This window comes from Gymnoscopelus microlampas (assembly GCF_963454915.1).
Source record: "Gymnoscopelus microlampas genome assembly, chromosome: 19".
NCBI lineage: Eukaryota > Metazoa > Chordata > Actinopteri > Myctophiformes > Myctophidae > Gymnoscopelus > Gymnoscopelus microlampas.
The window spans coordinates 47,934,747-48,078,925 of NC_139956.1; the positions used below are offsets into that span (position 1 = coordinate 47,934,747).

Here is a 144,179-nt window from a genome sequence, read left to right on the forward strand (position 1 = left end):
TTTGTGTGGAAAGAAGAGCAAGTAGGCGGCGTAGGGACACCCAGAGCTTGGTCACTTCTTTAGCTGGTCTCAAGTCTGCTGTGTTGGCTCCAGCCACAGTTACCACTGTGGCTGGAACCAACACAGCTGACCTGAGACCAGCTAATCAATCATCACAGTACAGCTTAAGTATACTTCCACACAAAATAGTACCAAAATAGAACCTTTAAAAATCAATCTTACAAGATTTATTTTTAAAAACAAAAAAGGATGTTATTACCTGGTGAGACATATTGTCAGAATCAGTTTTGTTTGTATTCATTTATGTGCTACAAGAGTGAATTTGAGATCTGTCCTCCTGTTAGAATGGGAGTCTATGGAGCCAATTATTTATTTATTTCTTATTTTTCTAATAAACTGCACAATGGAGCGAAATAAGTCATGGGATGAACTAGTTGGATCATAACAAGGTAGGAAATCAACCCAAACCTCTAGAATAGAGGTCTTGTCCTTTAACCACTTGAACCCCATATGTGTATCTGGAGTCCCCCAGGGCTCAAAGCGTGTCTTTTCTGTTATTGTGGAGAAAGCTTCCACTGACAATAAACGCTCGATAAGCTCACAACGCAACGCGTCAAGTTGTGAGCTTGTCAGTCTGCTATTGTCAGTGGAAGCTTTCCTCACTATACCAATGCTGGGGTGTAAGTGGTTAAAAGGTGTTAAATGTATATATTACAGTGAAAAATCCTCCTGATGCAGACAGCGGTAGCACTAAAACATTACTCTTACTGTATGAACACTGAACAATCACTTTCTGAAAGGCAATAGGACACAATACAAATACAAAACTCATATTGGTTCTAAATTATGCGTCTTTGGGAATACACTAACCATTGTCGTTTGTCCATCACCACATCTTCACATTTCCTCTTCCTTGACCTAAAAAAAACATTAATAGATGTCAGAAAACTCAAACAATCATCGTTACCAACTTAATCCATTCAGGACTAAAATGCATTTTGAGACCGTAACGTTTATCCACTTGAGCCATTATTTTATGCTTTATCTATTGAAAAATCGAGGAAATGTGTGCAAATCTATGAATATTCTTTCAGGGCATACATTTTTAACTCAAGTGTCTACTTTTGGATGGGTCACTGAAACAGGGGGGTCTGGCGGCCAAATTACACATAATTTTGAGGCTCCTTGACATGAAAAATATTGAGAAACAGCGATAAAAACATCTTTAGAAAACTGTTGGCGTTCAGAAGACATTTTTAGAATCGAACGCAGGCCTGAAAAGAATAACCTTGTTCATACCTTTGGTGTTCCATATTGTCCAACAAAAGCTGGCACCACCACCTCCTTAGATCTGGCATATCATGCTAGTAGATAAAGACAGATGTGTAAGTCACTGCACTTTCTATCCTGAAATATTTATTAACAATTTTAGACCTTTAAGCACTCACCCAAGTGAAGTCAAAGGAGTCGGACCAATCCATTGCCATGTACAGTGCATACTGTAACACATTATAAACAACTGATTACATCCTATTCATGTTAGAGAACGTAGTAGTTGATTACAAGTGTTGATGCCGAGGTGCACATTCCCATCACTTGTTCATTTATAATGAATTAATTTAGATAGCGCTTTTCTGAACATGGTTCCAAGGTGCTTTACAGAAAATCAAAAATAATATATCAAAACACAAGCAGAATAAAAGAAAGAATAAAGAAAAAGCAGGACATCCAATGAGACAAAAAACAATAAAAAAAAATAGCAATACTTAGGAATAGCACTTAACATACAAATGGGTTTTTAAAAGCGATTTAAAAGTGGACAATGACTCTACTAATCTGAGACAGGCCCCATCACCCCGGGTTACAAGGCAAGTGACGGGAGGGTCCTACTTGAGGATCTGAGGCTGCGAGTTGGATTGTGAGGAAACAAGAAGTCCACAATATACTGTAGCTAGGGGCAAGACCATGTAAAGCGGTAATCACTAAAATTTTAATCTATAAGTTATTCTGCAAGTCACTGGCAGCCAATGCAGGGCTGCTAGGATGGGGGTGATATGGTCACATTTGTTGATGTTTGTGAGTAGTCTGGCTGCGGAATTCTGAACCATCTGGAGGCGGGATATGGATTTACAGTATAACTTACCATTAACATGAACACACCACAGTCAACGCTGCCTGCTGCTTGTGCTGGAACATTCTGATGAAAATACCAGAAGTTATTAAAAAGTTATCAATTATATGTAAATATATTTAAGGAAATTATATGTCTAATATTCAAATAGATAGCACATTTTACAAGGCATATAAAAATCTAACATTTCTCTCACCTTGTTGCAAACAGCTTCCCAGTTTTCAGGAATCAGCTGGTATGCTATTGTGCTTCAAAAGACAAAAAGAATAGCATGCTGAAATAGGACCACTAAAGACATTTGAAACAGCGAATATAATATCACAATTCCCGTTTGAATTAACTGTCATCACCAGAAACACATCACCAGAAAGATAATACATGCACCACAGTCACTGAGGGCTTCTTTAGAACACAGCAGAAGCAACATTCAACAGTGTTTTTTTTTTGTTTTTTTTAAACTCCACTAGGAACACTGAATGGTTCCAAACATATAAGTCCACCCGGAAGACAGAACAGTTCCTAAACAATAATATGACCATGCACAATAACATGCCAAATAATAGTTTATCAATTTTCTGTATTAGGGCTGAACAATTTAGGGAAAATACATTTCTGTATTATGGCTGAACAATTTAAGGAAAATAATATTTATTGGGATTATTTTGACCGAAATTGCGATATGATTGACCAAGATGTCTCTCCAGCACGATACAATTTAATCTTAAAATGGTATTTTGACGCATTTTTCACATTTGAGAAATTGCAGTAGGCCATATCACGATGAGACTAGTTGAGCAGCCCTAATTTTATGAAAGAACAATTCATGTCTTTTCCATATTTGAAACCTGCACAAGGACAACCACGACATATCTCCATAGCCATTGGGCATGGAGGAATCAAGCAGGCGAATCCTCTTAAGTTTAGGAGCCAGTACCTGTAAAATATTCATTTTAGGAATACTGCTGCACAAATCTGTCATGTGGAGAGTACTTCAACTTTACATTGTGTTTACCTGCTGCTGCATTCATGGTGACGAGGGATTCTACATAAATCCACTGGTCTGTGTAGATGCCAGAGTGGACAAAGATCACACTGTCAAAGTGGACCTCACAGAACATCCTCAATGGTGTCATAGTACTGCAAGACAAATGCACACACTATTTCAGCACATAGATACATATGTGTCTAATGTATGGATATAAGTAGAGGGATAAAGAACAAAACAAAATAAATATGAAATTGTAATGTCTATATCACACATGGTTGTAACTTTGTATCATGGGCCGACCACAACGAACACTGAATGATTGTTAAATCAATCTTCATAGTTATCCTTAGTGTTTAGTGTGGACATCCATTAGACTGTCATGTGAGCTACACATCAGTAGTAGATTTCAATGTGTGCACTACTGTGCATGTATGAGTAATTAACATTGACTTGGCCGGTCAAAGACAACCTTAGTAGTTGTTCACCTTCCTGATTCCAATCATTAGAAGAAGCTATGAACAAAGTAACAGTTCAGTGGCCCTGCAGTTAGCGTGAGTCAGTGTTACCCCGTATAAGAGCATCTCTGGCAATAGGATTTATTTTCTCATATCATGCAGGTCTAATTGAAATACAGTTTGCAAAAGCAAGCACATGTTTATGTTGACTGACAATACGCGACTCTGGCAATACATACATTTTCATGTTGAGATATGTTGTGAGGTATTGCTTGTATGAAGTTATATGACTTACCAGCATATCTGTGTCTTTGTACTAGACTGGCTGACTGGAGAAATGCTTTGTGAGGCCTGGTTTCACATGAATACCTTTGTACTACAACAAAAAACATACACAAAATGTCAATATATACAGTGGTCATATAACTAGTACACCAGCTGGCTGCCCAATCAAATCAAAGCATCTAGTAGAACTGCATTACAACCAAACCTGACCAGTATTTATGTGGTGCCTGGTTCTTAGTTTCAAGTTCTTTGAAGCTACCATGAACATACACACACCAACTGTGAAGGACCATGATAAGAATAGAGGTTTAGACAAGCTAAATTGACAAAAAAGGCACCCGGAACTAGTGGCAAGCAAACTGACACTATGGGAGCCAACCCAGGACAAAGCCAGGCGAGGCACAACACTGCACAGCTCAAGACCCTGATGCTAGACAGGAGGGTTGGTGTACGCTAGACTAGTAGACCATCATCGCACAGAGTAAAGACTCCCTTCACATATTCAGAGAGCAAACTAGCAGGCTTCTGTTTACGGGAGAAATTTGCAAAGCCAGCCAGACATCATGGATGGAGGTTGCAGGGATAATTCTTTGCAATACATTGAATAACACTTCCACCAGCACCAAAATGTTTCTTGGACCTTGTTCATTAGCCACGCAAAGCACTACAGAGTGAAGGGCACAGACATGCACAGACATGTCTACGGTATGTAGGAACTGATACATATACTTATAATACGTGAAGGTCCACAGAGGCATGACATGGATTTGTTTATACTACAATTTGATGTCTGCAGATGTGTGCATGTTGAAGAGCACTCAATACAATACATAATCTAATGACCTTCTTCCAGACACCTGAAGTACTTGTGTCAAGACAAGAGACCATTGTGAGAAGAGGTCTACTGTCCTAGTTATCTCTATCTTGCATCAGATATGACTGTGTATTCCTGTTATTCTCTGACCTCACATTATACTGTTATTCTCTTACCTCACATTAAAATACATTCCTTCAGCAAAGTCTCTTTTATTCAGGTTTTAATTCTGTCCTTTATGTATATATGTACGTGTCACTTATTGTCTTATAATATAATACAGAGGATATGTTTGCTGTTACAAATGTGCACTGCATCAATGTTCTACTGCTGTTTAATTCTCATTGTTATAAGTTTGCATGTGTTTTGCAAACTTATTGGATACTGACCAGAGGATGGACTCATTAGCTAGCTGGATAAATCTGTCATACACACGCTGTCTGGCATGAATATGACAAATAATCCAGGAGAAGATCCTCAGCACCACCTGCTCTGCTGTAGGTACTGCTGGACACACACACACACACACACACACACACACACACACACACACACACACACACACACACACAAAAAAATTGGGCCTGACATTTTATGAATGGCAGCAGTAGCCTTTTTCTCTTCATTAAATATTATTGGCTATTCATGAAGAACAATTCTACCTTTTCACAACTAGCAGTTGCGCTTGTTTTTCAAAGTGACTGTCCCACTCTCAGCAGTTATCGACTGGATTTAGCATGAATTTGAAATGCGTGATGCCTATGATGTGAGGCGATGCGGATGCACGGATTAGTGACAGACTGACAGCTGCTGCCTGCAGCACTGCATTTACTCTGTCAAAAGACAGTATGTCTGCACTTGCCTGGAATGCCTTGCATGGGATGAGGAGAGTGTGGAAATCTGACATGGGAGAAGACCTCAAGAGGCGGCTGTTCGTAGCTACAGTGGGGTCAGTACTGCTGGAGGGGGCTGAGACATGGACACTCACAGTAGAGCATGAAAAGGCCCTGGACAGCATCTGCTTTCGTGCAAGGCGTTTCTGCACATGCCATTTCTGTGTACACTGCTTTGCTTGAACACAGTCATTTTCCACTAGCCTCCATATCAGCAAGTTATTGTCTTTCGGCCTGGCGAGAGAGTATGTTTTGCCCCCTGTCCCGGTGGCGCTATAACAGGCCGATTCACGTTTTTACCTATAACTGCACCAATCTGCGTGAAACTTTGCACACACACTCCCTAGAGCAGTGGTTCTCAAACTTTTTCATGTCAAGGACCCCCAAATTGACATTTATTAGCCCGCGGAACCCCATTTGAAAAGATATGCCAAGGACCCCCATAAGAGAAGATTTTTTACGGCTCTAGCAGTGATTCTCAACCATTTTAATTTCTTGGACCCCCAGTTTGACATGCATTACGGACCCCCATTTAATGGCATTTCTATCTCTGGGACCCCAATTTATATTGTAAAAATCAATTATAATTTAACTATGAGAGTGTACAAATGGAACCAAATGGACCCGTTAGGGTCCATTTGGTTCCATTTGTACACTCTCAGAGTTACTGAACCATAAGGGCCCATTTGGTTCCGAACTACCTAGCTGGGGACCCCCTCAAGTACCCCTGGGGGTCCCCGGACCCCACTTTGAGAACCAATGCCCTAGAGGCCAAGGAAAAAAACGTTGCCCTGCATTTTTCACATCTGCCTTTTAGAGCGCCACCAGGAGGCTGACTTTTGTAAAACAAATGTTTTCTACTTACTCCTTCAGATTCTGTCCAAAAAACATGCAAATCGGTACACAGTATCTCTATAGTCATGTGATCAAGATGGATGTGTCCGATATTTCAAATTCCATCCTACTTGCCTAACATTGGTGTAGAAAATCCTCTCACTCTCTTGCTGGGAGTGGGTGGAGTTGGACCCTGGTTCTAATCATTTCAATTAGTGGTGGGCGGAGTCTGGTTTTAGCCTAATTTGGCACACCTGAGGTAGGTCTATATAGACGGGTTTCCGAGTGACGTCATCACAGAGCAGAATGCGCAATCTGCGCATGCCTGGGGCTGGGGGTGGAAGGCGCGTTCGAAAATACAGCCCTGAGCGGCAGTGAGCGCACTGGCCAATACAAACTAATAGGAGAGTGTGCTCCGGTGCGTAATTTCCAAACGCACCCATAGGCTTCCCCCCGCAGCTGCGCGGTCATATTCCTCTCAATGTTTACTAACAGGAAACCTGTCTATAGGCCCAGGTAGTGTCAGACCAAACATTTGTCACCAGGGGAAGAGGTGCTGCTGGCTAGTGCTCCTATGTTTTATGTCCACTTGATGCATATAAGTAAGTTCTGTTTGTTTCCTGTTTATTAGTACATATATTCCTTTTGATTATTTGTTTGCTTGTTTCCTGTTTATTAGTACATATGTTCCTTTTGATTATTTGTTTATTTGACATTTATGCCTTAGTTTTTATCACTTGTTAAGTTACCTTGCCTAAGTTTATTGTTATGTACTTTGTTTGATTGGTTCCCCTTGTTTGTTCTATTATAGTTTAAAATCATCATCGTCATCACCTCATCATCATCAGCAGCATATGTGTTGTACACAGAACTGGCAATAAAACCATTTTCAACTCTCAATCCTGGTCTGGTCCAACTGCTCTTGCCGGCATACTGGTGTCGGGGTATATCATTTAGCCAGGCAGTGAACTCTCCACAGAGACATTTTACATGGTCCTTCGAAGCGGATACTCTGCCACCAGATATGGGCCAGATTTGACAGCCACCACCAGCGTTGGAAGTCCAAATACACCGTGCCATGCAGCCATGGCCCCAGCACCACCTCAGATGCAGCCATGGCCCCAGCCTTCCTCCGGGCGCCCCCTGCGCCTCCCCCCCAAGTGGTGCCGCCAGAGAGTCCTCTCCGGTACCAGCTCCCCTCCAAGCGCACCCCGCGCCTTCCCTCCTAGTGGTGCCTCCAGAGCCAGAGTCCTCTCTGGCACCAGCTCCTCTCCAAGCGCACCCCGCGCCTTCCCTCCTAGTGGTGCCTCCAGAGCCAGAGTCCTCTCTGGCACCAGCTCCTCTCCAAGCGCACCCCGCGCCTTCCCTCCAAGTGGTGCCGCCAGAGCCCTCTCCGGCACCAGCTCCTCTCCAAGCGCACCCCGCGCCTTCCCTCCTAGTGGTGCCTCCAGAGCCAGAGTCCTCTCTGGCACCAGCTCCTCTCCAAGCGCACCCCGCGCCTTCCCTCCAAGTGGTGCCGCCAGAGCCCTCTCCGGCACCAGCTCCTCTCCAAGCGCACCCCGCGCCTTCCCTCCTAGTGGTGCCTCCAGAGCCAGAGTCCTCTCCGGCACCAGCTCCTCTCCAAGCCCCCGCCCAAGTGGTGCCGCCAGAGCCCTCTCCGGCACAGCTCCTCTCCAAGCGCACCCCGCTCTTCTTCCATTGGCGTCTCCAGGCCGAGCACACCTTGCACCACCTTCATCGCTGCAGCATGTCCAGGTGCACCCAGCATCACCTTCATTGCTGAAGCACGCCCAGGCGCACCCTGCACCCCCTCTGCTTCAGCCGTGGGCCCCAGCTCTCACCCAGGTGACGACCGGGCCACCTCCTCCGGTCCAGTCCTCTCCGGCACCAGCTCCCCCCTCTGCTCCAGTCCAGGAGTGTCCAGCGCCTTCCCCTGAACCTCATCCAGAGGGGTCCTGCCTCCGTTCCAGCCCCCCAGACCCTCTTCCAAGGTGGCTCCACCCCCTTGGTCGGCCCCAGACTTTTACCCAAGTGGCGTTGCCATTCTCTCGAGTGGCTGGTTCACCAGACCCCTCCCACCCTTCCGCCCTGCCTGGGGTTGTCTGCCCTTATGGGGCGGCTGAAGACGTGGTGCCCTTCCTGTTTATAGCCAGCCCCGAACTGACACTAAGGACAATGGCATTTTCTTTTTATAATCAAATAGATGATATTTGATGAGGCGGCTGTAGAAAATCCTCTCACTCTCTTGCTGGGAGTGGGTGGAGTTGGACCCTGTGGTTCTAATCATTTCAATTAGTGGTGGGCGGAGTCTGGTTTTAGCCTAATTTGGCACACCTGAGGTAGGTCTATATAGGCCCAGGTAGTGTCAGACCAAACATTTGTCACCAGGGGAAGAGGTGCTGCTGGCTAGTGCTCCTATGTTTTATGTCCACTTGATGCATTATAAGTAAGTTCTGTTTGTTTCCTGTTTATTAGTACATATATTCCTTTTGATTATTTGTTTGCTTGTTTCCTGTTTATTAGTACATATGTTCCTTTTGATTATTTGTTTATTTGACATTTATGCCTTAGTTTTTATCACTTGTTAAGTTACCTTGCCTAAGTTTATTGTTATGTACTTTGTTTGATTGGTTCCCCTTGTTTGTTCTATTATAGTTTAAAATCATCATCGTCATCACCTCATCATCATCATCATCAGCAGCATATGTGTTGTACACAGAACTGGCAATAAAACCATTTTCAACTCTCAATCCTGGTCTGGTCCAACTGCTCTTGCCGGCATACTGGTGTCGGGGTATATCATTTAGCCAGGCAGTGAACTCTCCACAGAGACATTTTACAATTGGCTTACAAAGTTTGCAGGATAGGTCCGTTTTGAACAAAATTCCTCAAATCATGAACGCAGTGTGCGATTTTCGTGAAGTTTCGTACGCACATTCCCAGTAGGCCGAGGAAGAAATGCCCCCCTTTTCACATTGGCCTCTTATAGCGCCACCAGGAGGCCATAATAACCTACCTGACCTGGCGGAGACTTGTGCTCCGAGAAGCACTTTTTCTAGTTCAACAATAAATCTGCTTTTTAGGAGTAATTGAAATATTGGGATACCATTATCAATAACAATATTATGTAGATAAGTTATATTACTTAATCAAATATACAACTGATTTCATCAGTATTGTTGCGGCTGTTTTTAAGATGTTAAAAGGCCGCGATTTACTAATGTCAATAATAATAAAAACCCAAAACTTGGCAAAAGTCACATTATGGCTCCTACAAGTATCATGCAGCCCTAATGCACATGTAGGCCTATTGCCTAGTATATGTGGGTATATACAAGATAGACTGCTCACATGCTCATTCATTATCACACACACACACACACACACACACACACACACACACACACACACACACACACACACACACACACACACACACACACACACGCTATTGTGGCCTGCTATTATAGTATAATTTAAGGAATACCATGTTGATAATTCTTCTGTGCTGATTAATTGATGTTGCTTCATTTTCTCATTCAACCCAAGGCTTTGGTTATCATTTATGTTAAGGGTCTGATGTTAACAGCACCATAACAATAAGCCATTACAGTATTATAACATGGTAAGCATGATTGAGCACTTTTTATTATTATTATAATTATTAGATAGAGATTTACCTGAATATATAATAGTGCAGCTAGTATTTGTTTTAGGGTTAGGGTTTTATCCCCATAAATTTACAACACATTTGCCAGCCAATACAAAGACATTGCTCTGAAAATGCATACCATTTGATGTTCAATTATTACCTGCTGATCCTTGATGACTGACGTTAATATCAGTCTTGCAGACAATACAAAACGCATGGCCATCTGTCTAAACTTTCAAGAAAGTTCAGTGGAAGCTATCCGTCCATCTATGGGACGGTAGCTTGGCAGCAGCCATTGAATCGAGTACAAGATGCTATCCGCCCCGCTAATGGGACGGCATCTATGCATGGAAAACAACAGCTGCAAGTAGGACACAGCACCAGAGCGAGAGATATTGAGTGACAGAGAGCGATATAAACGCAGTGAACAGCACGTCGTCAACTTGTAATTTTGCGTACTTTAGAGGGACACATTGTACCCGCGTACTTAGATGTGAAAATGCGGGCCACGCAAAATGCGTACATGTTAGCAGGTCTGAGTGTGTGTGCAGGTGTACTCACCTTGACGGTCAGACTCCTCACAGACAGCTCTGTAGACATATGGGAGGCAGTGGATGCTTCCCTCTGCTCCATGTCCCTGGTCGACATTTACACCTGCAGTCTGTCCATCCTGGTCCCTGGCTTGATGACCTTCTGCTCCCTCAACCATTTCATAAAACTACAGACATGAAGGAGAGCATCAGTCCACAGGTCATCACATCATATTTGACATCAGTTAAAAAAAACTTCCTGTCATCTGCAGACCTAGAAAAAGTGATTCATGCTTTTATTTCTTCTCGATTAGATTACTGTAACTCCATCTATTCAGGCCTCTCCAAAAAAGCAATATCACGTCTCCAATTAGTGCAAAACTCAGCTGCTAGACTTTAACCAACACCAAGAAACGTGACCACATCACTCCCATTTTAGCTGCTCTTCACTGGTTACCTGTTAATTTTAGAATTGATTTTAAGATTTGACTTATGACCTTTAAAGCTGTGAATGGACAGGCCCCCCTTTATATTTCTGCCATGCTGGAACCTTATAGGCCTGTACGCAGCCTCAGATCCTCGGATAAGGCCCTCCTGGAGACCCCCACACCCCAGCTCATCACAAAGAGTCGAAGAGCTTTTTCAGTCCGGGCCCCTAAGCTTTGGAACGCCCTACCTGTCACCCTAAGACGTGCAAATTCAGTATCATCTTTTAAAACTCTTCTGAAAACGTATCTTTATACTAAGGCCTTTTCTTAAATTTGACTGTCATTTTTGTTTTATTTGGGTATATCTGTATGTATTTGTGCCACTTGCTTTATTCTCTGATCGTCTATTATAGCTTCTATCCAAAGTTTTATCATGATTGTTCCTTTTATTTTTTGCTCTGTAAAGCACTTTGTGACTTGTCTGGAAATGTGCTATATAAATAAATTCATTATCATTATCATAGTTACAGAACTTATGAACTCTAGCTGGTGGTGGACTCGTACAGGACCTGCAAGGTTGACGTCCCTGTCCCTGTTCTTCCCCACGTGCACCAGCTCAGTGTCATCAGAGAGGTGAAGACCAGAGGGTTGAGCTCAGAGGTCCAAGGCTCAAAACAAAATGCAGGATGGAAATCCATACTTGTTAGAGAACAGTTATTACATAATCACCCGATCAAAATGACTTTGCGTAATCCTATTTTGGACATTTAGGGCAAAATAAATCCTAAAATGTTCAATATGTTCACATGTTATTTAAAAAAAATATAAAAAATAGCCGATCACAACGTGTCGCTTTGCAACACGTTGTGTGCTTGTAGATCGGTTATAATTATTATTAATTATCTGTCATGCAGCTCCCCATTGAAATTCATTGCCATACTAAGAATATATTATCATTTAGGCCAGTCTTCAGTTAATTTATCTTTCCCCTGATTGGCTGAAGCGCACGCGCGCACACACACACACACACACACACACACACACACACACACACACACACACACACACACACACACACACACACACACACACACACACACACACACACACACACACACACACACACACACACACACACACACGTGGGTAATCAGAGGAAATGAGTTTGTCATTCTATTGTTGACCAGCAAGTTTCAGTTTACAGTTAATCCAGTTCATAAAAGCAAGTTGAGAGTTCTGCACTTCACCTTATTGTTGGAATGTGTGTAAATTATGAAATTCCATTTGTATTCATGCTTGTTTCTGGTAATGTGATAAAGATCACTAGTGTGGAAGTATTGTTGACTCTATACGTGCATTTCAGTGCTGGTTAAATGAAACCTTATTTAGTGATAGACAGTATACATTTCCAATAGGAAAAGCATACATGTAATTCCCTCTGACTAGAAGCAGGGATAAAACAAAAGCAGAGCCATGGATGTCCCCCACCATCACCCCCAAACCCAACCCTGTGATATGTCTAGATTCACTATGTGCCCTCATTGGATTTCATGTGCAGAAGTACTTTGGCCATTAATATGTTTGGTCACTAGAGGGCACTCTAAGACCACATCATGGACCAGGGTTATGTTTAAATTATAGTTTAAGCACACAGACTCCCTCTGTGCTTTACATTCTACATAGAGCATCACAATAAAGGTGCAGTAAGTGATATGTTTGTGTTAAATAAACAGTGTTAAATAGTTTTAAATTGGGATATTAATCATTTCTAAAGTCTTTGTTCAGTAACAGTGTTAAATAGCTCTAAATTGTCTAGATAGTAATCATTGCCATAGACGGATTTCCGCGCGACGTCATCACAGAGCAGAATGCGCAATCTGCGCATGCCCGGGTGAAAGGCGCGTTCGAAAATACAGCCCTGAGCGGCAGTGAGCGCACTGGCCAATACAAACTAATAGGCGAGTGTGCTCCGGTGCGTAATTTCCAAACGCACCCATAGGCTTCCCCCTCCTCTGCGCGGTCATATTCCTCTCATGTTTACTAACAGGAAACCCGTCTATAGAGTCTTTGTTCAGTAACAGAGGTATTCCTGTCTCTCCAGCTCTTTAATAAGCAGAACATGCATTTTCAGGTGGGGATACCAATTCTATCCAACCAGGAGAGAGTACTCATACAGGATAAGGATAAACAAGTGCAATTGGAAGTGATGACACAGATAAGTGATCTGATCAGACTATTAAATTGACACTGATAAATGGTACTCTCTCCTGATTGAATGAAAGTTTAAACCTACACAAAACTGTATTTTTCTGTTTGTCTAAGAGCTGGAGAGGCGGAGAGAACAAACCCTCTGTAGCAATGTTTAATATCACAATAAAGAGCTTTAAACTTTAACAAAAAACGTTTTTTTAATAAAAGAAATATCACTTACACTACCTTATGTTAAAATTAAAATAATCTTTCTAATCTCCTCTCCAGAGGTGAACATCAATACGTCCCCTTTTCCACTCCTTCCATTTTCTCCCCGCTGCCCGCACCGAGTACAAAACACTGATGTTGGCTTACAAAGCAGCCAAAGGTAAGGCAGTGAAGGCAGCAAGGCACCCTACAACCAGAACAATGGGGGTTACACCGCGCCTCAAGACACATTCAGGCTGTTTCGGTGCATCTCACGAGCAGAACTCGTAGGCATGAAGACAGAATGCACTGGAGCAAACATCTTTAATACATCTTCATCAGTTCAACCTGATGAAGATTTATTGACATCGAAACGTCACGTTTTATTTGCCTGCACCCTGTGATTAAAAGGCTTCAAATGTCCAATCCTACATCACAACCCCTCCTGCTCACTCAGATCAGCTAGGAAAGCCGTCTGAACCTTCCCTAAAACACCCTGGACCACGCTCCACACTTCCCAGACTCTTCTCTCTCCTGGATCCCAAACTGTGGAACAAACTCCCCATTGCAGGTAGCACTGCAGACTCACTCCCAATCTGCCGCCGTAGACTGAAGACTCACCTCTTCACTTCAGACCTCCCCTCACCCCCTAGCACTCACCTCTTCAGACTCCACCTCACCCCCTAGCACTCACCTCTTCAGACTCCACCTCACCCCCTAGCACTCACCTCTTCAGACTCCACCTCACCCCCTAGCACTCATCTCTCCATTGTTTACATGGTATCCTATAGTTACAAATGTGCAGAATGTTATTTAGATAGTATGTTGTTTAGACAGATAATATGTTGATTGTGTACCTGGTATCCTATAGTTACAAATGCACAGATTACATTATTATTATTTTGATATTATATTGTCAGTGGTGTAAAGTAACTAAGTACATTTACTTAAGTACTGTACAATTTTTAAGTATTTGTACTTTACTAGTATTTCCAATTTCCAATACTTTTACTCCACTACAATTATTTGAAAACTTGACAAGTTACTTTGTAGATATAGATTATTAACCACTTCAGCCCTATATAATTTCGGCCATTTGAAAATAGCCGATCTACAAGCTCACGATGTGACGCATTGAGAGCTTGTAGATCGGCCATTTTCAAAAGATTTGTATACATTTGAAAACTTGAAATGGGACATTCTGCATAATGAGTACTTTTACTTTTGGTACTCAAGTACATTTTGAATTCCGCACTTTTGCTTGTAACAGAGTATTTCTATATTGCAGTATTGATACTTTTACTTAAGTCAAAAATGTGAGTATTTTTTACACCACTGTATATTGTTTAGAAGACAGATGCTAGTTCTTGGTTTACTGAGGCACTACACTGTCTCTCTGCCTTCTATGTATGTGTTTACCTTAATGCTTATTGTAAGCATTGTTTCTCTGGATAAGAGTGTCTGCTAAATGTCTCAATTGTAAAATGTCATTTCTGACACATGATGATGTCACGGTGACCCCTGACCTTGGCGTTCTTCTTCTTCTCCTCTTCCTCCAGCTCGGCGATGTGCAGGCTGAGCACCTCCCAGTGCATGATGGGAAGGCGGAGTGTGTCCTCGTCCTGCTGGCCCTCCTGCCACACCAGAGGTCCCTGGAACATCTTTTTTCAGATGAGGGTCCGCCATTAGATACATGTTTTTTTTTGGAGGATCCTTGACTAGAATGAGAAACACTGGAATAGATGTATACATGTATGCCATCAAAATCCTCAAAATCATTTGAAGACCCCCCTGGGGGCCCCTACCCCCAGTTTGGGAACCACTGCATTAATGCATTACTAATTACAACATTAAAGTGATAAACACATTAATGCATTACTAATTACTATCCAATATAGTGCTTTTTACCTTTGTTACTGCTGTTGATGACAACACATTACCTGCAGGTCAAAAATATAATGTAAAACAATCAATCAAAGTACTTCTTACACAACTGTTAGTGTAAGTCTACAAGTAGTCGATTAATGTGAACAGTTTTACTAGTTTGATTTGATGATTCAAATCAAATGGCTGCCAGGGCTGTTTTGCATTGAATCGTGTCGGTGTCTGTAAGGCTATGCTTAGCATAACATAACATAACATAACATCAGATAACTTTACTGACAGACAGTGAGTAGACTACAGTGTATATAGATAGCTTGGTGGATCATGAATATAAAATGTACAGAGGACATACTGATAGAAATGTCCCTTGTTCTGTAAAGTTGAAACAACTGCCTACATGAAAACTTCAAGGTAAAAATCAATATGCATCGTGGACACTTTTAGTCTGTGATTCCACTTTACAACAAACAAACAAACAATAACAAACACGTAAAATCTACAATGTTAAACAAAAGTTACATTGTTGCCTTGCAGTCTGAGTTTAAAGAATCAATACATTAAGCATAAATTACTTTATTTCCTCAAAATCGCAGCTAAGCGATGATGACGCAAAACTGAAGTAAGCGTAAGTGCTTATAATATAATTATAACTCTCTTTCTCTCTCTCTTTAAGTTATAAAGAGTTATAACTAGTAGTAACTTACCAGTTCTCCCAGTCTATAAAGATCCGTAAAAAGAACAACTGAGGAATGTAATGTACACTCACCGTGACCAGTGTTGCCAGATTTAGCGAGAGAAATAAGCAACCAATCAGGTCTATGAAAACAAGCCCAAAAGAAGCGACTATAGACTACGTCGGCTATTTTACAAGCTTGTGAGCTTATAATAAACGGACATGGCAACACTGACTGAGAGACGAGGGCAGAGTAGTCCCCGCGTCACCAGACTGTTGCCTCCCACAATTTACAAATGTTTTCAATAGCACCCAGCTGCGTCCGCGCAGACGAGACTTGGTGCGTGAGCGTTGATACGTGAGTGCTGCTGTGTGAGGGACCGGAAGTGCCTGTTTTTTTCTATATATTAAACACATTTCTCTCAATATTAATGTTGAAACTGATTGTATCAACGATCGTTTGTATGATTACGGTGGATATATACATTTATAACATTACAATACCGGAAGTGCGTGTTTTTTTGGTTATTAAACCATTTAACTCCCAATATTTATGTTAAAACGTACACACACACACACACACACACACACACACAGAATGTGTATACATTTATAATAATGATGTTTGAGCACTTTATGTGTGTGTGTGTGTGCACATTTATGCATATATGTACATTTATAATAATGATGGTGCTCATCAACAAAAAATATTATCATTCTTAAGTTAATTAAAATAATGTTAATTATTGTCTGAGCCCGGAACTGTTATTTCTGATTGTGTTCATTATTTAAATGGATTATTATTGGTTATTAAACCATTTCACTCGCAATATTTATGTTAAAACGTATTTTACATAGATCGTATGCGTGATTACGGTGGATATAACTGCAAACGAACTATATTTACAACCACATATACATTTTTATATATATATATATATATATATATATATATATATATATATATATATATATATATATATATATATATATATATATATATATATATATATATACAATTCATTATTATTATTTTTATTTATTATTATTGTTATTTATTAATATTATTTATTTATTGGCCTTATGTTATGTTAATAATTATTATTATTAACATAAGGCCAATACATGAATCGAATACATCAAGTCAGGAGGGCACTAGAGACATCTGGGCACCATATTGTTGGGACGACTGGGCACCTGGACATCTGGGCACTAGGGACATCTGGGCACTATGGTACAACTGGGCACCTTGACAACTGGGCACTAGGTACATTTCGGCACTTGGACAACTGGGCACTAGGTACATGTGGGCACCTGGAAAACTGGGCACTAGGTACATGTGGGCATGGGCACTAGGGACATCTGGGCACCATATTTTGGACGACTGAGCACCTGGACATCTGGGCACTATGGTACATGTGGGCACCTGTACAACTGGGCACTAGGTACATGTGGGCACCTGGACAACTGGGCACTGGGGACATGTGGGCACCTGGACAACTGGGCACTATGGACATGTGGGCACCTGGACAACTGGGCACTAGGGACATGTGGGCACTTGGAGAGGTGGGCACCAAAACCATCTGGGCGCTAGGGACATGTGGGCACCTGGACGAGTGGCCAATTATGGGTGGAGTTCCTGGGCGTGGTATGCTGTTCCAAAATTGGTTTATACGACTTTTTAAATGGTGTATATATATAATGGTAATAATAATAATAATAATAATAATAATAATAAGGATAATAATAATAATAATAATAATAATAATAATAATTACCATTGTTATTGTTATTATTTGATGAATTATGATGTATTACTTTGTATTATTATTATGTATTCTTAGTAGTATTAATAATAATAATAATAATAATAATAATTATTATTATTATTAACATTAGGCCAATACATGTATCCACACAGCTTACAGCATTCAGTAACACTGGGTATAACTGCAGAATTAAATAACCCCTGTAGGCCTATTAATCATTAGCCCAAAATATTAGCCCAAAATATTATTATTGTTATTATTATAAAAAATAGGCCAACACATGCATCCACACAACGAAGACCATTCAGTAAAACTGGTATAATTGAAGTAACCAATTAAATATGTATTCATTATTAACCACCCACTATGAAATCTTACTGCATGTCTTTATACAATAATAAAGGCGCACAGTTGCTCTAATCCACACCAAACTGGGAACAAACGCTGTTCAGGGGTCTGCCATGACAATAGTCCCAGAAGGGGCCACGTGTGACCACCACAAGCTCCAAGGGGAACCCATAGGGCCAGAGAGGCGCACCATTGCTCCAATCTGCACAAAACGTGGCAGAAACACTGATCAGGGGACCACCATGATGACAATATTCACACTAAAAATGCACATAGATGTGGCACCATAACAGTGTTAGAGCAGTGTTTGACTTAAATGGCTATAACTAGTAGTCTGTCCGTCTGTCTGTCTTGCCCTAATCTTTGCAAAAATGGGAATGTTGCATATCTAGTATTGGCAATTTAATCAAGGAATAAAATAACCAGTCATTTTCTTAAATATGTCGTGTGTGAATCAGCGGGATTAGGGCCTGTGTGTGTGTGTGTGTGTGTGTGTGTGTGTGTGTGTGTGTGTGTGTGTGTGTGTGTGTGTGTGTGTGTGTGTGTGTGTGTGTGTGTGTGTGTGTGTGTGTGTGTGTGTGTGTGTGTGTGTGTGTGTGTGTGTGTGTTGTAGTTAACTGTTATTGCCTATCTACCTGGCCTATTCATCACAATTCAGCCAACTTGTGAAACACGCCCCAACACACTTTACACATTAATGTTGATCATGATGAATGCAAATTAAGAACCTGCAAATTGCTCAATCTCTCTCTCAGCTAAGAGGGTTCCTCACATTTTTTTTCACTGGCTTTTTTGCTGTGTTTTTAATGTTGTTATTTGCTTTTCTTTTTTGCTGTATTGTTAATCATTTGTACTTGCACTTGTTGCTTATTCCTGCTCTGTAAAGCACTTTGAGCTGCATTTCATGTCATGAAAGGTGCTATACAAGTAAAATGTATTAGTATCTAAAGTCTTTAGATAGATAGATTTTAAAATAGACAATCTACACACTTCTAGAGATCTACTAAACTTTAGGCTACTCATTTCTCAAATATCATATCATAGCACGCATATTGTATTATATGCAGTAGCACCTGAAACAGACATTATAAGCTATACAATGATACTTTTCTCTTTATGACACATGCCTACTATACTGTTGACATTTCCACAAGATCAATAGCATCCTCTATAAATGTATGTAGTAGGCCTAATATACACAATACACCCTAATCTAATCAATTGGAGTTTTGAATTTTAAACTGGGAATACTGTTCAGTGGTTGACAGTTAAGTACATTTACTTTAGTTTAGTTTAGTTTGTTTAGTTTGACTCCACTACATTTCTAGGAAGGAAGGGACTCTTGGGACCCAAACTGCATGTCAATCGTTTACAAAACACAAAAGTATACCTACACATTATTACTGTCATTTATTCAGTCAGACTGCCTTTGTATATTATCTCTAGTAATATTACATAGGTGTAGAGGGGACTTCAACGTTTTTCCAGGTGAAAGGGACCCTTAGCTGAGAGAGAGATGAGGCAGGGACCCCCTTAGCTGAGAGAGAGATGAAGCAGGGCCCCCCTTCACTTTAAGCATGCGCATATCCTCTATTGTAAAAAGGAGACCACTTCTAGGAGAGGAGACTGCATCTATAGCTGTATGAGACCACTGTACTGTATCTAGAAACCACTGTACTGTATCTAGACCACAACACTGTATCTATTGCTATATGAGACCACTTTAATGTATCTAGAGACCACTGTATTGTATATATACCACCGCACTGTATCTATTGCTATATGAGACCACTTTACTGTATCTAGAGACCACTGTATTGTATATATACCACTGTACTGCATCTATTGCTACATGAAACCACTGTACTGCATATATGAGACCACTGTATTGCATCTAGACCACTGTGCTGCATCTATATCCCACTGTACTGAATCTATAAACCACTGTGCTGCATCCAATCCCACTGTACTGAATCTATAAACTACTGTACTGCATGTATAGACCATTGTACTGCATCTATAGACCACATACATTGACCACTGTACTGTATCTATAGACCACTATACTGCATCTCAACTCAACACAGCTTTAAACATGTATATATAAAGCACATTTAACATGACTATGTCGCCACAAAGGCTCGGTAGATGCAGTAGAGTGATCTACAGATGCAGTAGAGTGGTCTACAGATGCAGTAGAGTGGTCTACAGATGCAGTAGAGTGATCTACAGATGCAGTAGAGTGGTCTACAGATGCACTAGAGTGATCTACAGATGCAGTAGAGTGGTCTACAGATGCAGTAGAGTGGTCTACAGATGCAGTAGAGTGATCTACAGATGCAGTAGAGGGGTCTACAGATGCACTAGAGTGGTCTACAGATGCAGTAGAGTGGTCTACAGATGCAGTAGAGGGGTCTACAGATGCACTAGAGTGATATACAGATGCAGTATGGGGTCTACATATGCAGTATAGGGGTCTACAGATGCAGTATAGGGGTCTATAGATGCAGTATAGGGGTCTACAGATGCAGTAGAGGGGTCTACAGATGCAGTATAGGGGTCTACAGATGCAGTAGAGTGGTCTACAGATGCAGTAGAGGGGTCTACAGATGCACTAGAGTGGTCTACAGATGCAGTATAGGGGTCTACAGATGCAGTATAGGGGTCTACAGATGCAGTATAGGGGTCTACAGATGCAGTAGAGGGGTCTACAGATGCAGTATAGGGGTCTACAGATGCAGTAGAGTGGTCTACATATGCAGTAGAGGGGTCTACAGATGCACTAGAGTGGTCTACAGATGCACTAGAGTGGTCTACAGATGCAGTATAGGGGTCTACAGATGCAGTAGAGTGGTCTACAGATGCAGTAGAGTGGTCTACAGATGCAGTAGAGTGGTCTACAGATGCAGCAGAGGGGTCTACAGATGCACTAGAGTGATCTACAGATGCAGTAGGGTGGTCTACAGATGCAGTAGAGGGGTCTACAGATGCACTAGAGTGGTCTACAGATGCAGTAGAGTGGTCTACAGATGCAGTAGAGTGGTCTACAGATGCAGTAGAGTGGTCTACAGATGCACTAGAGTGGTCTACAGATGCAGCAGAGGGGTCTACAGATGCACTAGAGTGATCTACAGATGCAGTAGGGTGGTCTACAGATGCAGTAGAGGGGTCTACAGATGCACTAGAGTGGTCTACAGATGCAGTAGAGTGGTCTACAGATGCAGTAGAGTGGTCTACAGATGCAGCAGAGGGGTCTACAGATGCACTAGAGTGGTCTACAGATGCAGCAGAGGGGTCTACAGATGCACTAGAGTGATCTACAGATGCAGTAGAGTGGTCTACAGATGCAGTAGAGTGGTCTACAGATGCAGTAGAGTGATCTACAGATGCAGTAGAGGGGTCTACAGATGCACTAGAGTGGTCTACAGATGCAGCAGAGGGGTCTACAGATGCACTAGAGTGATATACAGATGCAGTATGGGGTCTACAGATGCAGTATAGGGGTCTACAGATGCAGTATAGGGGTCTACAGATGCAGTATAGGGGTCTACAGATGCACTAGAGTGGTCTACAGATGCACTAGAGTGGTCTACAGATGCAGTAGAGTGGTCTACAGATGCAGTAGAGGGGTCTACAGATGCACTAGAGTGGTCTACAGATGCAGTAGAGTGGTCTACAGATGCAGTAGAGGGGTCTACAGATGCACTAGAGTGATATACAGATGCAGTATGGGGTCTACAGATGCAGTATAGGGGTCTACAGATGCAGTATAGGGGTCTACAGATGCAGTATAGGGGTCTACAGATGCAGTAGAGGGGTCTACAGATGCAGTATCGGTGTCCAGAGATGTCTACAGATCACGACAGTAGTCTACAGACATACTAGAGGGGTCTACAGACACACTAGAGGGGTCTACAGATCACGACAGGGGTCTACAGATGCACTACATGGTCTACAGATGCACTACAGTGGTCTATCGATATAGCAGTCTATAGATACAGTAGCTAGTCTATAGATGCAGTACAATGGTCTATATATGCAGTGGTTTATAGATTCAGTACAGTGGGATATAGATGCAGCACAGTGTTCTAGATGCAATACAGTGGTCTCATATAGCTATAGATGCAGTACAGTGGTCTCATATAGCAATAGATGCAGTACAGTGGTATATATACACAATACAGTGGTCTCATATAGCTATAGATGCAGTACAGTGGTCTCATATAGCAATAGATGCAGTACAGTGGTATATATACACAATACAGTGGTCTCTAGATACAGTAAAGTGGTCTCAGATAGCAATAGATACAGTGTGCTGAGTGTGGTGGTCTAGATACAGTACAGTGGTCTCATACAGCTATAGATGCAGTCTCCTCTCCTAGAAGTGGTCTCCTTTTTACAATAGGCAGAAATTACATATTTGTACTGCATGCAAAACACTGCATGGTTCTTGCCCAGAACTGCATGACCATCATGGATGGCATCTTGAAAATTATGCCTTTTCTGCTAAGTATATTTTCCTGGATATTTGGGATGTTCTCAAGCATGCCTAAAGGTACCAGAATCAATTGAAAACCCTTTTGTATCAATGTTTAGGGAGGTTTAGTGGTACTCTTTCTTATATGCCTATTGACCGGTCTATTTCTCATAAAAAGTGCTTGTTTAAGATAAGGCTGAAAATGACCACCCCAGAATGAAATACTATGGGTAAATTATACATTTCCTGAATCCTTAGGGTCATGTCAGTATTCCAGTTGTTGTGTTTTGTGTCTCTGATGTTTCTTGATGCCACATAACTAAAAGAAAATATATGGTTTAGGCGGAAATTGTGAGAAAAAAAAGGTTATTAAAGGTTTGAAGAGCTCCAGTGACCACTGTACTTATCATACATAGTCAACAAAGGGCTCGAATGAAAGCTCAAAGTGTCCCCTTAAAAATGATACCAAACATAAAATATAAAACATTGTAATATGCCCTGAACGTGAGCCAATACCAAGATATGCACATGTGTCTAAAATGCCATTTTTCAATGGGGGGTGGTAACTTTAGCAGCTGATAACCCCAATTTAGCTGGGCCTCAGGAAGGTCTATCATACAAAAATAATATCTAGGGATGTATAGGAATAAAAAAATCCCAACTAGAATTTGCCATCCCAGGTGGTAGCGATATGTGAGATTTTGGGGTTTGGCCCAAGGACTAAGTTGGATTAGAGCAACTGTGCGCCTTTATGATTGTATAAAGACATGCAGTAAGATTTCATTATACATAGTGGGTGGTTAATAATGAATACATATTTAATAGGTTACTTCAATTATACCAGTTTTACTGAATGGTCTTCGTTGTGTGGATGCATGTGTTGGCCTATTTTTTTATAATAACAATAATAATATTTTGGGCTAATGATTAATAGGCCTACAGGGGTTATTTAATTCTGCAGTTATACCTAGTGTTACTGAATGCTGTAAGCTGTGTGGATGTATTGGCCTAATTTTTATATTAATACTACTAATAATACATCATAATAATACAAAATAATTCATCATAATTCATAAAATAATAACAATAATAATGGTAATTATTAGTATTAGTATTAGTATTAGTATTATTATTATTATTATTATAGTGTTGTGATTATAATGTGCAAACATTTCAACATCCTTTTTCTATATTGTTCATCATGGAGAGCTAAATAAATACCACAAAACTTCGCTGCCTGTCTGGACAATGGACTCATTCCAATTACCCCCTGATCTGCATAAGATTCGCTGCCTGGTGCCTCAGTCGCTTTTGAGTTTTTATTGTTGTTGACAAATAGCCACTACAATTGTGTTATTAAAGATAATTGTATATAAAATGACATACCATTTAAAAAGTGGTATAAACCAATTTTGGAACAGCATACCACTCCCAGGAACGGTGCATACCGGTTTGGAAAGGCACATACCGTTTTGGAAAGGCATACCATTTAAAAAATACGGTATATGCCATTATAAAAAACAACATACCATGGTATTAACCTTAAAAAGTGGCATAAACCATTTTTAGAACAGCGAGTGCCCAGTTGCCCACATGTCCCTAGTGCCCAGTTGTCCAGGTGGTTTTGGTGCCCACCTCTCCAGGTGCACACATGTTCCTAGTGCCCAGTTTCCCAGGTTCCCACATGTCCCTAGTGCCCAGTTATCGAGATGCCTACATGTACCTAGTGCCCAGTTGTACAGATTCCCACAAGTACCCTAGTGCCCAGATTTCCAGGTGCCCAGATGTCCAGGTGCCCAGTCGTCCAAAATATGGTGCCCAGATGTCCCTAGTGCCCAGTTGTCCAGGTGACCACATATACCTAGTGCCCAGTTGTCCAAGTGCCCACATGTACCTAGTGCCCAGTTGTCAAGGTGCCCAGTTGGACCATAGTGCCCACATGTACCTAGTGCCCAGATGTCCAGGTGCCCAGTCGTCCAAAATATGGTGCCCAGATGTCCCTAGTGCCCAGTTGTCCAGGTGCTCACATGTACCTAGTGCCCAGTTGTCCAAGTGCCCACATGTACCTAGTGCCCAGTTGTCAAGGTGCCCAGTTGGACCATAGTGCCCAGATGTCCCTAGTGCCCAATTGTCCAGGTGCCCACATGTACCTAGTGCCCAGTTGTACAGGTGCCCACATGTACCATAGTGCCCAGATGTCCCTAGTGCCCAGATGTCCAGGTGCCCAGTCGTCCAAAATATGGTGCCCAGATGTCCCTATTGCCCAGTTGTCCAGGTGCTCACATGTACCTAGTGCCCAGTTGTCCAAGTGCCCACATGTACCTAGTGCCCAGTTGTCAAGGTGCCCAGTTGGACCATAGTGCCCACATGTACCTAGTGCCCAGATGTCCAGGTGCCCAGTCGTCCAAAATATGGTGCCCAGATGTCCCTAGTGCCCAGTTGTCCAGGTGCTCACATGTACCTAGTGCCCACATGTACCTAGTGCCCAGTTGTCAAGGTGCCCAGTTGGACCATAGTGCCCACATATACCTAGTGCCCAGATGTCCAGGTGCCCAGTCGTCCAAAATATGGTGCCCAGATGTCCCCAGTGCCCAGATGTCCAGGTGCCCAGATGTCCCCAGTGCCCAGATGTCCCCAGTGCCCAGATGTCCAGGTGCCCACATGTCCCCAGTGCCCAATTGTCCAGGTGCCCACATGTACCTAGTGCCCAGTTGTACAGGTGCCCACATGTACCATAGTGCCCAGATGTCCCTAGTGCCCAGATGTCCAGGTGCCCAGTCGTCCAAAATATGGTGCCCAGATGTCCCTAGTGCCCAGTTGTCCAGGTGCTCACATGTACCTAGTGCCCAGTTGTCCAAGTGCCCACATGTACCTAGTGCCCAGTTGTCAAGGTGCCCAGTTGGACCATAGTGCCCAGATGTCCCTAGTGCCCAGATGTCCAGGTGCCCAGTCGTCCAAAATATGGTGCCCAGATGTCCCTAGTGCCCAGTTGTCCAGGTGCCCACATGTACCTAGTGCCCAGTTGTCCAAGTGCCCACATGTACCTACTGCCCAGTTGTCAAGGTGCCCAGTTGTACCATAGTGCCCAGATGTCCCTAGTGCCCAGATTTCCAGGTGCCCAGTCGTCCCAACAATATGGTGCCCAGATGTCTCTAGTGCCCCAATAAATGTTATGGAAATGTATTAAAAAAAATAGGTTTATGCTAATAAATAGATTAAATGGATTACCTAGATAAGACAGTTTGTCTAATGAAACTAGCTGGGTGCTGATTACAGATAATCCACTTGTCCTAGCACTTTTTAACTTTATTATTTATTTGTATTTATATGTACATACACTAATGATAAGGATCATTATTATATATGATTATATTATATTATTATATACTAATATGAATTTAAATATGATATCCACTGTAATCATGCCTATGATAATGCTACGTTTTAACACATTGGGAGTGAAATGCTTTAATATAAAACAATAAAACAAACAACAGTTATTAATTTATATGTCCACTGTACTAATGCAAAACAATCATTGTTATTGAGAGTAAAATTAAATAAATACAGGGATGTTGTGAGGTTTTGTTTTGCTTTTTATTTGCTTTTTTGTGCACGCGCACACGCAAACTTGTGCATGCGCGCACGCACGTAAACTTGTGCATGCGCGCACGCACGTAAATTTGTACACGCATGCGCGCATGCTTGCGCACGCGCTTGTGCACGCGCGACACAAAAAAAAAGAACACTTCCGGTCCTCACACAGCAGCGCTCACGTATCAACGCTCACGCACCAAGTCTCGTCTGCGCGGACGCAGCTGGGTGCTCCTCAATGTTTTCAGAGATTGTGGAATAGTTGTCTGGTGACGCGAGACCTAGGGCAGAGGGGATTCTCGCGGTTCTGGCCGGATTGGGTTCGTTTTTGGTTTCTTTATTTCGGTTTTAGGGTTAAGATTAGGGTTAGGTTAGGGTTATGTTATTTAATTCTTATTTTTGCCTGATTTGACCGATTTATTATCAAAAACAAAATCGTTTTTTTTTTTTTTTCATATCTTTGATTTTCGGGACATTGCTCTGCTTGTGCGGGACGCGGGACAGAGGGTCCAATTTCGGGACTGTCCCGCGAATTTCGGGACGGGTGCTCACCCTAAACAGAGGGTTAGCAAGTGATGCGGTGCGGGGGGGGGCACCAGCAGGGGGGGGGCTGGCGGAGACATCAATACAAATATAAAAATACTGTACATTTCACAATAATAATAATCACTTTCTCCAAATAGGGACACCAGGTTGAAAGAGGTCAACTGGCACAGTCATTTTATGAATTGAATCTGAATTGAAATCAAATTGAAATAACACCCACCCATTCTTATTACATTTTCACTTATATTGTTATTTTGTTGCTATTTGTTACTGTTGTCACATTTTGCTACAATGTCAAGGAGTCAAACCCCCAGATGTATTACTTGTATAATATGGGACATAACAATAACAAATCTTGTATCTTTACTATATCCCCACATTTTAAAATGAATTTTGTCCACCCTGTGGTGCACACATATTTGCAACTCTGGCACTTCTCTAAATGAAATACTGAATGATTACACATCTCACTGTGACTCTGCCTGGCACTACCAACTCAACTCACACCACAGCTGTACCTGCAATTACGTAATCACAACCTCCTGGAACATCATATCACAGAACAGGTTTTACCAGGCATACAAAGGAAGAATAATACATTTACAATACAGTGATTGTACTGAGATGGCACACTATAATCTAAAGTCTGCTACAAACTGGAGTAAAGAAAGGTGTTATTCCAAAAATGTGGTTTGTCTGATAAGTTAAGAAATATGTCACCCAGTGGTGTTTGCTTGATATTTCATTACATTAACAAAGTTCAGACTGTCACAACCCCTCCTTTGTGACACCTGTTTGCCTGCTGCGAGAGTGTGTTTTTGTTATTTTATGTATTAGAGCTAATAATGTAATTGTTATGCTCTTGATCAATACAATACCCTGCTAGATGACCTACTGTACTATAAGGCGTACCTCATCTCCTTTTATTAATTAAGTACACATTTTGTGTGTGTAAATGTACAAAAATAATTGGTATGTCCTTCCCATGTACTGCATATGTTATTAATGTATGTTCTATCTATGTATTTACATTTATTTCCTTGGAATGTTAATATGTCCACACTTGTCATGTGGAAATACTGACAGACAGACACACAAACACATTCAAACGCTTGTACAATCCTCACTTTGTCCAGCCTTCATACTTACGATAGCAGAACACTAGCATGGCCTCCTAGACAGTTTTCAAAGGGGGTGCCATGGCCACCAGGGAGGAACATTTGTATTACCCCCCCCCCCCTCTCAATACAATATAAGATGGCTGTAGCCATAGCTATTTGGGGGTCTTTGAAATGGTATAATGTTTTGGAACTCTGGCCTAAGACACCATGACGCTAAGGGAGGAAAGGCAGTGTTCATCCGCTTTGGGATGAAGAGACAATTAATCCTTTTGTTGGTCTCTGCATACCTGGGGGCTGAGCCATACATTTATTACATAATCTTACACAGTACATCTCTCAATTACTGACGTAAACACCCTTGTGACAAACCATGACTTTCTGGGAGTGTGTGACAAATTCCTTGACAAACTTCACAGTGATGTGTGCCATCTACTGTATCCTAAGACAAGTCATGCGTCTACGTAGGTTCTCTCCCAAAAATAGACAGACGCAGGACAGGTGTTTGTTTATACTGGCAACTAGGACTTGATGTATCTCTTATAATTAAGGATGGGAAAAAGGTGTGTGAACAAAAACAATAACCCTGAACTATTTCCATTTAGAGAGGAGACTTCTATGAATGAGACCAAACCAGAACATTTGAATACTGGGACAGATGATCAAGACCTATCTTTTCAAACTTATATATACAAATATAATACAAATAAAACATTCTACGCAAGTTCTCTCCCAAAAATAGACTGAGGGACAAGACAAGTGTTTGTTTATGCTGGTAACTATGGGCTTGATTTAGCTACAGTACATCTTTATTATCTGAATATCAGCTGATGTACAACTTCCTGCAAACCGGCGTCACATTAGTTAAAACCACATTGGTAACTAATTATACATGGGGAAATTAGTTATTTCGGTTTAGTTTGACTTGCCATATAGAAAATAAATCCTCTAGCACTGAATGAGCCCAAACCAGAACAGTAAAATCATTTACATCTAAATACTGTGTGTGACACAGGATCGAACAAGGCTTATATATTCTTTCTTTAACTTGCCTTCACTTAGAAATGCAAATACAACCCAAACTAGAAAAAGTGCTCCTCGGAGCACAGGTCTCCGCCAGGTCAGAAATCAGCTTCAGACAGGCCCATGTGAAAGTTTTGAGTAGAGGTTCGGAATTGGCATCCAGGGAGTGTGTGTGCAAAGTTTCGTTGCAATCAGGCCAACGGTGCCGGAGATTAGCTGTTCACAGACAGGCAAAACATACTCTCTCGCCATGCCTTTCGGCCTGGCGGAGACAATAATGTTGTCCCTGCAGGCATGCGGTTTGCTTGTCTAAAGGCACGTTTCCTCTGCTATGTTAATTCTTATATAGCTGCTGTGACAGCTGTGACATTCCCTCAAGGCTACAGATGCTATTGTATAATCAGTCTTAATGAGCAATTGTTATAACTGTGTGCCATTGCCAACACACTGACAGAGACAAACTGATAATAAAAGCCTGAGTCTGAAACATCTGTTGTTAATCTCTCTTAAACTACTTTAAATGCATCTTGCGTTTCTTTGTATATCCTCTATTGTTATCCTTACTGTAAGTGTGCACATCATGGGGCACTTGGGTGGTGCAGGGGTAAAGTTCGGGAACCTAATACGTCTGGCACAAATCGGCACCGGATGTGAAACTAACAATTATCATTGCTAGTTTACAACTGATGCAGTTGTCATTTTCACGCCCAGCGCCCACGTGGTGTGAATACCAAATGTACTTGTGCCCCTCTGCGTGCCCATGGGTGTGTTGGTCTTAAAATGAGGTGTGGTTGGAGCATTGTTGGTGCATTGCCATCTTTAGGTGGTGTGAGTCATTAAAGAGATTTTGCCTTAGACTAGCTCTGAACTGGTCTAAAGTTAACGCAGTCCCCCAGCTCAGTATTTCCCTTTTATTTAAAGAGTGCATTAGATGGTAAATGTACCGATAGACCTACAGGCAGGTTCGCAGCACATGCACACTGCTTGCAATTAAAATCCAACCGAATTCAACACAATTACTCATGTTCAACATGGTAAATGGTAAATGACATTGCTGAGAGACTCAGCATTGATGTTGAAAAACAGATTAATGATCTGGGCCAGATTATCCATTGCACCAGCCAATTTGCCAAGCTGGGAGGCACCAAAATGTTAACAGTTTTTGTAATCAGAAAAAGAAGATTATTGCTGATAGAAAATATGTTAAATACCTCAAGGTTTAGCAGAAAGTGTCGCCAAAATGACTACTAAAATGAATGCTTCACACAGTTCACAGTAAGTCTTTAAATTGATATATCAAGATGTCACAGATGTCTCTTAGACATTAACTGAGGAGACTATAATGGAGAAAGACATGATTCTGAACTGTATCCCCCAAATAGGCCAGCAGCAGCACAGACATCCACCTTCCATTTACACTTGATATTTTCGGTGAGCGGAGTGCTTTTGTTTTCCCCGTCTCATTATATGACATTATTCTGCTCCTGTAGTCGTGCGCTTTCACTTCAAAGCAAATCCTTTTCCCAGCAGAAAGTGGTTCACTTCTCCTCCTTTATTTAAATACAGGCATGCAAACAGCCCCGAGGTGAAAAAGGTGACAACATGTTGTTTTCTTTCGGGTCAGGTGTCACACAATTGCCCTATTTGGGTTCAAAAAGGTGACTGTAGCTGAAAAGTGACACTTTTGCATGTCTGTAATGTGCCATAGTGCAGGTGCACCTGGCTCTTGAAGGAATTGAGAGACTATAACTGGTCTATTTCATGTTACACCCAAAACTTTTAGTTTTAATTAATAATAACCCTTCACTAAGTAAGTGATACATTGTCAATAAATAAATATGATATGGTGTGAGTATGTCAAGGTATAGGCCTACATCTTGTTTGCATAGACAATACGACAACCTGACCAGTAAAAGTTAAATCGAGGTCAGGTGAATGATAGCCCATTTGGTACTGTAGCAAACTGCAGCAGGTTGAATTCAACTTTACAGCATTTTTACTCTGAAATTGTATTTATTATTTTATCTAACCTTCACTCAGCCAGGTCATTTTTAGCGGCGCTAGCCGCTCTATACCTTTAGGTATAGAGCGGATATTAGCCCTCTATACCTGGCTTTTGCGTCAACGTTCTGATTGGTCAGGCTCGCCAAGGTTCTGATTGGTCAGGTCCGTCAACGTTCTGATTGGTCAGGTCCGTCAACGTTCTGATTGGTCACTATTCATGACATCACTATATATATTAGCCCTCTATACCTGGCTTTTGCGTCAACGTTCTGATTGGTCAGGCTCGCCAAGGTTCTCCGTCAACGTTCTGATTGGTCAGGTCCGTCAACGTTCTGATTGGTCACTATTCATGACATCACTATGTTACTATTCATGACATCACTATGATGTCATGAATATAGAATTAGATGTTGATATAAACAATGACTAAATAAACAATGAGTAATATCTAGAAATATTTAATAATTTCATTTTATTATTCATTTGGCTAAAGTCTCCTTCTAGGTAAGTTATTTAAAGTTAGATCCTCAATTTAACTTTATCTTGGGAATCTTGGGATCTGTCCAAGATTCTTCCCAATATGACGAATAGAAAGAGAAAGATACAAGAACGTAATGTTCAAATACAATCTTTGAATGATGAACAGACAAAGGGTGAAGTAATAGAAAGTCTGAGTTCGGGGATCCAGTCATCCGTTATGCGAGAATGGTTTGACAAAGGAGATCTAGTGTCCAAGAGTCCTTTCATTCGGCAGCCGAAAAACGCAGTCATTGACCCAAAAATGAGCTCAAAGAGTGATGTTATCCCCGAGGATACAAACAATGTAATTGACCCTATGACTTTGCTTGTAGTAATAGAAAGTCTGAGCTCGGGGATCCCGTCATCCGTTATGAGAGAATGGTTTGATAAAGACGATCGAGAATCCAAGAGTCCTTTCTTTCAGGAGCCGAAAAACGCAGTCATCGACCCAAAAATTAGGTCAAAGAGTGATGTTATCCCAGAGGAAACAAGCGAAGTCATTGACCCTATAATTTCAAAGGATATCACAGAAATAATGATGTCCTATAAGTTCAAATTGAATGAACGTGATGTTCAAATACAGTTGCTCACCAAGGAACTCGACGCCTTTAAAGGTAGAAACGCAGCCATGTCACAGAACCCGATGTTAAAACAGCTAGAGAGACCCTCGAGCTGTAACAGTGCAAGTGCAGATACTCTGTTACAAATTACCGAGACCAAAGTATATGGAACCACAAATACTGAAGTAGCAGCCAATGTTTCAATAACCCCTATTGCCGAATTGCCATGGTTGGAATGCATTTGGAATGCATTTGGTGATTCGCTTCCAATGGCACTATTTAGTGCCACTGGAAGCCTTGAAATAAATTTACAGAGATTTAATATTGTTTCTCTAGTAGAAACACATATCTATGACAAAATATATCAAAGGCGCCGCTACCTTCACACGGGTGTGATTTTTAGATTAAGAATCTCTTTTTCCAAGGAAATCTGGCCAAGGAATTTCAGGGAGAGAAATCTGTGTTTGACTTAACCTTGGTTGCACTAGGTTGAAAACAATTTGTGAGAGGCAATTCAGGCAAATAACACTTAAACTATGGAAAAAATTAATCCTGTATAAAGCATATTTATGTAATTTATCATACATGTACACTGACCGGTTGAAGTAAATTAAATCATGATCATGCATATTTATTTAGCTTTTATAATGTAATGACCGTTGGTTTGCTCAGTAAAAGAAACAGCCATGAGGGATGACTCTTTTTATTACGGCAAACAGCTCATAAAACTGCTAACACAATGGGGAAATGGGAGGGGGGTAGGATGAGGCTCACAACTTGTATGTTGCATTAATCCAAATACAGTTTTACTCACAGCAAGAATATAAGAATGTAATGTAGAAAGTTTGAAAGCAGTGGCAGGGTTAACTTGAAGTTTATTGTTCACGTATGCCCACACCGCTGTACAGTACAGTACAGTATGAGTTGATTCTGATCAAGAGGAGATTTGTCCATCCACTCAGTGGATGGATTCAGACCAACATTACATTGCCCATTACAGCTTCACTATATTTTATGGAATGTTATTTATAACAAGGTTTCTGTCAGTGTTCATTATTATTATAACAGCTTTCAATGATATGATCAGTTTGCATTTTCATCAGGAAACCGGTTGAACCTGTTTGGTGGAATTGGTTATGGTCTGCTTTGTGCACAGTGCGGCTTTCACATAGGGGAGGTTGCACACACACGCACGCACGCACGCACGCACGCACGCACGCACGCACGCACACACGCACACACACACACACACACACACACACACACACACACACACACACAAAGCAACAATATTGTATAATACAGTAAGTAAACAATGTTAAAGTGATGGGGTAGGGCCCGACAAGCACAAGCTCAATGCTTCTCCCTATCCCTTTTTCGGGCACTTGGACAATGCTGCAGTAGCAGCTTCTGGTTGTGTAAGCTCAGCTGTACTGTTCACCCTTTATACTGACAGCTTAGTTGGGTCATTCATGGCACTTCCGTGACCGTGGAGAGCGAAGGTCCATTTGAAGGTCGACAATAGGTCAAATCATTATATAAACACCATATATGTATTCCTTGACCAAAATAAGCTCTGAAACCATGTAGGTCAAACCATTAAAAAGTTCATTTTCACGGCAGCCATTTTGGATTTTGGTCTCCCACAAATTTTCCCCGCCGTTTAAAAAAATACACCCCGGCTAAATTTGTTTAATAACCCTCCTAGATGACAAATCCATTGAGAAACGGACCTTCGCTCTCCACGGTCACGGAAGTGCCATAAATGACCCAACTACAGTAGCTGTAGTACTGAGAAATGTCTGTCTGATGAATGAGTGTCGCACTGACAAGCCAGACCAATACATTCTAAAGTACTCTGATGATACAGTTTTGATTTCTCTTTTGGATAGTTCCAGTGATCCTGGACTGCACCAACACTAACAGTAAGAGTAAGAGTAAATAAGGTGGTGGAGTGGAGTGATAACAACGCTCTTATCATTAACACAAAAAAGACAGAAGAGATTGTTTTTGGTGCTCCACTAGAGATACACAGATCCCCCATTACTATTCATAGTGAACAGATCAACCAGGTATGTTCGTATACATACCTAGGAGTAGTAATAGACCACCTTTTGTCATGGAAAGACCAGATTGAATCAGTGGGTAAGAAGACAAAACAAAGAGTCTATTTCCTTCGCCGTCTGAGATCTTTTGGTGCTAGTAGACAGATTCTTCTTTTGTTTTTCACTTCTGTTGTTATGAGTGTCCTGCAGTACTGTAGTACCACCTGGTATGGATGTCTGTCTGTAGCTTTAAAGTCACAACTGCTGCAGCAAGTGAACATTTGTTCAAAGATTGTTGGACAACCACTTCAGAGGCTCTATACATCTACGTATGATAACAGTATGATAAGGTTGGCAAGGAATATCATTTCAAACACTAGCCATGCTTTGTATGGAGAATATAGGTTGCTGCCTTCAGGAAGGAGATACAGTGTTCCTACATACAATAAGGTCAAACTGAAGAGGTCCTTTGTCCATCAGACGACATTGAGGCTTAATCAGGAGTTATAAGCCAGGGGTAGGCTGAATGGTGGACATTGCTCTTGCCTTGCATGTCTTTATGTATGTATTTTGTATTTTGTTGTTTTCTTGTGTCATGTCAAATGTGTGTACTGTTATATATTGCATACATGGCTGTTTTTGGGTCGCAAGACAAATTTCAGTGCAAACTGACAATAAAGTATTATCGTATTATCGTATCGGAGCATGTGAATCACTGGAAATTGACCAAATGTACCGTTTATGTTAGATGTTCAACATCCGAAATAAAAATTAACTGAACTGAACTGAAAGTCAGGGTGTGACCAGAGTGCATCAGATGGCTGCATTTCAAATAAAGACTCTGGTAAAGAAAAATAGTGTTGTCTCCTATGGGGTGCAACAGTTAATTGAACAAATCAATTTAATCGAATATTAAAAAAATATCAATAATCGATCATTTAATACAATAATCAGTTAGTAATCGATCCCTATTTTGGGCATGTTATTAGGTGAAAAGTTGTGAAACATTTAAATTGTGAAATAGTGAAAACGTGTCACATAGACTGCGCAGGTGCTCTCCCAAAAATAGATTGAGAAACAGGACAGGTGTTTATGCTGGTAACTGTGGGCATGATTCTCTCTATCTCTATCTGAATATCATCTGATGTGCAAATTCCTGCAAACCTGCGTCACATTAGTTAAAATTTCTGTTCAGGGTTAAACCCTCTGGCAGGGTTTATATGGTAAAGTATCATAATAGAAGTGGACAGCACTTTTGCTGTCAGCTTCCACACTTAGGTTTGCGATACTATGCATTACCTGGGGTTAGCTAGGCTAGCCAAAACACATTTACATACTATACTAGTGCTAGAACAAGACCCACAGGCCTCTTCTTTTCTCTTCGCAGATGAGTAAGGCTGGGAACAAGGCTACAGGCCTCCTGATCACAGCGCATCACATGAAACTGCGGCAGAGGAGAAGGAATGTAAATTACATCATAGAAAGGAAGGCGTAAAAGAAAGAACAAAAGGTGGTATTTTATGTGAAAACAATGTTATAATAATGATTTAAAAAATACATTAATGAATAAAAAGCAGACTACAGCCACTTGCGTGAGTGAAAGTGAATTCTAGCTGAGCCATGGAGAGCTCTTTGGTCCAGCACACCACTCAAACTCGGACACTAGATGCACTGTCATCTTTATTCAGTGGTGGAAAGTACAAAGTATTGTACTTGAGTAAAGTTTTTAGGTACTTTTACTTTACTTGAGTATGTCCATTTTTTAGTAGGCCACTTTATATTTCTACTCCTCTACATCTCAAAGGCAAATATTGCACTTTTTAATCCACTACAATTATTTGATTAGTTACTATGCAGATTTAGATTATTATTACGCCTATTTGACCTATTTCATACTTTGGCTATTCAGAAATAGCAGATCTACAAGCTTACAACACATAACGATGTGAAGCAATTTTAATACATTTTGGAAACTTTTGAAAATAACTTGTAAAAAAAAGTACTTTTAGGCTACTGTTGATAGTTTAAGTATATTTTGATGCCAATACGTTTGTACTTTAACTCAAGAATATAGGCCTTTTAGTTGTAATAGATCATTTTTATATTATGGTATTGGTACTCTTACTTAAAAGTAAAAATTCTGAGTACTTCCTCCACCACTGGTTCCAGTTTAAATGTCAGATCATGCCCATTCTTGAATATTTTGAAATATTATTTAACATACATAATGTTATGTATGTTAAATAATAACATACATAACATTGTTATGCAAGGGCCATGACACATACATTCATCCTCTTGTAAATGGCGTCTGCGTTCGAATGGGTGTGTTAAAGGGTGTGTAACTGTCTACGTAGTACGTACAGTAACGTATGTACAGTATGTACAGTGTTTTGTCATAAAGGAAAGAAATAAGAAAGAAAACTAAGCTGTCTTTTCATAACACATGGGACAATGCACTTTGTATGTCATCTAAATAAAGTTTTCAGTTTACCGTATCTAATTGTACCTTTTCATAATGAACAGGTTGTCAGGTTCACCTATAGACTGTGGAACCATTGGCGCACATGTCTGTATGTCAGAAACTGAACAATGTGGGCTATTTGCAGTTTTTTTATTTTTTTTTATTTTATTTTCTGTTTTTATTGTGTGGGGTTGTATTATTGTGATATGGATCTTCCTAGGTCTGAAATAAAGATTGAATTGAATTGAATTGAACTAATTTGTGATGTGTAGTTACTACTACTATAACTTATATTATTCATAACTACTCCTAGCCTTGTGGGTGTATTATAGTAATGAGTTGACTGATCTACTGTTTCTGAATAAATATATCTCCAGTTTGTTCCCATTGTTTACTGACAATCACACCCAGGAAATTAACATTGGTCGGACTAGTATTGCAAGTAAAATAGGACACACAGCTGTTCGCACAGTCACAAACTCAGACAGAACTTACAGATAGTTCCTGAAAGGTCAAACGTTAATTATTGATGTATCCCTTATAGATGCTTAGCAAGGATAAATAGTATAGTGACACTGAAATAGCCTTACAGTATGTACTGATTTGCATATACTGGTAGCTTACTGCTACTCTGAGGATGAGCTACAGTATTTTGTTGGTCATCTCAAAGTATAAGCAAATTCAATGTGACATATTTGAGTACTGTATCTTCCCAGAAAGATATGTATTTATTGTAGGTGCACAAATGTATTTTAAGTGTACAAATGGACGTGTAAAAGTGGAACCAGACGATCAGAGATCTCTGCCTACTGATACGTCTGGTGACATCTAAATTCAATGTAGGGGCTAAAACTGTCTGGAAACAATTCAGAATATTAAAAAAAGGTAACTGCAGTGCAGAACCAATTCCTATTGGCATGGTGATATGTATGTACAGTAGTGAGTGTATATTTTTAAGTGGCATGGGAGCCACGGTAGAAAAATAATATATGCAAAGTAGCATATTTGAGTATGAACATATCACTACAAAGCATCTATTGTCCATTATCACTGATACATCGATGGTCTCCTTCTGACCTTCAGGAACGTTCAGCATGTTGTGTCTGAATTTGTGGACAGTTGGGTGCCATCTTTATATTTTACTTGCAGTATTTGACAGACTAAAGATTTCATCGATGTGACTGTTATTAACTACATGAACCCAAGCATCCCTATTCTGGGAGGAACATTTGGCAAAAATATTTTGGGTGAAGAGATGTGGTGTTGAGGGAAAAAAGTAGTGGACCTATACAACCCTGGGCGACCCTGGTCAACTAAGTATACTATATGGTTTAAGTGGTTAAACATTGGAACAAACTGGAAACGTCTTTATTCAAAAACAGTACAGCATGTTCACATCACATTTGCATTTACAGTACATGCAAAAAAGGTTCCAACCAGTTCACTTAAAACGAGTCCTCCCAGCAGCCAGCTCTGCAGAGCAAGGAGGGTCTTCAGGGAGAAAAATGAAATGAGATGAAATCTTTTTTTTTGTCTTGCAGTAAAAATATCTTATCTTTGGACGATTCTATCTTTTTGTAAATGCTCACAATCAAGAAAGAGAATTCCCTTCAGTTTTTGCTTGTGTTGAAATCGAAACAGTCACTAGAAATGTCAAATGGACAAGGTGCTGATTTATGTAGCGTAATAGCTTTTACGCAGGGCCACGTACGCCACGTACGGTACCTGGCCTTTTATGTTTACAAAAGAATGCATCAGGTGAGTAATCAATGAGGTTTGCTCCACGCCTTCATGGGAAGAAAGGAACCATATGCACTCTGATGTCATTTCATTCTTCCATCTGACTATAAATGTAGCTGTTGTATTTGATGGGAGACAAAAAAAAAGAGGATACTTGACGTACTACACACACATAATTAGTATCACAGCTTCATTCACTGCAAAAAACAGCTTCCAGGAGAGAACATCAGTGAGTTTTGCATTGAGATGTATTGCTATGCTATGTATTTTTGCTATTATTGCTATTAAACATATTTTCTGTTGATTGCTGTAGCACATTGGGTGTTATAAATAATATGATTATTATTATTATGTTAACATTTAATTGCGTCATTATTATTTAACCATTACCATTGTCACATTTCTTTAACCATTACCATTGTCACATTTCTTTACAATCACATTTCAAAACTTTTAATAACTAATATGATCAACTGTGATTTCAGGTATCTAAATGAAAATGATGAGGATTTGTTTAATCCTCCTTCTGTTTATCGGTAAGTAAGAGTACATTTGGTAACACTTTCTATGAAGCCTATATGTCTATAATGCATTGTAAGGCATTATAATTTGCTTACAATACTGCACAATTATAGTTATAAGCACTCATACATATTAATTTATAATATTATTTTGCAAGGATCGTTGTGTGTTCTCATAGTTGTAATATACTATTTAAAATGTATAATGCATTATAATCACAGTTATAATTCATTTTTGTGTGCATTTAAGTTATTATAAATGGTCATCGGATCCTTTAAGTAAAGTAATGTCATTCCTGAATGTGTAGGTGCAAATGTTATGTTGTTCTTGCATATGGACTTATGGACTTAAGGTATAAATACATTGTAAACAACACTGTATACTTACAATTATAAGCACTCGTAAGCAATAATTACACATAATAAAGCATTTTAGAATAACATAGTTAAGAATCAAAATACTTAATAATTACTGGTCACTCTTTTGGCCAGGATTACAGTGTATTATCATTGAATTACAACACACCATAATATCTAAGTATGAGAGTAACACACTTAAGATCGTGCCAAAAGACAATACCCGAGTGGCCAGTAATTGTGGCCAGTAATTGTACTTGACCTTGAGAGTGATCAATTTCATTAAAAAAAATTATATAAGGTTGTATTGACGATTTGGTCTAGAAATGTTACCATTATTAAGTATTATGACTTGACTAAGTCATAATAAAATGTATTTTTATACAGAATCATGAATATATAGTGCTTGTGGCTATAATTATAAAGTGGCATAAGCAGATTGTAATGCATTATGTTTATAATGCATTATAGACATGGGCTTCATATAAATTGTTACCATAACTTTGAACTCAACTGGGAATGTAGAATTATGTGACCAAACAAGATACTGATTATGTCACTTTACCACAGCTGACCCAACAACTCATATGGCTGCCGCAACAACTACCACCGCTGCCCCAACAACTACAACAGCAGCAACTACTGCTGCTGCAAATACAGCCGGTCCAACTACTGCTGCTGCAACTACAGCCGGTCCAACTACTGCTGCTGCAACTACAGCCGGTCCAACTACTGCTGCTGCAACTACAGCCGGTCCAACTTCTGCTGCTGCAACTACAGCCGTTCCAACTACTGCTGGTGTAACTACAGCCAGTCCAACTACTGCTGCTGCAACTACAGTGGGTCCAACTACAGCCAGTCCGACTACTGCTGCTGCTGCAACTACAGCCGGTCCAACTACTGCTGCTGCAACTACAGCCGGTCCAACTACTGCTGGTGCAACTACAGCCGGTCCAACTACTGCTGCTGCAACTACAGCCGGTCCAACTACTGCTGCTGCAACTACAGCCGGTCCAACTACTGCTGCTGCAACTACAGCCGGTCCAACTACTGCTGGTGCAACTACAGCCGGTCCAACTACTGCTGCTACAACTACAGCCGGTCCAACTACTGCTGCTGCAACTACAGCCGGTCCAACTACTGCTGGTGCAACTACATCCGGTCCAACTACTGCTGCTGCAACTACAGCCGGTCCAACTACTGCTGGTGCAACTACAGCCGGTCCAACTACTGCAGGTGCAACTACAGCCGGTCCAACTACTGCTGGTGCAACTACAGCCGGTCCAACTACTGCTTCTGCAACTACAGCCGTTCCAACTACTGCTGGTGTAATTACAGCCGGTCCAACTACTGCTGGTGCAACTACAGTGGGTCCAACTACAGCCGGTCCACCTACTGCTGCTGCAACTACAGCCGGTCCAACTACTGCTGGTGTAACTACAGCCGGTCCAACTAGTGCTGCTGCAACTACAGCCGGTCCAACTACTGCAGGTGCAACTACAGCCGGTCCAACTACTGCTGCTGCAACTACAGCCGGTCCAACTACTGCTTCTGCAACTACAGCTGGTCCAACTACTGCTGGTGTAATTACAGCCGGACCAACTACTGCTGGTGCAACTACAGTGGGTCCAACTACAGCCGGTCCACCTACTGCTGCTGCAACTACAGCCGGTCCAACTACTGCTGCAACTACAGCCAGTCCAACTACTGCTGGTGTAACTACAGCCGGTCCAACTACTGCTGGTGCAACTACAGCCGGTCCAACTACTGCTGCTGCAACTACAGCTGGTCCAACTACTGCTGGTGTAACTACAGCCGGTCCAACTATTGCTGGTGTAACTACAGCCGGTCCAACTACTGCTGCTGCAACTACAGCCAGTCCAACTACTGCTGCTGCAACTACAGCCGGTCCAACTACTGCTGGTGCAACTACAGCCGGTCCAACTACTGCTGCTGCAACTCTAGCTGGTCCAACTATTGCTGGTGTAACTACAGCCGGTCCAACTACTGCTGCTGCAACTACAGCCGGTCCAACTACTCCTGGTGTAACTACAGCCGTTCCAACTACTGCTGGTGCAACTACAGCCGGTCCAACTACTGCTGCTGCAACTACAGCCGGTCCAACTACTGCTGGTGCAACTACAGCCGGTCCAACTTCTGCTGCTGCAACTATAGCCGGTCCAACTACTGCTGCTGCAACTACAGCCGGTCCAACTACTGCTGATGCAACTACAGCCGGTCCAACTACTGCTGGTGCAACTACAGCCGGTCCAACTACTGCTGGTGCAACTACAGCCGGTCCAACTTCTGCTGCTGCAACTACAGCCGGTCCAACTACTGCTGCTGCAACTACAGCCGGTCCAACTACTGCTGCTGCAACTACAGCCGGTCCAACTACTGCTGGTGCAACTACAGCCGGTCCAACTACTGCTGGTGCAACAACAGCCGGTCCAACTACTGCTGCTGCAACTACAGCCGGTCCAACTACTGCTGGTGCAACTACAGCCGGTCCAACTACTGCTGCTGCAACTACAGTGGGTCCAACTACTGCTGGTGCAACTACAGCCGGTCCAACTACTGCTGGTGCAACTACAGCCGGTCCAACTACTGCTGCTGCAACTACTGCTGCTGCAACTACAGCCGGTCCAACTACTGCTGGTGCAACTACAGCCGGTCCAACTACTGCAGGTGCAACTACAGCCGGTCCAACTACTGCTGGTGCAACAACAGCCGGTCCAACTACTGCTTCTGCAACTACAGCCGTTCCAACTACTGCTGGTGTAATTACAGCCGGTCCAACTACTGCTGGTGCAACTACAGTGGGTCCACCTACTGCTGCTGCAACTACAGCCGGTCCAACTAGTGCTGCTGCAACTACAGCCGGTCCAACTACTGCAGGTGCAACTACAGCCGGTCCAACTACTGCTGGTGCAACAACAGCCGGTCCAACTACTGCTTCTGCAACTACAGCCGTTCCAACTACTGCTGGTGTAATTACAGCCGGTCCAACTACTGCTGGTGCGACTACAGTGGGTCCAACTACAGCCGGTCCACCTACTGCTGCTGCAACTACAGCCGGTCCAACTACTGCTGCAACTACAGCCAGTCCAACTACTGCTGGTGTAACTACAGCCGGTCCAACTAGTGCTGCTGCAACTACAGTGGGTCCAACTACAGCCGGTCCAACTACTGCTGGTGCAACTACAGCCGGTCCAACTACTGCTGCTGCAACTACAGCTGGTCCAACTACTGCTGGTGTAACTACAGCCGGTCCAACTATTGCTGGTGTAACTACAGCCGGTCCAACTACTGCTGCTGCAACTACAGTGGGTCCAACTACAGCCGGTCCAACTACTGCTGGTGCAACTACAGCCGGTCCAACTACTGCTGGTGTAACTACAGCCGGTCCAACTACTGCTGCTGCAACTACAGCCGGTCCAACTACTCCTGGTGTAACTACAGCCGTTCCAACTACTGCTGGTGCAACTACAGCCGGTCCAACTTCTGCTGCTGCAACTACAGCCGGTCCAACTACTGCTGCTGCAACTACAGCCGGTCCAACTACTGCTGGTGCAACTACAGCCGGTCCAACTACTGCTGGTGCAACAACAGCCGGTCCAACTACTGCTGCTGCAACTACAGCCGGTCCAACTACTGCTGGTGCAACAACAGCCGGTCCAACTACTGCTGCTGCAACTACAGCCGGTCCAACTACTGCTGGTGCAACTACAGCCGGTCCAACTACTGCTGCTGCAACTACAGTGGGTCCAACTACTGCTGGTGCAACTACAGCCGGTCCAACTACTGCTGGTGCAACTACAGCCGGTCCAACTACTGCTGCTGCAACTACTGCTGCTGCAACTACAGCCGGTCCAACTACTGCTGGTGCAACTACAGCCGGTCCAACTACTGCAGGTGCAACTACAGCCGGTCCAACTACTGCTGGTGCAACAACAGCCGGTCCAACTACTGCTTCTGCAACTACAGCCGTTCCAACTACTGCTGGTGTAATTACAGCCGGTCCAACTACTGCTGGTGCAACTACAGTGGGTCCACCTACTGCTGCTGCAACTACAGCCGGTCCAACTAGTGCTGCTGCAACTACAGCCGGTCCAACTACTGCAGGTGCAACTACAGCCGGTCCAACTACTGCTGGTGCAACAACAGCCGGTCCAACTACTGCTTCTGCAACTACAGCCGTTCCAACTACTGCTGGTGTAATTACAGCCGGTCCAACTACTGCTGGTGCGACTACAGTGGGTCCAACTACAGCCGGTCCACCTACTGCTGCTGCAACTACAGCCGGTCCAACTACTGCTGCAACTACAGCCAGTCCAACTACTGCTGGTGTAACTACAGCCGGTCCAACTAGTGCTGCTGCAACTACAGTGGGTCCAACTACAGCCGGTCCAACTACTGCTGGTGCAACTACAGCCGGTCCAACTACTGCTGCTGCAACTACTGCTGGTGTAACTACAGCCGGTCCAACTATTGCTGGTGTAACTACAGCCGGTCCAACTACTGCTGCTGCAACTACAGTGGGTCCAACTACAGCCGGTCCAACTACTGCTGGTGCAACTACAGCCGGTCCAACTACTGCTGGTGTAACTACAGCCGGTCCAACTACTGCTGCTGCAACTACAGCCGGTCCAACTACTCCTGGTGTAACTACAGCCGTTCCAACTACTGCTGGTGCAACTACAGCCGGTCCAACTACTGCTGCTATATCTATAGCTGGTCCAACTACTGCTGCTGCAACTACAGCCGGTCCAACTACTGCTGGTGCAACTACAGCCGGTTCAACAGCTAACACAGCAACTCCAACAACTACAACAGACTCCCCAAATACTGCCACAACTGGTGCCACAACAATCACAACTGCACCAACAACTACCACAACTGCACCAACCACTACCACAACTGCACCAACAGCTACTATTGGTGGAAATGCAGGTGCCACGACCACTGTATCCTCATCATCAATTAAAAACCAAATGAGTTCAATTTCAGTTCTAATAGTATTGATGGTAAATGTGCTTCACTGGACCTGCTGAAATTGATCCTATGCATTCTGTATATAAAGTGACTTCTATTTATTGAATACTATTTATTTTACACACATGACGTGATATGACCTGATGCAACTGCAATGCTGTAAAATTCTGTATGCATGCTTCTTGTTCTAAATACTGTGTGTATGTGTGTGTGTGTGTGCATGCGAGTGAGTGAGTGAGTGAGTGGGAGAGTGAAAGAGAGAGAGTGAAATGAGGGGGTTGAACATGCAAATGCACTTAAGTTATGAGGAAATATTTTGATTTCTGAATTTAGCATCAATAAATAAAGAATATATATATATATGTTTTGATTTAATATTATTATTATTATTATTAGTCGTAAAGACAACAGTACCTACCTAGTATACTAGTATACTAGGTAGGTACTGTTGTCTTTACGACCCAGAGTTGATGTGGCAACAGCCAGCGTTGCCAGATTTTGCGAGAGAAATAAGCAACCAGGTCTATGAAAACAAGTCCAAAGTAAGCAACTATAGGCCACATGAGCACTTTAAACCTATATGCATCGGCTATTTGAAAATAGCAGATTTACAAGCTCACAAAGCACCGCAAGGCGACGCATTGTGAGATTGTAGATTCAAGAACATTTTGACAAAGATGTGATTTTTAAAAAAAAACATTTTAACGACACAAATCTTGTATGGGTGTCCCTGGCACAAAACATTTTCAGATGGCGGTCTGCTGACAAATACATATTAATTAGGGGGTCCTTGACATGAAAATGTTTGAGAACCACTGGTTTAACCATTAAGAAACAAGCCCAAAACCGCAACCCTCAACTACCAATAGGCCTATTGAATATTTACAAGCAACTTTACAGAAAAACAAGCCCAAAGTCGCTTATAATAAGATTAAGCATGACATGGCAACAATGTATTTATGTGACCTAAATGAGTTATTCTCAACCGTTATGAGTTTCAAGGACCCCCAGTTTGATATGCATTAGGCCTCTGGGACCCCAATCTATAAATCCCCCAGTGTTAATTTAACTCTCAGAGTGCAGACACAAAAGGCTCCATTTGACTCAAATATTATCAACAATGTAGCTGGAATTTAGTATCCTACCACTGAACTAAATCATCTACACAGTGACACCAATGACATGACATTTGCTCTAAATAAAATATAAGTGATACTAATTAGGCTAAAATCCACTGAAATGTTTGGTATTGTAAATACATTTTGATGCCAATAGTGTTACTTGTGTAGCCTATACTAACATAGAGGACTTTTACTTGTAACAGTAAGACATTCTACATGGTATTGCTATTACTACTATTAACTGTGGTTTTATTTCATTTATTCAAATGTTTCATTTATTTAAATGTATGATGAGACATATTCATAACACACAACATTAATGTTATTATGGTTTATGTCCAGCTGTGTTTACCAGCTGTCTAAATGTCTTGTCTATGAAATGGTGTTCTGATGACACCTGGTGGCTTTATCGGGCAACAACAGCCTACAAGTTGATAGTAATCATTGCTATAGAGTGTTTGTTCAGTAACAGTGTTAAATAGCTCTATATTGGGATAGTAATCATTGCTATAGAGTGTTTGTTCAGTAACAGGGGTCTTCCCGTCGTCTCTCCAGCTCTTTAATAAACAGAGAATACATTTTCAAGTCATGATACCAACTTTACTTAACCAGAAGAGAGAACTCACACAGAAGTGATGAGACAAAAACATGATCATACAAAATTGGACCTGGAACACTATAAAACTGAAGAGATCAAAATAAAATAAGGCAAAATAGCTACCAGTATTAGAGCTACCATCTTTTTCAATTTTAATACCCCTAAAATGACAAAATAAACCATAAGACCATTACTATGTCTAAAGTAATAAACACGCTACTACAACAGATGGTCAAACATTGGCCAAATAGTCAAGTATTTCCTAAGAAATAGGCAAAAACTGAAAATAGTCGATCTTCAAGCTCACACCGCCTCGAGGCGTTGTGAAGTCAGCTATTTATCTGTGGAACCGAATACCTCAACTCCAACAATTCCAAGTGCTTGTCAAGGTGAAGGGTTCCCAGTTCAAATAGGATCATTTTGTGGGGGGGGTCCCCAGTTCAAATAGGATTATTTTTTGGGGGGGTCCCACCTAACACCCTAGGGCGGGTCCCCACCCTAGGCCACCCTGTGCACCTTGCTGATCAGGACCTCCAGCCTATCAGCACCCAGGTGACACACGTCCAGGACCCACACCAGAGGGGTCTCTTTCAGGTCCTCTGCCGTCAACACAATGTCCTCTGCAGGAAAAATGACAAATAAATAAATCAAACAATAATAACAATAATAATAATAGTAAGTAAACATAGATCTAGCACCAGTAAACATCTGACGTTCACGAGATCTGCTGTCAGACGGCGCCTACTTAAGCTAGACTCACACTACAAGATAGTCGGGTTTTCAAACATAAGTGTATGGAACGGCACAGCGGGGGACAGAGAGAAAGACAGTCTACAAGGAGACAGAGGTGAAGTGAATGACTGGACTGTTGGCATGGAGACTGAATAATGGGAAGGAGGTTTTCCGCTACAGGCATTTTCTTGGCCGGCCAACGTGGCCGACAAGATCGTATTATTCTGGCCAAGTGTTAAAGTATCGTCCATAATTTAATTAACGTACACCTGTGTAGCGCAGCGCTTCTTTCAACCAGTGACTCTGCGCTGTACCTGCGTCTGTCCATGGTTGCATAAAGCATCATTTATCTACTCCAGGGGTCTTCAACAGGGGGTCCGGACCCCCTGTAGTAACCCCCTGTAGTAACCCTTGTAGGACCCCCTGTAGGACCCCCTGTTGTAACTCTGAGGACCCCCTAGGGGTCCTCAGAGTTACTACAGGGGGTCCGCCAAATCTTTGTTTGATAGTTTTTTTTTTACATTAACCACTTGAACCCTAACATCCCTTTTCTGAGGAGAACTTTAGCCAAAAATAGCAGATGTACAAGCAGATGTACGAGCTTGTAGATCGGCTATTTTTGACAAAGAGTTATAGGTGTAGGGGGAAAAAAGAGCAGCAAAAGTTTATCTGAAAAACTATTTTATACGATATAGAGGGGGTCCCTGCTTCATCTCTCTCTCAGCAAGGGGGTCCTTGGCCTGAAAACGTTGAAGACCCCTGATCTACTCGATCATGCAGGGGTGTCGCTTGATAAAAAGAACACAATAGGCTACAGTATGCATCTCGACCTCGTTCAACTTTGTATGAACGGCTGGTGTACGTAGGCTGGTGTACGTAGGCTAGTAACGTAGGCTACATACAGTAATAAGCTTTCTTTTTGTTAATGTTATGTTAACTGTTTCATGATGCCACAGCATATAGTGACAGTCACTTGCCTGTGTTCTCCCATCACTTTCCAAAGCGTTCTCTACAATGTAGAGAAATGTAGAGTGTCAGTATAGGAAATGACACCGACGTTGGTTCCCAGGTCGGAGACTTTTACAGATAGTAGCAACTCGCTCATGGCAATGAATAGGCTCTATGCACAGCAGCCATATTGGGAATGAATTTGGCCCCTTCCTTTATTCCTTCACAGGTGTTACCAATTATACTAATTAAGGCTCTGTTCCATTTAGTGTGGCATAGTGGTTGTCTTATTTTCAAGGACCCCATAACTCTGAGAGTGTACAAATGGAACCAAATGGACCCTTACGGGTCCATTTGGTTCCATTTGTACACTCTCAGAGTTACACACCCACCATAAGGGGCCATTTGAGAACCAAAATGGAGTGTTTCTAGTCAGCCAACATGCACGATATCAGCACCCTGACCAGAATGGAACAGAACCTTCATTAGTATCATTGGTAACACCTGTGAAGGAAGTAAGAAGAGGCCCAATTTCTTTCCAATATAGCTGCTGTGCATAGAGCCTATTGTGAATGCTGTCATTTTGTGACATGTTGTACAACTTTTGAGCTGTGATATACTGAGTAGCCTACACAGTATATTGGAAGATGACGGCTTGGCTCGCTGTTATCTTCATTGTAAACATGCTGCGATATTATGATAAATGCTGATCATTATATGCTCCACCTTTCATATTGGTTGTGCAGTGTGCACCCTTCATATAGTAGTTCTTAAATCCATTCATTTTGCTAAATGTTGCAAGGTCTCAGTCTGTGCCACGCCACTGCACAGCAAGTTCAAGCCTGGTTTATTTTTCATCACACAATGGTGTCGAGTGTATAACATGACGTGATATACAAGACCACAAGCACCACAGATGAGCTGCGTTGTGAGCTTGTAGATTGGCTCTGTTAGACGCAATACACGGTGGTAAGACGAAGCTCAAATCAGGCAACAAGCTCTTGTGTGTGTCTGTGTGTGTGTTGTGTTTATTGCGAGGCGCAGTCAAGAGGAAACACACTGAATTGATTCGCTACAATCGCCAGTGTATGCTCATAAAAAACTTTGAATATGACTTTAATAGTTATAATAATAGCCGGTGATAATTTTATTTATTATATTTATAATGTATTAATTCTGTGGGCAAGCCCGAGAATCTGGATAGAATCCTGTAGTGTTTGATATTAAAATCGTGTATTGTGTGCATGTTCAAGATTATCTGATCAGAGAACCTTGTACTGTTCATTTGTTCATTCGTACAATGAGATCATTCAGTCATACAGCAGAGGTGTCAGTGAAAGAGAGAGAGAGATAGAGATAAGATTATCCTGTTGTGTGTGATGATACCACATAAAAAAAATATTAAAGATTTAAAAATCACACCCTGTGTGAAGGAAGCGGTGCCTTTGGGGCGGGGCTTAACTCATTTCAGTTCATCCCTATTGGTGGTCTGAGTCCACTTACCAAATTTGTACTTGGTAGCATGCTGCAAACTGGAATAATGGCTGTTTAAAGCCCAGCCAATGGGCAGACAGAGGGGGTGGGGCTTAAGTAATTACAGTTTGTCCCTATTGGTGGTTTTAGTCCATGTACAAAATTTGTACTCCGTAGCATGCTGCGAACTTGAGTTATGGCTGTTTAAAGGCCAGCCAATGGGAAGACAGAGGGGGCAGGGCTTCAGCAATTCATGCTCGTCCCTATTGGTGGTCTAAGTCCACATACCAAATTTGGACTTGGTGGCATGCTGCAAACTGGAGTTATAGCTGTTTAAAATCCCGTGCTCATCCCGTGCTCATACGGCCGGACGGACATAACATACACTGGGGGTCCCTGGACCCCTCGTTGATAACCAGTGGCACGTGTGGCCAATGAGAGGAGAGATGGCATAGGCAATCTCCATGTCCGTGTGTGTGTGTGTGTGTGTGTGTGTGCGTGTGTGTGTGTGTGTGTGTGTGTGTGTGTGTGTGCGTTTGTTTGTATGTGTTGCTTCTTTGCCGTGCTCATCCCGGGCTCATACGGACGGACACACAGACACACAGACACACAGACACGGAGTCAAAGTCAAATGTAGAGCGGTTGGCACTGCTAAAAATCCTGTAGTGTGAGTCCAGCTTTAGGAGACCAGTGGGGAAAATGGGGATGGCCTATCTTCCTAAATATCCACCATCTTTGATTCTGTGTGAGAGCATGATGTCACTTTCCTTGGACGGCAGTGTGTACCATAGACATATAAAAGGTAGACGCCTCCTCCGGCTCTGAGGCGTCTGTATCTCGGGTGCGTCACAGAAGGGGACGTTCGGTAGGCCAATCAGAGGCAGTTGGGGGTGGGTCTTTTCGGAACCCAGCCCTTAACCCTTTGAGAGGCAGCGCGCAGCAGCTAGTCAGTTAGACGCGCTGTGATTGGCCAACTGGCCAGTAGTAACTTTGAGTGGGAGCGTGCCCCCTCTAAAATGGCGGCCGCGATACAGGTCGCTCCAACGAACTGCAGAGGTCAATGAGGTATCTAGGTTTCTATATCTATGGTGTGTACCTGGATGTGACTATGATGTCACTTCCTAGAAGAACGGATGTGACTGTGATGTCACTTCCTAGGACGGCAGTGTGTACCTGGGTGAGGAGGGGTCGTAAGGTCACTCGGAGGGCAGAGGAACCCGGACATGAGGCAGGACAGCAGGGTGTTGGGTTGGGGGTCCTGCTGGGGGTCCTGAACCATCCCCACAGCTCTGGGGTCCTCAGCACTCACCACAGGAAGGAATGCAGCGTCTATGGCGATGTCCCTGTTCAGGCCTGTTCAAAAACACACACCACAGAACAGTCATACTAAATACAGAGAATAGGGACACCAGTTGATGTTGTTAAGCAAAATATAACATATAACTAAGGCCACGTTTACATGGTAATGATCAGAACAGAAAACGACAAAGTGCCGTTGCGGTCTCACTTTTTATTTAGAGACGCAACAGTGATTGAAAACGCTGTAGTGTGCATGCCAGGAGGCTAGGTGGCGTTGTGACGCGCTGCCAGATAGACCAGTCACACATGCGTAGAACCACTTCCTTCTACTTCCTATCACAGCTGTTTGTTTACGCCAGCGCTCTGGCATCAAGACGTGAGCCTTGGCGTCACACGTTTTGCCGTTTCCCCCGTATTGCATGTTTACATGGAGACGTGATTTCACTTAAATGTACTTGTCGTTTAAACGGACGGCACATCTGATATTTTATTTTGCCGTTTTCTCTAGAGACCGTTGTCGTGGAAAAGGGGCCTAAGTTATACAGTGTGCAATGCACTCATTAAACAGTATAAGCATACACACGTAATGTTACCTAGTATAGTGACTTGGTAGTGTCCAGGACAGTTATATAAATAGAACTACATTAAACAGTATATAAACATAAGTAATGTTACCTAGTATAGTAACTTGGTAGTATCCAGGACAGTCCACATTGGAGCAGAAGTGGGTGGGCTGCCCGGGGGTCCAGTGGGCAGGGTGCAGGTTGGTCCAGTGCAGCAGACAGTCCTTGTCATCATAGTGGAACCTCTGTGTGAGGCTGTCCTGGAACAACCCCCCTCGGCTCAGGTGGTCCGACAGTTCTGCTCTGTGCCGCGGCCAAGAGGCACTTTCCCAGGACAGCCCACCGTCATCTTCTGTGCAAAGAAACACACACACACACACACACACACACACACACACACACACACACACACACACACACACACACACACACACACACACACACACACACACACACACAAACACACACACACAGACGACACTTGGGACACTCGGACCCCACTTTGAGAAGCAATGTGCTATATACCTGTGTATCTATTGCTAAAATATAAAATGACACAGATGCTTTCCCGGACTCAATGGGTTAAATGTGCTTTATAAATACGTTTGACTTGACATGACAGCTGAGGTCAGAGGTCACATACCTCCTGGGTCAACCTGTAGGTCAGCTGATGGACTTGGAGATCTGTCTTCTGTCTCCCTCCTCCTCTCCTCCTGCTCTTCACCCTCCATGCTGTGGGTGGAAATGGAGCTGACTTATAACAACCTGATGGTTTTCTACAATGTACCAGTGGTGGAAATGTTTTACTTTACTGGAGTATTTCCAATTTTCAATCATTTTACTTCTACTCCACTACATTTCAGAGGCAAATATTGTACTTTATATTTTGATTATTACGGCTGTTAGACTGACGACTTCTCATACACCTCTGCGTTCCCACACACTACGAAATGCTACCAAAAGAACCACCGCCGTTTAGAGAAAAGGTTGTGAGAAATGCGTGCTATCTTTTGTTATATGTACAGTATATAGTAAAAAATAAAGACTGTAGTATGGCACATGATTGATCATCACAATCATCGATTGAGTAACGATGTGACAACGAGCGAGAGTAGGTAGGCCATATGTTTACGTGGCCAGTGCTTAACGCATTAAAACTGGGAAAGCATCTGTGTTATTTTAGATTTTAGCTATACGTTGTCTGGTGGAAACCTCAAATGTCCAAAACTGTTACTTTTCAGTATTCAAATAAAAAAATAGAAGCTTCAGTGTGAAGCTGTAGTATGATCAAGTAGGGCGTTAATTTACAAAAAAACACAAAAGGTTAAAATATAATAAGAGGTTTCTGCCCGACAGCAACGATACATTTGCTAGGAATTTGAAGGCATTTGTAGAATCGGCCTCAGGTCTTAATGGGTTAATGGGTTAATTATTAGGTGCCGGAGCTCATGAATCCGACTAATAGTAATGCAGGGCCTTTGCGTTATTTGCAGAGCGGGCGAAACCATTTTTCTAACAGAAAATAATAAAGTGTTTGAATTTACAAACGTAACTCGGTTTCTTTTAATCCACGGTCCTTTTCCATTGCAGGAAGGGACATTCAGGGGAAATGTTAAAGTTGAATTAATAACAAATAGCCTAAAATAAAAACGTATTGGAGCACCTTCTAGATTTGCCAGAGCACAGCAGGCAGGTACCGGCTTCATTTGTGCCGGAGCTGAGCCCTGGTCGTGGCGAGAACTGAGAACTGAGAACTAATCCACGTGATATTGACCTGTTTGGAAGTTTTCTTTTTCGTTTGTTTGCAGAGACGTCGTGGGCGGGGGGCTCCTCTGTCCTCTGATCACCGTGTGGGGGGGCTGACACCCCTCCTGACTGCTCTGTCACCTGGAGACAACAAGCAGCTTTTATACATAGAGCAGGGGTCTTCAACAGGGGGACCCCTATGGTGTCCTCAGAGTTACTACAGGCTGCCAAATCTTTGTGTGATAGGATTCTTTTTTATTATTTATTTATTATTATTAACCACTTCAACCCTAGCATCCCTTCTCTGAGGGAAACATTCTCCAAAAATAGCAGATCTACAAGCTTGTGAGCTTGTAGATCGGCTATTTTCGGCAAAGAGGTTTGGTGTAGAGGGGGGAAAAAAGAGCAGATCAAGTACAGAGCCACAGGCCCGTGTTACTAAGTATTGAGGGTTTAAATGGTTAAATGTCTGAAAATACACATTAACATGAATCAAACATGTTAATAGAAAATATAACGTGTAAACAAACAAGCATACATTAATTTACACAACACTGATGACAGTGCTGTCAAACAAGTTCATGAAGCTATCCATAAAATCTATGAAAAAGTTTAATCTGCTACACAATTCTATACAATATGTAGTGGGGGTCCCTGCTTCATCTCTCTCAGCTAAGGGGTCCTTGATCTGAAAAAACATTGGAGACCCGTGGCATAAAGTCATAATGGAACAGGTTGAAGACCTCAGCCATGTTGTGTGAAGTCTAGCATCCCTATTCTGGCCATGTCATAATAGATGAACATTCTGACATTTCATACTAGTTTGTTTATTTACTCAATATGAATAAACCTGGTTATTCTGTGATGTAAATATGCCAGATCTATTAAAAGGGCAAAATGTGATCTGCAATATGAGGTTAATGTTAAGAGGTACAAACAAACTATTATAAAAACATCCTCCCGGTGGGAGCTGCTCACTGGTAGGTGAGTCAGTAGGATACAACAGCAGTGACAACATTTTTTATTGGCTACTATTAACTGTAAATGTACACAATACCTGGTCCTGGTTAGGTTCAAGGCTCTTTGGACAGGTTAGGTATGTGACAGCCATGATGTGTCCTTGAACTGCTAGTCTTCTATGCTCTCTGTACTGAAGAGATTCTAACTCCATCTTCAGCTCAGCTGCAGCCACCAGAGGAATACCAGCTGGAAGGAGAGAATGTAAATAATGATAACATGATATTATAGAGGAATACTGGCTGGAAGAGAACCATTTCTAATATAATAACAGAGTACTGAAGTCCTGACGTCATTCCGCTACCCCTGGGTCACAGAAGTATTTTTGTGTTCCAAAAATAAACTAAACAACTACGGTAAGCTATTTTTGAAAACTCTTGAACATTTGTGCACATTTTTTAATACATATATTTTTTGAAACATTTTTAACTCAAATCTTTGCTTGTGGAGGTCCCTGGAACAAAATAGCTCATAGCTCATGAGCTTGTATATCTGCTATTTTTGAATAGCCAAATACATCTAAAATGACAGAGATGCGTTACCGGTCTTAAAGGGTTAATGGGTTAGTCTGTGTAAAACTAACCTGGGCCACCTGCCACAGACTGAGTGAAGAAGGTCTGTGGGGGGTGAGGGAAGCAGTAATGGCCTCCGACAACACACTTGTGCATGGTGAGGTTGTCTTTGAGGGTCTTGGTCCACTGGAGGAAGCTCTTCACCCTCTGATCACACACGTACGGCTGACCTTTGTGACCTCCTGTTGTAAAAAAAATACTGTATCGGTCACTGTTCATTTCATCCACTAAAACAGTGGTTCTCAACCTTTTCAGGGCGAGAACTGAAAAGGCGATAATCATGTTTGAACCGGGGACCCCCCAAAATAATCCTATTTGAACTGGGGACCCCCCAAAATAATCCTATTTGAACTGGGGACCCCTACACCCTGACAAGCACTTGGAACTGTTGAGGCGTTAAAGGGGAATTTTGGACCACGGTTTTCTTACCTTTTCTATGATGTTATGATATCCTAGGATGAATGGTACAGTAGAAAAATGTCATAACTCCATCCCGGGTCCGCCACAGCTAAAAGTGCGCGCCAATAGGCCTTGCGCTAGATCACATATTTTGATAGCTTTTTTATTTTTTATTTTTAGATCTGACGTTCATAGTGACAGAACACTATGCAATGTGATTGTCTTGAATGCGCCCCACCGGAAGTCTCGCTAGACGACATTGAAATCTCGAGATTGAAATATATGAAAATATGCGATCTAGCGCAAGGCTTATTGCTGCGCGTTTTTAGCTGTGACGGACGGAGTTATGAAATTTTTCTACTGTACGATTCATCCTAGGATATCATAACATCATAGTAAAGGTAAGAAAACCGTGGTCCAAAATTCCCCTTTAAGTTTTGTTTGACTCGGTTCCACACAAATATTGTGAAAATAGCCAATCTACAAGCTCACAACGCCTAGCAATGCTAGGCGCTGTGAGCTTGTAGATCAGCTATTTTCACGATTTTTGCCTCTTTCTTATATTATTTGACAATTTGGCCAATGTTTGACCAGTTTTTATAGTATAGTTTACTTTGGATGCAGTATTTTTTCATAACACTTTTTAGGTAGGTCTTAAAAGTCCTTACATTTTCACTTTCTGGGACCCTCCCAAAACCACAGGTTGAGAACCACTGGACTAAAACTAGGACAAAACATTTTTGTCGACTACTTTTCTTCACTGACGAAAACGAACAAAAAACTAACCGTACTAATACCATGACTAAATACATTGACATTTATACATTTATCTCATTTATATTGAGATTTATTTTGGGTCTTTTCATGCCTTTATTATTGATAGGACAGTAGGCTGACAGGAAATGGGGAGTGACACGCAGCAAAGGACGTCCGGATTAGGACTCGAACCCGCGACGCGCTGTCAGGCTACATTGTATCCTAGGTGCTCGGACTGCTAGACCAGCGGTCCGGGCCACATATTGGCAATTTTGTCAACAAATAAAAACTAGTCTAAAATGTTAGGGAGGGTCTGGGGAGAAGAGATCCAGTAAGAACTATTCATTTTATGCTTGGTTGCACGCAGGTGTCCTGCTCCTAAGCCATATAAATCACGCCATCAAGGCCCGCCAAAATACATTTTAGTCGACAACATCAACTGTAGATTTTAATTGACTAAAACTAGACAAAAACAAAAGAAAATCAGATGACCACAATGTGACTAAAAACTAAAAAAATGCCGTCAGAATTAACACTGTATCAGTGTTGAGACAACACCGTGCTGTCACACACACACACACACACACACACACACACACACACACACACACACACCTCATATAATATCTTGTCTAGTTATCTATTTTTCTTTTCTGTTAAATCATTACAGATTTACTTACCGGTAATGAATATCTCGGTCTCACAGCTGCTTGTGAGGTACGGCAACGATCCTATCACCTGACAAACCCTCATCTGGGTGCAAACCAGGTATGTCACTGACAGAGAGGAGAGAACACATAACAAACCAGGTATGTCACTGACACACAATCACACAACTGACTAATTGCAATTATTTGAGATAATCGCAATTCTTTTTTTGTATAATCGTTTCCATGTTGCAACATATTAATACAATTTCATTTTCAAAAACAGTGGAAAATAGAAGAGCTACAACTGAATATAATAAATATTGAATATAAGTTATTTGTCATATCTGCCCTGTGCAACTTCAATTTGCAAAGCCTTAAAAGACAAAGAGAAATGTATTTCTATTCATAATAATGTTCCAATGTCGACAACATGAAATCATGGGTATTTGAGTGACACTTAATGGTCAAGTACAATGTCATAACGGTGGTGTATACTGACTATAACATATGATGTGAGGTCAGGTCAACGTTACATACTGTATGGTGTATACTGACTATAACATATGATGTGAGGTCAGGTCAATGTTACATACTGTATGGTGTGTAATGACTATAACATATGATGTGAGGTCAGGTCAATGTTACGTGTAATTAAAGTAATTAGTACATTTACTCAAGTACTGTACTTGAGTATATATATATTTTTTTTTTTTTTTTACTTTACTGGACTATTTCCAATTTTCAATAGTTTCACCTATACTCCACTACATCAAATATTGTACTTTTTACTCCACTACAATTATTTGACAACTTTAGTTACTAGTTACTTTGCAGATTGGGATTGTTATTACAAAACATACATTAACATTAACAGATAACAGATTTTTAGCATTTTGAAAACTTGGGAATTGGGGACATTTCTGCATAATGAACACTTTTACTTTTATTACTTTAAGTACATTGTGATGCCAATACTTATACCAGAATATAATTAAATATTAAAATATGTTTTGACACCGAATCAAATGTTTTATGGTCATGATTTACCAGGAGCATGGATGGCTCGATTCCAGGCTTAAAATAATTAATATAAATATGTTCGGAAATCTCTATGGGAAGAATCAATGGTCTTTCTATCTGTAGAACCACAAAATGGCCACCACTGCTATGCCCTATAACATATTATGTGAGGTCAACGTTTCATACTGGGACAGACGGCGTTGAAAACATCTGGGCGAGAGGGGGAGAACAGCTGCAAGATGAAGGGATGCTTGGATGTGCCGTCCACCGCATGGACCCAACGATACGTCCAGTATTTGTCTGGACCTAAACAAAGACACAACATATAATCCATTTAGACTCTGTGTCATTTTTAGATTTCTTTGGCTATTCCAGAATAGCAGATCTACAAGCCCATATTATTTTGCATTATTTTACACAAATCTTCTCTTCTGGTGGTCCCTGGCACAAAACATTTTCAGATGGGGGGTCTCCACGGCCAAATATATGTATCATTTTGGGTGTCCTTGGCACGAAAAAGGTTTGAGAACCACTGATTTAGAAGACATTTGTAGAATCAGCCTCGGGTCTTAACACATTGAGTGCCAAAACCGTATTAATATGGTTTTGCAAATACACCCGTGGAGTGCCAACTTTCCTAAAAAACGTTTATATACGTGTTTTTTTCGTTTATTTCCATGCGGGAGGGGCTAGAGCAGCTCTGGGATCACCCTAGGCGACTCTGAGAAGGAAGGGCCAGATGGATCGTCGTGTCAAAAACATGGCTCCCCATCCGCTTCCGGTCTATTTCCTTCTCTAAAACGCCTATAACTCCGAAACTTTTTTCTATGGGGAAAACAACTCATTTTGCATCCGCGAGCGCTCCGCCATTGTTACTCACGTGAGAGATGTTATTGTTCCAGCCATTAGCCAGGCCCATCGGGTAAAATGGAGGCATGCTTTTTTTTCATGGATTGCTCGTCATGGAGTCTACAGCTTTAAACAGCACAATGGAGCTTAAGGGTGAGATTCCCGGCACCGAACGTATTCTGTTACTATAAAATTCTGGCACCCAATGTGTTAAGGGGTTAATGTAAAACAAAAATCACACCCAGTGTGAAGTGGGCGGTGTGTGGTCATCACAACATGACTCACTTTAAAAAAAGTGTGTCCCTGACATGGAAGTGTCTTTGTGAGAAGAAAAGTGGAAGCAGGCTGGCAAGGTGAAGGTTATTTTTTGAATGTTTTTTTAGCATCCGACTGATAAGGGCACAAGCTCTAATAATGATCTAATGATCAATTCAGATTCAGACCATCATTCAGCTCATGACGCTATTGAGGATGAATGAATCATACTGTAATGACATAGTGTAATGTCAAGCTGAACTACTTGAAAGCTACATTATTCTGAAATAATGAGAAGTAAACAACATTTCTGGCTGTTTTGTTTCTTTGTACCATTAAAAGGTACATATGACGTGAGCTGCTTGACACATTTTGATCCAAGTGATTTTCTTATGGGTGATTTTTTAGTTTATACTGGAGTAAAATATCTTTCAAGTAAGATATCTGTACCTTTACTATGGTTTTTATACACCGCTATTTATTTCTCCATGCTTAACGTGTAAGGCAGAAATCATGAAGCAGTTGCTGCAATTTGTATAATAATATAAATAATAATTTGTTATTGGATTTATTATTACACTGGAATATGGAATGTGTTCCAGGGGCCAAATGAAAGCTCCGCTGGGGCCAGGTGTGGCCCGCGGGCCGCCAGTTGAATATCACTGGGTTAGGGGGTATACAATTTTTTTGGTCGGTGTCCAAAACTCACTTATAGGGGGCGGCTACACCGCCCCAAAAACGTTCCTATCACACAAAGATTTGGCGGCCCCCCCTGTAATAACTCTGAGGACCCCCTGATAAAGGGATGTAAACATGAACACAGCTCTTACCCTCGTTCCCTTTAGTCTTACAGGTTTCCTTCACTCTCTCAACACGACTTACAAACGTCACCAGACCGATGACATCACAGGCGGAGCCGCAGGACACACTGTCCAAGTCTGACCTGGAAGGAGCGCGCGCACACACACACACACACACACACACACACACACACACACACACACACACACACACACACACACACACACACACACACACACACACACACACACACACACACACACACACACACACACACACAAACACACACACACACACACACACACACACACACACACACACACACACACGAGATGTGCATTGTAATTACGCTCCAGAACCCATATTGTCTGTTCTCGCAAATTGAACGAGCCAAGTTTAACGTTTACAGCCGATTGAAACAGCAGTCAATCTCAAGCGCACTGCACTGCTGAACACCATGGAGGTTTTCTTTAGCGAGGTGAAACGCACACAAAAGCCACTGGGGAAGATGCAGTTGGAACGTCATCTGTGTGGAGCACGTCTGTGGTCATAATGTCACACAGCCCCTTGTCTGTGGAATGCCCTCCCAGACCACCTGAGAGCACCACAGTCCACTGATGCTTTTAAAAATGGACTAAAAACCTACCTTTAAAAAAAACATTTTTCTAATTTTTCATGACCTTTTTGTTTTCCGTACTGAGTTTTAATTTTTAAATTTTGGCCCTTTAGTTTAGCCTTGTTGGGTCTCTTGTAATTGTTCTGCTGCCTACTGTATGCTGTTTTTATGCCTTGCTTTTAATTGTAGCACTCTGAGATTCGTGAGAATGTAAAGTGCGTTATAAATAAAATGTATTATTATTATTATTATTATAATAATGTCATTATCTGATAGAACGGACGGTATAAGAAATTCAGCGAAAATGTTCTCTGTGCCTGTAACATTTATTAGACCCGGTCGGGCCACAGGTCTGTTTTGGATCGGGTATTTCTTTCTAGAACAGTGGTTCTCAACCTTTTCAGGCCGTGAGTGACCCCCCAAAAATAATCATATTTTAACTGGGGACCCCCCTACTTGGCATAGTAGGAGTTGAAGCATTACGTTTGTTTTGACTCAGTTCCACAGATAAAATAGAAAATAGATGATCTACAAGCTTACAACGCCTTGCATTGCGACCCCCTGGGGGTCCTGACCCACAGGTTGAGAACCACTGCTCTAAAACAGGCTATAATGGGATGAGAGGGGGGATAAGGATAATTCCTTTTAACAGGTTGTTCATGAAAGTCCTTGCGGTCTTGTTTCCAATGAGAACCTGTGAGCAATTAGGGGTTAAGAGTCTTGCTCAGGGACAAATTTCATTTCATCGACACATATGCTGGCCTGGCCTGGAATCGAACCTGGGGCACCAGGGCCTCTGGCTCCCTAGGCGGGCTCACTAACCACTCAGCTATGGCCGCCCCCTCATCTTTACCTGCTGGTAAACTGGTAGGAGACCTCAGGAAGCCCCCACTGAGACGGAACACATTTGGGTGGGACGACAGTAATGGCTGCAGCTGGACTCCAAGGGTTCAAGCCAATCTCTGCCACACACAAAGATATTACATTAGGGTGGGGGGTGGACAAGGACAAGATCCTACTGTTATGTCACAAACCCAACATTACTTTGTGGAAGGTTTGTACGTATATTTTAGTACAAAACATGAGAGTGAAACAGTGTTAATTTTGACAGATTAAAAAAAAAAAAGAAGAAAAATCAATTTTGTTTCTTTCTGTCACATTTGAGTCACCTGAAATGTTTTAGTTTTAGTCTAGTTTTATTTGAATAATATCATAAGATTTTAGTCGACTGAATCTACAGTTGATTTAGTCAACTAAAATATATGTTGACGGGGCGTAATGCCTGATTTATACTAACAGTAGCTGTGTGCCGAAAATGGCCGATCTACAAACTCAGAAAGGTTGTAGATTGGCTAGTTTCAAATGTATTATGTCCCAAACTGGGCAATTTATGTTACAGCAGATAATGATAAGAAACTCCAAGACACAGTAAATATACATACACAAGACAATATAGACATAGACATGATCACAAGATCCAGGTAATAATAGCTACGAATAGCTAGCTCCTCCTGCTGCCATTATTGATGGCACGAATGGAAGCTATTGTTTTTAGTTGCAGGGGTCTTTAACCTTGGGCCGGAAGGCAATACTTCATATTCAGGATCTAGGGGGTGAGAGCTGTCCACTCTAATAGTTGATGCTTTCTTATGCACCTGATGGTCATGTATATGACTCAGACAGCTGAATTGGGGTGCAATACGTTAGTCCGACAGCGCATTCCTCCGACAGCGCAGTGCTCCGACATTAAACAGTAAACCCAAACCAAACCCGCACCCTAACCCTAACCGCACGCGGATGCCACATAGTCGGAGAAAAGGTCTGTCGGATTAACGCATGCCTCCCGTGTGCTGAATTGTACCCCCACAATCTTGCTAGCCCCCCTCACAACCCTGTTAAGGGCATTTTTCTGTCTAACGCCAAGGTTTTTTCGGAGAGCGACAACTGCACACAGCCACGCATAAAATGACTTGTCTTAGTTCTACTGGATCTCTTCTCCAGCAGTCCCTCCATAACATTTGTTTTAAGAAATTGTCAGTATATTTAGTTTTTAATCAGTGGTAAAAGGGTAGCTGACGAACATTTTTCGTCACAGTTTCAGTCGACACAGGAGTGAAAGCCTGTCAGTGACATAACACAGTGGTTCTCAACCCGAGGGTCATGACCCCCCACATCATTTTGGGGGGGTCCCCAGATGACAGTAAAGTGACAATTTAAAGGGATATTTCACTTTCAAAAAAACTTTGGGTCCTTTTATCATCTACTCAGGCTTTTGCGAGGTGTTGTGAGCTTGTATCACAATACTTATCTGCGGAATCAAGTCAAACTAAATGTAATGCCTCAACTGCTACAATTCCAAGTGCTTGTCAGGATGGAGGGTACCCAGTTCAAATATGATTATTATATTATTATATTATTATAGATTATAACCACTGAGTGAAATATCTTCATTATGTGAGGACATAATGCATATTATTTCCCAAACAGTGGGCCGGGACCCATGTTTGGGTCACGGACCAAGCGAGTACATTTCCTCTTTTTTATTCCCATATATACTGTATAAATATATATTATTTCAAAAGTTTAAAAAAAATGTCAAGAGAAAAAATCTCAACTTTTTCGCGAAGCGGCGTGTTGCAAGCTTGCAGATCTGCTATTTTCACTAGTTTGCGTCCCGGGCAAACGTCTAATTTCTCTTTTGGGTCTCGAGCTAAAAGGTTTGGGAACCAGTGACATAACATACCTACTGAGTGAAATATCTTCAATCTGACTTCCGGTAATGGCGGCGAACAGGACGGTCGCGTAAAGCTGAGAGCTCCCGTTCACCAACTTATTTAAAATCGCGCTACAAACTAGAAAACAGGACTATAAGAGTATAAACTGATGGGAAATGAGCGCAAGACAAAGTACGAGAAACCAGGACAGAAAGAAAAAAGAAAAAGACCAGAAAAGAGACGGAGAGAAGTGCGCGTTAGCGCCCGAAGCTAACAAACAAAACATGGAATCGCTTCAGACAAGTTTGGATGGGATCAGCAATCAGATATCGGCCCTTCGGAAAGAAATGAAGGACGACCTGAGATCATTCAAAGAAGAAATTACAGCCCAAATGGACAGTAAACTGTCTGGATTCAGCGAGGACATTAATAAGAAATTCACCCAAGTTAACACGGTAATGGATGAGCAGAAGACTACAATGGAGGCCGCGTTGGAACGCACAGAAGAAGTGGAATTGTGGAGCACAGCAGTAAACCAAACACTACAGGAGTTGCTGGAAGAAAGAAATAAGATGATAATTAAATTAGACGATTTAGAAAGTAGACAAAGAAGAAATAATATGAGGATTTATAATATGGCAGAAGAAGCTGAATCGGGAAGTGAATCGATGGCACAATTCATGGCCGAATGGCTAAAACAGGAGTTGGCAATTGACATTGATTTGTCAATACAGCGCGCCCACCGGGCGTTGGCACCGAAACGTAGCCCAGATAAGCCACCGAGATCAATAATCATCAACTTCCAGCAATTCGATGTGAAGGAGAAGGTTCTGAAAACAGCTTGGGGAAAGAAAGTAGTGAAATTTGGCGAAACAAGAATCTACTTTGACCATGACTACTCTGACAGGGTTATGCAAATAAGAAAATCCTTTGCAAACATTAAGAGTTCATTAAAAGCAAAGGGTATTGGCTTCAATACACCCTTCGACAAGCTGCATATCCACTGGGACACTGGGAAAGTTATCTATTACAACGCCGAGGATGCAGCCAAGGACATGCGTAAGAGAGGAGTGGGGAACCAGGATGCAGAGGACGGAGTGGGGGACGGCGCGGCGAGCGGCGTGGAGAACGGCGCGGCGAGCGGCGTGGAGAACGGCGTGGTGAACGGCGTGGAGAGCGGCGTGGTGAACGGCGTGGAGAGCGGCGAGGGGAGCGGCGGCGAGGACGAGACGGATGGAGGCGGAGGCGGCGGAGATGCGGGAGAGGAAAGAAGAACCACTCTTATTGAAAATCTACAAGCGGCCAAACTCGCCTCTTGGATAAGAGTTGATAGAAGAAGGAATCGAGTCACGGAGACGGGCCAGCGCGCGAGAGGAAGGCTGCAGAAATATGTTAACTGACTTTCTATCAGACAAGTAATCCAACGACGTGAGTTTAATTAATGAAAAAGGGGGACAAATGGGGTTATTTAGTGTTAACATAGGGTGTTAAACATGTACATTCCCTGTTTAGATGTGTGCATGGGGACGGGGGGCGGGTGGGTGGGTGTGTGTGTGTGTGTGTGTGTGTGTGTGTGTGTGGGGGCGTGTGCGGGTGGGTGCTTGGAGCAGGGAGACAGCTGAGGGAAAGAATTTGAGGAATGTATGGAGAGGAGAAACAGAAGGGGGGGGGGTGGAGAGAGAGAAATTGAAGCCAGAAGGAGAAACGTTAAGAGGGAGAGGGGGGATGTGTGTGTGTGTGTGTGTGTGTGTGGATATAAGTGGAAAGGGGGGGGGGGGGGGGAATGGGGGATGACTCATTTATAAGAAGCGTGGGTGCACAGGCAATCGAGCAAAAAGAAGGTATTTGGGATTGGAATTTGTTTAAATAATTTGTCATTATATCTGTCACTGGGAAATATACTTAAAAGATTTTTGGTTGGTTTGAAGGGAAGCGGAACAGCTTTTCAACCTAGTATGGGTTTTCCTTTTGGGGTAATCGATACTGGATGGGGGCCCCTCTTTAATGTAGGGTTTTCCCCCACAAAAATGGAAGGAGGTCAACGGGAGGCGAGGGAGGTTGACATCTCTTTTTGGAAGTCCAAGGTGTTTTTGTTGTTGTTGTTTTTGTGTTTATTTCAAGATATAACTGAAGGATACTATTTTATGTTTTTGCACTTTACATATTTGATCACTGTTACCTTTGTATGTGACCGCAGTATTAACCTAGGGGGGAAACGCTATAACCAATTGTACATTCCAATTTTATATAACCATACATGAATACGAAGCAAGAGATTAGACTTATGTCTTTGAATGTGAATGGTCTGGGAAACCCAATCAAAAGAGCTAAAGTGATGACTAAAATTAGGAAAGAAAAGACACAGATAATTTTTTTGCAAGAAACTCATCTGTCACGAACAGAGCATGAAAAATTGAAGAAATTTGGATATAAGCATGCTTATTATAGTTCACATACTAACACACGTAAAAGGGGGGTTGCAATTTTAATCTCCAACCAAGTTAAATTTGAGTTTCAAAAAGAAATAAGAGACAAGGAGGGAAGATATATTATTGTCAAAGGAACGATTGATGAGTCAAAAGTAACACTGGTAAATATATATGCACCACCGGAAAGCGACAAGCAATTTTTCAAATTATTATTTGATACTATAGCACTGGAAGCAGAAGGAATATGCTGGTGTGCGGGAGACCAGAATGTTATTATGGACTACAACTTAGATACAACCAGCCTTAATAGAAGTAAAAAACCTATATCAAAATTAGTGAAGCATACATGGGAAGAAATGGGTTTTATAGATGTTTGGAGGGACTTTCACCCCCTGCAGAGAGACTATAGCCACTACTCACAAACCCATTCTGTATATAGCAGATTAGATTACTTCTACACGCAGAAAGAAAACAGGGAACTAATTCAAGACTGTTATATTGGAGTAACTGATGTGTCTGATCACAGTGCAGTATATATGACGGTTTGTTTGTCAGACAGAAAGAGAAATACGTTATGGAGATTGAACGCAGGGCTACTAAATAATACCCAAGTAGTAGAACAAATCAAAAAAGATATCGAAAATTATTTGATTGAAAATACTAACGATGAAACTAATCCAGCAATTTTATGGGATTGTTTGAAATCTGTCCTGAGGGGAAAACTAATTGCAATTTCAAGTGGAATAAAAAAGGAAAGAATAGCAAAATATAAACAATTAGTAGGGGAATTGAAAATTTTGGAACAAAAACATAAATCAAAGACCGAGAATAGAATTCATAAACAAATGTCAGAGGTGAGGAAAAAGATTGGAGACCTGTTACAGCAGGAGGTTGAGATGAAAACAAGATACTTAAAACAAAACTACTATGAAACAGGTCCTAAGGCGGCGAAGCTGTTGGCAAGACGCCTAAGGAAACAACAGGCAGATATAACAGTTCATAAATTATATGACCCCAAATCAAACCAATTAAAATACAAACCAAGAGAGATAGAAGATATATTTAAGGATTACTATAAAGAATTGTACACTCAAACACCCACCTCCAGCGAAGATGATACTAGAGCATTCCTAGATAGTTTGGATTTACCCAACATTGGCAAAAAACAAAACAAGGTAATGACAAGGGAAATAACTATAGATGAAATAACCAAAGCCATTGGAAATGCTAAAGCAGCTAAGGCCCCTGGAACAGATGGGTTCCCTAGTGAATTCTATAAAAAATTTGTCAAAGAACTGGCCCCACTATTACATTCCACTTGCAATTGGGTTAAACAGAATGACTCTACTCCCCCCTCCTGGAAGGAAGCTGTAATTACCGTTTTATCGAAACCGCACAAAGACAGGAATTACTGTCAGAATTACAGGCCAATCTCGATGCTGAATGTTGATTATAAAATTTATACTTCAATTCTGTCCGACAGGCTTCAGTCAATTATACCAGAGTTGATAGACGAAGATCAGACTGGCTTTGTAACAGGCAGGCAAACACAAGACAACATTAGAAGAACGCTACACATTATGCACAAAATAAACAAAAACAAGACACCAGCAGCAGTGGTTAGCCTGGATGCAGCTTCTGCTTTTGATAAGGTTTCATGGAGGTTCCTGTTCCTAACATTAGAGAAATTTGGGTTTCAAGAAAAGGCGATTCAATGTATTAAATCAATCTATACCAAGCCTACGGCCAGAATAAAAATAAATGGCTCACTGACAGATAGATTTGAATTAGAACAAGGTTGTCGGCAGGGTTGTAATCTTTCACCTTCGCTGTTCGCGATTTTCATCGAGCCACTGGCACAGATGATTAGGCAGAAGGAAGCAATACAGGGGATAGAAATTAATAACCAAAAACATGTCATAAGCCTATTTGCCGATGATGTAATGGTCTATTTAAAAAATCCAGTGTCTTCATTTGAACATCTTATACAGACCCTGGATCAGTTCAGCTTATACTCAGGCTACAAATTGAACAAAACCAAAACTCAGATTCTCATGCTTAACTGCACACCAGACCAGAAACTCAAGGACATGGACCTAAATTGGGGAGCAAAAACAATTAAATATTTAGGCATAAATATCACTAAAAATCTATCAAAATTATACAAAAGTAACTACGAGGAAATTGACAATAATATAAAGACAGACATAGAAAGATGGACTACTTATCCGATGGGGCTTAGCGATAGGATAGATGCGGTAAAAATGAATATCTTGCCACGCCTGTTGTATCTGTTTCAGTCCTTGCCTGTGCCGGTTCCACTTACTCAGTTTACGAAATGGGATAAACTTATATCAAGATTTATTTGGGAAGGAAAAAGACCTAGAATAAGATTCAGTACATTACAGTTGCCCAAAGATAAAGGAGGGATGGCTCTCCCAAATTTAAGAGAATATTACCATGCAGCACAAATGCGCCCACTTATTTACTGGTGTAGTGCAGACTACACGGCTCGGTGGAAGGAAATTGAGACACCTGGGTTTGCATTCCCGATTCAAACTTGTATTGGAGAAAAGGAGGTTCCGGCAGGGGTAAGGAGTGCGATAGAATTAGACCCAATAACAAGCTACACTTTAAATACATGGTACTCCATTGTAAAACAATTGAAACTGGGAAAGGAACTTGGCCTGTTGAAATGGGTTGCATACGATGGAGCATTTAAGCCAGGGCTACTGGACCTGAGGTTTAGACAGTGGATGGAACTGGGTGTGACAACCATGTGCCTGTTGATTAAGAAAAATGAAATGATAAGTTTTGAGGAATTAAAAAACACATACGATTTGGCAAATCAGGATTTATTTAGATACTTACAAATAAGAGACTATTATAACAAGAAAATTAAAACAGCCGAGGATGAAATCCATCCCTTAATAAAACTCTTTATACGGGCATATGGGGAAGTTGTACCCAGGACCATATCTAAAGTATATTCATGCTTGATGGAATCCAAAAAATGCTCAACAATATATGTTAAGAGTAAATGGGAAAAAGAATTGGGTGAGGAGATTCCGGAGGAGACGTGGTATGGTATGTGGGAAATGCATCAGACAACAACGCAGTCAAAGGGATGGAGGGAATTCATATGGAAGAATCAAATCCGGTATTTTATCACACCCCAGATTAAAAGCAAACAAATTAAGAATCAACAGCTATGCTGGAGAAACTGCGGAAACTCTGACTCTAATCATACACACGTCTTCTGGAGCTGTACGAAAATCCAGCCTTTTTGGGAAACTCTGCACTCAACAATATGTGAGGTTTTAGGCTATGAAATTCCCCATTCTTGTCTTGTAATGTATTTGGGTCATATGGAGGGAATTGTACATCCAGGAGACTGTTATCTAGCCAAAATCCTCCTAGCGGCTGGGAAAAAGGCTATCACCAGGAACTGGCTCAAGACTGACGCACCGGACTATACACAGTGGAGAAATATAGTGGACAATATTCAGGATATGGAAAAATTGACATTCAAACTGAAAATAAGGGAAGATCTCTATGAAAAAAGATGGGAAAAATGGATAATATACATAATCTTAAGAGAAGGGATGTGATGACGTAAGAAAATGAGGTTAATGTGCACCCCCACAAAGGTCTAAATAAGGTAATATGTAAATATATTTTCTGTTTTGTTTTTTGTTTTTTGTATTTGTTTGCCAAAGTTCTTGTAAATGTCTGTTCTATGATTTGTTTTGTTTTATTTTATTGAAAAAAGTGATAAATGTAACTACTTGAAGTATCCTCAATAAACACAAAGTTATAAAAAAAAAGAAATATCTTCAATCTGTGTGATGACATATTGTAACCAGTGTTACTTTCATCGACTAAAACTATGACGAAAAATGTTCGCCGACTCCCTTTTTTCACTGACAAAAACGAAATAAAAACTAAGCTATGATGACTAAAACTAAGACTAAATATACTGACAATTTCGTCAACAAATAAAAATTAGACTAAAATGTTAGGACTAGTGGAGAAGAGATCCAGTAGAACTAAAAGACAAGTAAGTTTAGTTGCGCTCGGGTGTTGTGCTCTGAAAATATCAGATCTACAAGCTACGAGCTTGTAGAGAGGCTATTTTCAGCATGCAGCCAAGTGTAAAATCTGCCATTACGACGCCATCAAGGCCTGCCAAAATACATTTTAGTCGACAAAATCAACTGTAGATTTAGTCGACAAACGTTTTATGATATTTAGTCGACAAAAACTTTTCAGATGACTAAAATATGACTAAAGAGGGCCTTACACTACGAGATAATCGGGCGTACCCTACCTAGGATCGGGGGCGAATCTCGGGCATAAATATCGTCTAGTGTGGGGGTTCAAAGATCCAATCTGAACCCTCCCGAGTTGCTCAAAGGACGGTCGGGGCCGCTCAGGCGATTTTCAAACATGTTTGATATTTATCTGGATCGCTACTGTATGGAACACCTGCAGCGGGGGTCGGACAGAGAGAAATACGACGCACGCGCGCGCACACACGTTGTTTATGTAGGATGGACAATTAGGTGCAGCTGCGTTGGATCCATTTTTTATATTAAAATAAATGATTCTAATAATGATTTCATTTTTTTCATTTTACAATATTGAACTGACAGTCCTACATATAGGCTATTATAGCTATAATGTCCATAGAGAATCTATCCCCACCTGAAAGATGCTTATTAAACTTTTATATGACTTGCCTGGTACCATTCCATGCTTCATCTTGTGGTGCCGTCTAAAATTATACTCCTTGGCTTGCTAACACAACGGCTTTGCATTGATGACACCAGGTAAGATAAACACATAGTTTGCTGTCCATATTCATCTTTAAAAGCCCTGCTTTCAGCACTGTCACATACATATCCTCTTTATACTTTTGGATAGTGTGTCATTTCTCTTGTGAACTAGTAGCAGATTCATGTTTAGCGATCTCAAGCAGTCTGTCTCTCTGCTGCTGCACAAGTACAGAGCACAATCCATCCAGTAACGAACAATTTATGCTTCGACGTACAAAGGTGTTGCGCCCCAAATATATTCAATCTGTGCAGCGGTGTGAGCTGGTAGATCTGCAAAGCGATCCTATGATGAATCATGCTTAACTCATTGAGTGCCACAATCCGTCAAATCCGTCACGTGGCCTGACGCCCAGAGCGCCACAATCCGTCAAATCCGTCATAAAAAAAAATTCAAAATAAAAAGAAAATTCAAAATAAAAGTTTTTTATTTTTTTTTTATTTTTTGAAAAACATATTCAGAACCCAAGATATGATGATTTGAAGATTTGCTGCTCCATCCACTCCTTGTTTAACCTATAACTTAAAAAGGCTGTATCTCGCTTCCTAAGCACTTTTTTTTTTACAATGAATTTTGGCTGTGGCACTCAGAGCTAAAATTCCAAAAATAAGCATGGCATTGAATGAGTTAATAATGTGACGTTGTAGCCTACAGTACGTCTGGCAGAAGGGGGTAATAATAATGAGAATAAAAGTAAAATCATTCAAATTATTGAATAATAATAATTATAATGAGGTCGGCTTTACTACATGGTCAGTCCATAATAACTGTATTACTGTTCACAAATGGAAAGGGGGAAAAACAGCCCGTTTACACATTATTATGTAAAACATTATTATGATTCATTCTGTGTGAGAGGGTAACAAATGTAGGCCAATATAAGGCGTTCTGTCTTGACCAGTATTGTACTATTCCAGTACATTTTTTTATTAGCCTTTCATTATCTGGCCCGCCATCTAATGCCTCAGAAAAAAACCTTTAATTTTGGTACACCCTTCATAGTTCTTAAATCCATGGATTTTGCAAAATGTTGCAAGGGAAATCTCTGTGACAGCCAGGATTATTTTTCGCCGCACGATGGTGTGGAGCGGTTAACATTATGCGATTCACAAGACCACAAGTGCCGCGGATCATATGAGACGCGTTGTGGGCTTGTAGATCTGCTCTGACGCAATGCATCGTGTGTGTGTGTGTGTGTGTGTGTGTGTGTGTGTGTGTGTGTGTGTGTGTGTGTGTGTGTGTGTGTGTGTGTGTGTGTGTGTGTGTTGCGAGGCGAGGCGCAGCTCAGGAGCACAGCTGGCTGTCCGAAAAAAACACACTGAATCGATTCTCCACAATCGCCAGTCAGTGTATGGCATGCTCATAAAAAAACGTTTAATATGCTAATGTATATGAAAATGTACGGATTGTAATATGTAACTTTATTCATTCATTCTGATAAGAGAATCTTGAAAGATTATCTTGTAATGTGATGATACCAGATTTCAAAATCGTTTAAGACTGAAAAAGTCTTATAGTGTAAGGCCAGCTTTAAACTAATAAAATTAATTTACAAAAGACTATGACTAAATTAAATAAAAATTTGCTGTCAAAATTAACACATAACGTACCTACTGAGTGAAATATCTTCATTCTGTGATGCTGCATCTGAGGCCTGGACCTCTTGGAGTAGCTCTCCTTCAGGGTGTAGCCCTGCAGGTAGAGCACCGTCCCGACACCCAGTCTCTGGTACCACTCTGGACAAAGCTCATTCCACAGAACCAGAGACATTATGCCACTCTGGTCTGCAACCTCAAAGTACGCCTGCAATTCAAACATTCAACAACTTAGTTTATTTTGTCACTGACTTATAAAAGGTACAAGCAGCCAAACATGTTGTTGGGACTTGTCCCACATATTGTGCTACCTATAAGGAAGAAGAAAAAAAATGTTAAGCGAGAAAATAAAATGATGAATGACAATAATAAAAACATTATATATACAGATACTGTATACAGTTATAGGACTATACACTAATACTTAGGGACTTGTCTTGGTAATATAATATGATATAAAACAATACAATACAAATAAAATAATGATATAAAAAAACACAAAGTGAAATCTAAATGCTCCATACAACATAGGCCTAATACTGAGTCTTTTGGCAACTGATCACATAAATCGTGGGTCTTCAACAGGCGGTCCGGGACCCCTGAGCCTAGGGGGTCTACAGAGTTACTACAGGGGGGGCAGCCTTTTTTTTTACATTAACCACATGCATCCCTACCTAGCATCCCTACTCTGGTGTGGAACATTAACCAAAAACAGGCGATGTGTGAGCTTGTAGATCGGCTATTTTCCGCAAAGAGGTTTGGTGTAATTTAAAAAAAAAAAACAAGATCTACAAGTTCATAGCGCGGCACTCGGTGCCGCGCTATGAGCTTGTATATCTGCTATTTTTGAATAGCCAAAGGAATAGCCTAAAAAATACACACAGATTCGTTCCCGGTCTTAAAAGGTTAATGAGTTGAAATGAAATGCTCTTGGATGTTGTGCACCTCACCTGATAAGGGTAAGGGATCTTGTGTCCAGACTTTCCATAGTAGCGCAGTCTAGATTTCTGTAGGATCCTGACGAGAAGAGGAGGTAGTTTGCGCTGGTATCCTGCACAGGACTCCAGCTCACTCACCAGGATGATCTTAGACACTGTTGAAGGAAAATCACAAAAACAAAACACAAATATAGCTGCAAGCAGCGATAATACGGGGCCAGTGAATAGAGAGAGAGAGAGACATGGAAACAATAGATTGAAGAGAGAGAGAGATGGAAACATAATGGTTTGATTGGACATCTCAACCTACTGCCATTAACAGGATTCGAACTCTCAACCTTCAGACTAATAGGCTGCAACACTACCTATAGTGCTATAGCTTTGTCCAGGCTGATATTGTCTGTTGAAGATCATAAACTCTTGCCTTCTTTCATGAACCAAGCCCCTGTTTCACTAACACTAAGATCACTCGTTCACAAACCATTTACCAATGAAGAAATTGTACATCTCCTCAGAACCAAAACTAGTGAAAGTAGCCGATCTACAAGCTCACAAACCATGAAAAGTTGTGAGAGTGTAGATCAGCTATTTTCAGATAAAGTATGTCATACGTTGAAAAAACGTACTCTCAAATAAGCATTTCAGGTTATCTTTACCATTTGCACATGTATTCATTGATACAGTCATGTTGTTTGCAATTCAACTTAAATTAAGTCTGCATCAAGTGAGGCTTGAACTGGCGACCTTGAGATTGTGAGGCATTCATTTAAGGGAGACGCCATTGGCCCAACAGACAAGTAACTGTGAAAAAGGAGATCACACAGATGATACAGTTTCACGCAAATAGCTGAAAAATCCTGGGTTTAAGTGTTTTTCAAACTGCTCAAAATTGCGGGCAATCTAAGGGCGGAGCTTAATGGTCAAATCGATACGTGTGTTCCTCATGAGTCAAGGCACATGTGTAAGCAAGTTTCACGACTTTCGGCCAAACGAGGCATGACTTATGCCTGTTTAAAGTCTGCCTTTTCAAAAAATTGCTATAGCGCCCCCTTTTGGCCAATTGGAGTGAGATTGGTTTCAGTGATATTTGGAATGACCCTGTACAGTTTCAAAGAAATGTGAGTCTGCATGTATGTTTTAGGCACAGATGAATAATTTTCATAAAACTGTAATAGTTAAAATCTATCTCCTCCTGGGATTTTTGAGCAATCTGCACGAAACGTTTAGCACTTGAACTTTGGACCACTGCCTACAAAAATTTCCAACGGATTTTCCATAAGTGAAAAAATGCAGAAGTTAGGAGCCAATGACTGTTTTACATATAATTCAAAATGGTGGGCGATCTAAAGGTCAGAGGTCAAAAGTCAGACCACAAAAGTTGTCGGGCATGAAGAGACGCATGTGTGTATTGAAGTTTAATGGTTGTAGGTCAAACAGGGCATGAGTTGTACCTGTTCAAAGTTGGCACTTTCAATTGAGTGCTATAGCGCCACCCTTTGACGAATGAGTGTGAGAATTATTTCTTGGTAGTTTTTCATGAGCATCTACCATATGGCCGAGTTTCGTAAAAAGCGTATGCACGGTTAAGCCAGAACTGGCAAAAACAAGTATTTTTCAAACTGCTCAAAATTGCGGAAAATCTAAGGGCGGAGCTTAATGGTCAAATCGATACGTGTGTTCCTCATGAGTCAAGGCACATGTGTAAGCAAGTTTCACGACTTTCGGCCAAACGAGGCATGACTTATGCCTGTTTAAAGTCTGCCTTTTCAAAAAATTGCTATAGCGCCCCCTTTTGGCCAATTGGAGTAAGATTGGTTTCAGTGATATTTGGAATGACCCTGTACATTTCTGCAAAGTTTCAAAGAAATGTGAGTCTGCATGTATGTTTTAGGCACAGATGAATAATTTTCATAAAACTGTAATAGTTAAAATCTATCTCCTCCTGGGATTTTTGAGCAATCTGCACGAAACGTTTGACACTTGAACTTTGGACCACTGCCTACAAAAATTTCCAACGGATTTTCCATAAGTGAAAAAATGCAGAAGTTAGGAGCCAATGACTGTTTTTCATATAATTCAAAATGGTGGGAGATCTAAAGGTCAGAGGTCAAAAGTCAGAGGGTGAAAGTTGTTCAGCATAAGGAGACGCATATGTGTATCCAAGTTTCATGGCTGTAGGTCAAACAGGGCATGAGTTGTACCTGTTCAAAGTTGCCATTTTCAATTGAGTGCTATAGCGCCACCTTTGGACGAAAGATTGTGAGAATTATTTCTTGATCGTTTTTCATGACCATCTACCATATGTCCGAGTTTCTTAAAAAGCGACAGCGCGGTTCAGCCAGAACTGCGAAAAGTGGCAGAAGTGACAGAATAAAGCGAATAATAAAACAATAATGAGGATTTCCCCCCCAAAAACACAGTACATCACAGTGGAAGTGCAAAGGTAGGGTAAGTGATATTTTTTGGTTAGCCCATTAAGGGCGCGCTCCCGCCAAAACATGGTTGGCTGTGCTGTTAAGTGCAGGTTGTGCGCGGCCATAGTTTTTTGCAGCCAGCGGATTCTAAAAAACGGGAGTGACCCACCCCGTAGCCCGCACCACCTTCTGCCTTGAGCACCATGTTACGTCTTGGGTCGGTCCGCTTTCGACTCACCCGATTGGACAGAGGGGGAAAAGCATACACGCAAGGTCTGCCCGACAGGCAGAAAGATGCGCTCTTGCGTGAATCCACGCATTTACATTGACAAAGCATTGGCAGATTCCACCCAAGAGGTAAAATAAAAGTGCGGTGGGAGCGCACCCTAAGACCTGGTTCTAAATCCTAACAGTTTTCTGAAAAACTGTCATGAAGAAACCTCTTATCTCCATTCTCCATATTTCAACAACATTGTTTGTGTTGTTTCGTAAATGAACACCCTGCTTGATCATACAGCGTCACACAAAAGATTGAGACGTTGTATGAGACATTAAAAGTAGCAGATCCAACTTTGTTTGTTCAGTTACAGTGTTAAATAGCTCTATATTGTGATAGTAATCATTACTATAGAGTGTATGTTCAGTAACAGTGTTAAATAGCTCTATATTGTGATAGTAATCATTGCTACAGAGTGGTTCAGTAACAGTGTTAAATAGCTCTATATATTGTGATCATAATCATTGCTATCCAGTGTTTGTTCAGTAACAGGAGTCTCCATGTCTCTCCACCTCTTTAATAAAACAGAAAATAAGTGTTCAGGTGGATTGCCATTCAATCATTAGAAAAGAGTACCTATTTATCAAGAAAGGGGAAAAAGTGGTGTCATCGACTCGTCGTGACCAGCGTGAAGAGGACGTCAAAGACGACCACTTGACTCCTCATACACACATACAGCTCCGTCTGAGAAGCAGCAGCAACACAGGAAAGACAGCACACACAAATGCCCTTGCAAGGGCATGTGTGTGTCTAGATCTTGCTATTTTTGAAAAACTACACCAAACCTCTTTGCGTAAAATAGCTATAAATACTATAAATAAAGTGTGGGGTCGCCAATAAAATTCCCCCATAAAATGGGGTTGTGGAATAAAAAATGTTTGAGAACCCCTGCTCTATAGCAATGATTACTATCACAATATAGAGCTATTTAACACTGTTACTGAACAAACACTCTATAGCAATGATTACTATCACAATATAGAGCTATTTAACACTGTTACAGAACAAACACTCTATAGCAATGATTACTATCACAATATAGAGCTATTTAACACTGTTACTGAACAAACACTCTATAGTAGTGATTACTATCACAGTATAGAGCTATTTAACAGTTACTGAACAAACACTCTATAGCAGGGGTCTTCAACAGGGGGTCCGGGACCCCTAGGGGGTCCTCAGAGTTACTACAGGGGGTCCGCCAAATCTTTGTGTTATATGATTTTTTTTTTTACTTAACCACTTGAACCTTAGCATCCCTTTTCTGAGGAGAATTATTTTTGGCAAAGAGTTGTATAGGGAAAAAAGAGCAGCAAAAGTTTATCTGAAACACACTTTTATACAAAACAGAGAGGGTCCCTGCTTCATCGCTCTCTCAGCTAGGGGGTTCCTGGCCTGAAAACATTGAAGACCCCTGCTCTATAGTAATGATTACTATCACAATATAGAGCTATTTAACACAGTTACTGAGCAAACAAAATACATCCATCCATCCCCCCCTCCCTCCATTCATCCATCCATCCATTCACATCATCTCACCGTCCAGCACCACATCAGAGGGGGGTCCGTCATGAGAAGCCCCCCACCACACGCTGCCTTCAGGGTCCTCATCGTTCCACAGAGGGAGGTAGTGCTTCCTGCTCAGCTGAAGGGGCGTGGTGTCATGCTGCAGAGCCTGTCACAGATGACAACCCATTAAGACCTGAGGCCCATTCTACAAATGCCTTCTAAATCACTAGTTCTCACACTTTAAACATTTTGTCAAAAATGTCAAAAATAGCAGATGTACAAGCTTGTACAGTATATCTGCTATTTTTGAATAGCCAACGCTAAAATCTAAAATGACACAGATGCTTTCCCGGTTTTAATGGGTTAAGTTGACCATTATTGTCACACAAATAATTGTGATAATAATTAACAATATAATTGTGTTGTTTTTTTGGGGGGGGGCATTGAACATTGGAACATAATTTTTATGTTTGGCAGATATGACAAATAACTGAAATATACAAGGAAATTACTGACATATTGAGTAATTTTCTGCTTACATTTATTGCAGAAATAGCAGATCTACAAGCATACAACAAGTCACAAATATGCTTGTGATATGCCATTTCATCTTTTTTTTATATTTGACAATGTATGAACATTTTTCAACATGGAAACGATTGGGACAAAATGAATGAATGCAAAATAATTGCGATTATCTCAAATAATTGGACGATTATGTAGGCCAGTGGTTCCCAAACATTTTAGCTCAAGACCCAAAGGAGAAATTAGACGTTTGCCCGGGACCCAAACAAGTGAAAATAGCAGATCCACAAGCTCACAACGTGGCACGAAGCAACACGTTGTGAGCTAGTAGAGCTGCTATTTTCACTACTTCTTAAACGTTTTGTTTTAAGATTTTCATTTTATTATTTCATCATGAAATACTTTTGAAAAATGTTGGAATTGTTTTAAATTGATGAAAAGTTGTGATGTTTTTTTTGTTTACACTTTTTTGAATCTTTTGAAATAGTTTTAAGGGGATATTTACTCGCAACCCATAAAAACTGGTTCGTGAGCAAAACGTGGGTCCTGACCCACCGTTTGGGAAACAGCGATGCAGGCTAATAATAATCGCGACAGCCAACAGGCCTTACCGTCGCCGACGTCCCGATGCCGTCCCCTCTGGCCGCCACCAGAGGCAGGGAGTTCACATCCATCACGGTCGGCAGCACAGAAGAAGAAGCGCAGACCGTGACCTTTGTGATGCAGACGTGACCTCGGCCCACTCTCCTCTCGTCGTAGACAAAGCGGCAGTCCGTGACGATGACGTCTGAGCCGCTCCGCAGCGTGTTGCTGTGAACCAGGCCGTTCAGGCTGTGATGGAGGAGGCATTTGGTTCGACACGCTCCGTCTGTCAGCGTGATGTCATAGGAGGTGTGGGCGGAGTCAGACTGGTGCTGATGAGGGCTGTCACCATTACAAACATTTAAGTTGATGATTCATTCTTGTACAAATGATTGCGATTAAAAGGTAGGGTAAGTGATTTTCTTTGGTTATATTACAATAAGTATTAAATAGCTCTAGATTCTGATAGTACTCATTGTTATAGTGTTTGTCAGTAACAGTGTTAAACATCTCTATACTGTGATAGTAATCATTGCTAGAGTGTTTGTTCAGTAACAGTGTTAAATAGCTCTATATTCTGATAGTAATCATTGCTATAGAGTGTTTGTTCAGTAACAGTGTTATATAGCTCTATATTCTGATAGTAATCATTGGTATAGAGTGTTTGTTCAGTAACAGTGTTAAATAGCTCTATATTCTGATAGTAATCATTACTATAGAGTGTTTGTTCAGTAACAGTGTTAAATAGCTCTATATTCTGATAGTAATCATTTCTATAGAGTGTTTGTTCAGTAACAGTGTTATATAGCTCTATATTCTGATAGTAATCATTGCTAGAGTGTTTGTTCAGTAACAGTGTTAAATAGCTCTATATTCTGATAGTAATCATTGCTATAGTGTGTTTGTTCAGAAGCAGTGTTAAATAGCTCTATATTCTGATAGTTATCGAGTGTTTGTTCAGTAACAGGAGTCTCTCTGTCTCTCCAGCTCTTTATTAAACAGAAAATGCATTTTCAGGTCAGGATACCAATTTTATCCAATCAGGATAGAGAACTCAGACAGGATACAGATTAAACAAGTGAAATTGGAAGTGATGACACAAATAAATGAGCAGACAAAACTGGAATAAAAAAGAGACATTTTGTCACTCACTTAAAATGTATTTTCTGTTGATAAAAGTGCTGTGGAGACATGGAGACCCCTGTTACTAAACAAACACTCTATAGCAATGATTACTATCACAATATAGTGCTTCAACCTATTATTTTCACCAAATAATATAACTTACCCTACCTTTCAATTTGATGTCATTGTGTATTTGGCATTGAACATTGGAAACATGAATACAAATTTTGTTTGGCCTTTTTAGGCTTCGTAATCTAGATTTTTTTCTGCCTGACGCTGAAAAGATTATGACGATTATGCAAAAATGATTGTGATCATCTCAAATACTTGCGAATGGACGATGATGTAATAATTGTGACAGGCCTACTCACTGATGCTGAGGAGGGGACAGGTATCTGTGGAGTCCGATGACAGCCACTGGAACCTGATGGTCTGACTCTGTACTCAGTGACAGAGAACCGCTGGAACCGGAACACAGCCAGCGCTGCAGGAAAGACATGGATGCTGCTGCTGCTGGAGTATTTGGAACCTGGAATGGATTCATGAGTGAATGAGTGAGTCAGTGAGTGAATGAATTAAAGAAGTTTCAAAAGATAGCAGATCTACAAGCTCATAGCGAGCTTGTACATCTGCTATTTTTTGGAAAATCTGTTTTTGTGCAAAATGTATGCAAATCTTTGAATATCTTTGGGTCCGCTGCCAAATACATATATTTTTTGGGGTTCTTCTTCTTGACATGAAAAAGTTGGAGCACCACTAATATAGCAACATACATTTTTAGGTATATATTTGGCCGCGGACCCCCATCTCAAAATATTTTGTTCCAAGGACCCCGAGAAGCAAAGATTTGAAAATATATATATATATATTGAAAGATTTGCACACATTTTCCCGATTTTTCAAAAATAGCAGATCTACAAGCTCATAGCGCGGCACTCGGCTTCATCTCTCTCTCTCTCTCTCTCTCTCTCAGCTAAGGAGTCCTTGACCTAAAAAACATTATAATACACTAAATAATATCAATAAACAATATCACATTCACTTCTTGGGACACAGAAAACAGCACAAATTTAAAAAAAAAGAAAATATTGTTATTACCCACAATGATGCTCTCTCTAAATATTTTGCAAGCGCAAAAAAATCCAAGCAAGTCTCTCTGTATCACTTAACCTATCAAATCTAGGTTTTTACACCTATTAGATATCTTTAGAACACAGCTCATGAACTAATTCTCAACATCATTTATGGCGGTGGTTCTCTAGGTGAGGTCTGGGTACCCCCAGGGGTCCTTGAGGGGGTTCCAGGAGGTCCCCAGCTAAATGATAGATAGTTAGAAACCAAATAGACCCTTACAGGTATGTAACTCTGAGTGTGAAAATGGAACCAAATGGACCTTTACAGGCCTGTAACTTTGAGTGTATAAATGGAACCAAATGGACCCTTACAGGTCTGCAACTCTGAGTGTAAAAAAGGAACATTTGCACACTCTCAAGAGTTAAATTAATACTGATTTTAAAGTATAAACTGGGGTTCCAGAGATAAAAAATGCCATCAAACTGGGGGTCCTTGGTATTAAAATGGTTTAGAATCACTCTTATGGGGGTCCCTGGTGTATCATTTCCAAATGAGGGTCAGCGGGCTAATACGTGTCAATTTGGGGGTCCCAGGTTACTCAAGAACTGTATTTAAGTACAATTTTGATGTATTTTTACTGTACTGGAGAGGCACATCTCAGAGGAAAATATTGTACTTTTTACTCCACTACAATTATTAGAAAACTTTAGTTACTATAGTTACTGTAGATTTCGATTTGTATTACAAAATATACATTAACCACTTTAGCTCTATATATTTTGGCTATTTGAAAATGGTAGATACAAGCTCACAGCTTGTAGATCTGCTATTTTCAAGTAAAATCAAGTAAAAAAAAAAAAAAAAGGAAAAGTACTGAAAATTGGAAATACTCCAGTAAAGTAAAACATACCTCAAACTTGTACTTAAGTACAGTACTTGGGTAAATGTATTGGTTACTTTAGACCACTATATGTAATATTCATACCTGGAACGTTGTGTCCATGTTTATAACTCTGTGCGTTATTTATAATCCTCCCGCTGGTGTGTAGTTGTTGTTGTACAGTCACACACAAACACACGTTCATACAAAGTACACGTTTATAACGTTCATATAACAACAACAACAACAACAACAACAACAGGACACATAATAATACTAACTAGTGTCTCTTTCTGTGTTTTCTGTGTGTTTGTACCACAGAGTTATGGAAAGACTGGTGATGCGAGGTTACAGAAGAGTTATAGGTTTGTAACATCCGCCATAACAACGATGTCACTACCGCGCGCCGGGCGCACTTCAATTGCGTCACGTCCAGTGTTGCCAGGTTTTGCGAGAGAAATAAACAGCCTGAACCCAGGTCTATGAAAACCATAGATGAAAACGTGGAAAAAGTACTCAAATTCTTTACTTAAGTAAAAGTACCAATACTGCAATATAAAAAATACTCTGTTACAAGTAAAAGTCCAAAATTAAAAATGTAAAAGTACAAAAGTATTGGCATCAAATTGTACTTAAAGCACCAAAAGTAAAATTACTAAATATTTGAAAATAGCAGATCTACAAGCTCACAACGCGTCGCATCGCGACGCGTTGTGAGCTTGTGAGCAAATAGCTTATGTATAAAATAGGGCTAAAGTGGTTAATGTATGTTTCATTATATCATAATGTATATCTGAAAAGTAACTAAAGTTTTCAAATAATTGTAGTGGAGTAAAAGTACAATATTTGCCTCTGAGATGTAGTGGAGTAGAAGTAAAAGTATTGGAAATTGGAAATACTCAAGTAAAGTACAAATACCTCAAAATTGTACTTAAGTACAGTACTTAAGTAAATGTACTAGTTACTTTCCACCACTGTTTTTAAATCTATGATGAAAACAAGGACAAAAGAAGCCTCTGGGATATGGCTATTTGAAATTAGTAGAGCTTGTAGATCTGCTATTTTCCACAAACAAAAAAAAAAGAAATTCTGGAGAAAAAAAATTGAAACATTCTAACTACACAACTCTGGTACAGAGGTCCCTGGCACAAACTATTTTCAGATGGGGGGGTCTGTCTGTGGACGAATATATATTCATTTCACTTGACATGAAAATGTTTTACAACATTAGGAAACAAGCCCATAAGTAACTACACTTTAGAAACAAGCTAAAATAAAAACGCAACCCGCAAAACCAATATTTACAAGCAGACATGGCAACCCTGCAACCGCCGGGCGCAGTTTGATTGCGTCATGTCCCGCTGTCAAAACAATAATATTTCCACGTGGCCTGGGTTCACAAAATAGCAGATCTACAAGCTCACAATGCGTTGCGTCGCTACTCGCTACGCATTGTGAGCTTGTAGATCTGCTATTTTCAAATGGCCAAAATGTATATAGGGCTGAAGTGGGTAATGTATGTTTTATACAAAACATAATTTAGATTATTATGAAATAATAATCAAAATCTAAACTAGTAGCCTAACTAAAGTTTTCAAATAATTGTAGTGGAGTAAAAGTACAATATCTGCCTCTGAGATGTAGTGGAGTAGAAGTAAAAGTATTACAAATTGGAAATACTCCAGTAAAGTAAAAATTCACCAAAAGTGAGTACAGTACTTGAGTAAATGCAGTGTTACTTTACACCACTGCATCTTGTTGTTATAACCTAGCAGTTCATTTCATACACAATCTATTTACAGTAATGCCACTTGTATGCAAATAACAAATCTGTGTGAGAAACTCAAAATAGCTAGATTAATCAATCAGGACAAATAAAATACAAAATATAATGATATAATATATAAAATATATGTATTTGATATATTTATTTAAGTAAGGAAAAAATTAGGTATTCATAATTAATTTGATCATTATTCTAGCAAGATTTCATGTACATACATCTAAATGTAGTCATCCAAACCTTCTTTCATTGTGTTTGAGATTGAAGCCAAGCAGTATTAAAACTAACTAGAAAGTACTGTTCCTGAAGAAACAGTGTGGGATCGCTAAGAATGTTGCTGGTATTGAGTATTGATAGTGTTAGTTGTGTTATAGGTTTGAAAAGTTTGAAAGGTTTGAAAGGTTTGATGGGTTTGAAAGGTTTGAAAGGTTTGAAAGGTTTGAAAGGTTCTAAAGGTTCTAAAGGTTCTAAAGGTTTGAATGGTTTGAATGGTTCTAAAGGTTCTAAAAGTTTGAAAGGTTTGAAAGGTGTGAAAGCATAGACTGTATAAATGAGATGGACAAACCCCCTCCGCTGCTTTCTACAGACCGAAAACGAAGCCTTTGCTGCAAGACTGTAGGTCCGCCATCTTTCAATACGCGTCAGAATGAGTTCAGACCATTATTGGTTGGGTAACTTGTCAATCAAGAGCGGGGGGGCGGGGAATGAATGCTATTGGTTGTGTAGCGTGTCAATCAAATCATCCCGCCCCTCCTAGAGAATAGCCTACTTTATCGTCAATTTTATAATAAATAGAACCATAATTTAGCAAAACGCATATCCTGATGATTGAAAGGAGACTTTAAACTTAGAACCTAGAATTTATGACAATTTTTATTACAGTGAGAAAATCTAGTCTAAAGTTTGTCAAAAAACCCATTCACTTGCGCTAAAATAAATTCTTTCTGAACTCACAGGTCGGCGCAGGGTAAAACAGCGCCACTCTGGCCATTTTGTCGGCCTCATCGTAAATATCTCAGCCTTGCCCCTTGGTATTGAGTATTGATAGTGTTAGTTGTGTTATAGGTTTGAAAAGTTTGAAAGGTTTGAAAGGTTTGATGGGTTTGAAAGGTTTGAAAGGTTTGAAAGGTTTGAAAGGTTCTAAAGGTTCTAAAGGTTCTAAAGGTTTGAATGGTTTGAATGGTTCTAAAGGTTCTAAAAGTTTGAAAGGTTTGAAAGGTGTGAAAGGTGTGAAAGGTGTTAAAGTATTAGTGTTAAAAGTTTTTATAGTGTTGGCAGTGTTGAATAGTGTAAAATTTAGTTTTTTTTAGGGTAAAACAGTGATAGCTAGGGTCTAATAGGCGGTTGCTAGGGTCTAATAGGTGGTTGCTAGGGTAAAACAGGTGGTTGCTAGGGCCTAATAAGCGGTTGCTAGGGTCTAATAGGGGGTTGCTAGGGTCTAATAAGCAGTTTATATGGTCTAATATGCGGTTGCTAGGGTGAAACTGGTGGTTGCTAGGGTAAAACGGTGGTTGCTAGGGTCTAATAGGCGGTTGCTAGGGTATAATAGGTGGTTGCTAGGCTCTAATATGGTGTTGTTAGTGCTAGGCTCCACTGTGGCTAAATGGCATTTCTCCATTGAAATGATTGGGATTTTTTTAGCAGTAAAAAGTGAAATATCTCTAAAAGTACAAATTATTTCAAAAATTCAAATGGTAGCCAATATGTCCTAAGTAGGCTGAACGTTATAGAGTTGGAACGGAGTTTCTAGCTAAAAGTATGAATTTCCCCATTGAAATGAATGGGATTTTTTTAGCAGTAAAAAGTGAAATATCTCTAAAAGTACAAATTATTTCAAAAATTCAAATGGTAGCCGACAACAAGTGGAGCAGATTGCTGAAACGATCTTTCACTTGGTGATACAAGCACCAAATTTGGCACACAAGTGCTTCAGAACCTACTCTCTCAGAAAAGTACGAGATCCACTTGAAAAAACAATATGGCCGCCATTTTTCAAGATGGCCGCCATTTGAAGTGGTTTTAAATGGTGTTTGAACTATATTTTGATTGAATAATCCTATTTTGATGGTCTATACATCCAAATATATGTTTTTGAGTATGTGAAATCCAATTCTGCATTTACAAAATTTTAATTATTGGATATTATGATGATACAAATGCTGTGCTGTGCTGTGCTGTGCTGTGCTGTGCTGTGCTGTGCTGTGCTGTGCTGTACTATACTGTACTGTGCTGTGCTGTACTGTACGGCACTGTAGGCACTGTACGGCACTGTATTATACTGTACTGCACTGTACGGCACTGTACTGTGCTTTACTGGACTGGACTGGACTGTACTGTATTGGACTGTAGTACTGTACTGGACTGTACTGTATTATGCTGGACTGGACTGCACTGGACTGCACTTTGGTCATATGGAACCAAACCGTAACAGTTTGGTTCTTCTTTTAGTCCTCACATTTGCAGACACACAACTGTGTACACTTAAGCATGAAGTGGTAGCATTTGCATCGTCCTCGGGATTCAGTCTTTTAGACACATTTTGTCAACTGCTCACAAGTCTGAACAATAGGTGGAGGGATTGTCCAGACCTCTCCATCTTTTTGCCAGCCACAGTTGGCAGGGCTTTCAGTTTGCATTTTGCACACTGTTGCCTGACATGCAGTTTTCTTGCCTTTACCATGAAAAGCTGACACAACTGTCTTTCCACTGGCGTGGAAGGACAGCATGCCACTGGATTTCTCTGGGCCAACAATTACTACCATATCATGAATTGGCAATCACCTAATGGACTGACCCTGGCCAAATTATACCCACATAATTTCTAAGCCTGCACTGACTGCAACAACAAGAATATCTGTGTTGCATGCCTCAATCAACACAGACTTCATTTGTTGCTTGGCTGCATGGAGAGCATGTGTGAAGATGCTGGAGTCAGCTTCTTCGTGGTTGCAAGGACTTAAGCCTTCAAGGCTGATGAGTTTGTTTGTCTCCCGCGCTGGCACATCCTGTCAATTCAGGTGCGGCAATCTAACTACAATACTACAACAAACTAAACTTGTAGTTGAGATATATACAGGGGCTTATTAGCATTTGGGACATTAACGTATACTACAGTACAAACTACAATGAGTACACCACTACAACAGTTAGTAAACTACACCTACAGCTAGTACACTACAAGCCGACACTGAACCCCATGCTGAGTCTCACAGCAGTGATGTCACCAGTGTGCCCGGGTTGTGCTTTGACATCACTCTTATAAAAAATGACAAACCAATAGAGCTTGACCACAGCATTTCAATGAATGATCATGGATGTTTCCCTTCAACTTAATGCAATATCTGTGATCAGACAGCTTCCGAAAATGCTCATTTTGAGTCACGTAATAACCGCCATCTTGAAAACTGGCGGCCATATTGGAATTCAATTGACACTATTGAGTTCTTCCAGTCAGAATACATTCATTTTGATGTTTGGATCATTAATACATTTGTGTTCATTCAAGTTTTACTTCAAAAAACATTTATTTTGCATTTGATGAGGCGGCCATCTTGAAAACTGGCGGCCATCTTGGATTGTCAGCTGGATCTCGTACTTTTCTTAGATAGTACATCCTGGACATCATTTGTGCCAATTTTGGTGCTTGTATCACCAAGTGAAAGATTCTGATGGAATATTGACTTAATATGTCCTGAGTAGGCCGAACGTTGAAGAGTTGGAACGGAGTTTGTAGCTAAAAGTATGAAGGACTAGTTAGGGTCGCTATAGCGATCCCACAATTATGACTCAAAAGATAAGAAAGCTGCGAGAACTGTCCTTAGTGTTCACTCTGTTTTCTGTTAGCAAACCCCCCCAAAGTTTAACCCTTTATACTTTGGCTTGTATATCTGCTATTCAAAAATAGCAGATATACAAAGCTCATAGCGGGCACACTATGATCTTGTAGATCTGCTATAAATCTTTGTTTCTGGGGGTCCCTGGAACACAATATTTGAGATGGGGGTCCGCGGACAAATACATCATTTTAGGGGTATTGTATATATGGAATGGTTTGCGCACCACTATTATGTATATCATGATTTTTTTTAATAAATAAAGTTTGGTGGGGGATAAGAAAGTTCCCCTAAATAATTAATTAATATTTGACAATGCATTCTATAGCCACTCTGATTATATTCCCTCCCTCAATGCTCCATTGGGAAGCAAAGAACGGTCATCAATGACAGTAAACATATGAATTGAATCATTATTTACTGCCCGCTTCGCGCTCAGAAGGGAATATTTAGACTCTTCATCGTGGATAGCGAGACCAAACATTTTAGAAACTCATCTCTCAAGTTAAAAACTATAGAAATGATCCCTGAAAGTACAGTCTTAAAGATATAAGGGGTTCAAACGACATGTGATCGATGTGAATGTCGCTTTCTTTAGCGGTTGCTACTGGTCATTATGAACAGAGAACAGACCAAAAACCATTAGGACGGTTAAAATGGCCATTCTTTACAGAACAACACTGAATGTGAAAACATTTACAAATAAACTCTCAAAGATAAACACTTTATGTTGAACTCTCAAATGTAATAGTACCCACAATTCACTGCGAACAATGACGCATGTTTTCAATCGCTCTGCTCGCGCGTGCGCGCGCGCGCGCGCACACACACACACACACACACACACACACACACACACACGCACAGTCACCCCTCCACCCATAGAGTTATTTTAATATATCCCTCCATCTCTCTCATTCCTTCCTTTTATCCATAGAGTTATAATATATCGCTTTAGTTTTATCTCATCCTGTCGTCTCCTCTCCTTATCCATTACATTCCTCTAGCCTGGGATCAATACTATTTCCGCTACAGATCCGGTCTGTAGCGGAAATAACTTTACGTCATCAAGCCGCGGGAACCTCCGGTGCGGTGCACCTCCCAAAATGATTCCCCTAGTTTAAAATGTGTTAAGTTTGGTATAATAGTAATAGTTTCGTTTCTTTTTAATCTTCTTTTTAATCGTTTGGTATGTCCATATTTTATTCGAACTCGTAGCGTGGCTAAACTATTTGATGTACATTACGTGTGGAACAAAAACAATGCGATGCCAACCGGAACGCGATTGTTTTTTTTTTGTTTTTTTATAAACCAGACCAGATCACACGGGACAGACCATAGAGGTATAATATAACAGACCAGCTTAGAACGAATACCAGGTTTTCCTCCGTGGTGGAAAGGCTGGTGAGGGCGCGCCCTTAAGCGAGGTTAACATTCCTCAAGAGATTCATTCAGTTGTTGTTCTTCTCCTCGCCTCGCCTCGCCTCGCCTCCTCTCCAACAACAACGAATGGATTTTACACCAGATCTACAATCCAAGCCCGGCCAGGACACACATTATAGATCAGCTCGGTGAAAACGTTTGAAGTGTGTTTGTTTTGTAGTTTCTACAAGTTAAAGTGTGTGAGAAGAAGCAGAGTGCTGTGTCATATTCTTGTTTTTGTTTTTTTAAACTCTATGGACTGTCCATAGAGTGGACTGCATGCATATTTCCTAAATTCCTGCCAAGAAAGACCAACACTACGAGAGAGGTAGGAAGGAGAATGATTCAAGGACGTACTCTGTAGAACTTGCTTATGTTTGTGTGTGTCATGATTGCTTTCAAGGAAACAAAGTAACTTATGCTCAAAGCTGTAGATTAAAGTAAACTTAAGACTGCAAGGAATCAATATAGCTTTTGTTTAAAATTATATTATTACATTATATAAATGTATGTGTTTGTTTGTTAAGTGGAATCACGTTGCATATTGATTTTTGCCTTTAAGTTTTCATGTAAGGCAGGCGTTGCAACTTTACAGAACAAGGAAGGGACATTTCTATCCTCTGCAGTGGTGGGAAAAGTGCTCCTTTTTTTTACTTAAGTAATATTATTACAAGGTAGACATCCGTTACAAGTAAAAGTCTGGTTTTCAGAATTTACTTGAGTAAAAGTACAAAAGTATTGGCATCAAAATATACTTAAAGGTACCAAAAGTAAAAGTACTCATTATGCAGAATGAATGTCCCATTTGAGGTTTTCAAATGGCAAATGGAGTCTGAAGAGGTGAGTGCTAGGGGGTGAGGTGGAGTCTGAAGAGGTGAGTGCTAGGGGGTGAGGTGGAGTCTGAAGAGGTGAGTGCTAGGGGGTGAGGTGGAGTCTGAAGAGGTGAGTGCTAGGGGATGAGGTGGTCTCTGAAGAGGTGAGTGCTAGGGGGTGAGGTGGAGTATGAAGAGGTGAGTGCTAGGGGGTGAGGTGGAGTGTGAAGAGGTGAGTGCTAGGGGGTGAGGTGGAGTACTATGAAGAGGTGAGTGCTAGGGGGTGAGGTGGAGTGTGAAGAGGTGAGTGCTAGGGGGTGAGGTGGAGTGTGAAGAGGTGAGTGCTAGGGGCTGAGGTGGAGTCTGAAGAGGTGAGTGCTAGGGGGTGAGGTGGAGTCTGAAGAGGTGAGTGCTAGGGGGTGAGGTGGAGTATGAAGAGGTGAGTGCTAGGGGGTGAGGTGGAGTGTGAAGAGGTGAGTGCTAGGGGGTGAGGTGGAGTCTGAAGAGGTGAGTGCTAGGGGGTGAGGTGGAGTGTGAAGAGGTGAGTGCTAGGGGGTGAGGTGGAGTATGAAGAGGTGAGTGCTAGGGGGTGAGGTGGAGTCTGAAGAGGTTAGTGCTAGGGGGTGAGGTGGAGTCTGAAGAGGTGAGTGCTAGGGGGTGAGGTGGGGTCTGAACTGAAGAGGTGAGTGCTAGGGGGTGAGGTGGGGTCTGAACTGAAGAGGTGAGTGCTAGGGGCTGAGGTGGAGTCTGAAGAGGTGAGTGCTGGGGGCTGAGGTGGATTCTGAAGAGGCGAGTACTAGGGGCTGAGGTGGATTCTGAAGAGGTGAGTGCTAGGGGGCGATGGAGTCTGAAGAGGCGAGTGCTAGGGGGTGAGGTGGTCTCTGAAGAGGTGAGTGCTAGGGGGTGAGGTGGAGTATGAAGAGGTGAGTGCTAGGGGGTGAGGTGGAGTGTGAAGAGGTGAGTGCTAGGGGGTGAGGTGGAGTGTGAAGAGGTGAGTGCTAGTGGGTGAGGTGGAGTCTGAAGAGGTGAGTGCTAGGGGGTGAGGTGGAGTCTGAAGAGGTGAGTGCTAGGGGGTGAGGTGGAGTGTGAATAGGTGAGTGCTAGGGGGTGAGGTGGAGTATGAAGAGGTGAGTGCTAGGGGGTGAGGTGGAGTATGAAGAGGTGAGTGCTAGGGGGTGAGGTGTTGTCTGAAGAGGTGAGTGCTAGGGGGTGAGGTGGAGTATGAAGAGGTGAGTGCTAGGGGGTGAGGTGGAGTCTGAAGAGGTGAGTGCTAGGGGGTGAGGTGGAGTCTGAAGAGGTGAGTGCTAGGGGGTGAGGTGGAGTCTGAAGAGGTGAGTGCTAGGGGGTGAGGGGAGGTCTGAAGTGAAGAGGTGAGTCTTCAGTCTACGGCGGCAGATTGAGAGCGATTCTGTAGTGCTACCTGTAATGGGGAGTTTGTTTCACAGTTTGGGATCCAGGAGAGAGAAGAGTCTGGGAATTGTGGAGCGTTGTCCAGGGTGTTTTAGGGAAGGTTCAGACGGCTTTCTTTCTTTCCTAGCTGATCTGAGTGAGCAGGAGGGGTTGTAATGTAGGGTTGGGCATTTGAAGCCTTTTAATCACAGGGTGCAGGCAAATAAAACGTGACGTTTCGATGTCAATGCATCTTCATCAGGTTGAACTGATGAAGATGTATTGAAGATGTTTGCTCCAGTCATTCTTTCTTCATGCCTTCGAGTCCTGCTCGTGAGATGCACTGGAAGAGCCTGAATATGTCTTGAGGCGCGGTGTAACCCCCATTGTTCTGGTTGTAGGGTGCCTTCACTGCCTTACCTTTGATTGCTTTGTAAGCCAACACCAGTGTTTTGTAGTCGGGTACGGGCAGCAACTGGGAAAAAAATGAATGGGTTAAAGTAGTGTAAGTGATATGTTTTCGTTAAAAAAAAGGTTTTTGTTCAAAGGTTATAGCTCTATATTGTGATAGTAATCATTGCTACAGAGGGCTTGTTCAGGGGTCTCCCCGCCTCTCCAGCTCTTTGACAAACAGAAAAATAAATGTTTATCTAGGTTACAATTTTCATCCAATCAGGAGAGAGTACCCATTTATCAGTGTCAATTTCATAGTGATGCAATTTTGTCTGCTCGTTTCTTTGTGTCATCACTTCCAATTCCACTTGTTTATCCTATATCTTGTAAGAGTTCTCTCTCCTGGTTGGATAGAGTTGGTATCCTGACCTGAAAATTCATTTTCTGTTAATTAAAGAGCTGGAGAGACGGGGATACCTCTGTTACTGAACAAAGACTCCATAGCAATGATTACTATATATAGACAACTAGAGGTCGCACACGGGGCCGCGCACGGGGCGCGTGTATATATGGGATGAACATTTGGGAAAAAAAAAAAAAAAAAAAGAAGTTGTAATGTAAAAGTAAAAAAATTGAGAAAAAAATTGGGAAGAAATAATATTTTTTATGTTTCAGGGGGTCCGCGGACCCCCTGGTGGTCCGCGCCAAAGTCGTCGGATGAAAATCTCCAAACGGTAAAAAAAAAAAAAAAAAAAAAATCATGCAGGTTCTTGCTTGTTTCTGGCGTGGCATCCCAACCTGGCATCCCAATGCCGGCGATGTGTACTTCCGGGTTGCATAATGATGACATCACTGTCGAATCCTTTGCTGGCATGAACCTAGCCTGGTGTGTTGAGCAGTAATGATGACATCACTGGCTAATCCTTTGGTGTCATGAACCTAGCCTGGTGTGTGGAGCAGAGCAGAGCAACGTGCTCTTGTTGTTTAGGGGATTTTCAATGGCGGGCCGTCGTGTTGTGTTGGCGTCGGTGGTACGCACGGTAAGCGGTAGGAAGCTGCTTCCACTTCCGTTATGTCCGACATTTGGTGAGTAGAATTAATTATGTTGCGAGGTGGGAACGGTGTAGTGAGGCATGCCAGGTGCCCTACGCGAAACGTAAATTCAGGCCGCCCGCCGTGGCGACAGTGTTGGCGACATGTGGTGTGATAGCTCCATAAAGAACCTCTCACTCCGCTATACAGCTCCGAGATGAGGCTCTATGTGGTTCTCATCCGGGATCGGTCGAACGTCCGCCAAGGCTCCGCTGTTTACCCTTTTGTATACATCGTATCCCAAAACTAATGGTAGATTCCAAACCTCACGGATGTTTAAGGTTTGGACCGGAGCATAATATTTTAGGTCTGGAGCGAAACTACCCGTTTAAATCGCTTATTTAGTCAGCCTGTGGCCATGTTTCCCATTCAACCCGGAAAACCCCCCTACGTCCGCTGCCAGTACTGCTCCTGGTTTGGCTACAATGGGAAACATGGCCACCGGCGGACTAAATAAGCGATTTAAACGGGTAGTTTCGCTCCAGACCTAAAATATTATGCTCCGGTCCAAACCTTAAACATCCGTGAGGTTTGGAATCTACCATTAGTTTTGGGATACGATGTATACAAAAGGGTAAACAGCGGAGCTTGGCGGACGTTCGACCGATCCCGGATGAGAACCACATAGAACCTCATCTCGGAGCTGTATAGCGGAGTGAGAGGTTCTTTATGGAGCTAGTGGTGTGACGGTGTTGTGTTTAGTCGATAACAGAGCTGTGGGGTGTGGACACCGAGGGCACGGAAGTTGCTCGCCATTTATATAGTTAGATATAGAGCTATTTAACACTGTTTATTTAAACAAAAACATATCACTTACTGCACCTTTTATTGTGATGATATATGTAGTATGTTAAGCACAGAGGGAGTCTGTGTGCTTAAAATATAATGTAAGCATAACCCTGGTCCATTATGGGGTCTTAGAGTGCCCTCTAGTGAACAAACATATTCATGGCCAAAGTACTTCTGCACATGGAATTCAATGAGGGAACATACTGTAATGAATCTAGACATATCACAGGGTTGGGTTTGGGGGTGATGGTCGGGGACATCCATGCCTCTGATGTTGTTTTATCCCTGCTTCTAGTCAGTGTGAATTAAATGCATGCTTTTCTTTTGTGAAAAGATAGAATTGTTCTTCATGAATAGCTAATAATATTTAATGAAGAGAAAAAGACTGCTGCTGCTGTTCATAAAAATGTCGGCCTCTCGGGCCGGGCCGGGTCCAGTTTGTCACACATGTATCTGGCTTCTGGCCGGGCTTGGGCAGAACTTTTATCAGGCCGGGCTGGGCCAGGCTAAAAAAATTCAGGCCTGATTAAAGCTCTATCTCACTGTGTCTGCATGTTGAGTGACCTTATCCTTTTTTTGTGTGTGTGTGTGTGACGTGTGTGTGGTGCCAGTGAGCGCCAATTTAGTTTTTTTTACAAACATCTCAGCAACCACACCTGTTATAACTACCATTGTCAATCTTGTAGGTGCAGATTTGTGTATTTGCAACGTCTGTGGCTTTGTGCTTCATCAAAGGTTGCATACAAGAAGGTGCTGCTCACTGATGGAGTATACCAACAGCCGACGCTGCCTAGCGGCCCCTCTCGTGAGCAGCTACTGGGAAGAGAGGCGGTGGACTCTGCCTTCTAGCGGTGTGTGCGTCCGCTGTTTGAACAGCAATGGGTGGACTGTCGGAGCTACGGAGAGTATGAGCTGTCTGTGAGGAGTTTGACCGTCAAGGTGAGTACAGCACACACTACACACCACGTTCACATCTACATGAATTCACTGTGTGTGTGTGTGTGTGTGTGTGTGTGTGTGTGTGTGTGTGTGTGTGTGTGTGTGTGTGTGTGTGTGTGTGTGTGTGTGTTACGACCCGGCCTAGGGGTCACCAGGTGTAACACAAAAATGGACTCCCTCCTACCCAGTTCCCAAATATAGACAGCCAACACCAGTTTAAAAATCCAAAGTACAGTGTTTTATTTTACAAGTTACAAAAACATGGATAAGTTACCTCAGGGTGGGTACCTGAACATAAAAGCCTACTCAAAACAAAACCCTATTCTTACCTTTACCAAAACTCAAAACAAGCACAGATATCTTACCTCACATAAACTAAAGAAACATCTGATCAAACAAAGAACACAAAAGAAAGGACACCCACCCCTACCTTACCAAGACTACCATGTTAACATTGAAACTTCTAAAATACTGGCCAGGCTAAAACACTTAAAAACACCAGACTGGGGTGTTTGGGGAACTGGTATGGAGGAAGACATCAGGGAAACTGAGACAGGCAGCTTTATAGGTGAGCCTGGTCACAGGAGCCAATCATCAGTAGGGTCCACCTGGTAGCCAACCACTCACGTTCAGACACCACTCACGTCGGCTGGTAATCAATCAGTCACTCATTCACACACACCAATGAGGGGAAAAGATATACACAGGGCAACACAGAAAAATACATAATATGACCCTATAGGTTCATAACAGTGTGTGTGTGTGTGTGTGTGTGTGTGTGTGTGTGTGTGTGTGTGTGTGTGTGTGTGTGTGTGTGTGTGTGTAAGCGATCGACTTCAAACTTGGCTTGCGTGTCACAGATGACCTGGAAGTGTGCATGTGGGAATTCAGTAGAACGGGCAAGTTGTCCAGAACCAAAAAAAAACACAAATGTCTATCTGTTCATCCACGGGTCTGTGGAGGACACACTGATTCTCTGTGTCTTTGTGTGTGGGGGAGGTGTAGGCACCAGCTTCCTTCATTAGCCAACCCAACCAATCGCCTTCGGTTCCCCTTTTATATATGTGTAATACCTATCGTTATTAGTACTATGGTGACGGATACTGCACTTGGTACTAACTAGGTGGGGCATGCATTCCTGACTTGCATCATTCCCATGCTGTGTGGTCCCTGAGTAGGCCACTGCCTAGTAGTGATAAAACACAATTTTGTGACCATGCTGAGCTTTTTTTTAGCCATGCCTGTTTATATATTTATTACGACGAATAGCTAAAATAGCCGATCTACAAGCTCATAATGCATCGTGACAAGACTCATTGAACATCATGGCCCTCATTTATCAAAGTGGTGTAGACCAAATAGTGGGCGTACGGCGAGATCAGCGCAATTGTCGGCATTTATCAATCTATCGTGACTTTGACTTCAGCGTACGGCCCGCTCAGATCTCACGTCAGGTCTGAGGACGTGTAGACTTTGGCTACACCAGTTTGTTCCATCGTAGACAGCATTGTCTGACCATCTGACAGGCATCTAAACATATGTATTCACTCCAATAATGTATAGCTATAAAACTAAAATATATTTTGTAAAGGCATACATCGACGATGTGTCATATGAAATTGGTAGGACATATCCAAGTGTACAACTCAAGCAATTCAAATCGTGCAATTAAAAACAATGTAACATATTGACAATGTTACAAGTTAGATTCTTAATCACTCAGCCATTTAAACAGTGCTTTACTGGCTCTGTTAAGACATATGAGTGTATACATGTGAGAGGATTTTAGGGACAGCTCTGCTGGAATATTTTCATGTGTAGTGAAGTCTACCCCACTGCCCAGCGAAGTGATATTTTGGCCACAGGACCGCAGCGGGAGATGGGAGTTAACCAGCCCACCACACACCAGCGTTCATCCATTAATGTTTACGCATTCATCAGTCACTCCATAAACATTCAAATTATGAATGGCTAGAATAAAAAGAAGAATATGTATATCTTTTTATTTATTTATTTCCCCAGACCGCATTCTTCTGACATAGTGTGCCACATTATTGTTGACTGGACTTGCGCATGTTACGAATGCGGTCGTATTTTAGTTTATTATATTATATTTTTTATGTTATATTTTCTTATTGCATGTGTCTGCGTCAGGTATCAGGTCTGTTCCCTGTGTATGCATATAGCATGTGCCATTCCCACGCATATGATAGGCGTGTGTGCTGTGTAGCTGTGAGTGAATCCACGGAGATGATTGGTGGGGTAACTTCACATGTTGGAGAAGTTCCTCTTCTCTGCCGAATTCCGCTTCATCATGTCTAAAAACAGGTGGGACGAGGCTCCGCAACATTTATCAACAGCGGACAAATCCTACGCTAGAATTGACAGGGTACACCTGCTTGATAAATCTCACTTGGACGTGGGCGTAAGCTAACTCCTGGGCTCAAATATAAGCTGATTTGTACACTCCATTGATAAATGAGGGCCCATGTGACTACATTGATGTTCATCACCTTTGTCCTGTTCTATACTGTGATTGCAGATCAATCAGTAAAACCCTGAAGCAGAGCTTGTGTCCTGTTGGTTCTTTATCAAGCCAGATGTTTTCTGTCACCTGTGAGGTAAAAAGTGTATTCATATGTAAGTAAGGACATGGCATCACAAAGCAAAGGCACTGGTATGGAACTCCTGGTTTTCTAGGGTGGGGTTCAATTCCCTGGGGTGCCCTGCTGACTGTGTTGGCATTTACATGAAACACATATAATTTACACATATTGATTACAAATAGGATAACATAGGTTGTGTGATATTACAGTGTCATTTAATAGCAACACAAATGTCTTCAGTTTGAAGGAGTTACTTTCTAGATGTGTTCCTGCTGCTGTATATTCTGTGTTTCCTTCATCATGTCTAGTTACCACACATAAATTACTCCAACTGTAAATATTAGTAATTGTTTTAACTGTCTGTTTTCTCTTTGAAGAATGCATTTTCATCCGATATTTAGATTCGAAGCATGCAACCTCCTCGCTCACCTTTCAGCCTTCAGCTGAAGCCCTGGCTGTGGTCCAAGCATCATCCCAGAGATCTAAGGTGAAGATACCTGACAGGGTGACCAAGGCTCTTGGAGACCCCCAGTGCTGCCAGCTGATCCTCAGTGAGAGTGAGGTCCAGGTCGGAAGAATTAGGGTCAAACATTATTATTATATTTTTCAATATACCTATCATATCCTACAGGAGAACTTCAGTTTTCAGCTTCACCCAGCTGAGTGCTGAGTGCTGCCCACAGAGGAGCACGGAGGGGGAAGCAGTTAGCGGTTAAGTGTCTTGCTCAGGGACACTTCGACACATTGCCAATGGAGGCTGAGTGTGTGCAGTGCTGGTGGGCGACCAGAAGGAGAGAGAGGGTCTGAATCATCCCTCATGGTCCATAAAGATGCCCTCCAGTCCTACTCCCAGCTGTTCCTGGTGATGGTGGTAGGATCCCAGAGGGCTCTCTGCATCCAAGGGTGACGACAAGACTGGTGATATTTGTGAAACACGGCAGCACCACGTACCAATCCCTGTACGAGTCAACCAGCAGCCATAGTTGAACGTAAGTACTGTAACTGATGTCAAAGATGATGTAATGTGTGATGACGTGTGGACTAATGCTCTCCTTCGTTGCTCTCACGTCTAGACCAGGACAGACAGTAGACATACAACTTTGTATCCTCTCAGCAGCATACAAAGTAACTACTCTGTTTACACACTTCATAACCAATGTCCAACTGCATGTAAATATATCTGCCAAAATACATTTATTCCTGTGTTCATGCAGGTGAAAGCCTGCAGAGCTGTCTGACCAGGAGCTATTTATATATTTTCCCAAATATTTAGCATTGATTATACAGCTATCAGTGTTGATTCTTATTTAGACTCGTCTTTGTGTGGATGTATGCAGATACATTGATACATTGAGTCAGAAATAGCAAAAATGTGCTCAGACATTGTACAATTATACAACACAACAAACGAATCGGAACACACACACACACACACACAGACAGAAATAGGAACAAAAATAACACACTGATAAGGGTCAACACTCCAGCAGAAAAAAAAGAGAGAAATATCTGTGCCAGTTAGTCTATCATCACACAACATACACAAAGCACAGAGTTTAAAATGCTAAAAATAAACTAATACATAAATATAATAGTTATTGTCTTGACAATAATCCATGCACCCATCCCTCCAGACAAAGATGTCAATAACTTTATTGTAAAAGTCCTTGTCAAATTGATCTTGATCCTGATAATAAGGTGTGGATGGCAGCGATCCAGGAGTTGGTGTTGGCTAGTACCCCCCCCCCCCTCTCTCCTCTCTCCTCTCGTCCTCTCTCTTCTCGTCCTCCATTTTGGTTGTGTGGGTTTGCGTCCCATTGGTACAATCGTAATTAACCCTGTACGGATTCACGCTCCAGTAAGGCCTGCCACTAATTCTACACCCGGGGACCCAATCCCCGGAGTTTCTTTTATCTCCCACGTCGCAGTCCCATGGACTGTCACTACGGACCCCCAGCTGCGGCTCAAGACTGTGACTGCGGACCGGGCCTCTCCATGGAGCACGACCGTGGATTTCTACTACTGTACATTACACTATACCACTACACTATACTGTATATTATCTTAACATTCTTATATTATACCATTATATACTACATACACATTATTGCTGTACTATATTATACTATCATATACTATCTTACACTATTATATTTGCTACTATTGTTATTGTTACTACTTGTATCTCTTTCTGTCTCTCCTCTGTCTCTTCCTCTCTCTCTCTTCTTTCCCCCCGACACGGTCGAGGCAGAAGGCCGCCACCCTAGAGCCTGCCTGACGTTTCTTCCAGTTAAGAGGGAGTTTTTCGTTGCCACTGTCGCAAAATTGCTTGCTCAGGGTGGGATTGTCGGGTCTCTTCTCTACATGTAAAGTGTCTTGAGACAACTTGTTGTGATTTGACACTTTAATAAAATTGAATTGAATTGAAAAATAGTCTGTACTCACACCACATGGCATTGCATCATCATCATCACCATCATCATCAACATCAACATCTTCACAAGCATCATAAACTGTCATAATAAATACATTTTCATCAGTGCATCACCTATCTCCACAGTGCATGTGTCATGCCGTTTTCAACCAGCAGAGGGCACAAGAAGACACTAAAGTTTAACAGTTAAATCAAGCTGACTGTGTGAATGTCACCAACCAGTGTGTGCCTCTGATCACAAAACACCCTGAGGAAGATGAAAACCTCCATATGTTTACAAGCAAGATGAAGGTCAGCCTGTTTATTAAGACTCATGGAGGTCCCTTGGCCATTTTTTTTAGGGACCCCCATACACTAAGAACGGGCAATCGGGTTGGCATGCTAACACACTAGTCAAGTGGTAAGGCATGTGTGGGTCAAGAAAGCTCCTGTACACATTTTACCATACAGGATTTACATGGGTCTATAACCACAGTATATACATGATGTATGCTAAAAACAACAGGATACATATATTTAAACAAGTAAGACGCGCGAACGCTGGAAGCGAACGCAGCTCGAAAATATTGTATATTTACAGACTTTGTGTGTGTGTGTGTTTGTGTTTTGACTGTAGCTGCACTCTGGCGCACTCTGTTGGCCGCACCCAGGCAGTGCACTGCACACAGACACACACACAAGCCGAGCAGACTTTCATAGTAAGCTCGACTTGGGCGGAGGCGCTCTTCCGCGTTCGCAAAAAATGTCAGACTCAGACAGCCATGTTAGTCAAAATGGCCATATTCTATAGGAGGGGGAGGAGAGGACTTGTACTGTATAGGCTGCGGCAGAGGGGTCCACATATTTGAGCTTTAACCTACCTTTAACCAATATACCCAGACGGATGCTAGGCTCTTGGTTTAGCTGTGATCCTTGTTTACTGAGGCACTACACTGTCTCTGCATTTGATATATGCGTTTGCCTTGCTTAAAGTCGCTCTGGATGTCTGCTAAATGCCTAAATGGTAAATATACATTTTTGGGGCGGTGTAACCGCCCCCTATAAGTGAGGTTTGGACACTGACCAATCCTGCAACGTGATTGGCCAATAGTCTACAACGCAGTCTACAACGCTAACCCTTCCACAGTCAATGCTAATCTATACTTTTGCAAAGTCAGCCAATCACATTACAGCTAGTGTCATCACCACTAGCTGTAATGTGATTGGCTGACTTTGCAAATTCAGGACTGTGATTGGCTAGCGAAACACATGACACATGTGCAGCCCTATGAATAGCAGAATGGACTTAAAAAAAACACATTTTTGGTTTTTTAAGTGAGTCATGTTGTGATGACCACACACCGCCCACTTCACACTGGGTGTGATTTTTACATTACGATTGCATTGTTTATCAGCCTCACGGCCTAATTTAAGAGCCCCTGGGTACTGGCACTATTGGCCCGGTCCATAATCCATCCATGATGAGAAAGTGATAAGACAGAGTGGTGCTTGGTGATGAGAGTGTGCGAGCCAACCCAAAGGCACAGCTCGGAGGGGAAAGAGGCCCACCACCACCCACTACATGTAGGCACACTGCTGCATGACAGCGGTGTTACCAACACTGCAGAGCAAAGAGTCCCTTGATGTTGGCTCGTCTGCACTCTCGCATCGCAAGAGTGTGATGCAGAGATGACAGATATTAGGACAAAAGCAATGAAATGACACAGGACGGGTAACTGGAGAATGTGTTTACCACAGATAGACAGCAGTGAGCTACACCCTGGCATGAGCACCCAGACAACAGGGTGTGATGTGTGTTCTGCAAATACAAACGTGCACAGGCAAAGACATTTAATTTCATGTGACTTTACTGTCACTTTAGGGTAATTATTCCTCTGCATTTATCCATCCTAAGGAGCAGTACAGAGAGCAGCCACCATGCGGCGATCAAGGATCAACTCCAGTTGTAATGTCAGTGCCTTGGTAACAGACACTGGCAGCAGAATCTAATGCATATAGTGGTGACCTTTGCCCTACAGTACATATGGTCAAAGTTGCTGCCATCGTGGAACAGCAAATCATTCAATGTAATTTCTACTATAATAACTACGCACATTAGTGAGTATTCATCCAATGTGTTCACTGTGTTGTGAGGGTAAAAACAGACAAACTGAACATTAAGATAGTGAGAAGCAATCATAAACCACAGTTGTCATCTAATAGGTTTAATGTGTTGATGAGCTAATGAAGGTAGAACACTGCAACACAGAGACATTAAACTAGCAGCAGCTTGTCAATACATTATGATGATGTCTTTGAAGAACCAACTGAATCACTGCCAGGAGTTAAAGTTCATATTGAGCTGGACAGCAAAGTAGCCATCTTCACATAATGCTCCAGTAGGCTAATCCAGTACCTGGCCTGTAGACCTGTTTGCAATTTGGTGTAGGGGGAATTTCTCACTTGAACTGAGTCAGTGGGTCCCTAGACATCTAGACATGACAAATAATGTGTGTGTGTGTGTGTGTGTGTGTGTGTGTGTGTGTGTGTGTGTGTGTGTGTGTGTGTGTGTGTGTGTGTGTGTGTGTGTGTGTGTGTGTGTGTGTGTGTGAGTGAGTGAGTGAGTGAGTGAGTGAGTGAGTGAGTGAGTGTGCGTGCGTGCGTGCGTGTGTTTATCTTACTTTCTGCATATTCTTATTTATTTTACTCTCATCTTCTTGAACATTACTGTTTAGTAGGCTATTGACTCATGTGTGCCATTTGTCGCTCTTACTAGACTGCCTCTCTACCCACTAAGCTACGGCCGCCCCAAAGGACAATTTGATATACAGTACTTCCAGCAACTATAGGCGTCTAATTTATAAACTGTAAACATAGCAACATCATTTGGTGCAAATGTGTGTGCATGTCTGTGTGTAGGGGACACAGGGAAACTGTCAGAACCTTCCCTAAAACACCCAGGACAACGCTCCATATGTCCCAGACTTCCAAACTGTGGAACAAACTCCCCTTTGCAGTTAGAACTACAGACTCACTCCCAATGTTACACCGTAATCTGAAGACACCTCAGACTCCATTTTAGCCTGTAGCACTTGACCTAACCTTGACGACCATGCAGTCTTATGCACAGGGGCGGACTGGCCATTTCGCTCCCGTTTTACGGTTATTACGGTCATATCCGAGTCGCGCGGCCCAATTATTAGTTACGTTAATGTTTCGGCTAGGATGCTTTCCAGCAGGCGCCTCAGTGCGGCAGCTGGGCTGAAACAGTGAACCCCCCCCCCCCCGTTGACAAAATGGGGGGGGGGGGTCCGGACCAAAATGCCAGGGCTGAATTTTGGTCCCAGTCCGGACCAAAATAAGCAAAGGTTAAAATGTAATTTCCTACAGTTCAAAGTACTTCACAGAGTTCATTATTCTAGATCCCGTCTATCTGAGATATACCCATCCATTACAGATCAATGCGAAAGGTGTCATGCTTCCCCATGCAATCTGAGTCACATGTTTTTTCTTTGTCCCATACTTAATATATTCTGGAGTGATTATTTTGCCATCCTGTCTAAGGTTCTAAGCTTTGAATACAGATAAACCCTCTCATAGCAATATTCGGGGTCTCAAGCGTCCCCCTACAGACTAATTCTACACAATTAGACATAATAGCCTTTACATCTCTCTCTTTAGATCTCTCCTGGCAAGACGGCGTATTTTACTGCAATGGAAATATTCCAAGGCCCCGTCCATCTCTACCTGGCTAAGGACGTCATGTCTTTTCTCAAATTGGAAAAAGATTAGTTTTTCTGTTAAGAACGCCAGAGGTTAATCTCATAATGTACTCACCAGTGCCAAGCTCTTTTTGTTGTTTTTTTGTTTTCTTCATGTCACCATAGCCCCCGCTAAATCCGTTTAAAATCCGCGTTCATTTGGTTCTACACACTCAGGGGATCTGTGTGCGACGAGCAGAAAAAAACGCATCTGTTTACGTTCCGCCATCTTGAAGCTACGGGGGTGAACGTTAGACAGGGCGATGCGAGGAGAAAAACCACAAAGGAGATAAATCGATTCAAAGCTGATTCCTAGACAGGAAACGGATGCGAGCGAAAAAAACTGAACCAGTTTTATTTTGTTTCCGGTCGGCCCCCGGAACCGGAAGGGCTCGAAAAAAAATCCGGAAAGTGCACTTTTTCGATTTAACATGGGATTTTCAGTTCGCGTAGATCTACGCGATTGGCACGCTGCGGCTTTAAATCGGTTCACGTAGATCTACGTGATTGGCAGTCAATGTGTTTTTAAGGGGACCCCCGCAAATTTCGTCTTCCCCCCTCCCCCTCATACCCTGTCTTTTTTATTATAATTACGGGGACAGAGCTCTGCTCTGTACACGTATTGTTATTGGCAGTATTCTGTCACTTCTTCTTCTTCTTCTGCCACTTTTCGCAGTTCTGGCTGAACCGCGCTGTCGCTTTTTAAGAAACTCGGACATATGGTAGATGGTCATGAAAAACTACCAAGAAATAATTCTCACACTCATTCGTCAAAGGGTGGCGCTATAGCACTCAATTGAAAGTGCCAACTTTGAACAGGTACAACTCATGCCCTGTTTGACCTACAACCATGAAACTTCGATACACACATGCGTCTCTTCATGCCCGACAACTTTCGTGGTCTGACTTTTGACCTCTGACCTTTAGATCTCCCACCATTTTGAATTATATGAAAAACAGTCATTGGCTCCTAACTTCTGCATTTTTTCACTTATGGAAAATCCGTTGGAAATTTTTGTAGGCAGAGGTCCAAAGTTCAAGTGGTAAACGTTTCGTGCAGATTGCTCAAAAATCCCAGGAGGAGATAGATTTTAACTATTACAGTTTTATGAAAATTATTCATCTGTGCCTAAAACATACATGCAGACTCACATTTCTTTGAAACTTTGCAGAAATGTACAGGGTCATTCCAAATATCACTGAAACCAATCTTACTCCAATTGGCCAAAAGGGGGCGCTATAGCAATTTTTTGAAAATGCAGACTTTAAACAGGCATAAGTCATGCCTCGTTTGGCCGAAAGTCGTGAAACTTGCTTACACATGTGCCTTGACTCATGAGGAACAAACGTATCGATTTGACCATTAAGCTCCGCCCTTAGATTTTCCACAATTTTGAGCAGTTTGAAAAATACTTGTTTTTGCCAGTTCTGGCTTAACCGTGCATACGCTTTTTACGAAACTCGGCCATATGGTAGATGCTCATGAAAAACTACCAAGAAATAATTCTCACACTCATTCGTCAAAGGGTGGCGCTATAGCACTCAATTGAAAGTGCCAACTTTGAACAGGTACAACTCATGCCCTGTTTGACCTACAACCATGAAACTTCGATACACACATGCGTCTCTTCATGCCCGACAACTTTCGTGGTCTGACTTTTGACCTCTGACCTTTAGATCTTCCACCATTTTGAATTATATGAAAAACAGTCATTGGCTCCTAACTTCTGCATTTTTTCACTTATGGAAAATCCGTTGGAAATTTTTGTAGGCAGAGGTCCAAAGTTCAAGTGTTAAACGTTTCGTGCAGATTGCTCAAAAATCCCAGGAGGAGATAGATTTTAACTATTACAGTTTTATGAAAATTATTCATCTGTGCCTAAAACATACATGCAGACTCACATTTCTTTGAAACTTTGCAGAAATGTACAGGGTCATTCCAAATATCACTGAAACCAATCTTACTCTAATTGGCCAAAAGGGGGCGCTATATCAATTTTTTTAAAAGGCAGACTTTAAACAGGCATAAGTCATGCCTCGTTTGGCCGAAAGTCGTGAAACTTGCTTACACATGTGCCTTGACTCATGAGGAACACATCTATCGCTTTGACCAGTAAGCTCCGCCCTTAGATTGTCCGCAATTTTGAGCAGTTTGAAAAACACTTAAACCCAGGATTTTTCAGCTATTTGCGTGAAACTGTATCATCTGTGTGATCTCCTTTTTCACAGTTACTTGTCTGTTGGGCCAATGGCGTCTCCCCTATATGAATGCCTCACAATCTCAACATCGCCAGTTCAAGCCTCACTTGATGCAGACTTAATTTAAGTTGAATTGCAAACAACATGACTGTATCAATGAATACATGTGCAAATGGTAAAGATAACCTGAAATGCTTATTTGAGAGTACGTTTTTTCAACGTATGACATACTTCATTCTGAAAATAGCTGATCTACAATCTCACAACTTTTCATGGTTTGTGAGCTTGTAGATCGGCTACTTTCACTAGTTTTGGTTCTGAGGAGATGTACAATTTCTTCATTGGTAAATGGTTTGTGAACGAGTGATCTTAGTGTTAGTGAAACAGGGGCTTGGTTCATGAAAGAAGGCAAGAGTTTATGATCTTGCCTTGAACTGCCTGTTAATGGCAGTAGGTTGAGATGTCCAATCCAACCATTATGTTTCCATCTCTCTCTCTCATCAATCTATTGTTTCCATGTCACTCTCTCTCTCTTCAATCTATTCCGTTTCCATGTCTCTCTCTCTCTCTATTCACTGGCCCCGTATTATCGCTGCTTGCAGCTATATTTCTATTTCTCTTCTTTCCATTAATTATTTCCTTGTATTTTCTTATTATTATGTATTTTTTAAATTGTTATCCTTACCCATTTTGTTCAGTTTTTTTGTGCTTCAATAGTTTTACTAAAATTGTACGATTAAATCCTCATACCATGCAAATGTTGGATTATTATTACCATTTCTCCATGTACACAGAGATAACAGCAGTGAAAAAAGCACAAAAAAAGGGAATACAAATGTACCTATGTACCTCTGTAAGTATGTACTTACAATATTCCCTAATAAGGGTTAGGGTTAGGGTTCTATAGTTTGTATAGTTTCAATGTACATATTATCTTTTTTTTTATTGTACTGTGTAGACTGATGCTAGGTTCTTAGTTGACCTATGATCCTATTACTGAGGCACTACACTTTCTCTATGCATTTGATGTACGTGTTTACCTTGTTTATTGTAAATCACTCTGGATTATGAGCATCTGCTAAATGCCTAAATTATAAATTGTAGGTCTGTTTTGCAATTGCAAACCATACAGTATGGTACCGCACAGGCTTATGAAACAGCTTTTTTCACTTCATGGGAGAAAACTGAAGACAAAAGATAAAAAAGAAAAGTATGACTAAGTTACAAAAGTGGTCAATTATATCACCAACTTCATATCATCGGTGGACTGGAAACAAAAGTCATCCTGGGAATATTAATTACAGCGGCCCTCAAATTTGTAATTAAAGAAATTATAATAATGATAAATAGTGAAAGCTCATCTGTCAATCAAATGAATACAAATAAATACAATCAAATAAATACAAATTAAAGGGCCCCAGCATGATAATCTATAGGGCAAGACTAGCCTGGGTGCCAGCCTGCTTCGCTACGTTCGGCGGATTTTTTTTTCTCTCTGCGCTTCTCAGTCTGGAATGCACCCGATTGACTCGTCTTTCAGAACTACACAGGAAGTACACAGGAACTACATATGTTACGTTCGGCAACGTCGTTGCTGATTGGATGTTGTTCAAACGAATGACGAATCAAAACGATCACACCGTTTTTTTTGTCCCGCCCCGCACCACAGACCAATCAGAAGCCACGGTAGGTTTGGAACCTTGGCTGCTGTGTCCCGCCTCCTGGAGATAGGAGGCATTCCAGACTGAGAAGCGCAGAGAGAAACAAAGTCCGCCGAACGCAGCGAAGCAGGCTGGCACCCAGGCTAGGGCAAGACCCCTACGGTCTTTTTTACAAACCAGTATTGTACTGCACATGGCTTATGAAACTATCTCATATTTTGACACTACTTGCCTTTTTTTTTACGTTATGCAACAATTCGGATCCACATCGAGTCGTAAATGATCGGGTTGTCACACACACACTACACTTAAACAGGATTAAATCACTGTCCAAAACTTAACTATACACACAAAGGGCATAACCCAAAAGTCTGCATATAGTTTGTCTGCGCACGTGGTGTATGGACTAGTACGTGTGATTTTTTTGTGAAATCTGTTTATAACTTTTTGAGATATCTTGCTAAAAGATATCTGATACAGACAGACAGACAGACAGACAGACAGACAGACAGACAGGTTAATGAACAAACAAACAGGAGCAAAAACATCAGCTCATTTGTACTTGTAACATAGGGCTGAGGGAACATACTGTAGGGTCTAATTTGGGATGGGGGACATAGGGCTGAGGGAACATAGGGTCTAATTTGGGATGGGGGACATAGGGCTCAGGGAACATAGGGTCTAATTTGGAATGGGGGACTTAGGGCTGAGGGAACATAGAGCAGAGGGAACATAGAGCTGAGGGAACATAAGGCTGAGGCAACATAGGGCTGAGGGAACTTGAGTACGCTCCCGTAAACACACACACACACACACACACACACACACACACACACACACACACACACACACACACACACACACACACACACACACACACACACACACACACACACACACACACTCTGACCTCAACGTAGTGTAGAACAGTTTCACACTTGAACATTATTATACACAACCACACAACCATTAACAGCGAACACACACAGCATAGACACGTCATGCAGGTTTCAACCTGCTTGAGGGCACAAGAGGACACCGAACTGTGCGTGCATGCGTGCGGCCTGTGCCATAATAGCCCCACCCCCTCTCAGAAATGCAGCAGGTCTGTTTCAGAGCTGTGCGTATTTGAAAGGAAGAGACGGTTTGCAGTGAGAAGACTATGGAGGCGGCCTGTAAGCTGTCCACCCAAACACAAGTTAGAAATGTGCTATTTTTTTGTTGGCTCAATTATTATTAGTGTGGTTGCCCGAATAGGCAACCAGACTATTGTTCTCTAGATACTTTATTATTTCACTTGATAAACTTTTTTCATATTCGCTACTCCTCCCACAGTTTATTTTTCCTAATTTTGTGTCATATGTCATAATGACCGGCATCACCGGGAATAGACTGCTTGTACTTTGCTAAGAGATTGGTTGCATAGTTTTATTGATATTGATTTATTAGTGCATTAAATTTCCCCATCCACTTTAATGGAAAAGTGAAAAAACTCAAATTCAAGTATTGTTTTCTCAGAAACCGTAAGAGATAGAGTTACCAGATTTGGAGGGGAGGTTCATAGTTTATTGCCAAATTATTGAAACAAATATTACACCATTCGGCCTGATGGTGGCGCTATAACAGCCCACTTTACCTTTTGGCCTATAGCTCTTGAACCGTAGGTCGTAAAATCAAAAAACAATTCCCCCCTGGATTCCCGACGCATCTCCCCATATAGGTCCCGCCCATTTCCGTCTGGATAGATTTTCCGCCATTTTTGAATTTTCTTCAAAACACACTTTTAGCTCCTCCTCCTATAGATTTTGTCCAAATCTCACCAAACTCGGTACACATGATCTATGGACCCATGCAATAAACCCGAGCGGAATTTTTATAGTCCATACCGTTCGGCCGTAATTGGATTCCGAAGTTAGCGGGAGGGGCCTGTTTTACAAAAAATGCCACAAAACGCGAACGAAACGTCCAGTCAATCCCAAATTCGAATCACATGTCGAGGGTGGTTTACTCAACTAATCCCCAAAAGCATTTCCACTTTGACCCATGGGCGCCACAAATGCGCAAAATGTAACCGTTTGACACAAAACATGATTTTTGGAGGGATCAGTTCTCTCAAAAAGAAAAGCAAGTGATCTCAGGAGTGACATGACGATGTCATTGGCCCGCTAGATTTGTGGGAGGGGCCTGTTTCTTTAGTGGGAGGGGCCTATTTCTTAAAATCAAAACGGCACGCGTCACGAACGCGGGATCCGATCGGCACCAAATTCAAATCACGTGGCCTCCGGCGGTATTCCTCCAGGCGTATTCCTTGAGTCCCAGCGGCCGCGACCCGCGACCGGCGTTGGTGCAACCACACTTTGCAATTGCCCTGAATTGCGACGCTTCTAGTTACTATTACTCCCATACCTCACAGGGCCACCCCACAACTGGGCAGCCGTAACCATGGCAACATTCTTTGACATAAAAACGCTAATAAACAGTTAACAGTTGGGGAAAGCAAAAAATGTCTTTACTGTTGGTGCACATGGTAATGGTCAATGGCTGTGTGTAAATTCAGATCAATTGCTCTAGCCAGTGAGGAGAACCGGGCAGAAGAGATTTTGGTCTCACCACATTTTGGTCTCAGAGGTTTGTAGAATTATAGGAGGATTATTATAATAATGTATTTTTTTCTTGACATTTGATTGGGTGGGTGAGATGCATGTAGTGACTAGTCACAGCAGCCCTGATCCTGCTGCTGTCTGCTACTCATGTAGCAGCTACATGACGGTCAGCCTGGTTGGGTTTGCAACTCTGACAGCTTCTACTGCTGTTTTGAACTTGCTTTTTCTGCCCATAGATCTGGAGGGCCCTTATTACATGGAGTACTCAGCCCCTCTAAAGTTAAGTCTCATAGAACCACTGAGGGGATAAACATAAAAAAAAATCTCCTAAATGAATGTTTAGGATTTTTCTTCAGTTTCTCATTAGGACCTTTCATTGGCATGAATGATTAAGACCTTTGACTTTACAACAAGAAAAGCGGAGTTAATAAAAGTGAATAAAAAAACATTATACAATCAGTTAACAATCAGTTTCCCCCCGTATGATTAATGCAATGTATTGTGGTTCATACATTAAAAACCTTAAACATGCCATTGTGATTCAGGTCAATCTAGTAGGCCTAGTACATGTCAGTAATGTCAACACCCCTGCATTTGCAGTTGGAAAGTTATCTGCCCTAAACATGATGTACAGTACTGTGTGAAAGCCAAGGCGAGTGCTTTACTTGAGCTGTGTGGTTTTAACACCTTTGTGTTACAGTACAAAGCAAAGCAAAGGGACCTTAAGTGACTCTATGTACCCTGACATTGTGGTCAGGTTAGTTTCCAGAAGCAGCTCACATTCTTGTAATTGTGCATTTGTATGTAATACATCTACACTGTTGTATATACAATGGTTGGTTCTTGCGGTATTTCTCTGTATCTCTGCTTCATGGAACAAGTGTCACATGCCTCATACTAAAAGCGTGACAGAGTTTTGTGGTCAGCAGGATGGATGGGTGGGTGCTTTGTTACCACACTTCTGACTGACTGAGTCTGGTTGTTAGCGTGTGTGTGTGCGTGTGCGTGTGCGTGTGCGTGTGCGCGTGTGTGTGTGTTTGGGTATTCTGTGCAAGTGCCGGTGGCTTTCCTTCTGACCTGTTTCACGAAACCTGGATTAGGGATAAACAGGGTTTAACCAGCTATCCTGGCTTAAATTATCCAGGATCAGCCATGAATCGGTTTCACGAAAGCTGTGAATTGTCTTATGAACCCCGAACCCCTGTGTAACCCCGGACCCTCTCCCCCCTATGTACCCCCGTGCCCCCCCCCCCCCCCCCCGGGGGCACGTATGTGAGCTGGGGGGCACATGGGGGCGGGGCACGTGTGTGAGCTGTCAACAGGTGTTGATTGATTGATTGGCAGACAGCTGTCAATCAGTGACTGTCAATCAGTCTGGCTGCCCAGTGAGAATCTTACTCTCTCTGCTCTTTGGATGCCTAAATACATTTATGTAGAGTGTACATGGAAAAACAAGAGAGCAGAAAAAAAAATGTGAAATGTTTTCTTTTATTTTCCAAAAGCGATTATTTTACAATGGTCTCAATCATTCAGAAATAATGTTTGTTCATGAGCTGCTCCAGCCGGCTCCATCCACTGCAATGTAACCAAACTTCCGGTGCAAGTTTTGCCACCCGTGAGTGTCACGTCATATATCTAGAGAACGGACGGACTTTATGTCCTTTCCTTTCAAAAGCTTCCTTGGTTTAACGATCCTGGCTCGACAAAGCCGCTCCTTCTCAGGCCGGCTTGGCGTTCGTGGAACTGAATAAACCAGGTTGAACAGTGCAGGCTTGTCAAACCTGGATTTGCCTTTTAAACCAGGATAATTTAATTCCGCTTTCGTGAAACAGGTGCATATTAGACTAGGCAGAATTTCAGAAAATGTGCTTGTATAAAATGCTGAAGGCATTTCGTGTTTATTTTTGGTATACAACATTTCTAGGGGTATTAAGGGGTGCTGAATCCAAATCTGCTGTATACCCAGCGCAAAAATGTCAATTAAGGCCTCAAAATTGAGAAATTCAACATGGCCGCCAGCGCCAGGACCTCTTTCCAAAAAAACAGGTGCTAAACCCACATTCTTTATTCTACTGACATGAAACTTTGCACAGAACATCTGCACTTATGGGGGAAGAAAGTAGGAATATAGCTGGGGTGCAACCATGAGAGTAACAGGGTGTTTTTGAATGTCTAACTGTAATCTTTGTATAGGCGAGGATACAAAAATGACATTTCTTCAGTGTTTGCAGGAATACTACAGCAATTTGGTAATAACTGTACAGTGTTGGACACCAACATTGGAATCCCCCAAGTCTTAGCTTTCTTCAGGTACCAAGTTTATGCCAGTAGCCCTTATAAGTCTGGATATATAAGCATTTTAGTGTAAGCATGCTGTTTTAGGAGAATTTTCAAAAGATAAATGGTGGGGCTTATAGTAGGGTCCGAAAGTGAGGTTCTGTGACCATCCTTTGGCAAGTACGTTTTGACGATTGATTTGACCTCTATGGACCCTTTAGAAAAGATTTAGCCCCCAGGTCCCTCCCAAAAATCCCGGCATTTTTTGCTAGACAGCCAAATTCAAAATGGCGCCCGGCGCCATCTCTAAAAATTAACTTTTGATCTGAATGACCTAGAATCATGTATGAAGGCACTTTTCCATACAAGTCAACCATGAGGATTCCAATTCTGACACAATTTTAATTGTAAGACCTCGTTTTGACTCCGAAATTCAAGATGGCCGACATCCAGTAGAGTAAAAACTTATACCCAGGGGGCAAAGGGGGGTATGCTGCATTTGCCCTGCCATAAAAGGTTGGCCACCAGAAATAATATCTATGACCCAGTAGGATCACAACCTATATGGACAACCCGGTCACCTTGCTGCTGGAAATCCAATATGGCCGCCTCAATATTATCAGAAAATAGCTTTGGCAATAACTTTTGAACCAGATGGGCTAGAAATAAAAACTTGGTGTCTATTTCATGGTTTCAGAGCATGAGAAACTCAATGGAATACTTATCTTTATGATTGGGTGTGTCTGGACCTTTCATTTGCATATTTCCAAGATGGACGCCACGCGAAAATGAGTTTTACTATGACTTTTACAGTGACAGCTGACTGTTATGGCAAAAAGTCTGCTTTTTAAGCAATATGAACACATTTGGTCAGTTTGAGCTTTAATTTATATGTTGTCAATATGGCTGCAGTCATAAATAATGTATGGTATTACATTTTCCCTCAGATTTATTGATTTATAGATCTATAGTTGTGGGGATGATTGCAGAGAAAAATCGGAGAAAAAGCCCACAATGTATCTTATGTATCATTTTAATAAACTAAATACAATATAAACAGACACATGCACACTCCAAGACTTGCCAAAAACTTCAACTTTAGGGCTATACAAATTAACATAGTGGTATGCATTCAAGTAACATAACAAAAGATAGACTACTTAGTGACAAATAGAGTAAAGGCGGAGTTGCCTACAAAAGGTTCATTTTGACCTCTATGGTGCTGTCTTGCCTGCTTCTAAAGCCAATGATACTATGGTACAAAGCTATTCACTGTCACTGTTGTCATGTGTTGCACTGATCCTGCTGCATCGTGTCTCCAGTCCCTGGCAACGGCATCCTAAGTAGCATGGAATTGCCTTCTTTGCACGGGAACAGTTTTTCTGGCAGCCTTTGATACAGCTGCATGATATTGCCTTGTTCATTGACACAGGCCAGGCCGGCTCGGTAGATGCAAGGGGGACTGCATTGCTAGCACTGAGAGACCATCCATACTCTGTGAAAGAAGGAATATCCGGCTTGGCGATATGTGCACATTTATCTATTATGGTTGCTAGAACAGCTCTTCTCAGGTGCAGGTCAAAGGCATTCTCTGTCGGGGGCAGCAGCTTTAAGAGGGTTGATCTATTATTGAGGAACTTGTACACTCTAAGCTTACTCAGGTCAAAATCCTCCTGGTGGTCCGCTTTGGATGTATATACAGCAATTGTGAGTTCTCGTGCCTGATTGATGGACGTCATCTGAGAGGGAATCATAAGAGTTTTCACCAAACTCCTCAAGTGCAGAGATCCAGACGCATGATGGCCTTGAACCATGCCTTCTTCCCAGTGAAGAAGGGATAGCTGGTGCTACAGTATCTCTGCCACTTAAACTATGGATAAAGGGCAGGGCACGACACTGTGCGAGCCCCAGTGCTGATACCATTTGATTGATAGGAAGGTATGAATTTTGCTCTGTTCTCACCCACAGCTCTGGAAGGCATCTGAGATGGGTTGCTGCATAGTAAAGGCACATGATGATGATGTCTGTGTCATTGGCATGGATGACAACTCTGTCAACTTTGTCATTCTGGACACTGTACAGGGTGTGGAGTATTATTCTTGTATCAGCCTCCTGTTGTGTGGATTCTAGTGCAGGGACATCTTCAATAGACCCCTCCTTGATCACCACACTCCTTGTCTCTTCTTTAAACCCCCCACCCAGGTAAAGATGTGTTGGACCAAGGGCCGACTTAAGTTTCACATTTTCACACCATTCGTCACAGAGGAAACTCAATAGGTTTGCCTTGTTAGCTGACACAGCAAAAAACTCCTGAGGATCTGGAGCTGTGTAATGCATACTGACTTCATATTCTTTGGTAGGTTTTGGTCAAGCATACAGTATCTGTGTTCTTGCTCAGCTGTCTTAAGACTAGGTCCACTGTACCGGTCAAAACAGAAGTGAATGATCTCTGTGCCAGCAGGCACATCATTCAACAGCAGACGTTGGTATCGTTCAGCGATTGTTCCAAATGCTTCACCTTTCAGGAACGACCAATGGCGCATGGCATACATGGCATCAATAACTACTGCTGTTTTTATGTCTTCTGTAGGCAGGTCAGGGATGCATGCAACTTTGGTCTCCTCTTTCAGGACCTTAACAAGGCTTGCCTTGGTACCTGTTCTCATCCTGCCATCTTCCTGGAAGAGGGAAGGGGGAAAGTCACTGCACTCGTGGTTGCCTATAAAGTCAACAAGGTTGAGTTCTCCACCACTGGCTATGATTTGGGTCATGCGCAGGAGGGCAGTAATTTCATTGCTCTTGCAGGTGCTGAGGTTTTCCCCTTAGATTTTGTGTTTTGAGTGTAGAAAGTGTTAAGCTTCATTATGCTTGTCTTCTTCTGTTCACTGGACAGTGACTCACACAGTGCCTTCAGACCCAGTTCTTTCACACTCATCAAGTCGTCCTTGACTGTGGAATCAGCACACTGTCCTGTAGATATGTTGATCATGGATGATGTGCTCACTGTAAATGGGCTAGTCTCCACTGCTGCCTTGACTACCATCTCTGCATCCTGGATTACACGACTCTGACATATAAATTAAAGCTCAAACTGACCAAATGTGTTCATATTACTTAAAAAGCAGACTTTTTGCCATAACAGTCAGCTGTCACTGTAAAAGTCATAGTAAAACTCATTTTCGCGTGGCGTCCATCTTGGAAATATGCAAATGAAAGGTCCAGACACACCCAATCATAAAGATAAGTATTCCATTGAGTTTCTTATGCTCTGAAACCATGAAATAGACACCAAGTTTTTATTTCTAGCCCATCTGGTTCAAAAGTTATTGCCAAAGCTATTTTCTGATAATATTGAGGCGGCCATATTGGATTTCCAGCAGCAAGGTGATCGGGTTGTCCATATAGGTTGTGATCCTACTGGGTCATAGATATTATTTCTGGTGGCCAACCTTTTATGGCAGGGCAAATGCAGCATACCCCCCTTTGCCCCCTGGGTATAAGTTTTTACTCTACTGGATGTCGGCCATCTTGAATTTCGGAGTCAAAACGAGGTCTTACAATTAAAATTGTGTCAGAATTGGAATCCTCATGGTTGACTTGTATGGAAAAGTGCCTTCATACATGATTCTAGGTCATTCAGATCAAAAGTTAATTTTTAGAGATGGCGCCGGGCGCCATTTTGAATTTGGCTGTCTAGCAAAAAATGCCGGGATTTTTGGGAGGGACCTGGGGGCTAAATCTTTTCTAAAGGGTCCATAGAGGTCAAATCAATCGTCAAAACGTACTTGCCAAAGGATGGTCACAGAACCTCACTTTCGGACCCTACTAATACAAAGATTACAGTTAGACAGTCAAAAACACCCTGTTACTCTCATGGTTGCACCCCAGCTATATTCCTACTTTCTTCCCCCATAAGTGCAGATGTTCTGTGCAAAGTTTCATGTCAGTAGAATAAAGAATGTGGGTTTAGCACCTGTTTTTTTGGAAAGAGGTCCTGGCGCTGGCGGCCATGTTGAATTTCTCAATTTTGAGGCCTTAATTGACATTTTTGCGCTGGGTATACAGCAGATTTGGATTCAGCACCCCTTAATACCCCTAGAAATGTTGTATACCAAAAATAAACACGAAATGCCTTCGGGGTTATGCTTCTCTGAAAATTGACCCTGTCTATATTGAGCCATGTTGACAAACATCATTGTCTATTGCTAGTTTAGTTTATTAAGTCTATTTGTAAGAGTCCACAATGTTCATGTGTGGACCTTCTACACTACTGTACCTTGAGAGTTTTTTTTAGAAAAAAATGTTAATATAGCATCGCCTTAACCACTTTAACCATATTATACACTAGCTATTTGAAAATAGCAGATCTACAAGTTTAAAACTTGTAGCAATGCCACGTATTGTGAGTTCGTAGATCTGCTATTTTCAAAAACTCATCGAACATTGAGAGGTTTTTATTTTCAAATTGTGTACAGTTGTGTTAACGCCTATGATTTGTCTCTTTCAAATGTAGGATAAATAAGAATTTGGACAGGATGGGAATTCTTTTTTCCTCTTTAGTAAAAAAATAGAAGAAAAAAAGCATTTCAATTGCTACAGAGTCACCCAGCACTTACAAACCGTGAGAAACCCAGTGTGTGCATGTTGTAGTTGTTTTGTGTTGCTCTATTTTCGTTCTTGTGTATGTGTGTATTGTATGGGTGGGTGGGGGGTACATGTGTGTAGGGATGGGAAGTCGTTGTTATTTGTCTGCATAGGGAGGTATAGGTAGCCTTTAGGCATGTGTGTGCGTGCGAATAATACATGAATACATTATAAGATTATTATATTTTATAATAATAAGTGTGCTTTGTAGAATAGGCATGCATAGCAAGCGTTACCGGTAGCTATAATCAAACTTGAAAATGACACCAACCGTTGATACAAAGAATGAAAACATTGTGTCACTTTATTTGAACAAGACATTATTATAAAATTAAGAATTCTTCCTCTTTCATTCACTATTTTAACCAATCATCATCATCATCATCATCATCATCCTCATCCTCATCCTCATCCTCATCCTCATCTTCATCTTCATCATCATCATCATCATCATCACAAGCATCATATACTGTCTTTCATATACAGTTTTCCACAATTGTTAACACACAAAAAGCAAAAATTCGGCACAATTTTCACAACCTTAACTTCATGTACTAATCGCTCCACCCAATTTGGCACTACTTCACACTCCCTTATCTGCATTAGACTCTGACTTTCCTTCTTTACACTCTGATGTCAATTACATTATCACCTTGTTGTCCAAACACTACACACAATGTTCAGTTGTTGCACACACTTCTAACATAAAATCTCAAAGCATCAATCTACAACACACCTTGTTGTCCAAACACTACACACATGTTCAGTTGTTGCACACACTTCTCATATAAAATCTCAAAGCATCAATCTACAACACACCTTGTTGTCCAAACACTACACACATGTTCAGTTGTTGCACACACTTCTCACGTAAAATCTCAAAGCATCAACCTACAACACACAAATAGTCAAATCTCTAAACATTCAGGTCTGGTGAGCAATTTGCACAGGTGCTCCAGTGCGTGAGTGGTTCCAGGACCACCCATATTTTTCAGTTCTGTACCTTCGACCTTATTCTCCTTTCCTGAATCCCATTGAGGAGTTCTTTTGAGCTTGGAGGTGGAAGGTATATGAACGGAACCCACAGAGCCGGGTCCCACTGCTCCAGGCCATGGAGGAGGCTTGTGGTGACGTCACTGTTAGGGCTGTGAATCTTCTGCTATCTCACGATTCGATTCGATTCCGATTCTTGGGGTCATGATTCCGATTATTTTCAGATTTTTTCAAAACAAACGATTCTCCATTGAAACATGTTTTTTTCCAATTCAAAATCGAAAAATGTCATTATGCAAAAATCGTAAAAATCGATTGATTGATTGATTGATGTACTATTTAGTAAGACATGAGAACAACAGAACATGGAAGAACAGATTCGCAATACAAGGTCTACTAAATTGTAATTGACTCATTACAGTTTTTCACAATTGTTAACACACGTTTCTCAAAACAATAACGGCTTTCTCAAAACTGCACACACAAAACTGCAAACCTCACACAGAAAATGCTAAACCCTACTCTCCCTTTGCAAGATGACTCTTTGCCATCAAATATTTTAACTGTTCACAAAATGGAACTTGTGTTTTCATTTGGTACACACAGCCATATTTTCAAATGACACACACATACCATTCATTGAGTACACACAACTAAGCATGTGCTGCACTCTACCAAGCATTTACAACACACTGCAGGGCAAAATTGAAAACACAATCATATAAATGGAACACACCATAAATGACAATGACTATGGAGAATGAACCATTTCTCCTTTTGTAAAATGACCTAGGCCTACTTTTTTCATAGTCAAACATAAAACAAAACACAAATATGCAACCAAAAAAGTTTTATTTCTCTACATGATTTAGGCATCATGCCTCCGGTTCATGTCTGGCCAGAGGGCCATCCACATCATAGGCAATGTTCTCCCTGTCCAAGCAGCGTTGGAAGAAACGCCTCGAGTGGCGCATGAAGCCCTGACAGACCTCAACAGTGACTAGGGCCGCAATCGATTTTCACGATTTTTGTATAATGAAAAAAACATATTTTACTAATCGAGAATCGTTTGTTTTGAAAAAATCGGGAAAGAATCGGAATCGTGACCCCAACAATCGGAATCGAATCGAATCGTGAGATAGCAGAAGATTCACACCCTAACAGTGCCACAAGCCTCCTCCATGGCCTGGAGTAGTGGGACCCGGCTCTGTGGGTTCCGTTCATTTACCTTCCACCTCCAAGCTCAAAATAACTCCTCAATGGGATTCAGGAAAGGAGAATAAGGTCGAAGGTACAGAATGGAAAAATGTGGGTGGTCCTGGAACCACTCACGCACTGGAGCAGCCCGGTGGTGCAAATTGCTCACCAGACCTGAATGTTTAGAGATTTGACTATTTGTGTGTTGTAGGTTGATGCTTTGAGATTTTACGTGAGAAGTGTGTGCAACAACTGCATGTGTGTAGTGTTTGGACAACAAGGTGTGTTGTAGATTGATGCTTTGAGATTTTATGTGAGAAGTGTGTGCAACAACTGAACATTGTGTGTAGTGTTTGGACAACAAGGTGATAATGTAATTGACATCAGAGTGTAAAGAAGGAAAGTCAGAGTCTAATGCAGATAAGGGAGTGTGAAGTAGTGCCAAATTGGGTGGAGCGATTAGTACATGAAGTTAAGGTTGTGAAAATTGTGCCAAATCTTCGCTTTTTGTGTGTTAACAATTGTGAAAAACTGTAATATTCATCAGTTTGTTCTCATTCCCTCCACAGTGCATGTGTCATGCCGTTTTCAACCAGCAGAGGGCACAAGCAGACACTGAACAGTTACATCGAGCTGACTGTGTGAATGTCACCAACAATGTGTGAATCTGATCAGAAAACCCCCTGAGGAAGATGAAAACATACAGTATATATTTTACAAGAAATATGAAGGTGAGCCTGTTGTGTTGATGCATTCATAACCAGACTAAGGGGAATTGCTACTTCATGTATGTAGAAATAAGACAGGAAGTCATAAGAGAGATGTGCTTGGTGTTAGTGATGAGAGTGTCTTTTTTTTTGTGAGATCTGACGTTCATAGTGACAGAACACTATGTAACAAAAAAAAAAAAAAACCTAAGCCTCGCTAGACAAGATTGAAATCTTGAGATTTCAATCTTGTCTAGTGCGACTTCTAAAAAAAAAAGCTATTAAAATATGCGATGTAACGCAAGGCCTATCCGCACACGTTTTAAGCTGTGGCGGGCCCCGGATCGAGTTATGAAAAAATTCTACTGTACCATTCATCCTAAGATATCATAACGTCATAGAAAAGGTAAGAAAAACGTAGTCCAAAATTCTCCTTTAAAGCAGTGGTTTTCAACCTTATCAGGCTATAACCCCTCAAAATAATCATATTTGAACTGGGGACCCCCCAAAATAATCATATTTGAACTGGGGACCCCCCAGACAGTGGACTGTGTGACAGGCAGCAGTGTGCTGAACTATCTCCTTCAACACTTCTGATTGGCTACACAGCTACCTCCATGATGACATCATTGATGTCTCTTCTCTTCCTCACATTGGCTGCAGCTGAGAGAGAGAGAGAGAGAGAGAGAGAGAGAGAGAGAGAGAGAGAGAGAGAGAGAGAGAGAGAGAGAGAGAGGACATCGGGCTGAGGGAACTTGAGTACGCTCCCGTTTGCTCACTCAACGTCTAAGCCACCCGTGGTTGATTTCGCAACTACAACTGACCACATGTACCACCCGAGCTTTAATTAAATGTGAGAATGGTCATGTCTTGTGTTCTACAAGTCTTGCACAATGTGTACAATCATATTCAGGACGACGACGTGCTTTAGTATAGGCTTTATTCCAGACCGCAGTGTATTGACATGTAAACAGGAAGGCTGACTTCCACAGACTGACTCTGTACCTGGGGACACACCCCTTACGTGCGTTGTACCAACCAATCACAATTGCTATAATAAACAGACGCTAGGTGGTAGTATAGTACCAAGTACAAGCATATTCTATGAGAATATTACATCCCCCTTCTTTTGAAAAACTTACGCAGTATAATTCTAAGTGAAATACCTCAATAAACAAAATAGTCTTCATGGCAGATAGGATACTGTAGACCAAACAGCATAGTGCAATACTTCAAAAATACATACTGTAACCAGTGCAAAGAAATATTCAATTTCAGTTATCAGTAGGCAGAAATCTTTGTAAACCAAAATATGCAATATACAGAACATACATTTCAAGTTTCTTTTGTATGCAAAATAATACATTCACAGTAGCACAATCAAAATGACTCAGTGTCCATACAATCGGTGACATTTTACAGGCTCAATTTCTTTTCTTCCTTTTTTTTTCTTTTTTTTTTTTCTTACAATGCCTTAATGTCATGAAACTGACTCAGTCCTTGTGTGACTTTACCTACAAGTCCATAACACTTCTAGGTTTGACTGTACGTCCAGATCTTGTCTGATAAGGGACAGTCCCAGTGGGAGGTGTGGTGTCACCTGCTGCCTGTGGGGCATGAGGTGTGGTGTAATGTTCATCTGAGCTCACCTCATCACTGTGTGCTTCATTTGTGTCTAGTAGGTGGAATCTGTTTCGTCTGTACTCCCGTCCTTCGGTGGTACGTACGTGGTAGGATCTGCTCGTATCAGCTGGCTTGATGACGACTGCTGGTTTCCAGTAGCCATGCTGCTGCAGTCGGATGCTTTGTCCTGGCTGTAGCGATGTCATCGGGCGGGCTGATCGATCGTAGTACTTCTTCTGATGCTGCTGTTGTTGGACTCTCCTGGCGTAGACATCACCGTGGCTGACGACCTCTGGTTGAAGCTGCTGGTGTGTGTTGGGCAGGATTGAGCGTAGGCGACGGCTCATTAACAGCTGGGCTGGTGTTTTGAAGTTGTCCACGGGTGTGTTACGGTATTCGAGAAGACTGAGGTAGGGGTCTCTTTTATCTGCTTTGGCTTTTTCCATGAGTGACTTGGCAATGTGCACAGCTTTCTCGGCGAGGCCATTGCTGCGGGGATAGTATGGGCTGCTAGTGACATGCGTAAACTCCCATTCTTTGGCAAAGATTTCAAATTCCCTACAGCTATACTGGGGGCCACCATCAGAAAACAAAGTCTGGGGAACGCCGTGCCTGGCAAAGGCTGCCTTCAGCTTGTGAATCACGGCGGATGCCGTGGTGCTGTGTAGCTTATCCAGCTCGAAGTATCGGCTGTAATAATCTACAGTGACGATGTAGTTGTCGTTGTTCCAAGTGAACAGATCCGTAGCCACTGCTTGCCATGGCCTATCTGGGATCTGATGACACATCATGGGCTCTTTGGTGTTAGAAGGTCTGTATGTGAGACAGGTGGGGCACTTTCCAATCATCTCCTCTATCTGCTTGTTCATCCCAGGCCAGAATAAGATGTCACGGGCTCTCAGCTTGCACTTTTCCATGCCCATGTGACCTGCATGTATTCGGGATAACATTTCTGTGCGCAGTGGTGCAGGGATAATGATTTTCTCCCCTTTGAATATGATGTCGTTCATCACAGAAAGTTCACTTCTGTGATTCCAGTACTCGGCTATGCTCTGAGGACAACTTCTCCTCTCCTCAGGCCAGCCTGACTTGATTGTGTCTATCAGTAGCATGAGCTGTGTGTCTTTCTCAGTCTCTGCTCTGATTTCTTTTAGTTTTGTGTCACTGACAGGTAAGTTGCTATACACTGTGTGCACCTGCATGTCCATACCTTCTCTGAGACTGTTATCCTGGTCAGACAGTGACTTCCTGGAGAGAGTGTCTGCGACAGGAATGTCCTTGCCTGGTCTGTGGATGATGGTGAAGTCATATCGCTGAAGCTGCAGAATCATCCTCTGTAGCCTCGGTGGCGCTGCTGCAAGCGGTTTCTTCATAATAGACTCCAGTGGCTTGTGGTCGCTTTCCACAATGGTGTGGCGGCCATAGACATACTGATGGAAACGCTTACATCCAAACAAGATAGCGTATAGTTCCTTCTCTATTTGTGCATAGTTCACTTCACTGTCACTGAGTGATTTTGATGCATAGCCGATGGGCTTTCCTTCTTGTAGTAAGACAGCACCAAGTCCATATTTCGATGCATCCACTTGGAGTCTGAGCTCCTTGCTGGGGTCATAATATGTGAGGACTGGGCCTGGCTCACGTGTGATCAGCTCTTTCATTTTCTTGAATGCTGCATCTTGCTGCGCGTCCCATACGAATTCACTTGAGTTCTTCATCAGTTGACGCAGGGGAGCGTTAATGTCTGAGAGCATAGGTGCAAATTTTGACAGATAGTTGATCGTGCCAAGAATTGTTTCAAGCTCACCTTTGTCCTTAGGTGGTTCCATGTCTCTCACGGCTCTGACTTTCGCTGGGTCAGGCTTGATTCCATCTTTTGAGATGATGTGCCCAAAATAGCTGACTTCTGTGGCACAGATGGTGCTTTTCTCTGGGTTGAGTTTTACTCCTCGCTCTCTAGAGCGCTGTAACATGGCACGGAGGTTCTCGTCGTGCTCCTCTTTAGTTTTAGCAAAAATTAGGACATCATCCACTATGGCGGTGACTCCTTGTAGACCCTCGTAGGTCTCGTCGACTCTCCGTTGAAACTCGTCTTGGGCCGATACTATTCCAAAAGGCAGGCGGAGGAACCTGTATCGCCCAAATACTGTGTTGAAGGTGGTCAGTTTGGACGACTCTTCTGTGAGTTTAATCGCCCAGTAGCCTGACCTGGCATCCATGACGCTGAAATAGCAGGCTCCTGCCAGCTTAGCTGTGATGTCGTCGAGAGTGGGCAAGGGATAATGTGGCCTCTTGATAGCCTTGTTCAAATCCTTGGGGTCGAGACATACTCTCAGCTTGCCTGTGCGTGGCTTTTCTGCTGCTACCATTGAATTGACCCATTCGGTCGGTTCTGTCACTTTGACAATGACCTGCTGCTTTTCCATGCTTTGGAGCTCCAGCTTGAGACGGTCACGTAGTGCAATAGGGACACGCCTTGGTGGGTGGACCACAGGCGTTGCATCAGGGTCAAGGTGGATGGTGCATTCACCAGGGAATAGTCCTATTCCTGTGAAAACATCTGCAAACTCATCTAGAATTGACACATCTGGCTTTCCAGATACAGACAGTATGAGTTTAATCAGTCCAAAGTCCAGACATGCTTTTAAGCCTAGCACTGGGGGTGCACGTGTGTCCACAACATGCATTTTTAACATTAAGTTAATGTCCTTGTACTGGCATTTTATGCTGCATTTGCCCCTAACACTGAGTTGCTCACCTCCATAGCCATAGAGTGGGCGTAATGAAGGCTCCAGTACATCCTGTACTCCTAGAGATCTGAATACATCTGGGTTTATGACATTTGTGTCAGCACCAGTATCCAATTTGAAGCGAACTACAGTCTTATTTGGGCCAACTTGTACATTTGCATAGGCTTGCTCTGTATTTTTGGTGTTGTTTCCTTGTGTCACTACATCAATAAACAAACCATCAATGTCTGCATCTTGGTCCTGATCCATTTCACTTACTGTGTGCACTTTGCTGGTTTTGGAACGACACACCTTTGCAAAGTGGTTCCATTTGTTGCAAATCTTGCATTGCTTGCCTTTTGCTGGGCTACTGTCCTTATTTCCATGAGGCTTGTTTCCACAGTATCCACAGGGTTTAGAGTGGCCTCTGTCGCCCTCCGGAGGATTCCTGGGGAATTGCGATGGATATCCCTTTGTCCATTCTTGGCGCGGTTTCCACGTAGCACCCTTTGATGTTTGCCGACTCACAGCATGAACAGCCTGTTCGCGCGGACTGGCGCTGCTGCTAGCAAAACTCCTGAGCTGAGCTTGTGCCATATCATGAGTCCTGGCAATGTCTATTGCTCTATCCAAAGTTAGATCGGATCCAACGTTGAGTAGCTTCTCTCTCACTCTTGGTGAATTAATCCCAAAGACCACACGGTCTCGTACCATCTCTTCACTATTGTTATAGTTGCAGTCCTTAACAAGTAGTCTCAATTCTGTCACGAACTGTTCAAACGGCTCAGTAGCTCCTTGTACTTTCTCATGAAACTTGTATCTAGCGAAAATCACATTCACTTTAGGCTCTACATATGCTTGGAAACGGTCGTAGTATGTTTTCAATAGCTTACGTTCATCTTCAGTGAGCGTCCATGTATTGTAAACATCCCGGCCCTTATCTCCAATCCAAAGGAGCAAGTAGCTGCACTTTTCCTCTTCACTTTTTTTCTTGAAAGGACCAGAGCACATTAAATCCACATGTAGCTTGAATTTTCGCCATGCTTCGGGCAGGTTGCTTGCATCCCAATCCATTCGGGGTGAAGGCACTCCAGCGACGTCCATTTTCGTCTTCTTTCTTTGTTATTTTCTTGTCTTTTTGGGTTCGGGTTACTCTGACACCATGTCTTGTGTTCTACAAGTCTTGCACAATGTGTACAATCATATTCAGGACGACGACGTGCTTTAGTATAGGCTTTATTCCAGACCGCAGTGTATTGACATGTAAACAGGAAGGCTGACTTCCACAGACTGACTCTGTACCTGGGGACACACCCCTTACGTGCGTTGTACCAACCAATCACAATTGCTATAATAAACAGACGCTAGGTGGTAGTATAGTACCAAGTACAAGCATATTCTATGAGAATATTACAGGTCACAACCACTGACCCGACTGTATATAACACGTTTCTCTCACCTCTAGCTCTGGCTCTCACTATGGAGATGTAGAGGAAGGTTGACACCACGTAAAGACTGAGCACCAGTAGCTTCATGATCAGATGGGGCAGAGACATGAGGGAGGCAGACTCAGAGGTTGGAGGTGGGGTGAAAGATGAATCTGTAAAAACAACAAAGGCTTTCAGTATCCAAACACTGGTTCAACTTTATGTTAATAATTATAGTTAATGGTCAAATCATGTTTTTTTTTAAATAAAAACTCACCTCTCACATCCATCCAGCTCTCTGGTGACTCTCCAATGTCAGAGATGTGACACTTGTAGAATCCTTCATCAGACTTGTTAACACTGTGGATGGTCATCTGTCCTGTAGACCCAGTCCTGATGAGGGATCCATCTTTATAGAAATCAGCTGGGAGGTCAGAGGATGGATTACCAGTTGTCTTGGACAGGCAGTGGAGTGTGACATCACTTCCCCTTGTCACAGGAAGTATAGGACTCTCCAGGATCACATCTACACCTAGAACCAACAGCAGGTTGAGTTATGAACATCTAGAACCAACAGCAAGTGGAGTTATGAACATGTTATGAACATTTGTTGGCTCCACAACCTAGTTGACACATGCAGTTGTCATCAAAGTAATTCACATTGAATTGGTATAGGGTGAAAAACTATACAACAACAGAGAGGTATAATTTCAAATACACAGCTGTGACTGCACTAACAAGCTGAACGGTGCAATTTCTAATGATTCAAATACTGTGCTGGATATTCGGAAAGAGCTGTCTCCTCCTCCCCCCGCTGCTGCAGCAGGTGAGAAAGTGGATGCACTCCCTGTGCGTGCGTGCGTGCGTGCGTGTGTGTGTGATAAGAAATTGTACAGGGAAGATATGTCAAATAACTGAAATATACGAAGAAATTACTGACATTTGATTTTATACAAAAAAAGGTCAACACGGAAACGATTATGACGATTATGACAAAACAATTGCGATGATCTCAAATAATTGCGATTAGGCAATTATGTAATAATCGTGCCTATTTATGTGGAATGGGTTACCTGCAAGCATCAATTCGATAGCTTTTCATCAATCAATGAAAAGCTATCGAATCAATTCGATAGCAACATTTACAGTAGCCATGTTGCTCTGTGCTATTGTACGTTGTGTCGCATAGCGACACAACGCGTCGCTATGCGATGCGTTGTGAGCTTGTAGATCTGCTATGTTCAAATAGCCAAAGTTTAAATAGAGCTGCAGTGGTTAATGTATGTTTTGTAATACAAATCTAAATCTACAAGGTAATTAGTAACTAAAGTTTTCAAATAATTGTGGTGAAGTAAATGTACAATATTTGGCTCTGAGATGTAGTGGAGTAGAAGTAAAAGTAGGCCTACTGGAAATTGGAAATACTCCAGCAAAGTATAAGTACCCCATATTTGTACTGTACAGTACTTGAGTACATGTAGGCTACTTAGTTATTTTCCACCACTGCATATTTACCTATTGACTGGGCATGAATCTACTGTATATCTTCGTTAGCAATAATAGTATGTGGATTGTGTCTGTCTGCCCACTACAATATATTGATTATGATGATGTATTTTGACTGTACCAGAGATCTTAATGTGGATGGGCCGGCTGAGTCCTCCTGCCTTGGACTCACACCAATAAACTCCACCGTCCAGCTGATACAGGGATGTGATGCAGGACTCTCCTTCAAAGAATCACAATGAAAAGAATATAGCTGCAGCGATAATATGGGGCCAGTGAGAGAGAGAGAGAGAGAGAGAGAGAGAGAGAGAGAGAGAGAGAGAGAGAGAGAGAGAGAGAGAGAGAGAGATGGAAACTGGAGAAAGAGAGAGAGAGAGAGAGAGAGAGAGAGAGAGCGCGCCATGGAAACGGAATAGATTGAAGAGAGATATGGAAACGGACACCCGATCTACTATGAATCACCCCATTCAATGGAAAGGAATTGCTCCAAATGTTCCCATTCTATGGAGTGGAATTGTACAATCTCTGCAACCCCGCTCACCCAGGTTACCGAAATGACTCCTAAAACCCCATTTAATGGAAAGTCTTCTCCATTGGCTGTTCTCTCGGACACCCCGCCCACCTCTTTCAGACTCGGGTTACAAAAATTACTGCAGAAGTCCCATTTAATGGTATTGAGAGGTTGCCATGGCAACATGGGCTAATATTGCGGTGGTTTTAAATGCATTTTGATTATATAACATTTATATTGTCACATTTATAATTTCTTTTTTATTTTCCCGTCCTTCAGTGAATTTATATGATTTTTTTTTTATAATGTATTTATTTATTCATTCTTTAATTTATTTTTTGCTGACCGAAATTGCGTTGCCATTGTGTTTAATTATTAATTATTTAATGATATTGATAATGTAATTTGGGCCATCGTGTTTATTCATTATTAAATGATAAAAATCAGTTTATTTGTTAAGTTTGGTAAGGGAGGGGTGTGGTGGATTGCTCCATTTACAACGCTAACATAAACGATCAGATTTCAAATATGAAGTGCTTAACTAAAGGCCACGGATGTTACAATTGTGTACGTTCCAGCTTGAGTACCCATATCTTCCGTATTGTTCAATAAAAAGCCTTTTAATCCGATCGACGGCCATTTTCTCCGTCTTTTCATCAGCTTTCAACTATGCGATCCTATCGGTTGGGAGGTGTATTGCACATTATAACTCTATGCGAAAATGGCCGACGATCGGATTAAAATGCTTTTTATCCAACAATACGGAAGATATGGGTACTCATGCTGAAACGTCGGCATGTATAACATCCTGGGCATTTAGGTAAGCACTTCATATTTGAAATCTGTACGTTTGTGTAGACGTTACAGTTGTAAATTGAGCAATTCATCACACCAGGTTGAAGAATGTCCATGACCGTCATCTTTCAGGCCTACCGCTGATAACCATTAGCACATTGTCTCAAAGTGGGGTCCGGGGACCCCCAGGGGTACTTGAGGGGGTTCCAGGGGGTCCCCAGCTAAATGATGGACAGGGACCAAATGGACCCTTATGGGTCTGTAACTCTGAGAGTGTACAAATGTAACCAAATGGACCCTAACAGGTCCATTTGGTTCCATTTGTACACTCTCAGAGTTAAATGAACATTGATTTTACAATATGAAAGTGGGTCCCAGAGACCTACATGCCATTAAATGGGGGTCCGTAGCCTAATGCATGTCAAACTGGGGGTCCTTGAAATTAAAATGGTTGAAATCACTGCTAGAGAGCCGTAAAAATCTTCTCTTATGGGGGTCCCTGGCTTATCATTTCAAATGGGGGTCCGCGGTCTAATAAGTGTCTATTTGGGGGTCCTTGGCACGAAAAAGTTTGAGAACCATTGCATTAGCACATGAAGTCAATTCATTGTTTAATTTCAAATAAGTTTAATTTCACTTATACCACTTCATTCTGTTGATGTTTCTATTTTACTGCTACAGCAATTCATCACAAGGCTTTTTCTTTACTATTTAGCATAAATATAGTCCTGGTTATTTCTCCCTAACGCCCTAAAAAGTCCAAACGGGACTATGTGGTTTGCGCATGTGCAAAGGAACGTTCAACATGGTGTGGTGGGTGTGGTGGGGATTGCTCCATTTACAACGCTAACGTCCAGGTCATAAACGATCAGATTTCAAATATGAAGTGCTTAACTAAAGGCCATGGATGTTAAAATGGTGTACGTTCCAGCTTGAGTACCCATATCTTCAGTATTGTTCAATAAAAAGCCTTTTAATCCGATCGACGGCCATTTTCTCCGTCTTTTCATCAGCTTTCAACTATGCGATCCTATCGGTTGGGAGGTGTATTGCACATTATAACTCTATACGAAAATGGCAGCCAATCGGATTAAAATGCTTTTTATTGAACAACACGGAATATACGGGTATTTTTGAGGGATCGTACATAATTGTAACGTCCGTGGCCATGGGGTAAGCACTTTATAGTTGAAATCTAGACGTTTATGTAGATGTACGGGCCGTAAATGGAAAAAGTGCAAACATCAGGTTGAAGTGTCATGATATGAAACCTATCTATCTATCTATCTACATTGGACTGACACAACGTGAGCTAAGAGACGTGGTTTAAATGCAACATAACACACATCACCACCCAAACAAACCTGGAAATATTCTGTGCATTTTCATATTTTGTTGATCATTTTTCGATAAGTGTTTGTTGAGAACGAGAGATTTGTTTAACTTTTCCAACCCCGTGACGTCACGTCAGATTACTTCCGCATTCCGCGTGTTCGTACTCATGTCTCTGTCAGTGTCAATAAAGATCTGACAAAACAAATGTTTTATGATCTATCTAAACGTTCAAATGTTTTAAAAAGGTGCTGACCCTATGGCCACGGATGTTACAATTATGTGCGGGCCCTTAAAAGTACCCGTGTCTTCCGTATTGTTTAATAAAAAGCATTTTAATCTGATTGGTGGCCATTTTATCAGAGAGTTGTAATGTTGCGTGAGTGCAGTACACCTTTCAACCCATAGGGTCAGGTGAAAACATATGGAGAAAATGGCCAGCAATTGGATTAAAAGGCTTTTTATTGAACATTACAAAAGATAGAGGTACTTTTGAGAACCCATACATGATTTTAACATCTGTGGCCATGAGTTAATAATTTTATATTTAAAGTGTGAAGATTTATGTTGATGTACAGGCTGTAAATGCAGAAGTGCAAACACCAGGTTAAAGTTTCGCCATGACTGCCATAATGTATTATGGTTTCCAAGTGCTATACTGCCACCGGACATAAACATTAAAACATTAAAACAGATCAAATAATTGCTGTTTGTGGTTCTATAGGGCGTTGGTGTAAAGTAACTAAGTACATTTACTCAAGTACTGTACTTAAGTACAATTTTGAGGTATTTTTACTTTACTGGAGTATTTCCCAATTCTCAGTACTTTAAACGAAATGATGCAACGCTGATATCGCTTTTGTAATGCATTTTATAATATTTAAGGCACCCCGTGTGTATTGTATTCCAATAATAATAATAATAATAATAAGGGTAATAATAATCATAATAATAATAATGTAATTATAGAGCAGTAACACACTGAAATAATAAGGGTAATTATAATAATAATAAGGGTAATAATTGAATGTAGAGCAGTAACACACTGGAATAATAATGTAATGTATAGAGCAGTAACACACTGGAATAATAATAATAATAATAATAATAATAATAATAAGGGTAATAATAATAATAAGGGTAATAATAACAATAGTTAAGCCGTACACGATAGGGAGTTCCAATAGAAAAATATAAGCCTCGTGTACAATATAGGCTCGAAGTACTTGCGAGCGTACACGCCCCCATAGTTATAATGGGGCGTGTACGCTTGCATATGGGTGTCGTGTACGGCACCTGTGCTGACTACAATTTCCCAATGGAGGGCAGCAGTGAACCATTTGTTGAGATCTAATAGGCCCATCCACATGTTTTACAGATCTAATTAGCCCATCTACATGTTTTACAATTCTAATTGCTCCATCCACATGTTTTACAGATCTAATTGCTCCATCCACATGTTTTACAGATCTAATTGCTCCATCCACATGTTTTACAGATTTAATTGGCCCATCCACATGTTTTACATATCTAATTATCCCATCCACATGTTCTACATATCCAACTAGCCCATCCACATGTTTTACAGATCTAATAGGCCTATCCACATGTTTTACAGATCTAATTGCTCCATCCACATGTTTTACAGATCTAATAGGCCCATCCACATGTTTTACAGATCTAATTAGCCCATCCACGTGTTTTACAGATCTACTGTGATTAGTTCATGTGTACACAGACATCTATAGGTGCGACTGCAGTAAGCCACTTACTGTAGTTAGTTCATGTGTACACAGTGGTTACTCCCTATGGTCTGAGTATCTACAGGGCTGACAAGTAAAGTCTAATAGAGAGTATTAGAGTCTGCTAAAGCCTAGTACACTCTAGTCTAGCCTGTCCAGCCTGTTCCATGCTAGTATGGCCTATACCACCTTCCCCTAGTCTGTTCTCCCAACAGGCTGGACTATACTAGTTTTGGTGCACTAGGCTGTACTGTACTGTACTGTACTGTACTGTACTGTACTGTACTGTACTGTACTAGACTCTACTGGTCTCTAATAGGCTGTTTTAAGCTCTAGTAGGCTTTGCTAGGCTTTGCTGGGCTCTATGAGGCTATAAAAGACAGTACTTTACTGTGGCTCATGCAAAACTATGGCTCGTGAACACAAGCTATGGCCCGTGTACACAGTGGTTACTCCCTATGGTCTGAGTATCTACAGGGCTGATGTAACCCAGGTTTCAAAAGGTTTTCAAAAGGTTTGTGTCACTGCTGTCTGTGTGTCACTGACAGAGTGACACACACAGTCACACACACACTCAGTCTCACTCAATCAATCAGTCACACCAGTGCTTGCAATTGTCAATCATTGCAATCACAGCCACGCCCTAAAGCAGAGACAGTCTGCAATAGCAGAGTGAGGTGCACACCACTCTGAGGCTACTGCAGACTTCCACCCAAACTAATACTCTCTATTATACTTTACTAGTCCCTTGTCAGCCCTGTAGATACTCAGACCATAGGGAGTAACCACTGTGTACACATAGTGGCCAAATTATTCAAGAAGCCCAATAACCCTAATTTTCAGAACCACATGTTTGTGTGTGAGGAAAGTTATATGGACGCGTCCGGGGTGAAGAGCTGATCAATAATACGTTGTCCGATTGTTTCAGCGCCCCCTAGGACACCTGTTTCTGGGTCAGCGCGTCGCCCCGAACGCGCCCATATAACTCTCCTCGCACACGGCCTTACCATACTCCTTAATTGGCTAGGGTCAAATGTCAAGTTATTTCGCGCAATAAAGCGATATATCTCAAAATCGATGCATTTTTAGAATCCACCTTTCGGATATGTTGTACAGCTCGCCAAGGCGCACGCATGGATGTCTTGTTTGTCCCGGTACGACACTCCTAAGTTGACCTCCTACACTTTCAGAAGGCACATAGAGTCTTATATCTTAAGACCATATTAAAGGACAAAGTCAGAAATAGAAGTGTGTCGTAACGGGACAAACAAGACATCCACATGTGCGTCTCAGCCAGCTCTACAACATATCCAAAAAGTGGACCCTAAGTCCTTATCGTATTCGAGATATTGAGCGAGATAGCGAAGCCGTAACCATAGCCAATTAAGGGATAATTAAATCATGATTTGATATTAGGGTTTGATTATTTCTAATTTTAGCATTATTTTACGTGTAGATTTGGAAAAAAAATGTATCGGAGAAATCACAGGCTTGGAACACCCTAAAACCAACCAGGAAGTGGCCTTTTGAGGCACTTCCTGTTGTCCGAGAAAAAAGAAACTTGCATATTTGGAATCAGCGCCATCACATTAGTCTAAAGCCAGAGTCTCGAAGAAAAATACAATTTCTAAAAATGTAACGAGGGTTGACCTTTGCAGTCTTTTCGCTGACCTTTGAGCTTTATCAGTGTCAGAAAAAATCAGGGCCGGTGCCAAAAAATCTGGCTTACTCTCAATATGGATTGAGAGAAGTTTCGGATTTTAAAAAAATATCTGGAGCGATTAGTTACAGATTTTGTGCTCAACAAAATCAGTTTTTTATACAAAAGTCAACGTCCAATCTTTTTGGTGACCGTTTGTATTTCTCAAGGTCCTAGAAAATCGAGACCTATCCCATTCAATTCAGCGTCTTTTTTTGAGTCTGAAAAGGTGTTTTTTAATTTAAAAATAAAATATTTTTTAAAAATGTGAGAAAAGCTAAACTTTGAACTATTTCAAAAATCTATAACTTCTTATTAAACAATTCTAGACTATTGATGTAACCTACCATTCGACTCAATATCATATAAATAAGAGGGTGGAAGGGTCAAAATAAAATAATAATATGTTTGTGAAAAAAGCTTCAAGTTTACTAAACTTTAACGCTTGTTTAAACCACTTTTCAAGGGTCATACAAAATCGAGACCTAGCCCATTCGATTCAGCGTCCTCTTCTGAGTCTGAAAACGTGTTTTTTAATTTAAAAAAAATATTTTTGAAAATTGTGAAAAAAGCTTAACTTTTTTTTTTCAAAAATCTATAACTTCTTATTGAAGTTATAGATTTTATGATATTGAGTCGAATGGTAGGTTACATCAATAGTCTAGAATTGTTTAATAAGAAGTTATAGATTTTTGAAATAGTTCAAAGTTTAGCTTTTCTCACATTTTTAAAAAATATTTTATTTTTAAATTAAAAAACACCTTTTCAGACTCAAAAAAAGACGCTGAATTGAATGGGATAGGTCTCGATTTTCTAGGACCTTGGGAAATACAAACGGTCACCAAAAAGATTGGACGTTGACTTTTGTATAAAAAAATGATTTTGTTGAGCACAAAATCTGTAACTAATCGCTCCAGATATTTTTTTTTAATCCGAAACTTCTCTCAATCCATATTGAGAGTAAGCCAGATTTTTTGGCACCGGCCCTGATTTTTTCTGACACTGATAAAGCTCAAAGGTCAGCGAAAAGACTGCAAAGGTCAACCCTCGTTACATTTTTATAGCCTCATTAAGCTAATCATATGGAGACCCACTGGACATAATTTGGGAATCCCCAGTATGGAAACAACTCTCTCAGGAGAGCAGTTCAAAGACTAGCCATGGTTTGTGTAGAACAAGGTGTCTCTGGGGAGGGGATGGGAGGCTGCCAAGTGGGATGAGACATCTGTGACAAGGCTCAAGCCCCATGCAGGGACTGCTGATGTTCTCTGTAAATCTTTGTGAAATGTGCTGTTTATGGCATTCCAGAGATTTCACCTTATGTGTACCTAATGGCCCAGTAAGAGTATGCAGGGACGAGAGGAAAGTTGGATGGACTGAAATGTCACATCCTGTTCAGCTAATACCTTCATTCACAATTTTGGAGAATAAGTGACTATTTCTTTGGTTTTTTGTTAGATCTTTATTTGCTCAGCATACACCAGGGTTTCCCAAAGTGGGTGCCGTGGCACCCTAGGGTGCCTTGATGCCTGTCCAGGGGTGATGAAGAATAATTTGATAATGTTTGGAATTCACCAACATCACTTCAGTAAGTTTAACCACTTAGATCCACTATATATATCAGCGTTGCATCATTTCGTTTAAAGTACTGAGAATTGGGAAATACTCCAGTAAAGTAAAAATACCTCAAAATTGTACTTAAGTACAGTACTTGAGTAAATGTACTTAGTTACTTTACACCAACGCCCTATAGAACCACAAACAGCAATTATTTGATCTGTTTTAATGTTTTAATGTTTATGTCCGGTGGCAGTATAGCACTTGGAAACCATAATACATTATGGCAGTCATGGCGAAACTTTAACCTGGTGTTTGCACTTCTGCATTTACAGCCTGTACATCAACATAAATCTTCACACTTTAAATATAAAATTATTAACTCATGGCCACAGATGTTAAAATCATGTATGGGTTCTCAAAAGTACCTCTATCTTTTGTAATGTTCAATAAAAAGCCTTTTAATCCAATTGCTGGCCATTTTCTCCATATGTTTTCACCTGACCCTATGGGTTGAAAGGTGTACTGCACTCACGCAACATTACAACTCTCTGATAAAATGGCCACCAATCAGATTAAAATGCTTTTTATTAAACAATACGGAAGACACGGGTACTTTTAAGGGCCCGCACATAATTGTAACATCCGTGGCCATAGGGTCAGCACCTTTTTAAAACATTTGAACGTTTAGATAGATCATAAAACATTTGTTTTGTCAGATCTTTATTGACACTGACAGAGACATGAGTACGAACACGCGGAATGCGGAAGTAATCTGACGTGACGTCACGGGGTTGGAAAAGTTAAACAAATCTCTCGTTCTCAACAAACACTTATCGAAAAATGATCAACAAAATATGAAAATGCACAGAATATTTCCAGGTTTGTTTGGGTGGTGATGTGTGTTATGTTGCATTTAAACCACGTCTCTTAGCTCACGTTGTGTCAGTCCAATGTAGATAGATAGATAGATAGGTTTCATATCATGACACTTCAACCTGATGTTTGCACTTTTTCCATTTACGGCCCGTACATCTACATAAACGTCTAGATTTCAACTATAAAGTGCTTACCCCATGGCCACGGACGTTACAATTATGTACGATCCCTCAAAAATACCCGTATATTCCGTGTTGTTCAATAAAAAGCATTTTAATCCGATTGGCTGCCATTTTCGTATAGAGTTATAATGTGCAATACACCTCCCAACCGATAGGATCGCATAGTTGAAAGCTGATGAAAAGACGGAGAAAATGGCCGTCGATCGGATTAAAAGGCTTTTTATTGAACAATACTGAAGATATGGGTACTCAAGCTGGAACGTACACCATTTTAACATCCATGGCCTTTAGTTAAGCACTTCATATTTGAAATCTGATCGTTTATGACCTGGACGTTAGCGTTGTAAATGGAGCAATCCCCACCACACCCACCACACCATGTTGAACGTTCCTTTGCACATGCGCAAACCACATAGTCCCGTTTGGACTTTTTAGGGCGTTAGGGAGAAATAACCAGGACTATATTTATGCTAAATAGTAAAGAAAAAGCCTTGTGATGAATTGCTGTAGCAGTAAAATAGAAACATCAACAGAATGAAGTGGTATAAGTGAAATTAAACTTATTTGAAATTAAACAATGAATTGACTTCATGTGCTAATGCAATGGTTCTCAAACTTTTTCGTGCCAAGGACCCCCAAATAGACACTTATTAGACCGCGGACCCCCATTTGAAATGATAAGCCAGGGACCCCCATAAGAGAAGATTTTTACGGCTCTCTAGCAGTGATTTCAACCATTTTAATTTCAAGGACCCCCAGTTTGACATGCATTAGGCTACGGACCCCCATTTAATGGCATGTAGGTCTCTGGGACCCACTTTCATATTGTAAAATCAATGTTCATTTAACTCTGAGAGTGTACAAATGGAACCAAATGGACCTGTTAGGGTCCATTTGGTTACATTTGTACACTCTCAGAGTTACAGACCCATAAGGGTCCATTTGGTCCCTGTCCATCATTTAGCTGGGGACCCCCTGGAACCCCCTCAAGTACCCCTGGGGGTCCCCGGACCCCACTTTGAGACAATGTGCTAATGGTTATCAGCGGTAGGCCTGAAAGATGACGGTCATGGACATTCTTCAACCTGGTGTGATGAATTGCTCAATTTACAACTGTAACGTCTACACAAACGTACAGATTTCAAATATGAAGTGCTTACCTAAATGCCCAGGATGTTATACATGCCGACGTTTCAGCATGAGTACCCATATCTTCCGTATTGTTGGATAAAAAGCATTTTAATCCGATCGTCGGCCATTTTCGCATAGAGTTATAATGTGCAATACACCTCCCAACCGATAGGATCGCATAGTTGAAAGCTGATGAAAAGACGGAGAAAATGGCCGTCGATCGGATTAAAAGGCTTTTTATTGAACAATACGGAAGATATGGGTACTCAAGCTGGAACGTACACAATTGTAACATCCGTGGCCTTTAGTTAAGCACTTCATATTTGAAATCTGATCGTTTATGTTAGCGTTGTAAATGGAGCAATCCACCACACCCCTCCCTTACCAAACTTAACAAATAAACTGATTTTTATCATTTAATAATGAATAAACACGATGGCCCAAATTACATTATCAATATCATTAAATAATTAATAATTAAACACAATGGCAACGCAATTTCGGTCAGCAAAAAATAAATTAAAGAATGAATAAATAAATACATTATAAAAAAAAAATCATATAAATTCACTGAAGGACGGGAAAATAAAAAAGAAATTATAAATGTGACAATATAAATGTTATATAATCATAATGCATTTAAAACCACCGCAATATTAGCCCATGTTGCCATGGCAACCTCTCAATACCATTAAATGGGACTTCTGCAGTAATTTTTGTAACCCGAGTCTGAAAGAGGTGGGCGGGGTGTCCGAGAGAACAGCCAATGGAGAAGACTTTCCATTAAATGGGGTTTTAGGAGTCATTTCGGTAACCTGGGTGAGCGGGGTTGCAGAGATTGTACAATTCCACTCCATAGAATGGGAACATTTGGAGCAATTCCTTTCCATTGAATGGGGTGATTCATAGTAGATCGGGTGAAACGGAATAGATTGATGAGAGAGAAAGATGAAAACAGAATGGATTGATTGGACATCTCAACCTATTGCCATTAACAGGAATCGAACTCTCAACCTTCGGACTAATAGGCTGCAACACTACCTCTAGTGCTATAGCTTTGTCCAGGCTGATGTTGTCTGTTGAAGATAATAAACTCTTGCCTTCTGCCAAAGCGATAGATGTGTTCCTCATGAGTCAAGGCACAAGTGTAAGCAAGTTTCACGACTTTTGGCCAAACGAGGCATGACTTTTGCCTGTTTAAAGTTTGCATTTTTAAAAAAATGCTATAGCGCCCCCCCTTTGGCCAATTGGAGTGAGATTGGTTTCAGTGATATTTGGAATGACACTCTACATTACTGCAACGTCTCAAAGAAATGTGAGTCTTGCATGTATGTGTTGGGGCAGATGAATAATTTTCATAAAACTGCAATAGTTAAGGACGACTTCACCACTTTTCAACCTATCTTCATATAATAGGTCCTCACTAATGCTCATGATAAAATGATACAATTTTTTTCTACTTGGTCTCTGTCTCATAGGAGGGCTGTGGACAGTCCAGAAACCCGTCTACCAGTGACATAATCGTTAGGCAGGATTTTTTTTTCCAAAAAGATTTTAAAAAAAATATTCCGATTTTTATTAAGGCGAGAACAATGGGATCTATTATTGCATTGCAACTTTCCAGGAATACAAAGCCTGAAGTTTCTATTGGCTTGGATTCCCCATCGATGATGTCACTGGTAGACGGGTTTCTGAACTGTCTACAGCCCTCCTCTGAGACACAGACTGATTAGAAACAAATTGTACCATTTTATCATGAGCATTAGTGAGGACCTATTATATGAAGATATGTTGAAAAGTGGTGAAGTCGTCCTTTAAAATCTATTTCCTCCTGGGATTTTTGAGTAATCTACACGAAACATTTTACACATGAACTTAGGACCTTTGCCGACAAAACAAAAGCGGCGGATTTTCCATAAGTGAAAAAATGCAGAAGTTATGAGCCAATGGCTGTTTTTCATATAATTCAAAATGGTGGGCGATCTAAAGGTCAGAGGTCAAAAGTCAGACCACGAAAGTTGTTGGGCATGAAGAGACGCATGTGTGTATCGAAGTTTCATGGTTGTAGGTCAAACAGGGCATGAGTTGTACCTGTTCAAAGTTGGCACTTTCAATTGAGTGCTATAGCGCCACCCTTTGACGAATGAGTGTGAGAATTATTTCTTGATAGTTTTTCATGAGCATCTACCATATGGCCGAGTTTCGTAAAAAGCGTATGCACGGTTAAGCCAGAACTGCCAAAAACAAGTATTTTTCAAACTGCTCAAAATTGCGGACAATCTAAGGGCGGAGCTTACTGGTCAAAGTGATACATGTGTTCCTCATGAGTCAAGGCACAAGTGTAAGTAAGTTTCACGACTTTCGGCCAAACGAGGCAAGACTTATGCCTGTTTAAAGTTTGCATTGAAAAAAAAACTGCTATAGCGCCCCCCTTTGGCCAATAGGAGTAAGATTGGTTTCAGTGATATTTGGAATGACCATCTACATTTCTGCAAAGTTTCAAAGAAATGTGAGTCTGCATGTATGTGTTAGGGGCAGATAAATAATTGTCATAAAACTGCAATAGTTAAAACCTATGGATACATGGGATTTTTGAGCAATCTGCACGAAACGTTTAACACTAAACTTTGGACCTCTGCCGACAAAACGATAGGCGTGGATTTTTTCTAAATGAAAAAATGCAGAAGTTAGGAGCCAATGACTGTTTTTCATATAATTCAAAATGGTGGGAGATCTATAGGTCAGAGGTCAAAAGTCACAGTGTGAAAGTTGTTCAGCATGAGGAGACGCATATGTGTATCCAAGTTTCATGGCTGTAGGTCAAACAGGGCATGAGTTGTACCTGTTCAAAGTTGCCATTTTCAATTGAGTGCTGTAGCGCCACATTTGGACCAAAGATTGTGAGAATTATTTCTTGATCGTTTTACATGACCATCTACCATATGGCCGAGTTTCGTAAAAAGCGACAGCACGGTTCAGCCAGAACTGCGAAAAGTGGCAGAAGAAGTGACAGAATAATGGCAATAATAAAACAGGTCCAGAGCTGAGCTCTGGCCCTGTAAAAAAGGGATTTCAGTTAGGAACTTTGCAATATTTATGTGAAAGGTCACTGGAGGAAAAAACACAATTTAGTTGTACCCTACTTGGCTCACCTGCCAGTGAGGAGCCCCCATCGGGAGGACATCTATCTATCTATCTATCTACTATATCTATCTCCATATACAGTATATATGTTTGTGTGCTGCTACACACACACACACACACACACACACACACACACACACACACACACACACACACACACACACACACACACACACACACACACACACACACACACACACATACCTTCTGTAATGCCCCATTCATAGTTGCAGGTTCCGTTCACCCTCTCACCAGTCTGTCTTTTCACAGACCACTCCTGCACAGCCTTTCCTTCTTCCTCACAGCTCAGTGAGATGGACTCATGTTGAAAGAACTGGGATCTGTCAGGACTGACTCTGACAGACACTGGAAGGCGGAGAAAAAGAAAGAAAGAAAGAAAGAAAGAATAGAGGGATGAAAGAGATATATACATTGTAGCTGTAGACATTATGTGTTGTGATCAGATGTAAGCTGCTATCTGTGACTGTAAGTTATAACTTACAATGAACATTAGATGAAAGAACAACATCAATCTGACTGTCTGTAACGTCTTCATTTGTGGAAGTCTGTTCATTATCGTTGTCATGTTTTTTAGGTGCACGACGAAGTCATTATCGCAAACTGATCTCCATATATGCCTATGTATGGGCATAATGGTCAGATTGGCGGTTCTGGACAACAACAAAAAATGTAACATTGTTTTACGTACTGTAAACAACTGTTACAACCTTAAGCTTAATCGTGCAGGCATGTATTATGTACACAAAAAAGGGCAACAGTAAGCGTCATCTCCACTCGTGTACAATGAAGTTGCAAGTCATATGCACCTCTAAGGGGTGTAATTTGTCATGAATGAGTTGCTCTGCCTCATCATCCAAGGTATATTCTGTGTGTGCAGATGCCAAATGTGTGTCAATGCTCTTTATTTATAGAGAACTTATCCAATCGTTGCAAAGACACATCTAACAAAACCCCTATTAGCTGTATTCTGCATTGTAAATAACATTCTGCATTCCTACATTAGCTAAGTACTTATTTTCAGAAACACTACATTGCTGCCTACAAGTAGGCTATACAACAATGCAACATACTATGATACATTACACTCAAAGGTTGCAGGTCATGAGCATCATCCAATCAACCACTAATTTAACATTGCATGTTGAGGGGCCTTTTACTTCTGTCCTTAGGGGGCGCCACAAATGCTAAATGTTGCAAGGCTGCAACCCACGACTTACACGGCCCTGAGCAGGCCACACTGTCCCACTCCATCCATCTACATGAAGATACAAATATGAGGGAATGAGGAATGATAATGTGACAAGGTCGAAACGGGGGTTTTCTTAATTTTTCTAACTTATTTTATTGATGCCTAATGTATGTATATTTCTCACTAACCATCATCTTAAATCTTTTCTGTACAACGTTTTGCACTGCATGTTATATACAATGATTTCTTGTTTTAACCTGAGTCACATTCGACTGCCCCTGATGACTGAACAAATGCAGCCGTGTAATGACCGAGCCCGAAGAGGAACCAGTGAGAGCGGAGCTGGGCGGAGCCTCCGTGCTATAAGGGCGAGTGCGGGCTCATTTGAGGAAGAGACACAGAAGGGAGAACACACAGAGTACAGAGCAGGGGTCTATGGGCCAGGTGAGGATGATCCACCGGAGCTAGACCGTGTACAGAGCCAGGTGAAGGAGGCAACCACCGGAGCTTTAAGAGAGACACAGGAGACAGGCAGGCACACAGGGCAGTGTGACAGTGACAGCCAGAGGAGTAGGTTGTGCACGGAACGGAGAAGCCACGGAGCAGAGGTGGAGAATAAGTGAGACAACGAGACGCGCCAGCCACAAGCAGCGGACGGTGAGCTGAGACGTGCCCGCTTCCAGTGACAAGAAGCCGCAGCGACAGACGAGCGACGGGGAGGAAAAGTGAGACGAACCAAGGAGCAGAGGAGACGGCCAGTGGCGATAACGTTGCGCGCTCTACACACTCATAGCCAGACAATTGTCTGGCTTGCGTGTAAGTATTATTCTATGCAACGTTACCTTCATAAAACCACGGTCCTAAACCTCATATGTGAATCTACATTGAACAGATGAACTGGTTCTAGTTTCTATAATTGCAGGCAGCACATACGAAGACAAGAAGAGACAGAGATTCCTGGCCTAAACCCCCGCTCCATTCCACCCATATAAGGACATGCCCCACCTTTTTGCATTTCAAACCGTGATGAGTATATAGCACTTTCAATCAGCACCTGTCACTTTACTGGTTCAGTAGAAGTAGGCACTTTATGCTAGATTTATATTTATTGCTATATTTGTACAAGCCCTGTGTTTTAAGCCTTGTTGTTGAGTTCCTGTGTTGTGTATTTTAGTTAGTTAGTGGGCGCCGTAGGAGGTTGAGGGTTTTAGTATTAGTGTTATTTTGTGTTTATGTGTTTCATTGTTTTATGGCCTAGATGCCGTTGTATTAGGGACAATAAAATCAGCTTACCTTTTTATACAAACCTGTTTCTGTCCAGTTTTCTCTACAGGATATTTGATCAAGTGTTGTTCTCAGTTAAAAGTGTTTATACTTACCTGGGTAAACTCGAACCTGTGAATAGCCTAAGAAAGAGAGTGTTACAGAGGACCCTACCTCTTATACAAAAGGGTGGCGTAGTCTTGCAGTATTTGATCACCATTATTATTCTCACAGTAATTACGCACCCCGCACTTTATTGTGCAATTGATATTTTATTATTGTGAGTTTAATGTGGATTGTTATTTATTTATTGAAGAAGAGTAAAGGGTGCCAGCATTCTAAAAAGAAGTGGCAAGTCACATGTGACAACCTGGCCACCGTCACATATTTGGCGTAGCGCGGCAGGACTGGGTAGAGAACAACACAAAAAATCCCTAAGAGAAACTGTACTGAAATTTTGCTGCTTTTTATTTTGTTTGGTTGAACAAAGAGAAAAAATGATGATGATGCCAGTGTATCCAGGGGCTCCGTGGTTACCGAAATTTGCGGGCACAGAGGGTGAGGAGAAATACAGAGAATGGAAAGAACAGATTGAAGGATTATTGAGCACTCAGGATTTAACGGAAGAGAAGAAAGTTGCTATTGTAGTAAAAACACTCACTGATGAGGCCAAACGACAAATTAGTGTGGTTGATGAGGAAGACCGAAACACAGTTGCCAAAATCTTTAAATATTTAGACACCTTGTATAAAGCGACTATTTCTGTTTCCCAGGCTCGTGCCTCGTTCTATGGCCGTGCGCAGCGCACAGGAGAGACTGTGCAATCTTATATTTTGAGGTTTAGAGAGCTATGCTGCTGGCTGCGGCGATATGACCCAGACAACGCCCCCTCCGATGCCGTCCTCCGGGACCAGCTGCTCATGGGGTTGTCTGAGGGTCCGCTGGGCCAGGCCCTAAGAACCTATGCCAGACGACACCCGGATAAAGATTTCACTGCATTACGTGAAGAGGCTATTTTGTTAGATGCGGAACATGGAGGAATGAGAACCACTGAAATAACGTGCCACGCGGTTAATCCTGTTTCTGTCCCCAAACCCTCACAGGATCCTGCATGGAAGGAAAAGCTAAAACGGGAAATTATGGAAGATGTCAAAACACAAATGCAGGGGTTCACGAAGGAACTCATGAGGGAGATCCGACAGTTACTCCAACCTGCCGCCACAGACGTGCGACCGCAAGCGCCGCTTCCACCTGAGCACCGGTATGTGTCACCCCAGAGGGATGAGTGGGATGAGGGAGGTGGGCCCATGTGTGACCAGTGTAGGGAAGCCGGGTCATATAGCCAGGGTTTGCACAGCCGACCGAGCACAGTTACACTAGAATGCCCTGTCGCCGAGGTCCGGAACGCAGGTGCTGAGCATTCGTTTATAGAAGCAAGAGCTGTGGAGGTGACCCCGTCCGCTAGAGAGGACGGGTGGGCTGGGACTGAATGGCAGGAGGCACAGAACGGGGACCAGGACATTCAGGTAGTGATAGGGTGTTTGGAGCAGAGAGAGCCCCCTACCATGATGCAGAGGAGGAGTTGGCCCCTGGAGGCTCAACAGCTAGTTCGGCAGTGGACAAAGTTACAGATGAAAAACAATGTACTGTATCGGAAAGTAACTGATCAATATACCCAAGAAGAGTATTCCCAGCTTGTCGATCCAGGAGAGAGGAGGTATGGAGACGGCTGCATGTATCCGCTGCGCACGCGGGGATGGATTGGACGTTGGCGCAGCTCCGGCGCCGCTTTTACTGGCCTGGCATGGAGAGGCAAGTACGTGATTTCCAGGAGGGGTGTGTTGCCTGCAGGCCGCAGGTAGACAGAGTAGGGTTGGAGGTGCAGCCTTCACCAACCCGGATGGGAGAGGTGGCGGCGCAGTGTCAGCGGATCTATGACCGCTGGGCCGGTACACCACCGTCGTTACCCGGGGAACGAGGATGGTTACGGAACAGGAACAGACAGGGGCAAGGAAAGCTGGGACAGCCCCGTTCAGGTATCGAGACATGCAAATTCAGTCGCAGGGACTGCTAACGTTAAAGTGGGGGGGATGTGACAAGGTCGAAACGGGGGTTTTCTTAATTTTTCTAACTTATTTTATTGATGCCTAATGTATGTATATTTCTCACTAACCATCATCTTAAATCTTTTCTGTATAACGTTTTGCACTACATGTTATATACAATGATTTCTTGTTTTAACCTGAGTCACATTCCACTGCCCCTGATGACTGAACAAATGCAGCCGTGTAATGACCGAGCCCGAAGAGGAACCAGTGAGAGCGGAGCTGGGCGGAGCCTCCGTGCTATAAGGGCGAGCGCGGGCTCATTTGAGGAAGAGACACAGAAGGGAGAACACACAGAGTACAGAGCAGGGGTCTATGGGCCAGGTGAGGATGATCCACCGGAGCTAGACCGTGTACAGAGCCAGGTGAAGGAGGCAACCACCGGAGCTTTAAGAGAGACACAGGAGACAGGCAGGCACACAGGGCAGTGTGACAGTGACAGCCAGAGGAGTAGGTTGTGCACGGAACGGAGAAGCCACGGAGCAGAGGTGGAGAATAAGTGAGACAACGAGACGCGCCAGCCACAAGCAGTGGACGGTGAGCTGAGACGTGCCCGCTTCCAGTGACAAGAAGCCGCAGCAACAGACGAGCGACGGGGAGGAAAAGTGAGACGAGCCAAGGAGCAGAGGAGACGGCCAGTGGCGATAACGTTGCGCGCTCTACACACTCATAGCCAGACAATTGTCTGGCTTGCGTGTAAGTATTATTCTATGCAACGTTACCTTCATAAAACCACGGTCCTAAACCTCATATGTGAATCTACATTGAACAGATGAACTGGTTCTAGTTTCTATAATTGCAGGCAGCACATACGAAGACAAGAAGAGACAGAGATTCCTGGCCTAAACCCCCGCTCCATTCCACCCATATAAGGACATTCCCCACCTTTTTGCATTTCAAACCGTGATGAGTATATAGCACATTAAATCAGCACCTGTCACTTTACTGGTTCAGTAGAAGTAGGCACTTTATGCTAGATTTATATTTATTGCTATCTATATATATACAATGAATCCTGCGCCATGTCGGTTGTCAGTATGTACGTACGTTGTATGTGGCCAGTGTGACGTAATCTGACATCACGCCAGTGTGACGTAATCTCACGACAGCATGACATCACGCATGACATCACATCCTACCTATAAATTCTAGGATGCCGTCAGATCGCACCAGTTCGACGGCTTCCATAGTGGGTTTTGGTCATTGGAGAGGTGATGCACGTCACCTCTTTCTGAAGTGGGTACTTTCAAAGCCTGCCGTGGATTTAGGAGAGCACAAAACTCTCTCTCACACTGTGAGGTGCCTGTAAGGTGGCACTGCAAAGTGAACGACGCGTCACGCTACGCGGCCCGAACTTCTAGTATTTGTACAAGCCCTGTGTTGAGTTCCTGTGTTGTGTATTTTAGTTAGTTAGTGGGCGCCGTAGGAGGTTGAGGGTTTTAGTATTAGTGTTATTTTGTGTTTATGTGTTTCA

At 41.7% G+C, this 144,179-nt stretch overlaps 4 protein-coding genes across 11 annotated transcripts in view; 1 reads left to right on the plus strand and 3 right to left on the minus strand.

The window, feature by feature from the left end:
- Nucleotides 1-16,066, minus strand: part of LOC311034689 (uncharacterized protein) — an 18,647-nt gene extending 2,581 nt beyond the window's left edge. The window contains exons 1-12 of one of the 7 annotated variants that reach the window (XM_084042642.1): nucleotides 15,996-16,066; nucleotides 15,316-15,347; nucleotides 14,934-15,068; nucleotides 10,614-10,770; nucleotides 5,063-5,177; nucleotides 3,870-3,950; nucleotides 3,144-3,268; nucleotides 2,328-2,379; nucleotides 2,144-2,197; nucleotides 1,449-1,499; nucleotides 1,300-1,364; nucleotides 871-918 (exon numbers count right to left, since the gene is read on the minus strand). In XM_084042642.1, coding sequence (XP_083898768.1) covers nucleotides 871-918; nucleotides 1,300-1,364; nucleotides 1,449-1,499; nucleotides 2,144-2,152 — 173 coding nt within the window. In that variant the 5' untranslated portion in view covers nucleotides 2,153-2,197; nucleotides 2,328-2,379; nucleotides 3,144-3,268; ... (4 more) ...; nucleotides 15,316-15,347; nucleotides 15,996-16,066. Of the gene's footprint in view, nucleotides 1-870; nucleotides 919-1,299; nucleotides 1,365-1,448; nucleotides 1,500-2,143; nucleotides 2,198-2,327; nucleotides 2,380-3,143; nucleotides 3,269-3,869; nucleotides 3,951-5,062; nucleotides 5,181-10,613; nucleotides 10,771-11,543; nucleotides 15,141-15,315; nucleotides 15,349-15,995 lie in introns of those variants that run through there. The other 6 variants (XM_084042638.1, XM_084042640.1, XM_084042641.1 and 3 more) reach the window with 6 other exon arrangements.
- A 23,744-nt stretch (nucleotides 16,067-39,810) lies between these two features.
- Nucleotides 39,811-44,332, plus strand: LOC311034568 (uncharacterized protein; the record flags this gene model as incomplete). The annotated part of the gene is made up of 2 exons (XM_084042448.1): nucleotides 39,811-39,981; nucleotides 43,096-44,332. Coding segments are annotated over 2 exons (1,179 nt in total), but the record flags the coding sequence as incomplete, so codon positions are not given.
- Nucleotides 44,333-45,592: 1,260 nt separating this feature from the next.
- LOC311035484 (RPA-related protein RADX-like) lies at nucleotides 45,593-80,678 on the minus strand. 2 transcript variants are annotated; one of them, XM_084043723.1, is made up of 17 exons: nucleotides 80,463-80,678; nucleotides 78,775-78,932; nucleotides 77,308-77,620; nucleotides 76,202-76,337; nucleotides 71,984-72,126; nucleotides 71,049-71,241; nucleotides 60,313-60,421; nucleotides 58,873-58,985; nucleotides 57,125-57,244; nucleotides 55,949-56,044; nucleotides 54,125-54,295; nucleotides 53,582-53,730; nucleotides 52,553-52,665; nucleotides 51,422-51,510; nucleotides 50,891-51,127; nucleotides 50,090-50,269; nucleotides 45,593-46,383 (listed from the first exon to the last, which is right to left on the minus strand). In XM_084043723.1, the coding sequence occupies exons 1-17, from the start codon at nucleotides 80,478-80,480 to the stop codon at nucleotides 46,262-46,264; spliced, it is 2,460 nt and encodes an 819-aa protein (XP_083899849.1). In that variant the 5' UTR covers nucleotides 80,481-80,678; the 3' UTR covers nucleotides 45,593-46,261. The 2 variants fall into 2 exon arrangements, with proteins under 2 accessions (XP_083899849.1, XP_083899848.1); XM_084043722.1 differs by having other exon boundaries at nucleotides 50,891-51,130.
- Nucleotides 80,679-118,416: 37,738 nt separating this feature from the next.
- The window catches only part of LOC311035487 (Fc receptor-like protein 5), a 157,930-nt gene continuing 132,167 nt past the window's right edge, over nucleotides 118,417-144,179 (minus strand). Inside the window, exons 9-11 of the mRNA XM_084043727.1 lie at nucleotides 123,927-124,181; nucleotides 123,682-123,822; nucleotides 118,417-118,533 (exon numbers count right to left, since the gene is read on the minus strand). Coding sequence (XP_083899853.1) covers nucleotides 118,472-118,533; nucleotides 123,682-123,822; nucleotides 123,927-124,181 — 458 coding nt within the window. The 3' untranslated portion in view covers nucleotides 118,417-118,471. The remainder of the gene's footprint in view (nucleotides 118,534-123,681; nucleotides 123,823-123,926; nucleotides 124,182-144,179) is intronic.

What these genes read in the sequence shown, in the direction of transcription:
- LOC311035484 (XM_084043722.1), bottom strand. An exon ending in CTGTCCCCTCCTCAGCATCA is followed by an intron (nt 77,621 to 78,774) that starts GTGAGTAGGCCT and finishes TAATGGTGACAG; the next exon opens with CCCTCATCAGCACCAGTCTG. An exon ending in CCTACAGGTTGACCCAGGAG is followed by an intron (nt 51,131 to 51,421) that starts GTATGTGACCTC and finishes TTCTTTGCACAG; the next exon opens with AAGATGACGGTGGGCTGTCC.